This window comes from Podarcis pityusensis (genome assembly GCF_964106645.2).
Source record: "Podarcis pityusensis genome assembly, chromosome: 3".
In the NCBI taxonomy this organism is placed as follows: domain Eukaryota; kingdom Metazoa; phylum Chordata; class Lepidosauria; order Squamata; family Lacertidae; genus Podarcis; species Podarcis pityusensis.
In genome coordinates this window covers 123007369-123125715 of record NC_138026.1, presented here as the reverse complement: position 1 = coordinate 123125715, position 118347 = coordinate 123007369, and the positions used below count along the sequence as shown (strand labels likewise).

The following is a 118347-nucleotide window of genomic DNA, read 5'->3' as shown; positions in this document are numbered from 1 at the left end:
CTGCCCACGCCCACCCTGCGCAGGAGACTCCCGCGCAGTGAGAGGCGGAAACGATTGGGCGTCAAACAACTCTTATGTTGGCAACGCTTTAAGAAACGCCCACAGACAGATTCTACGAGTGACTAAGAGCAGCCACGTTAAGATGGGCTGCGCAGTCCGGAGGGTTTAACCAGGCAATCCGATGCTCAAACGGAGCAGGATTACGCACGAGTAACTCCCAACCACTACAGCAATCTGTCTGTCCCTTAAGGTTGCTCGTGCGCAACAAGCAGAAGGGGGCATCAAGAGTAAGACCGGAAGAGCTGGAGCCACGGGAGGGGCGGCTGGAGGCCAATCGCTGGAGGAGAGAAACCGCGATTTGGAAGAGCACGTAGCCATCCTGACGGCGAGGCTGGACGAACGACGGTCGTTGGATGCTCAGGGGAAACCCACCCCCATAGCGAGGAAGGTACCGGGACTGGTGCACAAGTTTGCGGGAAAGCCTCAAGAGTATGGGGCGTTTAGAACAGAAATAGAATATGCCTTGAAGCTGCAGAAAAATGATTTTGAAAATGACGCAGCCAAAGTTGCTTATATTGTGGGGCACTTGGAGGACGGGGCAAGAGAGTGGATTCGGCCGCTTATGGCGACGCAGAATGACGCCATGGAGGATCTATCGAAATTCTTTCAGGCGATGGACGCTATGTTCAATAGCAATGTGCAGCAGAGTGTGACCAAACGGGAACTGCTGAGCTGTAAGCAGGGAGAAGGGTCAGTTACAGACTATTGGTCACGTTTTGCCATGATTGTTCATCGTCTGGGGTGGCAGCTGGACGCGGAACCCATTCAGATGCTATTTGAGGAGGGGCTGTCACCAACGGTCAAGGATGAACTTTCGCACGCACCCCGCCCACAGTCTATGGACCAGCTGACCAAGGCAGCCCTTGCGATTGGAGTAAGACAGGAAGCGCGGGCTCAAGAGAGGCGGGAAGGGAGAGAGCAGCGTTGTCATGACTACCGCATTCCTAGAATACCTAGGCAGCCTTCCCCGCCGGCGGAGCCAATGGAAATAGGCGGTGCGCGCACCCAGGAAGTTTCAAACGCCAGCGAGCGTCGCAAAAAGGAGGGAAAGGATGTAAAATCGACCAAGAAATGTTTCCTTTGCCAAAAGCCAGGACATTTTGCCAGAGTCTGCCCACAAAGAAAGGCCTGGCAAGCAATGGTGGGGGCCGTGGGGGGCGAGGAGGAGGAACCCCAGACTCCGGAGCAGGGAAACGGAAACGCTTGGCTGCCAATCAGCGGGCACAGCAGCCGAGCCAACAACCAATGAATGTGCCCAAACCAGATTCTCCAAGAGCAGCGATTGCCATTGAGGTGGTGCTTGAGCTCCCAAATGGGCACCCAGTGAAGGTTCAAGGTATGCTGGACTCAGGAAGCTCGTGCAATTTTTTTAGCAGGGACTTTGCCTTAGAGCATCAGCTTCACCTGCTACCTTTGGATGCACCTCTGCAAGTCACCACCATTGATGGGAGGGAGCTGATTGGGGGGGAAGTTACCCACCAGACCCCACCGATGAGAATGAGAGTGTCTAGGCACTCAGAGACAATCGCCTTCCATGTTGCCTCATTAGCAGGTCCACCAATAATATTAGGGATGAGCTGGTTAGCGCAACATGACCCGGTGGTGGCGTGGCATCAGAGGACCGTCAGCTTTGGGTCTGACTACTGCCTGCAGCACTGCCTAGGAGGGGAAACGCCAAGGATGAGCGTAGCCAGAGTGCCAAGCACTGCAGTGGAGGGTAAAGGGGAGGTGCCACCGCAATATGCTGATCTGAAGGAGGTTTTTAGTGAAAAGGAGGCAGATAGACTGCCACCCCACAGGCTGTTCGATTGCCAGATCAATTTGCTCCCTGGGGTCAGCTGCCGGTGGGTAAGCTGTATGCCATGTCAGACAGAGAGATGAAGGAGCTACGGGACTTTATCGACAAGAACCTGAAGAGAGGGTTTATAAGAGAGTCAAAGGCAGTGGGGGGCAGTCCAGTATTTTTTGTGGACAAAAAGGACACTGATAAACCGAGACTGGTCGTGGACTTTAGGGGGGTAAATTTGGTGTCAGAACCTGTGACTTTCCCGATGCCCAGAATTGATGACATTCTGACGAGAGTGAGGAAGGGAAAGATCTTCACCAAGCTAGATCTGAGGGGGGCTTACAACTTAATCAGGATGAGAGAGGGGGATGAATGGAAGACCACCATGTTCACACCCCTGGGGGCTTTTGAATATCTCGTTATGCCTTTCGGATTACAGTCAGGCTCCGCCTGTTTTCAAGCTTTCATGCACCACGTGTTGGGGTCTCTGCTTTACAAGAACTGTGTAGCATTCCTGGACGACGTCTTGATTTATTCAGAAAATGAGGAACAACATGTGAGAGATGTCAGGGAAGTGCTACAACGTTTGCAAAAACACCAGTTGTGGGTCAAGCTAGAGAAATGTCAGTTTCATGCCCGAGAGGTGGAGTTCCTGGGCTACAGGTTATCTGACAAAGGCTTAGCAATGGACCCAAGCAAGGTGCAAGCAGTATTGGAGTGGAAGACCCCAAAGACACGAAAGGATGTGCAAGGTTCCTGGGTTTTGGCAATTTCTACAGGAAATTCATCAAGAACTTTGCGCACATGACGGCCCCAATCACGGACTGTCTCAGTAGTAAAAGGAAGTTCGTGTGGACGGAGGCAGCCCAGCAATCCTTCGAAAGATTGAAGAAGGCATTCGCGTCGGAGGAACAATTACTACATGTGGATTTGGAGAAACCAATGAGGGTGGAGACAGACGCGTCAGACAGAGCCATCGGGGCGGTTCTGTTGCAGCCAGGACTGAACTCGAGGAAACTGAGCAAGTCAGAACAAAACTACACCGTGTACGACCGAGAACTGCTAGCAATTTACGCAGCCTTTCGTCGGTGGCGCCATTTGCTGATAGGGGCGCAGCATAAGATCCAGGTCTGCACAGATCACAAGAACTTGGAATATTGGCAGACAGCACAGGTTCTCAACCAGAGACAGATTCGCTGGGCGCAGGAGTTTTCCAAGTTTTCTCTCGAAATCCAGTATGTGCCCGGCGAGCAAAACGTGAGAGCAGACGCTCTCTCACGGAAACCAGAGTACTTCGAAGGAGAGGGGCCGCCGGAGACCCGCCACGTCATACCTGAGGACCGATGGGTGTGTGGGGGTACTCTAGTGGGCACGAGAGAACTGGCAGGACTCACTAGGGACGATGAATTCGCCCGGACGAAAATCAGGGAACTCCAAGAGGGGAGGGGAGCACCAGAGGGGTTTGAAGAGAAGGATGGGGTGTTGTACTACAGGGGGGCGATGTACGTACCGGGGGAGGCTCTAAGAAGAAGGGTACTTAAACAGCTACATGACACCCCCACAGCGGGGCGCTTTGGGCAACACAAAACCATGATGCTGGTGACCCGACAATTTTGGTGGCCACGGGTGAGGGAAGATGTACGTGAATATGTAAGAGGGTGTGACCGCTGCCAGAGGGCCAAAGGGGAACGCACGAGGCCAGCAGGTTTGCTGGAACCCCTACCCACGCCAAACAAACCCTGGGAGGTGGTGTCAATTGATTTCATGACGGATTTGCCCAAATCGAGGGGTAAAACAGCAGTGATGGTAGTAGTCGACTTGCTAACCAAAATGTGCCATTTTATCGCCTGTTCCCATGCAGTGACGGCAGAAGAAACGGCACGGTTGTTTGTAGAACACATTTTCAGGCTGCATGGCGCCCCCTTGAGGGTTTTATCTGACCGCGGAAAGCAATTTACTTCCCGGTTCTGGAGGAAGCTCATGAGCCTACTGCAAGTCGAGGTCAGCTTCTCGACAGCGAGACACCCAGAAACCAATGGGCAGGCGGAAAGGGCAAACAGTGTACTCCAGCAATACTTACGCTGCTACGTTAGCGAAAGGCAGAATGATTGGGTAGAGAAACTAGCGCTAGCAGAATTTGCGTACAATAATGCTGAACATGTGTCCACCGGTATGAGCCCCTTCTTGGCCAATTATGGGTGTCATCCCAGGGCATTCCCGGGTAATGAGGAACAGGGCTGGAGTGTGCCTGCAGCTGAACAGTTTGTGGAAGAAATGGAAGCGTTACATCAGCAGCTCAAGACGAACCTAGAAAGGGCCAAAGCCAGTTACAAGAAGCAAGCAGATAAACACCGGAGGGAAGGGGAAACCATTAGGGTGGGGGATCGCGTGTGGTTGTCCACTCAAGGGTTACCCTTTAAGGGAGGGTGCAAGAAGTTGCAGCCCAGAAGACTGGGCCCGTTTGAAGTCATACAACAGATAAACCCAGTGGCGTTCAAGCTCAGGTTGCCCAACAACATGAAAATACATCCCGTGTTCCACAGGTCCTTGCTCTCACCACACAGAGAGGGGCGGGAATTCGAGGGGCGGGAGGTAGAAGTCTTGCCACAACCACAGGTAGACGAGAGGGAACACCAGAGCTCGGCCACCGAGATAGTGGACTCAAGGTGGCGAGGGCGGCAGGTGCAGTACTTGGTGGCGTGGGAAGGAGAGCCCTGGTCGGAAAACACGTGGGTGCCAGCAGAGGCAGTTGGCGACGAGCCTATGGTGGAAGTGTTCCACCGACGGTTCCCAGATAAACCCAAGCCCTTAGAACGATTCTGGGAAGAACAGTTCGGCACCACAGAGGAGGAAGAGAGTTTCGAAGGGTTTTCAGAATCCGAAGAAGAATCGGATTGGGAGAGTCATTCCTTGGGTGGGAACCGTAGCAGGTGGGAAGAGGTGTTCACACCCACGGATGAGGAGGACAGCTCTTTCAGGGGTTTCCTTGGCTCGCCGACCAGAGAAGAGGCTGCAATAGAGCCCCCGGGTCGGAGGGGGAGTGAAGGGGGCCCTGGGAGGGAGGTGGATGTCAGGGAACTGCCATCAGAGGCACGGGAGAAGGAGAGGGTCTCTGATTCTGCAGGGGAAGGTCCAAGCGCTAGAGGGAGACTCAGCCGGGAAGAAGGGGAAGAGAATGAGTGTAACACCAGGGATCAGGGAGAGCAACGGGACAGGGAGGTGCAGGGGCTCCAGGACTCTTCATTGGAAGTTAGCGAGGAGAGCCCAAGCACCCCACTGCCCACGCCCACCCTGCGCAGGAGACTCCCGCGCAGTGAGAGGCGGAAACGATTGGGCGTCAAACAACTCTTATGTTGGCTACGCTTTAAGAAACGCCCACAGACAGATTCTACGAGTGACTAAGAGCAGCCACGTTAAGATGGGCTGCGCAGTCCGGAGGGTTTAACCAGGCAATCCGATGCTCAAACGGAGCAGGATTACGCACGAGTAACTCCCAACCAGTACAGCTATTTTAGGCTATCTCAACAGGCGTCTAATGTCCAGGTCATGGGAAGTAATACTATGTTCCTTTCTGATTGGTCAGACCACACCTGGAGTCGTGTGCTCAATTCTGGATGTCACAATCAAAGGAGGATATTGAGAAGTTGGAATCTGTGCAGAGAAGGGTGGCCAATATAATCAAGCATTTGAAAACCAAGCCTTTTAAGGAACAATAGAAGGAGCTGGGTAGGCTTGGCCTGCCAAAGAGGAGATTGAGAGGACATATGAGACCCATCTTCAAATAACATGATTCTCCCTGCTGTGAGTTCCTTGATGGAAAGTGAGACTTTTCTTCTTCCTGCACTGATATGGTTTCTCCCCTGTATGAATTCTTTGATGGTAAGTGAGACTTTTCTTCCATTTGAAGCTCTTTCCACATTCCAAGCACTGATATGGTCTCTCCTCACGGTGATTTGTTTGATGGGAAGTAAGTTGTCCCTTCTTCCTGAAGCTCTTCCCACATTCTAAGCACTGATATGGTTTCTCCCCTGTATGAATTCTTTGATGGGAAGTGAGACTATGCTTATGACTGAAGCTCTTCCCACATTCTAAGCACTGATATGGTTTCTCCCCTGTGTGAATTCTTTGATGGGAAGTGAGACTATGCTTTTGACTGAAGCTCTTCCCACATTCTAAGCACTGATATGGTTTCTCCCCTGTATGAATTATTTGATGAGCTGTGAGATTAGCTTTCTGCCTGAAGCTCTTTCCACATTCCAAGCACTGATATGGTTTCTTTCCTGTATGAATTATTTGATGATCTGTGAGGTTAGCTTTCTGCCTGAAGCTCTTTCCACATTCCAAGCACTGATATGGTTTCTCCCCTGTATGAATTCTTTGATGGGCCTTGAGCGTAGCCCTGTAACTGAAGCTCTTTCCACATTCCAAGCACTTATGTGGTTTCTCCCCTGTATGAATTCTTTGATGGGAAGTGAGACTATTCTTGCTCGTGAAGCTCTTCCCACATTCTAAGCACTGATGGGGTTTCTCCCCAGTGTGAATTCTTTGATGGGAAGTGAGATGGCAGCCCCTAACGAAGCTCCTTCCACATTCAAAGCATTTATATGGTTTCTCTCTGTGAATTCTTTCATGTGAAGTAAGGGTATACTTCTGACTAAAATTCTTTCCACATTCCAAGCACTGATATGGTTTCTCCCCTTTATGAATACTTTGATGAGCTGTGAGCTTAGCTTTCTCCCTGAAGCTCTTCCCACACTCCAAGCACTGATATGGTTTCTCCCCTGTATGAATTCTTTGATGAGCTGTGAGCTTAGCTTTCTCCCTGAAGCTCTTCCCACATTCCAAGCACTGATATGGTTTCTCCCCTATATGAATGCTTTGATGAGCTGTGAGATTAGCTTTCTGCCTGAAGCTCTTCCCACATTCCAAGCACTGATATGGTTTCTCCCCTGTATGAATTCTTTGATGATCTGTGAGCTTAGCTTTATGCCTGAAGCTCTTCCCACACTCCAAGCACTTATAGGGTTTCTCCCCTGTATGAATTCTTTGATGGGCTTTGAGCACAGCCCTGTGACTGAACCTCTTCCCACATTCCAAACATTGATGGGGTTTCTCCCTGCTGTGACTTCTTTTAGGGAAAGTGCGAAGTGTCTTCTGACGAAATGTCTTACCATCTTCCAAGTACCGATAACGATTTTTCCCAGTAGGATATATTTTATGGGAAGTAGAATGGGAGCTCAGACTATATCTCTTTCCACACTCCAAATATTTATACAACTTCCCCACTGTGTGAATGTTGTCACGGTTCCCCTTGTTCATAATTTCCAATCCATCAGCACCTGCATCAAAGAGAGAAACAGATTAGAGCCTCAGGATGAAATGGAACCCCAAATTTGGAAGACTGCTAATGAATGTTTGTGATCGATGAAGAACGGAAGGGACTTAGATCCGATGTCTTACTACAGGGTTCACTGCCTTTGTTGACTCTCCTTGACACACAGATTGATGGGAACCTGAGATTCAAACAGACTGGCATCTTCCGGGAAGGATCTTGTTTGGCCTAATCATGGAATCTCCTCCATCTGCAAGGCCAGTTATCTCTTTGGTCAACCAGAAAGTGACAGAAGCAAAAACAGAAAACCTCACAGAAGCTGCTACTTCTGCCAACACATGGAAGGTTACATTCAAGAAGGTCTGGGCAGCTCAGACCAGCCTGGTCATGGTTTAAAAAGGCATATGTAGGGCAAGAATATTCACAGACAGAACAGTAGATTCAAGGTGAGCTGTGGGGAAGGAGAATCCCAGATATTTTGAGCGCCCTCAAAATATTTCAGGATTCTCACAGGTGGAGGTAGGGGTCTGTGGGTTTGGGTGGGTGGGTGTATTTCAAAACATATATTATGGTCCAGCAGGAAGCCTTACTGAGAGAGTCCACAATCCTACGATTCTCCTCCATGACTTCCTTATGCAGAGCTCTCTGGTCAGGATCCAGCAACGCCCATTCCTCCTCTGTGAAATACACAGCAACATCTTCAAAGCACAGAGGACCCTGAAGGAAAAGGGAAAAGGTCCTCTTCTGAGACAGCATAAAGATTATCCACTATACATTGCTCAGTTGTTTTCTGCCCATTCCTTGTTGTGTTCTCTTAATGGAATTATTTTGCTGCACGTTTTAGGTCTGGATGCCTATTTTAGCATTTCAACTGATTTATTTTACTGTGTATTCTAATGATGGGTATTAATCTTTGTGTGAATGGGTGGAACTCTGCATGATGTTCTTCAAATTATTCTGTCTGTGGAAGTATTCCTGTCTGCCAGACAGAATGCTCCCTTCTCTACTCCCGCTGTGCGATGCTTGGGGGGCGATGGGACCCTCCCTCTGCCCTACAGCCAACTTCAAGTGGCTCATGGGGGCACAGAGAGGGGGAGGAGGGGGATTCCCCTTGTACAGCTGATGAGGCTGCTGAGGTGAATCCCGGCTACTGTTTGCTATGGCTTCTCAACTGCTTAAAAGCCTGGAAAAACTTCTGGGGGGTGCCTCTGGATAATGGCTGAATTCCTCTGATCGGGAGGAATTTGCCCCGTGGGAATTGGGTCTGGCTGCCACGGCAAAGGCGGAGACCCGCAAAAAATCACAGGCGGGAGAAGCCTGTGAGCGTGGGATTCGGCGGGCACCTTTTGCGCCTCCCCTACTCGCGGGGAAACCCGGTTTCAGGGATCCGGAGCGAAGTGGGGTGAGCGGCGCGGTGCTTTGAATCGTCTGCTTCTTCCACGGAGCGAAGCCTCACAGCTGTTGCCGGAGAGCACTGACCTTTTCCTGTGGACAATTTGACTTTAAAGAACTACCCATGAGTAGAGCGGAAGAGGGAGAATTGGATTTTAAAAGTTTAATTTGGCATCGAAAACGGGGGAGGTCCAACACAGGAAGTCCGCCTTCCCTATTTGTAAATAGACGGAAAGCAATAAGGCTGCAAGCTAAAGTCTTGGAAAGCCTTCTGCAAAAGACTGAATTTCCATCGGAAATGAGTATAACCCCCCCCCATGGTGGCAGGAGAAGGGGGGGAGTTGAGGACAGAGTATACCTGCAAGAGAGAGTGAGGAAAGTAAAAATACAGCCGCTCTGACCCCGGAAATGGGCTGCTAGGAGGACCGATGCTTTGGAATGTTCATTGACAACGCTTAGAACGTTCTTTGACAGCTAGCAAAATAAGAGATAAACATTGTTTCTACTGTCTCCGGCTGTTACTAAAAAGGGGTAAAAGTAATTGAAAAATTTAAACTACCTTCAGATTTGTGTTTGAAAGAGGATACTAATTGACTATTACAAATAGAAACTGTTTCCCCCTAGTGGAAGTCTCTAAAACTGGTTACTTTAAAAGAGCTGGGCTAGGGGAATTTCCAGTCATAAGATAAGAAATCGTGAGACTTTGGGACTGACCTTGAAGTCGTTAAGTGTTATGGCAAATGAAAAAAGGAAAAATAGAACAGCCAGCAGCTGGGGGAACATTGAGATCCGGCAAGACTTGGCAGCAACCCAGGAGAGCTTCAACATCGGGCCCCTCAACCACTTCTGCGGCTGTTGTTTCTGCATCAGCACATTCAAAATCAAAAGGAATGTTGACAGAAGAGGCTCTTGCAGTTGCATTAAGTAAGATAAATGCTTCACTGGAACAACTTAACAAGAAAGTGGACACTGCAACTGAAAGTATAAATAACTTGGGACAAAAGGTGAACACTAATACAGAATCCATTCAGAAATTGATACAGGAATCCACTTTGACACGGCAGACGGCGGAGGAAGCTAGGGAGAAGGCAGCAGCAGCTGATTGTAAAATAACTCAATTGGAGAAAGAGGTAGTGCCAATCCTACAGAGACAACTTGATGAGCACAAGGTGACCCTTGCTATGATTGAACTGAAAGAAAAACAGACAAATTTGAGGATCAGAGGTATGCCGGAATTGGAAAAGGAAAGCTTGATAGATTTTCTTACACAGGAATTTGCTGATTTTTGGGAATTGGATTTGGGTAAAGAAGAGTTTAGAATTGTGAAGGCATTTAGACTTGGAAGAGGAGGGAAGAAAGAGAAGAATAGAATAAGAGACTGTTTGATTTCCCTCCGGACCAAAGAAGAGAGAGACAAAATTTTGGGTTGGCGCTACCAGAAGAATCTAGAAATACTTCAGTCAAGAGTGGAAATCTTTAAAGACGTCCCAAAATACCTTTTGGACCTGAGATCCAACTACGGAGACATTGTTGCTTTGCTGAGAAGGAATAAAATTATTTTTAGGTGGGAGTTCCCCCAAGGCCTATCCTTCAGCTTCAAAGGAAGGAAAATAAAAATAAGATCAGTAGAAGATAAAGTAAAGTTTCTGACCAAATACGAAGAAGATCTGCAGAAGAGAAGTGGAAAAGAGCTAACAGCATTGGCTAGAAGATCACCAGATAGAGGACCAGAGCAAAGAGCATCGGACAGAAGATGACCAAACAGGGGAACATTGGATATATCGACATTATCCTTTGGATTGGACCTCCCAGTGAACGTGCCATCATCACTACCAACAGAAGAGGAACAAGCATTGGGAGCAGTTGGGGGGGTACCAAAGTAACCACATGATGGCGCTGCAGGTCTTGAGCTGGAATGTAAATGGAGTGAACTTCCCCGAAAAAAGGCAGAGTATTTCATTTCTTGAAAAAAGAGCATTTGGACTTGATTTGTTTACAAGAAACACACGTGATAAGGCTACATAGGAAGATATTGAGCAATAAAAGATTAGGCCAAGAATTTATTTCATCGGACAAAGTAAAAAAAAGAGGAGTGGTCCTCTATGCAAAGGAGAGCCTATCACCAAAATTTATATTTAAAGATGATCAAGGAAGATTTGTTGCAATTGAAATTCAATTACAAGGAGAGAAATTTTTGATTGTAGGTATTTATGCACCAAATGAAGGAAAATCAGAGTTCTTTAAGAAGTTACATGAGACTTTGATGGACTATATGGACTACAATATGATCTTGATGGGAGACATGAATGGAGTGGTGTCTACAAATATGGACAAGGCACAGAGACAGGTAGTCACCAAAGATGGTAGACTACCAAAAACCTTCTTTGATATGACTGAAAATATGGACTTAGTTGACATTTAGAGAACGAAGAACCCTCTGGGAAGAGAGGGAACTTTCTTCTCTGAGGCTAAAATGACTTGGACAAGAATTGACCAAATTTGGGTAACCAGGGGACTGGTCCCGAAGATCTGTAAAACGGAGATTTGCCCTAGAACTTGCTCTGACCATAATGCTGTGAAGATGGAAATGAAATTGATGTCAATTGGTTCCTTTAGATGGAGGATGAATGATACAGTGGTACCCCGCAAGACGAACGCCTCGCGAGACGAAAAACTCGCAAAACGAAAGGTTTTTTCGTTTTCGAGTTGCCTCGCAAGACGAATTTCCCTATGGGCTTGCTTTGCAAAACGAAGCTTGCCCCGGGGACAGCGGGTCTTCTCTTTTGAGGCAAGGGGCGGCAGGGAGAAGCGATCTTCTCCCCGCAGCCCCAGGTCCGGGGACAGCGGGAAGCGCTTCCCGCTGCCCCCGGACCTCTTTTGAAGCAAGGGGCTGCGGGGAGATCGCTTCTCCCGGTGCTCCGAAGCCGGGCGGGGGGGAGGGAACACCTTCTGAAGGCAGGCGGGGGGCGAAAGTCTTTGCTCCCCCCCTGCCTGCCTGTCCCGGAGGGCTTTTGAAGGCAGGCGGGGGGAGCAAAGACTTTCGCCCCCCGCCCGCCTTCAGAAGAGGTCCAGGACCTCTTCTGAAGGCTGGCGGGGGGCAAAAGTCTTTGTCCCCCCTGCCTGCCTTCCCAGGGGCTTTTAAATCGCCCCGGACAGCGGAGAAGTCCTCCGCTGTCCCGGGGCGATTTTAAAATGCCGCCCGCCAGCATTTTAAGATCGCCCGGACAGCGGAGAAGTCCTCCGCTGTCCCGGGGTTTTTTAAAATGCTGGGGGTGGGAAGAAAAGCCCTTGTCCCCCCCCCCCAGCCTTCAGAAGAGGTCCGGGGACAGACTGTCCCCGGACCTGGTCTGAAGGCAGTTTCCCTAGGAACGCATTAATTGATTTTCAATGCATTCCTATGGGAAACCATGCATCGCAAGACGAAAAAACCGCAAGACGAAGAGACTTGCGGAACGAATTAATTTCGTCTTGCGAGGCACCACTGTACTTTGTTTAGGAATGAAGAGGTGACCAAGAAGGCCCAAAAAACTCTAAGAGATTATTTTGAGATAAATATGAATACTACAGTGGAAAAAAGAGTAATTTGGGATGCAAGCAAGGCAGTTATGAGAGGATTCCTAATACAACAGAATGTAATTAAGAAGAAATTTCAGAATGAAAAAAAGGATAAATAAAGGAAGGAGAGAAAAAACTGAGAGCAAAACCAAAGTCACAGGAGATCCTGAAAGAAATAAAGCTATACCAAACACAATATATGAAGCTGATGAATCAGGAAATAGAATGGAAGATCAAACAGATGAGGCAAAAGACATTTGAATCGGCAAATAAGTGTGGAAAATTGTTGGCAGATGAAAAAAAGACAAAAACTCAACACTATTACGAACTTGGAAGTGGAAGGAAAGAATATACAGAACCCAGTGGAGATCAGGAAGTGTTTTCAGAGATATTTTAAACAACTTTACACACAGGAGAAGCAAAAAGAAATGGATATTGATTGATTTTTAAAAATGAATGGACTACGTAAAATCTCTCAGGAAAAACAGTTAATGTTGAACTATAAGATATCGGATCAGGAGGTGGAGGAGGCCATCCAAAACATGCAATTAGGCAAATCTCCAGGACCAGATGGTTTGACTTCAAGATATTACAGATCTTTGAAAGAATGGGTAATACAACCATTGAAGGAAGTCTGCAATGAAATATTGGAAGGAAGACAGGCACCAGAGTCGTGGAAGGATGCCTACATTACACTTATACCGAAAACAGACTGAAAAGACACAGCTCAAGAACTACCGCCCTATATCGCTGCTTAATGTGGATTATAAAATTTTCACAGATATTTTGGCTAAAAGATTAAAAAAGGTGTTAGCAGAAGAAATTCATACAGACCAAGCAGGCTTTCTCCCGGGCAGACATCTGTCTGACAATATGAGGAATATAATTAATATTCTAGAAAAACTACAAGTGAATATCAATACTAAAGCAGTATTTATATTTGTGGATGCAGAGAAAGCCTTTGACAATATTTCTTGGAGTTTTATGAAGAAGAATTTACAGGGGATGGGGGTAGGACAAGGTTTTGAAAATGGTATAGGTGCAATTTATTCAGAACAAAAGGCAAAACTAATTTTGAATAATGTGATGACAGAAGAGTTTAAGATTGAAAAAGGGACACGACAAGGTTGCCCAATTTCCCCATTGCTTTTTATATCGGTCCTAGAGGTTTTGCTAAATATGATTAGAAAGGACCAAGAGGTTAAAGGTATTCAGGTGGGAGCTAAACAATATAAATTGAAAGCATTTGCTGATGATTTAGTATTGACTTTACAGGAGCCAGAACCTAGTACCAAAAGGGTATTGGAACTGATTCAAGAATTTGGACAGGTTGCAGGCTTTAAGTTGAATAAGATGAAAACCAAGGTTTTAGAGAAAAAATTAACTATGAATGAGAGAGGGAGGTTTCAGGAGGAGACAGGACTAACATTGGTTAAAAAAGTGAAATACTTAGGGGTTAACATGACTGCTAAAAATGTGAACTTATTCAAGGATAATTATGAAAAATGTTGGACTGAAGTGAAAAAGGATTTAGAAGTATGGACAAATTTGTTTTTTTTGTTTTTTATAAGATATTTATTGAGATTTTTTAACATATTACAATAAAAATGGAAAAATAAAAAGAAAAATACAAAATAAAAACAGTTAAAAACACATTAATTTTCCGTTTCTTATTTTCCTTAAGCTTATTTCCCCGGACCTACTCATACCTCCCTTTTTTGTATTCCACTTAGATTTATTAGTTCAGCAAATCCTTACCGTTAAGCTTTTACCCATTTATGAGCCTTTTTTCATATTCTCTTAAAGCATTACAACTAGAAACCACTTAATTTCTATCCAACATCATTCTAACATTCATTAATTTTACAATATTTCTGTAAGTAATCTTTAAATTTCTTCCAATCTTCTTCCACCGACTCTTCTTCCTGGTCCCGGATTCTGCCAGTCATTTCTGCCAATTCCATATAGTCCATCACCTTCATCTGCCATTCTTCCAAAGTGGGTAGATCTTGTGTCTTCCAATACTTTGCAATGAGAATTCTTGCAGCTGTTGTAGCATACATAAAAAAAGTTCTATCCTTCTTTGGCACCAATTGGCCGACTATGCCCAGGAGAAAGGCCTCTGGTTTCTTCAAGAAGGTATACTTAAATACCTTTTTCAGTTCATTATATATCATTTCCCAGAAAGCCTTAATCCTTGGGCACGTCCACCAGAGGTGAAAGAATGTACCTTCAGTCTCATTACAATTCCAACATTTATTATCGGGCAAATGATAGATTTTTGCAAGCTTGACTGGGGTCATGTACCACCTATAAATCATTTTCATAATATTCTCTCTCAGGGCATTACATGCCGTAAATTTTATACCTGTGGTCCACAACTGTTCCCAGTCAGCAAACATAATGTTATGTCCAACATCTTGTGCCCATTTAATCATAGCAGATTTGACCGTTTCATCCTTAGTATTCCATTTCAACAGCAAGTTATACATTCTTGACAAGTTATTAGTTTTGGGTTCTTTCTCACTTTCTTTTATTTTCTCCAAAATTTTATCTTTCTTCTCATTTTGACTTCTCTTCTTTATTGCATTCTGTTGTATCAGGAACCCTCTCATAACAGCTTTACTTGCATCCCAAATTACTCTTTTTTCTACATTGGTGTTCATATTTATTTCAAAATAGTCTCTCAAAGTTTTTTGGGCCTTTTTATACACTTCTTCGTCTCTGAATACGGTGTCATTCATCTTCCATCTGAAGGATCCGGTTGATATTTGTTTCATCTCCATCCTTACAGCATTACGGTCGGAGCAGGTTTTTGGGCAGATTTCTACTTTCTTAATCTTTGGTGCCATTCCTCTAGTTATCCATATTTGGTCAATTCTAGTCCATGTCATCTTGGCTTCAGAAAAGAAGGTTCCCTCTCTTCCCAAGGGGTTCTTTACTCTCCAGATGTCCACTAAGTCCATATTGTCTGTCATCTCAAAAAATGTTTTCGGTAGTCTACCAGCCTTGGTAACTACCTGTCCTTGTGCCTTGTCCATATTTGTAGATACTACTCCATTCATGTCCCCCATCAAGATCAAATTATAGTCCAAATAGTCCAGTAAAGTCTCATGCAACTTTTTATAGAATTCAGATTTCCCCTCGTTCGGTGCATAAATTCCTACAATCAGAAATTTCTCTCCTTGTACTTGAATTTCAATTGCCAAAAATCTTCCTTGGTCGTCTTTAAAGATGAATTTCGGTAATAGTCTCTCCTTTGCATAAATCACAACTCCTCTTTTTTTAACTTTGTCAGATGAGATAAACTCCTGTCCCAATCTTTTATTAATCAATAGCTTCCTGTGTGCCCTTGTTATATGTGTTTCTTGTAAACAAATCAAGTCCAATTGTTCTTTTTTCAATAAATGAAACACACTTTTTCTCTTCCGAGGAGAGTTCAAACCATTACAATTCCAACTTAATAGTTGCAGAGCCATGATGGGGCTACTTCACTTTACCTCCAACTGCTCCGAGTGTCTGTTCTTGTTCTGTAGGTGGTGTCTCTTTCTCTGGGCCGTGCAATCCAAAAGACAAATTTGCTATGTCTAGTATGCCTTTTGGCTCTTCTCCAAATTCCACTTCTTTCTGTAGGTCTTCCTCGTGATCTTTCAAGAACCGGTCTTTTTCATCAACTGATTTAATTTTTATCTTTCGTCCTTTGTATTTAAAGGACAGGCCTTGAGGAAATTCCCACCTGAAAAGAATTCTATTTCTTTTCAACAGGGCCACTAGATCTCCGTAGTTGAACCTTAAGTCCAATAGATGTTTTGGAATATCCTTAAATATCACCACGCTTGAGTCGTCAATTTCCAAAGTCTTTTGATAGTGCAGATTCAGAATTTTATCTCTCTCTTCTTTTGTTCGAAAAGTAATCAAACAGTCCCTCACCTTGTTCTTGCTTTGTCTTCTTCCAAGTCTAAATGCATTCACTATCTTAAATTCTTCCTTCCCCAAATCCTGTTGCCAAAAGTCTATGAATTCCTGTGTAAGAAAATCAGCCAGGTTATCTTTCTCCCGTTCTGGTACAGCCCTGATTCCTAAATTTCTTTGTCTGTCTTTCAATTCAATCATAGACAATGTCATATCATGGTCCTCCAATTTCTTATATACTGGTGGAATCTTTTCTTGAGTAGCAGTTACAATGTCTTTTGCTTCCTCAGCTATCTTTTGAGTCGAAGCAGATTCCTGTAATATTTTTTCAATAGACTCTGTATTGGTATTGACCTTCTGTCCCAAAATATTAATACTTGTTGTATTCAAATCAATTTTACTTGATGCTTCTGCTACTTGTTTATTTGTCTCATCTACCTGTTTAGCTAGACTTTCCAAAGATTCATTAATTTTTCCAAGAGCCTGTGCCAGAACGTCTTCGGACGACATAACTTTTGGTTTAACCTGTGGGAGTACGGCCCCTGATGTTCCAGATGCTCCAGATGTTGAACCCCTTCGCTGCTGCGCAGTATCTATCCGGTATTGTCTGCCAGACCTAGTGGTTTTTTCCTGCGACAGCTCTATCTTCCCTTTCCCATCTGCCATAACAGTCTCATAAGAATTCAAGGTCGCTCCCACAGTTAGAAGTTTGTTTTGAAGTGGAATTTTCCTCTAAGCCAGTTGTTATTGTAACAATGTCCAGCTTCCTCTAGGGGGACACAGTATCAGCCAGAACTTGCAAGTTTTAAGGACAAAAATGGTCTTTATAAGTCCCCCAATTCACTTAAAGACAACAGTTTCAATGCACTTAAACAGTTACTTTCAAGCCAGGAGAAGTCCAGAAACACTGTATCTCTTTTACAAAATTAACTGTCAAAGATAGGCTTTCCACTGTGCGGCTTTCCTTATCTAGGGGCAGTCCGTTCCCAGGTTTTAGACAGTGGATTTTAGCTTCCTTTTCCCTTCTTTTTTTGCAGGTAAATTCAACTCAATCTTTCCCCCCTCCTCTCCTGCAATCCGGAGGGGAGACCACTTTCCAGATGTTGAGATTTAGCTCTTTTTTCAAGCGACTTTCTATGTTTCCGCTTTACAGTCTCTTTGCTTTGATCTGTTTACAATAAAGGAAGGCAGACTTCCTGGTTGTGCCTTCCCGCTCAGTACTGAATTAGCTGTTTTTTCCTTTTAAATCCAATTTTGATCCTACTCACGGGTAGTTGTTTTCAGAGTCCAATTGTCCCAGGAAAAAGGCAGCACTCTCCGATAACAGCAACGCGGCTTCGCTCCACGGAAGAAGCAATTGACTCACAGCACCGCGCCACTTCCCCGCTCCGCTCCGGAGCCCGTTGCCGGGCTCCTTTTGCCGATTGGGGGGGCGCAAACGGTGCCCGCTGAGTCCCACGGTCACAGGCTTCACCCGCCTGTGATTTTTTAAGGGTCCCCGCTGCGCCGTAGCGGTACAGACCCGATTTCCGTAGAGCCGGTTCCCTCCAAGTCAGAGGGAAGCAGCCATTACCGATGGCGCCACCACGGAAGTCCTCTAGAAGTATGGACAAATTTGAAGTTATCATTGTTAGGCCAAATTGCTGTGATAAAAATGAATGTGCTGCCAAGGTTGTTATTTTTGTTCCAAACATTGCAAATTTTGGATAAGATGGATTGTTTCAAGAAGTGGCAGAAGGATATTTCTAGATTTGTTTGGCAGGGCAAGAAGCCTCGAATAAAATTTAGGATACTAACGGATGCTAAAGAAAGAGGTGGATTTGCCGTGCCAGACCTTAAACTTTATTATGAATCAGCTGCCTTTTGTTGGCTGAGAGAATGGCTGCTTCTTGAAAATACTGAAGTGTTGGATTTAGAAGGTTTTAACAATGTATTCGGATGGCATGCATATTTGTGGTATGATAAGGTAAAAGCACATAAAGCATTTAAAAATCATATTGTTAGAAAAGCATTGTTTAATGTTTGGATAAGATATAAGGATTTGTTAGGAAAAAAAACCCCAAGATGGTTGTCACCAATGGAAGTGAAGGCACAGAAAAAACTCAATATGGAGGACAAATGGCCGAAATATTGGGAAATTCTGGAACAAGATGGAGAGAGAACAAAATTGCAGAGCTTTGAAAAATTGAAAAATAAAGTGCGAGATTGGCTCCATTACTATCAAATAATAGAGGCATACAAATTGGACAAAAAAGTTGGGTTCCAGGTGGAAAAATCAAAATTGGAAACAGAATTGTTAGATCCAAAAACTAAGAATTTGTCAAGAATGTATAACTTGCTGTTGAAATGGAACACTCAGGATGAAATGGTGAAATCAGCTATGATTAAATGGGCACAAGATGTTGGACATAACATAATGATGGCTGACTGGGAACGGTTATGGATCACAGGTATGAAATTTATGGCATGTAATGCCTTGAGAGAATATAATGAAAATGATCTATAGGTGGTACATGACACCAGTCAAGCTTGAAAAAATTTACCATCTGCCCGATAATAAATGTTGGAAATGTAATGAGACTGAAGGTACATTCTTTCACCTTTGGTGGACGTGCCCAAGGATTAAGGCATTCTGGGAGATGATTTATACTGAAATGAAAAAGGTATTTAAATATACCTTCCTGAAGAAACCAGAGGCCTTTCTCCTGGGAATGGTCGGGCAATTGGTGCTAAAGAAGGATAGAACTTTTTAAATGTATGCAACAACAGCAGCAAGAATATTCATCGCGAAATACTGGAAGACACAAGATTTACCCACCCGGGAAGAATGGTAGATGAAGGTGATGGACTACATGGAATTGGCGGAAATGACTGGCAGAATCCGAGACCAGGGAGAAGAGTCGGTGGAAGAAGACTGGAAAAAGTTTAAAGATTATTTACAGAAATACTGTAAAATTAATGAATGTTAGAAAGATGTTGGAATGAAGTTATATGGCTTTAGCAGAAATGTTAGAAGGAATTAAGTATAAATAGATTATTAGAGCATTAAAGGGAAAAATAAGGTTAGAATGTGTTAAGACAATTATAGGATAGAAAACAGAGGAAGATGGAAAGGAATTGCTGAAACAATTAATAGAAGTGGAATACAAAAAGGGAGGTGTGAGGAGGTTGTGGAAATTAGTGAAAGAAAGATAAGATATTGAAATTGGACTGTGTTTTAAATGGTTTTTGTTTTGTTTTGTTAGTTGTATGTTAGTGTTTTGCAGTTTTTTTCCCTTTTTTGTATTGTATTGTATTATTTTATGTTTTTTCTTTTTTGGTTTTTTGTAGTGTTGTGTTCAATTTGTTGGAAAACTAATAAATATTATTATAAAAAAAATCAATTGCTTAAAAGCCTGATTAGATTTTGGCATCTAACGATTAATATAGAAATATAACTGCAGCTACTGATAAATCATAATAATAAAAGTGACATTCCGAAGCCCAGTTAAGGAGAGATGGCTGTTCATTCCTGTCAGCACGTAAACCTTCTTGAATGGCATTGTCCATCTTTGTTCAGGACCGAGGCTTTGACAGAAGCCAAGAGGAGGAGAAATTCTTTCCGGCCCAGAGGCTCCCTGGCTGCCCCACTCCTCTGACTCTTTCCCCACAAAGCTCTTTCCCCATACCAGATCTGTTTCCACAGCTGCTGCTTCTCCTCCGTTCTCATGAAAAGATGGATGAGGAGGTCTGGGGGGCATCCTTCGGTCACCTGCGAGAGACAAAAGTCAAAGGGAAGCCATCAGCTCCTGCGTCTCTCAGAGCTTCAGCAGCGCATTTCAGGCGACAGATGGGCCTTAGAGAAAGTCTTTCTTGCAAAGCGCATTTAGACATTTGTACTCATTTCAAACTTACTTTGGGTCAAAATACATCTCCCCTCTTTGGCGCCTTTGGCCCCAAGTGCTCCCCCCCCAAAGATGAACAGAACGCACAGATAGTTTCAAGATCCACAGAATGAGAAGAAAAACTCCTTCCTCTTTACCCAGTGGTCTCCCTCTGGTGTCCAACGGAGACCTCTGTGTCTCAGAGGAATCTGGGTCCATTTCTGCAAACAGATCCTTTCCCGGAAAGAGCAACAAGGATCAAAACAGAGAATAGGGAGAAGGATTAGAACAGGAATGACCGAAGAAAACACTTTAGGGGAGCAGATCTCATCCCTTGCTTCCCAAAAGGCGGTGAGCCGTTAGGAGAGCAGTTTGGGAGATTCTCCCTCATGTTCTGAGCCCCTTGGGAGTTTCCAGGGGAAAGTCTCTCTCACCTGCTGCTCTGCCTGCTTTCTCTCCTCCGCCTGACTCAGGAGGAAACCTTCAGTCAGGGCCACAGCCTGGGAAGGGGTCACTGGCCCACAGTTGGGGTCTTAAGCTGTGGACCCTCTTCCTCTCCCACCCCCACTTCAGGGCCCATTTCTTTCCTGCTTCTGTCTTATTTTCCAGCACCTGGAATCCCCAACGTCCTCAAGGGGTCCTTTCTCTTTTTTTCTGAGGGCCGGATGCTTGTCTGGTCACCCCCCCCCCCCAGGGCTAACTGGGCCACTCCAAAGTACGTCTTCAGGTAGCCTTTCTGTGTTTTAATTTGTTGGAAGCTGCCCAGAATGCCTGGAAAATGTGGTCAGGCGGGGGGGGGGGCATATAAATCTATGATGATGATGATGATGATGATGATGATGATTAGGTGGGGTAAAAGAACACTGCTAAAAAGCAAGTAAGACTCACCTTCTGTCTGTGACAGCAAGCTTTTTAAAATCTGTTTTAAGTATAGTTTTAATGTGGTAATCTGCCCTAGGAACTCTGGGGGAAGAGAAGGTTAATAATAATAATAATAATAATAATAACCGCAATGGGGATGTCCCATTGCATAATCCCCAGAGCCATAGATGCTGGGGGGTCCTCCTTCCCCCCCCATCTGAGGGAGGGATCCCAGGGGATGCTGGCCCACCCTCCAGGCGGAGCTGCCAGGGGTCCCCACGGCAGGGCTGGGCTCCCCTTGACCCACAGCCGCCTCCCCGCCTGGGCCAAGGGGGGCAGAGGCCCCAAGTGAGCAGCCCCTCGCACGACTCGCCCCCCTGCATCCCCAAGGCAGGGCTGGGCTCCCCCTGACCCACAGCCCCCTCCCCGCCTGGGCCAAGGGGGGCAGAGGCCCCAAGTGAGCAGCCCCTCGCACGACTCGCCCCCCTGCATCCCGGGCTCCCCAAGGCAGGGCTGGGCTCCCCCTGACCCACAGCCGCCTCCCCGCCTGGGCCAAGGGGGGCAGAGGCCCCAAGTGAGCAGCCCCTCGCACGACTCGCCCCCCTGCATCCCCAAGGCAGGGCTGGGCTCCCCCTGACCCACAGCCGCCTCCCCGCCTGGGCCAAGGGGGGCAGAGGCCCCAAGTGAGCAGCCCCTCGCACGACTCGCCCCCCTGCATCCCGGGCTCCCCAAGGCAGGGCTGGGCTCCCCCTGACCCACAGCCCCCTCCCCGCCTGGGCCAAGGGGGGCAGAGGCCCCAAGTGAGCAGCCCCTCGCACGACTCGCCCCCCTGCATCCCGGGCTCCCCAAGGCAGGGCTGGGCTCCCCCTGACCCACAGCCCCCTCCCCGCCTGGGCCAAGGGGGGCAGAGGCCCCAAGTGAGCAGCCCCTCGCACGACTCGCCCCCCTGCATCCCGGGCTCCCCAAGGCAGGGCTGGGCTCCCCCTGACCCACAGCCGCTTCCCCGCCTGGGCCAAGGGGGGCAGAGGCCCCAAGTGAGCAGCCCCTCGCACGACTCGCCCCCCTGCATCCCCAAGGCAGGGCTGGGCTCCCCCTGACCCACAGCCACCTCCCCGCCTGGGCCAAGGGGGGCAGAGGCCCCAAGTGAGCAGCCCCTCGCACGACTCGCCCCCCTGCATCCCCAAGGCAGGGCTGGGCTCCCCCTGACCCACAGCCGCCTCCCCGCCTGGGCCAAGGGGGGCAGAGGCCCCAAGTGAGCAGCCCCTCGCACGACTCGCCCCCCTGCATCCCCAAGGCAGGGCTGGGCTCCCCCTGACCCACAGCCGCCTCCCCGCCTGGGCCAAGGGGGGCAGAGGCCCCAAGTGAGCAGCCCCTCGCACGACTCGCCCCCCTGCATCCCCAAGGCAGGGCTGGGCTCCCCCTGACCCACAGCCGCCTCCCCGCCTGGGCCAAGGGGGGCAGAGGCCCCAAGTGAGCAGCCCCTCGCACGACTCGCCCCCCTGCATCCCCAAGGCAGGGCTGGGCTCCCCCTGACCCACAGCCCCCTCCCCGCCTGGGCCAAGGGGGGCAGAGGCCCCAAGTGAGCAGCCCCTCGCACGACTCGCCCCCCTGCATCCCGGGCTCCCCAAGGCAGGGCTGGGCTCCCCCTGACCCACAGCCGCCTGCCCGCCTGGGCCAAGGGGGGCAGAGGCCCCAAGTGAGCAGCCCCTCGCACGACTCGCCCCCCTGCATCCCGGGCTCCCCAAGGCAGGGCTGGGCTCCCCAAGGCAGGGCTGGGCTCCCCCTGACCCACAGCCCCCTCCCCGCCTGGGCCAAGGGGGGCAGAGGCCCCAAGTGAGCAGCCCCTCGCATGACTCGCCCCCCTGCATCCCGGGCTCCCCAAGGCAGGCCTGGGCTCCCCCTGACCCACAGCCGCCTCCCCGCCTGGGCCAAGGGGGGCAGAGGCCCCAAGTGAGCAGCCCCTCGCACGACTCGCCCCCCTGCATCCCGGGCTCCCCAAGGCAGGGCTGGGCTCCCCCTGACCCACAGCCGCCTCCCCGCCTGGGCCAAGGGGGGCAGAGGCCCCAAGTGAGCAGCCCCTCGCACGACTCGCCCCCCTGCATCCCGGGCTCCCCAAGGCAGGGCTGGGCTCCCCCTGACCCACAGCCCCCTCCCCGCCTGGGCCAAGGGGGGCAGAGGCCCCAAGTGAGCAGCCCCTCGCACGACTCGCCCCCCTGCATCCCGGGCTCCCCAAGGCAGGGCTGGGCTCCCCCTGACCCACAGCCGCCTCCCCGCCTGGGCCAAGGGGGGCAGAGGCCCCAAGTGAGCAGCCCCTCGCACGACTCGCCCCCCTGCATCCCCAAGGCAGGGCTGGGCTCCCCCTGACCCACAGCCGCCTCCCCGCCTGGGCCAAGGGGGGCAGAGGCCCCAAGTGAGCAGCCCCTCGCACGACTCGCCCCCCTGCATCCCGGGCTCCCCAAGGCAGGGCTGGGCTCCCCCTGACCCACAGCCCCCTCCCCGCCTGGGCCAAGGGGGGCAGAGGCCCCAAGTGAGCAGCCCCTCGCACGACTCGCCCCCCTGCATCCCGGGCTCCCCAAGGCAGGGCTGGGCTCCCCCTGACCCACAGCCGCTTCCCCGCCTGGGCCAAGGGGGGCAGAGGCCCCAAGTGAGCAGCCCCTCGCACGACTCGCCCCCCTGCATCCCCAAGGCAGGGCTGGGCTCCCCCTGACCCACAGCCACCTCCCCGCCTGGGCCAAGGGGGGCAGAGGCCCCAAGTGAGCAGCCCCTCGCACGACTCGCCCCCCTGCATCCCCAAGGCAGGGCTGGGCTCCCCCTGACCCACAGCCGCCTCCCCGCCTGGGCCAAGGGGGGCAGAGGCCCCAAGTGAGCAGCCCCTCGCACGACTCGCCCCCCTGCATCCCCAAGGCAGGGCTGGGCTCCCCCTGACCCACAGCCGCCTCCCCGCCTGGGCCAAGGGGGGCAGAGGCCCCAAGTGAGCAGCCCCTCGCACGACTCGCCCCCCTGCATCCCCAAGGCAGGGCTGGGCTCCCCCTGACCCACAGCCGCCTCCCCGCCTGGGCCAAGGGGGGCAGAGGCCCCAAGTGAGCAGCCCCTCGCACGACTCGCCCCCCTGCATCCCCAAGGCAGGGCTGGGCTCCCCCTGACCCACAGCCCCCTCCCCGCCTGGGCCAAGGGGGGCAGAGGCCCCAAGTGAGCAGCCCCTCGCACGACTCGCCCCCCTGCATCCCGGGCTCCCCAAGGCAGGGCTGGGCTCCCCCTGACCCACAGCCGCCTGCCCGCCTGGGCCAAGGGGGGCAGAGGCCCCAAGTGAGCAGCCCCTCGCACGACTCGCCCCCCTGCATCCCGGGCTCCCCAAGGCAGGGCTGGGCTCCCCAAGGCAGGGCTGGGCTCCCCCTGACCCACAGCCCCCTCCCCGCCTGGGCCAAGGGGGGCAGAGGCCCCAAGTGAGCAGCCCCTCGCATGACTCGCCCCCCTGCATCCCGGGCTCCCCAAGGCAGGGCTGGGCTCCCCCTGACCCACAGCCGCCTCCCCGCCTGGGCCAAGGGGGGCAGAGGCCCCAAGTGAGCAGCCCCTCGCACGACTCGCCCCCCTGCATCCCGGGCTCCCCAAGGCAGGGCTGGGCTCCCCCTGACCCACAGCCGCCTCCCCGCCTGGGCCAAGGGGGGCAGAGGCCCCAAGTGAGCAGCCCCTCGCACGACTCGCCCCCCTGCATCCCGGGCTCCCCAAGGCAGGGCTGGGCTCCCCCTGACCCACAGCCGCCTCCCCGCCTGGGCCAAGGGGGGCAGAGGCCCCAAGTGAGCAGCCCCTCGCACGACTCGCCCCCCTGCATCCCCAAGGCAGGGCTGGGCTCCCCCTGACCCACAGCCGCCTCCCCGCCTGGGCCAAGGGGGGCAGAGGCCCCAAGTGAGCAGCCCCTCGCACGACTCGCCCCCCTGCATCCCGGGCTCCCCAAGGCAGGGCTGGGCTCCCCCTGACCCACAGCCGCCTCCCCGCCTGGGCCAAGGGGGGCAGAGGCCCCAAGTGAGCAGCCCCTCGCACGACTCGCCCCCCTGCATCCCCAAGGCAGGGCTGGGCTCCCCCTGACCCACAGCCGCCTCCCCGCCTGGGCCAAGGGGGGCAGAGGCCCCAAGTGAGCAGCCCCTCGCACGACTCGCCCCCCTGCATCCCGGGCTCCCCAAGGCAGGGCTGGGCTCCCCCTGACCCACAGCCCCCTCCCCGCCTGGGCCAAGGGGGGCAGAGGCCCCAAGTGAGCAGCCCCTCGCACGACTCGCCCCCCTGCATCCCCAAGGCAGGGCTGGGCTCCCCCTGACCCACAGCCGCCTCCCCGCCTGGGCCAAGGGGGGCAGAGGCCCCAAGTGAGCAGCCCCTCGCACGACTCGCCCCCCTGCATCCCCAAGGCAGGGCTGGGCTCCCCCTGACCCACAGCCGCCTCCCCGCCTGGGCCAAGGGGGGCAGAGGCCCCAAGTGAGCAGCCCCTCGCACGACTCGCCCCCCTGCATCCCGGGCTCCCCAAGGCAGGGCTGGGCTCCCCCTGACCCACAGCCCCCTCCCCGCCTGGGCCAAGGGGGGCAGAGGCCCCCAGCTGAGCAGCCCCTCGCCGGACCCCCAACCCCCAACCCCCAAAGCCCCCCCGGACCCCCAAGGCCGAGCCAGGAAAGAGGGGGAGACTCACCGGAGGAGACAAGAGGAGGGCCAGGGAGGGGATACGGAAGACCCGCCCCCTCACTTCCTGTCCTCTCTAGGAACGCGGCTCAGCTGCTCTTAACCCTTGCCTAGCCTGGCGCGCCCAGCTGGTCTCCTTTGGGGGGAGCCGGGGGGCCGGAGAGGGAAAAGGAGCCGAGAGGGGAAAGAGGAGCCCCCTCCCCCCCCGGGATGGGCAGGGCAGAAGAAAGGGCGGGGGGGGCCTGGAGGGGTTGCAGTTTCCGGCCTCTGGGGCCAGGGCTCAAGTCAGGCAGGGCCAGAGCTGTCAAGGGACCAGCAGCCTCCCCTGTCCCGGGGACAGTCTAGGGGATGTCTAGCAATCCGGGATCGCAGCGGGAGGCTCCATGCAGGACTCCTCAGAAACCATGGAGAGCCCTGGGGCAGGTGCCTCGCGCCAAAGGGACCCATCCGGCCCAGGATCCTGCGCCCACAGTGCCACCCAGGCGCCCCAAGCAGGGGGAGAGCGCCTTGTGCCCTCTAAGGTAGACTGGCTCTGGCCCTGGAGGCTCCATGCAGGAAGAGCTCTGAGGAAGGTGCATCGCGCCAAAGGGGACCCATCCGGCCCAGGATCCTGCGCCCCCAAGCAGGAGAAGAGCACCTTCCTCCCTGCCTTGTGCTCTGCCATTCTAAGGTAGACTGGGTGTGTCCATGGAGGCTCCATGCAGGACTCCTCAGAAACCAGGAAGAGCCCTGAGGCAGCTGCATCACGCCAAAGGGGACCCATCCGGCCCAGGATCCTGCCATAGCTGTCAACTTTCAGATTTGAAAATAAGGGATCAGCAGCCTCCCCTGTCCCGGGGACACTCTATGGGAGATCTAACAATCTGGGATACCAGCGGGAAGCAGCGCTGGAATAAGGGAATTTCCCCCCCAAAAAGGGAAGGTCGTGGGGCGCAGGGGGTTCTGTGGTCTATAAGCCACTGAGACTTGGGCTGCCCAGCGGAAGGTCTGTGGTTCCAGTCCCCATGACTGAGCTCCCCTTGCTCTGTCCCAGCTCCTGCCAACCTCGCAGTTCCAAAGCACACCAGCGCAAGGAGATAAATAGGTACCACTGTGGTGTTTCTGTGCGCTCTGGCACTTCTCACAGTGTCCCGTTGCACCAGAAGCGGTTCAGTCCTGCTGCCCACATGACCCGGAAAGCTGTCTGTGGACCAACATGGGCTCCCTCAGCCCGAAGCGAGATGAGCTCTGCGCCCCAGTCGCCTTTGACGGGACCTGACCGTCCAGGGGTCCTTGCCTCACCCAAGAGAGGAAGGGAAGGTCCACGTGTTGGACTGAGCAGGAAAAGGGGGGCTGCCTTGGCCTCCCCTTCCCCTTTAGAGCAAGCGCCTCTGGGGCGCAAGAGGGGGGTGCTGGGTCCGCTACTGCCGCTCTCGCTGCCCCCCTGCAACTTCAGCAGGAGCTGTTTATCCAGAGGGGGAAACAAGCCTGGGAGGAGACATTTTACTTCTTTATTAAATTTACATACCGCCCTATGCCTGCAGGCTTTCAGGGCAATTCACAAAATAAAACCAGAATATAAAACCGCAGAATAATCAAAATAAAAACAACAACCACCCGATAAACCCTCCCCCCAAACACATTTTATAAGGCCATAGGATGTCAATCAAATCAACCAAAGGCCTGGTTAAAAAGGAACATTTTTGCCTGGTGCCTAAATAATAATAATAATAATAAATTTTATTTATATCCCGCCCTCCCCAGCCAAAGCCGGGCTCAGGGCGGCTAACAACAATCAAATAATCAAAAAATCAAATAATCCCACAATCTAAAAATATTTCATTATAAAAATTAATTAAATCAAATTGATGGCAACCAATTAAGCAAAGTTCTGTGCAGGTTGCCAGAGGAGGGAGTCAGGCTGCGCCCTGATCAAAGGCCTGGCGGAACAACTCTGTCTTGCAGGCCCTGCGGAAAGATGTCAAGTCCCGCAGGGCCCTAGTCTCTTGTGACAGAGCATTCCACCAGATTGGAGCCGCAGCCGAGAAGGCCCTGGCTCTAGTTGAGGCCAGCCTAACCTCTCTGAGGCCTGGGACCTTGAGGATGTTATTATTTGCAGACCGTAGGTTTCTCTGTGGGGCATACCAGGAGAGGCGGTCCCGTAGGTACGAGGGTCCTAGGCCGTATAGGGCTTTAAAGGTTAAAACCAGCACCTTAAACCTGATCCTGTACTCCACCGGGAGCCAGTGCAGCTGGTATAGTACCGGATGAATGTGATCTCGCAGCGAAGACCCCATAAGGAGTCTCGCCGCGGCATTCTGCACCCGCTGGAGTTTCTGGGTCAGTCTCAAGGGCAGCCCCACGTAGAGCGAGTTACAATAATCCAGTCTGGAGGTGACCGTCGCATGGATCACAGTGGCTAGGTCAGGTCGAGAGAGATAAAGGTGTGTAACAAAGGCGCTTGGGGGAACTTCCCTGGGGAGAGCATTCTTCACGTGGGGAGCCACTGCAGAGAAGGCCCTGTTCCTGTGCTGCCACCCTCCGGACCTCTCAAGGAGGAGGGACACAAAGAAGGGCCTCACAAGATGATCTCAGGGTCCTGATAGGTTCATATGGAGAGAGGCGGTCCTTGAGGAACTGCGGTCCTGACCCATTTAAGGCTTTATAGGTCAAAACCAGCACACTGAATGGGCACCCAGTGCAGTCGGACCAGGATTGGTGCAATATGTTCAAACCGTCTTGCTCCGGTGAGCAACCTGGCCGCTGAATTCTGAACCAGCTGAAGTTTCCAAACAGTCTTCAGAGGCAGCCCAATGTGTAACGCATTGCAGTAATCTAACCTTGAGGTTGCCAGAGCATAAACAGCAGTAGTTAGGTGATCCCTGTCCAGACAGAGGCGTAGTTGGGCCACCAGCCGAAGCTGATGGAAGGCGCTCTGGGCCACGGAGGCCACCTGAGCCTGGAGCGACAGGAAAGGATCCAGGAAGACCCCCAAGCTATGAAGCTCTCCTTCAGAGGAAGTGTAATCCCATCAAGAGCAGGCCATCTCCCTAGAATGGTATACTAAAAATGATGAAGTTAAATCAGTGATGGGCAAGAGACTTTGGTTATAATATACAATTTTTATCATGGGAAAAGTTATGGAATGAGGATATGAAGTTTACGGCTTGCGGTTCTGTTGAAAGAAACCTATATGAAAATGATGTACTGTTGGTACCTAACACTGAGTAAAATTGCAAAAATGTATAGAACCAGCTCAAATTTGTGCTGGAAATGTAAAAGGAAAGAAGGTACCTTTTATCATATGTGGTGGTCCTGTGGAGTGGTAAAAGCGTTCTGGGAAATGATATATACTGAATTAAAGAAAGCGTTTAAGAAAACTTTTGTCATCATCAACATCATCAAGGAGTGTGGTGGAGTCTCCTTCTTTGGAGGTCTTTAAGCAGAGGCTTGACAACCATATGTCAGGAGTGCTCTGATGGTGTTTCCTGCTTGGCAGGGGGTTGGACTCGATGGCCCTTCTGGTCTCTTCCAACTCTATGATTCTATGATTCTATGATTCAATTTTAATTTGTATACTGTCTTTCTATCTTACAATACTCAAGGCGGTTTACAAGCTGAAGAAACAGAAAATGTACATCTTATAACAATCTAATGCAATACAAAACATAACTTTAAAATAGGCAGCCTACATCAAAATAGCAACATTCAACCATTAATTAGAATAGTATAACATAATGATAACATATAAAAGTTAAACAGAAATCCACTCAACAGCTACAATAATATCTAAACTATAATCAATAAAACAACGGCAAGCCACAGTACATAAAACAATACAATACACATTGAGAAGCAGAGGGTGGGCAAGGCAGGTGGAAGGAGGCCTTGCCTGATGGAGTCTCTCCCCTCACCCTTTGTCAGAAAACCAGAGGCTTTTCTGTTATAATATAATATGTGATGAATTACCAGAGAAAATAAGAGACTGTTTACGTATGCAATGACGGCAGTGAGAATGTTTTTGGCCCAGAGATGGAAAGAAGGTGAAGTACCGACTAAAGAAGAGCGGCAGACCAAACTGATGGAATGCGCAGAAATGGCAAGACTAAGGGGAAAGATCAGAAACCAGGAAGAACAAGTATTTTTAAAAGACTGGAATAATTTTATTGTATACTTGAAAGACCACTGTAGACAGTTAAAATCACGGGCAGGGATACAAGGACACTTGTAATGTGAACTGAACTTTGGTTACTATGGTTACGTAATAGATGGATAATGGTAAAAGATGCAGGAAAAAGGGAAAAGATTACATCTTTAGAACTGGAACCCATGTGGGGGAAGGTCTGAAGGTTTGAAAGAACCTTGATATTTTGTATGTTTTGGAAAGGTTACAGTTATTGTGTATAACTTTATGTAAAACCAATTTAATTTTTTTTTTTTTTAAGAGCAGGCCATCTCCCACCCATCTGGTCTAGGGCACCACCCACTAACTGCCTCTGTCTTATCTGGATTGAGTTTCTGAGAAGGCTCCCTCACGGAGGGAAGCATTCACCACCCCACGAAGCCCATCGCCCAGCCCTTCCTGGCTAGCTTTTACGAGCCAGGATGGGCAGGGATCAAGGAGACAGGTGGTTGGTTTCACTCGTCCAAGCAGCCTGTCCACATCCTCGGAGGTAACAGATTTGAATTGATCCCACACAACTTGACTAGACAGGACTCTAGCACTCTCCCGCCCTGGCCCTGCTCCCACTGTGGAGTCCACCTCTTCTCGAACCTGAGCAACTTTATCTACAAAAAACTTTGCAAAATCATTGCAGGAAATCATGTGGCCCGTACTGGGCCCCGATGTTGCAGGTGGTTCCGCTAAATTGTGAACCACCAGAAAAAGTCTCCTGCTGCTGTTTTCTGCAGATGCAATAGAGGCGGTGAAGAAATTCTTCTTCGCCGTCGCTATCGCCACTTGGTAGGCTCGACGTTAAGCTCCAACCTGTGCCGGTCAGATTCGGAATGGGTCATCCGCCACCGGCGCTCTAGCCGTCTCAACGATTGTTTCATTGCCCTCAGATCCGTGGAAAACCACGGGGCTGTCCGGGCTCCATGCAATCGGAGAGGGCGCTTCGGAGCCAAACAGTCAATAGCTCTGGTTAACTCCACATTCCAGCGGGCCACCAGGGAATCAGCTGAAAGGCCATCAACATGGGATAAAGCATCCCCTACCGCTCTCTGGAAACCATTTGGATCCATTAAGTGGTGGGGGCGGACCATCCGAATTGGTCCCACCTCCCTGCAGAGGGGATGGGTCGCGGAGAAGTCCAGTTGCACCAGGAAGTGATCTGACCATGGCACTTCTTTCGTTTCGCTTTTACTTAGTGTCAGATCACCAACATCCATAGAGGTAAACACCAGGTCCAAGGCATGTCTGCGGCTATGGGTTGGGCCAGACTTATTCAGGGACAGCCCCATGGAGGCCATGCTTTCCACGAAGTCCCGAGCGGCCCCTTGTAAGGTCGTGTCAGCATGGATGCTAAAATCCCCAAGGACAACCAAGCTAGGTGTCTCCAGGAGAACATCCGCCACAACCTGAAGCAGCTCAGGCAGGGAATCCTTGGTGCAGCGGGGAGGTCGGTACACCAATAGGAATCCTGTACTGCCCCTATTGCCCAACCTCCAGAACATGCACTCGGAAAACTGGGTCTTCCCAATAGGACGCCTGGTGCAAACTAATGACTTCCTAAAAATCACTGCAACCCCCCCTCCCCGCCCACATGACCTGGGTTGCTGTGCGTAAGAGAAACCTGGTGGACAAGCAGCGGCAAGGACAGGCCCATCTGCTTCATCCAACCAAGTCTCTGTTACACATGCCAGGTCAAGTCCTCACAGGTGGAGGTAGGGGTCTGTGGGTTTGGGTGGGTGGGTGTATTTCAAAACATATATTATAGTCCAGCAGGAAGCCTTACTGAGAGAGTCCACAATCCTACGATTCTCCTCCATGACTTCCTTATGCAGAGCTCTCTGGTCAGGATCCAGCAACGCCCACTCCTCCTCTGTGAAATACACAGCGACATCTTCAAAGCACAGAGGACCCTCAAGGAAAAGGAAAAAGGTCCTCTTCTGAGACAGCATAAAGATTATCCACTATACATTGCTCAGTTGTTTTCTGCCCATTCCTTGTTGTGTTCTTTTAATGGGATTATTTTGCTGCACATTTTAGGTCTGGATGCCTATTTTAGCATTTCAACTGATTTATTTTACTGTGCGTTTTAATGATGGGTATTAATCTTTGTGTGAATGGGTGGAACTCCCCATGGTGTTCTTCAAATTATTCTGTCTGTGGAAGTATTCCTGTCTGCCAGACAGAATGCTCCCTTCTCTACTCCCGCTGTGCGATGCTTGGGGGGCGATGGGACCCTCCCTCTGCCCTACAGCCAACTTCAAGGGGCTCATGGGGGCACAGAGAGGGGGAGAAGGAGGAGGAGGAGGAGGGGGGGGGATTCCCCTTGTGCAGCTCATGGGGCTGCTTAGGTGAATCCCGGCCACGGTTTTTTATGGCTTCTCAACTGCTTAGAAGCCTGATTAGATTTTGGCATCTAACGATCAATATAGAAATATAACTGCAGCTACTGATAAATCATAAAAATAGTGACATTCCGAAGCCCAGTTAAGGAGAGATGGCTGTTCATTCCTGTCAGCACATAGAGCTTCTCCAATGGCACTGTCCATCTTTGTTCAGGACCGAGGCTTTGACAGAAGCCAAGAGGAGGAGAAATTCTTTCCGGCCCAGAGGCTCCCTGGCTGCCCCACTCCTCTGACTCTTTCCCCACAAAGCTCTTTCCCCATACCAGATCTGTTTCCACAGCTGCTGCTTCTCCTCCGTTCTCATGAAAAGATGGATGAGGAGGTCTGGGGGGCATCCTTCGGTCACCTGCGAGAGACAAAAGTCAAAGGGAAGCCATCAGCTCCTGCGTCTCTCAGAGCTTCAGCAGCGCATTTCAGGCTACAGATGGACCTTAGAGAAAGTCTTTCTTGCAAAGCGCATTTAGACATTTGTACTCATTTCAAACTTACTTTGGGTCAAAATACATCTCCCCTCCTTGGCGCTCTTGGCCCCAAGTGCTTCCCCCCCCCCCCCAAAGATGAACAGAACGCACAGATAGTTTCAAGATCCACAGAATGAGAAGAAAATCTCGCTTCTCCTTACCCAGTGGCCTCCCTCTGGTGTCCATCTGAGTCCTCTGTGCCTCAGAGGAATCTGGGTCCATTTCTGCAAACAGATCCTTTCCCGGAAAGAGCAACAAGGATCAAAACAGAGAATAGGGAGAAGGATTAGAACAGGAATGACCGAAGAAAACACTTTAGGGGAGCAGATCTCATCCCTTGCTTCCCAAAAGGCGGTGAGCCGTTAGGAGAGCAGTTTGGGAGATTCTCCCTCATGTTCTGAGCCCCTTGGGAGTTTCCAGGGGAAAGTCTCTCTCACCTGCTGCTCTGCCTGCTTTCTCTCCTCCGCCTGACTCAGGAGGAAACCTTCAGTCAGGGCCACAGCCTGGGAAGGGGTCACTGGCCCACAGTTGGGGTCTTAAGCTGTGGACCCTCTTCCTCTCCCACCCCCACTTCAGGGCCCATTTCTTTCCTGCTTCTGTCTTATTTTCCAGCACCTGGAATCCCCAACGTCCTCAAGGGGTCCTTTCTCTTTTTTTCTGAGGGCCGGATGCTTGTCTGGTCACCCCCCCCCCAAGGGCTAACTGGGCCACTCCAAAGTACGTCTTCAGGTAGCCTTTCTCTGTTTTAATTTGTTGGAAGCCGCCCAGAATGCCTGGAAAATGTGGTCAGGCGGGGGGGGGGGGGGCATATAAATCTATGATGATGATGATGATGATGATGATGATTAGGTGGGGTAAAAGAACACTGCTAAAAAGCAAGTAAGACTCACCTTCTGTCTGTGACAGCAAGCTTTTTAAAATCTGTTTTAAGTATAGTTTTAATGTTGTAATCTGCCCTGGGAACTCTGGGGGAAGAGAAGGTTAATAATACTAATAATAATAATAACCGCAATGGTGATGTTCCATTGCATAATCCCCAGAGCCATAGATGCTGGGGGGTCCTCCTGCACTCCCCCCCCCCCGTCTCAGGGAGGGCTCCCCCCCCCCCAGTTCTCACTTGCTGCGCTTCCTTTCCGGCCCCCGCTTTCCGCCCGGCCCCCCAGGGCTTCTCTGCCCCCCTCCTTCCCCCCCCTGCAGCCCCCCAGGAAAGAGGGGGAGACTCACCGGAGGAGACAAGAGGGGCGCCTCCGGAAGACCCGCCCCCGCCCCCTCCCTTCCTGTCCTCTCTAGGAGGGCGGCGCAGCTGCTCTTAACCCTTGGCGCGCCCAGCTGGTCCCTCGTTTGGGGGAGCCTGGGGAGAGGGAGATCGGAGCATGTGCAGAGCGCCCTGCAGGCCAGCCAGGTCTCGGGCAGACCTCTCCTCGGCCGCTTCCCCCGGCAGGGCAGCCTCCAGGAGGCCGGGCCAGGCTGCCCCGCGGATGCGGACCTGGGCTCGGCAAGGCAGAACCCCCTCTGCGCGCTCGCGCGGCCCCAAAGCTGCAGCCTGGCACGCCGGGGAGGGAGGGGGGCGCCAGCAGGCAGGCTCCGAGGGGGGCTCTCCGGCCGACCCCCCAGCAGAGCTGTCAACTTACAGATTTGAAAATAAGGGACCAGCAGCCTCGAAATAAGGGATCAGCAGCCAAAATAAGGGATTTTCCGGGCACAGGTACGTTCGACTTCTGAGCCCCTCCGAGCCAAAGGCAGAAAGCCCAGCCAGCAGCCAAACGAAGCCTCAAGCGGTGGTTCCCACAGCGCAGCAACCCGGCAAAGGGGATGCAGCAAGGAAAATCACTGTCACCTCTCCGCTGGGAAGCGCTGAGCAAAGGCGAGTCCCCAGGCAAGGCGGCCGATTTGATCGGCACAAGGCATGCAAGCTCCACCCCCCAGTCGTTCTTAGACTCCTTATTGGGTGAGCAACGCAGCCAAGCAACCCAGTTGGAGCCTCCCTCCGCCCTGGCCAGCAGGGAGGGAGGGAGGGAGAGGAGCTGCTTCCTTTGAAACCCGGGAAATTGAAGGGACATCATCAGGACACGGCGCTGGGATGAGGGACTGTCCCGCCAAAAAAGGGATGGTTGGCAGCTATGCCCCCCAGCCCCCTTCCTAGGCTCCACATCGGGGGTGGGAGGTCGGTCCAGAAACATCAGGGGGGGCCACAGCTGGCAAGGGAAGGGGGCAAAACGGAGGCGCTCAAAGCTGAAAGCCCCCTTTGCTGCTAGACTCCAGCCCAGCCTCACTCTGGGTGTCGCCCCAACTGGAGTCCTCTATCACCCCGGCTCTTCACGGGGTCTGGGCTGGGCAGACAGGAGCTGAGTCCGGAGGTCAGAATGGTCCCTCTGCGCTGTTGGGCAAGGAGCCAACCCTCAGCTCGCTTCCTCCGCCCAGGGGCAGATCTACCCTCCACCTCCCCTGGACCAGCTTCTCCCCCGTTCACCCTGTCTCGGCTGCGCCTCTGGAGCTTCGGGGTCTCCCCTGTTCCTCCCCAGCGAGGGGATGGTGAGGCTTCAAGGAGCTGCCATGCACCCCAGACCTGGAGCGGGAGCGGGCAGAAAGGACAGATGCCCTGAGAGAGCCCTGCGTGGCTGGACACCCTCCCTCTCTCTGCCTGTTATGCACTGAGTTGAATAGGATCCGAAATGCAGCAGTCTGATTGGTCCTAGAACAATGCAGCAGTATGATTGGTCTGCAGGAGCCACCCAATTGAGCTCCAGGTGGAAGTGAATCCACAAACTGATTGGTCCACAGGAGAATCCCAGAATTAGCCAGTCGTGTGCAGCCCATTGTGTAAATAATGTATATAAAGCAGATATTGTGGGGGAACTTTCCTCCTCACCACTATGAGCTGAATAAAGAGAATGAAATCCACTCTCAACTCCGAGTATATTTCACCGCCAGTCCCAAGAAGAGTTTGGATTTGATATCCTGCTTTATCGCTACCCAAAGGAGTCTCAAAGCAGCTCACATTCTCCTTTCCCTTCCTCCCCCACAACGCACACTCTGTGAGGTGAGTGGGCCTGAGAGACTTCAGAGAAGTGTGACTCCATACCTTGAACGTGTGCCCTCCGTGTGCCCTCCATACTTTGAACGGGCTCGGGCAGAAAGGGCCACATGCCCGGAGGGGGACTGCAGAATCTCCTGCAGGTAGACTGGCTCACCAAAGGGATGGATGGCTGGGGGAAGCCCTGCATCCTCTGGGAGGGGGTGCATAGCCGAGGGGAACCCAAGGATCTGGTTGGTAGTGTTTCTACACTGCAGAAGGTTCCCCCTCGGACCCCCAGAATGAAATAACCACATCTCACAGAGACGGAGGTGGACGAGTCTTTAATTCATTTAATGAGCAAAGAGGCAACCAGTCCAATACAAGGTCTCAACACAAAGTCTCTCTCTCCCCAGAGGGTGCAGTCCTTTTAAGTGCAAGGACAAGAGTGCGGTTGTTCCAGGAGGCCAAGGCTGCCTGCCTGTCCTGTTATTCTCCTGGAAGGCTCCTGTTGGAAGGTTCTCCAGCAGCTTCCGCACTCTGGCCATTCTCCCAGATCTGGGCCACTTGCACCCACCAGGAGCGACGCCTCAACGCCTTCCACATGGGCTCCATCAGGAGCGGCACTTCTCTTTTATGAACCTCTTCCCACTCCCACGGGAAACCCCCTCAAAGGAAATGCACCATTCAACCTCTCTTTTTCTCTTAAAATTCCTATTTTGTTGTCAATTTTCAGTAGAGAAATGAAGTGAAAAAGGTGGAGAAAGGTCAAACCAAAGGAAACTGCTTGAAACTGTGATACAATACAATACGTAAGTAGTACGATATAGTAATGAGTAAAATATAACAGTGGTACCTCAGGTTACATACGCTTCAGGTTACAGACTCCACTAACCCAGAAATTGTGCTTCAGGTTAAGAACTTTGCTTCAGGATGAGAACAGAAATCATGCTCTGGTGGCACGGCAGCAGCGGGAGGCCCCATTAGCTAAAGTGGTGCTTCAGGTTAAGAACAGTTTCAGGTTAAGTACGGACCTCCGGAACGAATTAAGTACTTCACCTGAGGTACCACTGGATTAACAAATCATTGTTTTTATAAATGTATTCTATTTCTCCACAATCTACACTCCTATGTTGCAAGAGCAGTCCTATCTTGTATCCATCGTTCAAAGGGGACCATGGCATTATCTTTCCAATGAATCAATATCAGTTGTTTAGCAGAAGGAAGGATGCAAAGTGTACATTTACATTAACCCGTTGTCAATGCATATAAAGTTGGCATGTAGTTCGTATGCACCTTAATACTTTCCTCCAAAAATGTGCAAGCTTCGGGCATCCCATGAACATATGTTTCTTTCTTTAATTTTTTTATTCATTTTTCATTTTCATTCATTACATATATCTCAAATTCTTAACATTTCCTATATATTCCTCCCTCCCTCCCTTCCAAGACTTCCCTCAACTTGCGTTTCTGGTTTGTTTCTATTTTCACCCACTTTGCTATTTCTCAACAGAAAAAGTTATTAATAAGGCTCCCCTTCCCCAATGAGCAGCCTTTGTGGCCTCCTCTGCTTTGCAGCAAGGGCCTCTTGGGCGCAGGAGAGAGGCGCTGGGTCTGCTCACTGGACCCTTCTTTACCTTCAGTTGTAGCAGGAGCTACGGCATCTTTTTGGTTCTCTTCCTCTCCCAGGCCCTGATGGGTCCAAGCTGCTTGCCACTGCTGGACAGACAAAATCCTGACAAGGCTTCAGCCAGCTTCCTCTGTCATGGAAGGGCCTCACTGGGCAGAGACACTGCTGCTTCACCCAAAGCCACTGCCTGAGGCAAGACTCATGGCAGGGCCGGTCTTGTCTTCCTTTTTAAGAAAGGCCTTTGGGTGGAACAATGGGCTAATCCAGCTGCAGAGTTATTCTTAACCTTTCTTGAAAATAAAAAGAAACTCACCCACCACATGGAACCACTGTTGAGGGAGCTGGGGATGTTTAGCCTGGAAAAGAGGAGACTGAGAGGAGATACAACAGCCAACTTCAGATATATCAAGGGAAGATGGAGCAGACTTGTTTTCTCCTGCTCTGGAGAGTAGGACTCAAATCAATGGCTTCAAGTTACAGGAAAGGAGATTCTGACTATTCATCAAGAAGAACCTTCTGACAGTAAGAGCGGTCGACAGTGGAACTGTCTCCCTCGGGAGGTGGTGTACTCTCCTTTGTTGGAAGTTTTCAGCAGAGCTTGGATGGCCATTTGTCAGAGATGCTTTACTTGTGAAAAGGACCTAGGGGTCTTAGTCCACCACAAGATTAACACGAGTCAAAATGTGAGGCAGCAGCAAAATAAGCTAATGTTATTTTAGGCTGCATCAACAGACATCTGGTGTCCTGATCATCGGAAATATTATTAGCACTCCCTTCTGCCTTGGTCAGAACACACCTGGAGTACAGGGTCCAGTTCTGGACGCCACAATAAAAGGAGGATATTGTCAAGCTGGAACACGTGCAGAGGAAGGAGACCAAAATGATACACCGCCCTATACCCAAAGTTCTGAGTTGGATATGTTTTGTCTCAAAAAGAGGAGATTAAGAGGAGATGTGTCAGCCATCTTCAAATGCTATGAGTCTCCTTGCGGTGAGTTCTTTGATGGATTGTCATCTTAGACCTCTGCATGAAGCTCTTTCCACATTCTAAGCACTGATATGGTTTCTCCCCTGTATGAATTCTTTGATGGAATGTGAAACTTTTCTTCCATTTGAAGCTCTTTCCACATTCTAAGCACTGATATGGTCTCTCCTCACTGTGAATTGTTTGATGGGAAGTGAGATATGCCTTGCGACTGAAGCATTTTCCACATTCCAAGCACTGAAATGGTCTCTCCTGACTGTGAAGAATTTTATGTAAAGTGAGACTTTTCTTCAATTTGAAGCTCTTCCCACATTCCAAACACTGGTATGCTTTCTCACCACTGTGTGCTATTTGATGGGAAGTGAACTGGGATCCCTTAATGAAGTCCCGTACACATTTGAAGCTTTTATATGCCTCTTCTTTTCTGTGATTTTTTTCATGTAAAGTGAGACTGTCCTTCCGACTGAAAGGCTTTCCACATTTCATGCAGAGATATGGTTTCACCCCGGTGTGAGTTCTTTGATGGGAAGTGAGGTGGACCTTCTGACTGAAGCATTTTCCACATACAGAACACTGGTGTGGTTTCTCCCCTATATGAATTCTTTGATGGGCTGTGAGCACAGCCTTCTTACCGAAGCTCTTCCCACATTCTGAACACTGATATGGTTTCTCTCCTGTATGAATTCTTTGATGGGCCTTAAGCACAGCCCTGTGACTGAAGTTCTTTCCACATTCTAAGCAGTGATGGGGTTTCTTCCCACTGTGCGTTATTTGGTGGGAAGCGAGATTGTCCTTCCTACTGAAACTCCTTCCACATTCCACGCACTGATATGGTTTCTCCCCTGTATGAATTCTCTGATGAGCCTTTAGCTGATCCCTCTGCATGAAGATTTTTCCGCATTCCATGCACTTATGGGGTTTCTCCCCGCTGTGAGTTCTTTGATGGGAAGTGAGATGGGTCCTATTCCTGAAGCGCTTCCCACATTCAAAACACTGATATGGTTTCTCTCCTGTATGAATTCTCTGATGAGCCATGAGTTTAGCTCTCTGACTGAAGCTCTTTCCACATTCCAAGCACTTATGGGTTTCCCCTCCACTGTGGCTTATTTGATGGTAATTGAGATCGGCCCTATTCCTGAAGCTCCTTCCACATTCCAAGCAGTTATATGGTTTCTCCCCTGTATGAATTATTTGATGGGCCATGAGCACATGTCTGTGACTGAAGCTCTTTCCGCATTCCATGCACTGATACGGTTTCTCTCCTGTATGAATTCTTTGATGGGCCGTGAGCACATGTCTGTGACTGAAGTTCTTTCCACATTCCAAGCAGTGATGGGGTTTCTTTCCACTGTGAGTTATTTGGTGGGAAGTGAGATGGTCCTTCCTACTGAAGCTCCTTCCGCATTCCATGCACTGATATGGTTTCTCCCCTGTATGAATTCTTTGATGGGCTGTGAGCACGTGCTTGTAACTGAAGCTCTTTCCACATTCCAAGCACTGATACAATTTATCCCCTGTATGAATTTTTTGATGGGTCTTCAGCACAGCCCTGTGACTGAAGCTCTTTCCACATTCCAAGCACTGATATGGTCTCTCCTCAATGTTAATTCTTTGATGTGAAGTGAGACTACTATTCTGACCGAAGCTACTTCCATATTCCAAGGACTTATATGGTCCCTCCCCTCTGTGAAATCTTTCATGTAAAGTGAGACTTTTCTTCCATTTAAAGCTCTTTCCACATTCTAAGCACTGATATGGTCTCTCCTCACTGTGAATTGTTTGGTGTGAAGTGAGACTATCCTCCCGACTGAAAGTCTTTCCACATTTCATGCACATATATGGTTTCACCCCGGTATGAATTGTTTGATGGGAAGTGAGATGACCCCTCTGGCTGAAGCTCTTTCCACATTCCAGGCACTGAAATGGTTTCTCCCCTGTATGAATTCTTTGATGGGTAATGAGCTTAGCCCTCTGGCTGAAGCTCTTTCCACATTCAAAGCAATGATGTGGTTTCTCCCTGCTCTGAGTTCTTGGATGGAAAGTGAGACATTTCTTCTGACGAAACGTCCTATCATCTTTTAAGCACTGATAGAGATTCTTTCCAACAGGATTTATATTATGGGAAGTGGAATAGGAGCTCTGAATATAGCTCTCTCCACACTCTAAATATTTATAAAGCTTCCCCACTCTGTGAATGTTGTCATGGCCTCTCTTGTTCATAATTTCCAATCCATCAGCACCTGCATCAAAGAGAGAAACAGACCATCAGGAAGAAATGGAGCCTCAAATTATTCAAATTATGGAACACTGCTAATGAATGTTTGTGATGTATGAAGAACTGAAGGGAGTTAGATTTGAGGCCTTACTACAGGGTTCACTGCCTTTGTTGACTACTTCTTCTTCTGCCAGTTACATTCAAGAAGGTCTGGGCAGCTCAGACCAGCCTGGTCATGGTTTAAAAAGGCATATGTGGGGCAAGAATATTCGCAGACAGAACAGTAGATTCAAGGTGAGCTGTGGGGAACAAGAATCCCAGATGCTGTTGAGCACCATAAAAATTTTTATAATGTATTGGATTTCAAAACATATATTATGATCCAGCAGGAATCCTTACTGAGAGAGTCCACAATCCTACGATTCTCCTCCATGACTTCCTTATGCAGAGCTCTCTGGTCAGGATCCAGCAACGCCCACTCCTCCTCTGTGAAACACACAGCGACATCTTCAAAGCACAGAGGACCCTGAAGGAAAAGGAAAAAGGTCCTCTTCTGAGACCGCATAAAGATTATCCACTATACATTGCTCAGTTGTTTTCTGCCCATTCATTGTTGTGTTGTTTTAATGGGATTACTTTGATGCACATTTTGATGCATAGGTACTGCCTACTTTAGCATTTTAGCGTTTTTTCGCTCCATAAGACACACTCTTTTCCTCCTAAAAAGCAAGGGGAAATGTCTGTGTGTCTTAGGGAGTGAATGCGTACAGACGGCCGTGGGATCCCTCTGCTGCCGCTGCAGTTGCGAGCAGAGGATCCATGGCTCTCCTTCCCTCCCTCCTCCCCAGCTCGGCTCACTGTAAAGCAAGCAAAGCGGGAGCCATGTAAGCGGCTTCTCTCCTGCTTTGCTGCTTTAAAGCGAGCCGGGGAGGAGTGATGAATGGGCTCCCCTTCCTTCCCTCCTCCATGACTCGCTTTAAAGCAGCAAAGCAGGAGAGGAGCCGCTTACATGAGAGGAGGCCGCTGGGGTCCTTGTGTTGGGTCTGTTTGGGGGCGTGCTGCTCCCCCGCTTGTTGCCTAGCAACTGGTCTCGCTAACTAACAGCTAATCAGTTGTAACTCTCAGGCTACTGGCACAGCCATAAAACAAACAAGAGGTGCTAAAAGCAGAGCTGAATAGACTATATCAGGTTCAGTTCGAGTGATAAGAAGCCACTGGCAGCAACAGAATCGGAGCAAAAGTGTAACTTTTACAGTAGAAAAGAGGTAGGTTCGCTATTGTTAGGTAGCCACGTGTACAAACAAAGTAGAAGGCTGCAAGGAGGAGCGCATTTACACAGCTAGTGGCGAATTCCCTGCAATCCAAGTCCTGCTCACGTGCTCAAATCTATCCTGCCTCAAAACAAGCAGCGGAAGGAAAAGGCTGCAAACTGTTAAATGGAAAAAAACCCAGGCACAGGGCAAACAAGTAAAATAGCAAGGGGAGGCAGGCGATTCAAAGCCAGCAGGCGTTTTTAAAAGTGGTGCGTAGCCAGCAACAGCTGCAGCAGCCTCAGCTAGCAAAGGTCCGCACGCTCCCTAAATGGAGCAATGAGGCTGCAGAGGGACGACAGGGCACAGGAGGGGCTGGATTGGGAAGGATGAAATTTAAGCAACCAGCAGCAAAAAAAAAAAACACCTCAAGCTCTGAGCCACGAGCGCAGTGAGAACCAGGAGGTAAAATAGGAAGGATGCTGGGGATGGGAGGGCACAGGATGAGGGAGAGGGAAAAATTACGCAAATCCCCCAGCGTCTCAGCTGATCCGCTAAACAAACATATAGCTCCTGTCCCTTTCACTCTGATATACCGGTAGTTTATTAAATAGTTTAGTACAACATTTGATTCACAACCACCCCCATTTTCCTTCTCTAAAAACTAGGTGCGTCTTATGGTCAGATGCGCCTTATGGAGCAAAAAATAGGGTAACTGAATAATTTTATTGTGCATTTTAATGATGGGTATTAATCTTTGTACTACTGCAATGGACTACTTTGGACTACTGCAATGTGCTCTACATGGGGCTACCTTTGAAGGTGACCCGGAAACTGCAATTAATCCAGAATGCGGCAGCTGGACTGGGGACTGGGAACGGCCGCCAAGACCATATAACACCGGTCAGAAAGACCTACATTGGCTCCCAGTACGTTTCTGAGCACAATTCAAAGTGTTGGTGCTGACCTTGAAAGCCCTAAACGGCCTTGGTCCAGTATATCTGAAGGAGCGTCTCCACCTCCATCATTCTGCCCGGACACTGAGGTCCAGCTCCAAGGGCCTTCTGGCGGTTCCCTCCCTGCGGGAAGCAAAGCTACAGGGAACCAGGCAGAGGGCCTTCTCGATAGTGGCGCCCGCCCTGTGGAACGCCCTCCCTTCATAAAAGGTAAAGGTAAAGGTACCCCTGCCCGTACGGGCCAGTTGTGTCCGACTCTAGGGTTGTGCGCCCATCTCACTTAAGAGGCCGGGGGCCAGTGCTGTCCGCAGACACTTCCGGGTCACGTGGCCAGCGTGACGAAGCTGCTCTGGCGAGCCAGCACCAGCGCAGCACACGGAAACGCCGTTCACCTTCCCGCTATAAAGCAGTACCTATTTATCTACTTGCACTTAGGGGTGCTTTCGAACTGCTAGGTGGGCAGGAGCAGGGACCGAAAGACGGGAGCTCACCCTGCCACGGGGATTCGAACTGCCGACCTTCTGATCGGCAAGTCCTAGGCGCTGAGGTTTTACCCACAGCGCCACCCGATAAGCAGCTATCTTCTCTTTAAAAGACATCTGAAGGCAGCCCTGTTCAGGGAAGTTTTTAATATTTAATGCTGTACTGTTTTTAACACTCGATTGGAAAGTCAGCCAGATCGGCGGGGTACAAATAATAAATTATTATCATCATCTTCTTCTTCTTCTTCTTCTTTGTGTTAATGGATTATCTACCACACACTGCTTGGTTATTTTCTGCCCGTTCACTGTTGTGTTGTTTTAATGGGATTATTTTGCTGCACATTTTAGGTCTGGATGCCTATTTTAGCATTTCAGTTGATTTATTTTACTGTGCATTTTAATGATGGGTATTAATCTTTGTGTGAATGGGTGGAACTCCGCATGGTGTTCTTCAAATTATTCTGTCTGTGGAAGTATTCCTGTCTGCCAGACAGAATGCTCCCTTCTCTACTCCCGCTGTGCGATGCTTGGGGGGCGATGGGACCCTCCCTCTGCCCTACAGCCAACTTCAAGGGGCTCATGGGGGCACAGAGAGGGGGAGGAGGAGGAGGAGGGGGGGGGGGATTCCCTTTGTGCAGCTGATGGGGCTGCTTAGGTGAATCCCGGCCACTGTTTTTTATGGCTTCTCAACTGCTTAGAAGCCTGATTAGATTTTGGCATCTAACGATCAATATAGAAATATAACTGCAGCTACTAATAAATCATAATAATAAAAGTGACATTCCGAAGCCCAGTTAAGGAGAGATGGCTGTTCATTCCTGTCAGCACATAGAGCTTCTCCAATGGCACTGTCCATCTTTGTTCAGGACCGAGGCTTTGACAGAAGCCAAGAGGAGGAGAAATTCTTTCCGGCCCAGAGGCTCCCTGGCTGCCCCACTCCTCTGACTCTTTCCCCACAAAGCTCTTTCCCCATACCAGATCTGTTTCCACAGCTGCTGCTTCTCCTCCGTTCTCATGAAAAGATGGATGAGGAGGTCTGGGGGGCATCCGTCTGTCACCTGCGAGAGACAAAAGTCAAAGGGAAGCCATCAGCTCCTGCGTCTCTCAGAGCTTCAGCAGCGCATTTCAGGCTACAGACTGGCTCATTGCAGGTTTCCATTTTCCTTCCTTCCACCCATCTGCCCAGAGCTTTATCAATATGTCTACCCAGCTGGGCAGAAGTCTCTCCTGGTTTTCTTTCAGTGTCACAAAAGGCTTTTCTACTTTGCTCTGCAGTTAAACCAAAGCACCCTTTTGCTCTTTCTTTGAATGTGAGGTCATCAGAGGTTTCATCTTCTCTTAAATCTGAGTATATTTCCCTCAAAGTTCCACATATCTGTGGCATAAAGAAAGCATCCGATTTTCCACAGGAAAGTCCAAACTAAACAGGAATGCCTGTACATCACCACCTTGGACATACTTAGGAAATCTCTTGAATTAGCTGAGGTAAAATCTCCACCCCCCACCAGCGGATGTGGCAGTTCTGCTCTCAGCTTCATTTCCTCCATTTTCAAAAGAAACATGTCTTTTTCATGGTCCATCTTGGCCTCCCTTTCTCCTTCTTCTTGGGCTAATCTGGCATTTCCTTCTTTCTCTTTTTCCTCATGAGCTAATCCGCTCTCTCTCTCTCTCTCTCTCTCAGCCTGCATCTGCGCTCACTGTCAGCTGTAATTCTGGCCTGTTCAGCTGCTAATTTGCCTTTTCCTTTCCTTTCCCTGTTTCAACTTTATGTCTTTCTTTCTCTGCTTCAACTATGGCCAATTCTAATCTTAGTCGCATCATTTCTAATTCAGTATTAGGATTCTCCTCGGATGCGGCTGCTCCCTGCCCTGGTCATCCCGGGTCTCTCTTGCTTGGTGCTTGCTGGCCGTTTTCTGACAGAAAATTTTCTTTCTTTTAATAAAATAACCTCAATACTTTATTAAGCTGGTTGTTCTGTGTCTGTGGGCAGGTTTCTATGTGGGTTTTAACTTTGTATCACGGCGTTGCCACCAATTAATATGCCGCAGCGCAACGGCCTTCTCTCTCCCTGGCGCCGCTGCGCCAGCCCTGTTTCCCTCCCTCAGGTGAAATCCCCAATGGAGAAGGAATCGGGAGCCTCAGAGGGGTTTTCTTGGGGGAAAACAGGTTGCAAACAGATTGTATTATAACGGATGTAAACAAGGGGTTTTGGTTCTTCTTCTTCCACAGAAATGGAGCAAAAAGTGTGGTTCTTCACCACGGCACAGTGCTGTTGCTTTTTATTAAAACATTGGCTGTATGCTGCCCAGGCTTTCTTTTATACATTGTAGTGATCAGGTGGGACTGCTATGAGGAATTACACAAAATATGGAGCAAGCCATTTGTGCCAGCAATGAAAGCATTGCGTTGACTGGGTAAGCCATTTTGATATGATTTCTGACCAATCCACGCCTCTGCGTCTCTGTCCAATTTCTCTGCCTGACAGGCACGTAGAAGCACTCTACACACAGGCCAGTTGCTTCACCAGGCATCCTGGGCCATAAAGATAGTAGGTAGCTTCTTTGATGTACCTTTCCTTGGTTTTGTTAATCTTAGGGCCAGGAAATAAATAGTGTTTCACACAGGAGGTGATAAAGATATCTATCTTTCCTTGCCATCCTTCCTCTCATGTTTACTGCTTGTTTATGACCTCCAGGGTTTTGCTGAATGCATTCCTCCTCTAGTCCTGTTTTATTTACTCTCAGATATGTAAGCATGCTCAAAGTAGTCTTTGTAGTTAACAGGATTTCTTCTGATCTGACTTTGTCCCATGTGGTTTTTTTTGAAATGCTCAGAGGAAATCCGATTGGTTCTTACGAACACTGTGTAAAAAGTTCTTTTGTGAATAAAACGACCTGGGCCAAGGGGTGGAGAGGGAAATATTATACGCATCCCTCCCAGAGTCTTGCTGGTCAAGCCTCGTGTGTATTCTATTAATCAGAGTCCAATCCTTCCTTGTTTTGGGGACACTACAAGACATCTCCCATAGTTCAACTGGATTTCCGCTGGACTGTTTCCCTACAGACCCCCAAATCCTCCTTGGCCTCGGAATCCCTCCTGCCCTTTCCTGTCAGAGGATTCCCTCTGAGGACCCTTTTTCCTGTCAGCCCCGTGTGGGGCTGTGTCTTGTCTATTTCTACAGGGTTCTGCCATTCAGAACCGGAGAGCATCTTCTGAGAGTTCTCGCCTATCCTCATCATGACCCTGGTCAGAAGGAACTCTCTGCACAGAATCCCCTCACAGACGCCATGACTCTCCCGCACCATGACTCTCCCACACCATGAATCTCCCACACCATGACTCTCCCACCATGACTCTCCCACACCATGACTCTCCCTCCACTCCAACTGCCTCCCTGGCGCTCTGGCCAATCAGGAGCTGTTGCCAGGTAACTGTTTGCTGGCAGGGGAAAAACACTCAGGGACTCAACCCCCTAAAGATGAACAGAACCCACAGATTAGATTCAAAATCCAGAGAATAAGGAAAAACTCCTTCCTCCTTACCCAGCGGCCTCCCTCTGGCATCCAACAGAGTCTTCTCTGCCTCACAGGAATCAGGGCCCATTTCTGCAAACAGATCCTTCCGCTGAAAGAGCAACAAGGATTCAAAACAGAGAATGGGGAGAATGGGGAATGGCCGAATAAAACAATTTGGAGGAGCAGAGCTCATCCCTTGCTTCCCTAAAGTGGGTGAGCCATTAGAAAAGCATTTTGGGAGATTCTCTTTCATATTCTGGTGGTGGTGGGCCCAAAAGGCCACAATAAATGTGATGTGTACTCCTGTAAATCCTTGAGTGTGCTTCTAATAGAGAATTTATGGTAACCTGTTACTTTATGAAACTGATGATTTTGCAAGTTGCCACCCTCCATTTGGGGCAGGAATATAGCTAATATGTGAATTATAAAGATACAGCTCAAGTTGTTACACAGTGCTAATGACTACACGTAACACAGGTTCCCAACATGTGTATAGCACAATGCAACAGAACATGGTGAGAATCAAACCTGAATCAGCATAAATTGCCAGAGCTTATTGCGCATGTGTAAAACAAGAAATGAAGTAATGAGGTATATGATTGGTGAAAATTGAAAAGCTTTGTTTGAAATGTTATAAATACCACCACCTGGACCACTGGGCAGGGTTGCAGTTTTGCGGAACAAACCGACTGTAACCTATTGCTTTACAATAAACGTTGGACTCCTCACGTTTCTGAGTTTTTATTGGCATAAACTCAGGAGATAAGCTATTTTTGGCTTATAACATTCTGAGCCCCTTGGGAGTTTCCAGAGGAAAGTCTCTCTCACCTGCTGCTCTGCTTGCTTTCTCTCCTCCGCCTGACTCAGGACGAAACCTTCAGCCAGGGCTACAGCCTGGGAACTGGTCTCTGCTCCACATTCCCTCACCCAGCTCTCCATCTCCAGCGGAAGGACAGCCAGGAACTGCTCCAAGATCACCAGGTCCAGCATCTGAGCTTTCGTATGACTTTCTGGCTTCAGCCACCGACAGTTGAGGTGGTGGAGTCGGCCGCAAGCCTCTCGGGGTCCTTTGGCCTCCTGAGAGCCGGACTGCGTCAACTGCTGGCTCTGCACCTCTGAGCAGAGGGGGTCCTCCTCACCCGGGATCTTCTGCACTGAGTTTTCCCATAATCTCCCACTGCTCCCAGTTTGGAGGGCAGGGCCTTCTCCTGCTTCAGGGCCAGCTGAGTCTTGCTCATCCATCTGGGCTCTCATGAAGCCTCCAAGAGATCCGAAGGAATCCTTTAGTCTTCTGTCGAGTTCCGTCTATCTGATATAGAGTTGGTTGCTCACAAATCCTACAAAGCAAATACATTGTTCTGTTATCAGATTGATACAAGGTCAGGAGAAGAAGTGAAGATAGAAGGATGATGGGTAAGTGAGTAATTTGTGCTGAATATAATTTAGACACTAGGCCATAGTTGGGGTCTTAAGCTGGGGACCCTCAAGAGTGCTCTCTCTTCCTCTGCCACCCCCACTTCAGGGCATATTTCTTTCCTGTCTTTGTCTTATTTTCCAGCACTTGGAATCCCCAACGTCCTCAAAGCACACTACTTGGGTGGGGTCCTTTCTTGTTGTTCTGAGGGCTGGATGATTATCTGGTCAACCCCCCAAAGGGCTAACTGGGTGGAGCCTTTCTGTTTAAAATATAGTTTTAAAGTTTGCATTTATTAGTACAGAAAGTACTGATCTGATGCGTAGAGATCTTTCCTATTCTAATTAGTTCAAGAGGGTTCTGGAAGCTTCTCTGTGTGAAAGAAACAAGCAGAAGGTTCCTGATGTTTGGGTTATTCCTTTAGAGAAGCTGAGTACTGCTGGATTAGATTGGTCCTGTTCTCTCTTCTGTCAAGGTCATGCTGACTATAAGAGTAAGACCAGAAGGAGCCTTACTCTTTCTGTCTCTTTCCCTTCTGGTGTGGTATTCTGCATATAATGTTAAGGTTTAGACATATTATTATAAGCTATTGTAAGTTTAAGTTAAGTCTACTGCAAGTGGATTTCTTATGCATGGTGCCAATCCTGAATGTATTGGATTTGTGACTCTTAGGCTCATTTGCCTTCAGTAGCAGTAAAGCTCTGCTGGATGAAATACAATGGCCTCTGGTCTATTTTTGGGGAATCCTGCAACGTGTTTAATGTTTACTCTGCTAACTATACGTTGGAATCTGCTCCGGATTGATGAGTAGAATTCCATTACATTCATCTGCCATGGAGACTTCAGGGAAGGGGAGGATAGTAATAATAATGACCGCAATGATGCTGATGTTCCATTGCATAATCCCCACAGAGCCAGAGATGCTTGGGGGTCCTCCTGCATCCCACCATCTCAGGGGCGGCTCAGGGGGCCTCGCTGACTAGGTTGGGACAGACAGGCCATGTCCAGGGGACTCCAGGCTCTGGATCCGAGGGGATGATAGCAAAGCCCTCTATGCGAAGCTGCTCCTGAACACGACTTGGAACCGGTCCAAAAAGCAGCAGGAAATCGAAATGAAATTGACAAAGGAATTAGCAATCTGGCTTGGAAAATCCTGGCAGATCCTCTAAGGTTCCTTTCTGTTGCCACTTTTGCTTTGAGGATCTCCAGGTCGCGCTGAGCCAGGAGGGAGAAATGCCTGCGCTCAGCCAGCTGCTCCCTTTCTCTCTCTCTCTCGTCTGCCTCCTGCTTATTTCTGAAGGCTTTGCAACAAGCCCTTGTCTTTCAGGAGAGGCTTCTTCTTTTGGACTCGGCGGGCTTTTCTTTCTCTCTTACAAGACGCTGCAGGAGGAAGACCTTCCTCTTCTCCGCCATAGCTGTCAACTTTCCCCTTTTCTTGCGAGGAATCCTATTCGGAATAAGGGAATTTCCCTTAAAAAGGGGGAAAGGTGGACAGCCATGTTCTCGCCCTCCCTCTTCTGATTTGCGGCCTTTATTTCGTGTCCAAAGGTTTCCCTGGGGCTGCCTCCTCTGTCGAGCAAGGCACTTGTTCCCCTCCCGGGAGGGATCTCCCCCTCCGCCTCAGGGGCCGGACCCCTCGCCTGGTCGCCGGCTGGGCCGGGGGGGGGGAGAGGCCTCGAGCCGAGCAGGACCCCCCCCCCCCCGCCCGGCACCCCGGGGACCCCGAGAGGGGAGAGGAGACTCACCGGAGGAGACAAGAGGGGGCCAGGGAGGGGCTCCGGAAGACCCGCCCCCTCCCTTCCTGTCCTCTCTAGGAATGCGGCTCAGCTGCTCTTAACCCTTGGCCGGCCGGGCGCGCCCAGCTGGTCCCTCGTTTGGGGCGGGGAAAAGGCTGGGCCCGAAGCCGGGAGCCGAGAGGGGGCCAGAGGGAGAGGGAGATCGGAGCATGTGCAGAGCGCCCTGCAGGCTGGCTGGGTGTCGAGCAGGCAGGTGGATGCACCCCCATGGCGACTCCCCCCCGCCCTCTCTCTCGGGGGCAGCCTTGCTCCTAGAGTCCTGGCCTCGGGGGGTTTCATTGCGGACACAGCTGGCTTACTCTCTCACCACCAAAGGAACACAAGTGAACAGCACAAGCAACGCGGACACCAAACTCTGCATACATTAAACAGAATAGAAACACCGCCCCCCGACCCCACCCCCATCCATCTTCCCTCTCTCCACCCTTCTTTTTTCCTTTTTTCCTTCTCCCCCAATGCCTCAACAAATGAAACGGATTTGTAAAAATGTTACATGGGGGGGGGGGGAATACGAGGCATTACACTTACTTCTGTAAAACAAGCAAATCCTTAATAAAATATTTAAAAAAAAGATGGCTTACTCTATATTTGTTATAATTCCTCATAGCAATCCCACCTGATCACTACACTTCCCCACAACAAACACTCTGTGGGGTGAGTGGGGCTGAGAGACTTCAAAGAAGTGTGACTGGCCCAAGGTCACTCAGCAGCTGCAGGTGGAGGAGCGGAGACGCGAACCCGGTTCACCAGATTACGAGTCCACCGCTCTTAACCACTACACCACACTGGCTCTCCAGAGGGATGCTTCTTGCACAGGCAGCTCCAGGGGCATAGCCAATGGTTTTTTTGGGGGGGGGCAGGCCTTGGTTAGGTTGGTCAGTTAGGGGAGTACCTCTCTTGTTTTACTTGCCCTAGGGAGGTGGATGCACCCCTGCCCCCCCCTCCTGCCCTCTCTCTCAGGGGCAACCTTGCTCCTAGAGTCCTGGCCTCTGGGGGTAAACCGGCTGGGGGGGCTTCCAAAGCACGGAGCAGCTAGACTGGCAAGACAGCGGATACACTCAGCCAACAGGTGCCTCCCTCTCTCTCGCCTGCACCCCCCCCCCAGCCTCTTCAGCTTGTCCAGCAGAAGGTCGGCCCTTCAAATCCACACAATGGGGTGAGCTCCGGTTGCTCTGTCCCAGCTTCTGCCAACCCAAGTGTTCAAAAAGCACACAAGTGCAAGTAGATAAAGAGGTACCGCTGTGATGGGAAGGGATACGCTGTTTCCGTGTGCCCTCCACACCTTGAACGGGCTCAGGCGGAAAGGGCCAAATGCCCGGAGGGGGACTGCAGAATCTCCCGCAGGTAGACTGGCTCTCCAAAGGATGGGTGGCTGGGGGAAGCCCTGCATCCTCTGGGAAGGGGGTCCATAGTTAGCCAAGGGGAACCCAAGGATCTGGTTGGTTGTGTTTCTACAGTGCAGCAGGATGGACCCCCAGGATGAAATAACCACATCTCACAGAGATGAAGGAAGACAAGTCTTTAATTCATTTAATGAGCAAACAGGCAACCATTCCAATGCAAGGTCAAATCAAATATCTTTAATACGGTCAATGACCAGGAAGCTCCAATGCAAGGTCTCAACACAAAGTCTCTCTCTCCCCAGAGGGTGCAGTCCTTTTAAGTGCAAGGACAACAGTGCGGTTGTTCCAGGAGGCCAAGGCTGCCTGCCTGTCCCGTTCTTCTCCTGGACGGCTCCTGGTGGAAGGTTCTCCGGCCTCTTCCACACTCTGGCCATTCTCCCAGCTGGCTCCCACAGCAGTAAGCCTCCCGCTGGATGTCCTGGGCGAAATACAAGCTCACGCTATGGACCCCCCCCCCCCCCCCAGTTCACATTCTGCATTCAGACCCTCCTCTAGCCCTCCCCTCTCTACCACTGCTACTACTGGCATGCAAACATATTTTCCCTTCTTTTAAGGGACAGCGAATGAGAGTCACAAAAAACAGTGAATCAGGAGCTGGACCTTAATTACATTCACCTGGATCACTGCAGTTCCACTTAACTCCTTAATGTTGTATTCTTTGTAAAATGCACAATTGTGAAACACAGGCCAACTGATCTGACTCTGAGGAAAACAGAGGGTCCCCAATGAGACCCTGGGTCAAAAGGAAGTTGAAAGTCAAGGTCGCATGGCTTCACTTCAAGGAGCGATGGGGGTCTGTTCAACCAGGCAGAAGCGTGACGGGTTTCTATTTTGTTGTAAATTTTCAGAAGAGAAATGAAGTGACAAAGATGGAGAAAGGTCAAGCCAAACGAAAGGAAACTGCTTTAAACTGTGATACAATACAATATGTAGGTATATAAGTGGAACAATTATTCTCACAAGTAAAATATTATTAACAATTCATTGTTTTTATAAATGCATTCTAAATATCATTATCTTTCTTCACAATCTACACTCCTATGTTGCAAGAATAGTCCTATCATGTATCCATCGTTCAAAGGGGACCTTGGCATTATCTTTCCAGTGAATAAATATCAGTTTTTTATCAGAAGGAAGGATGCAAAGAGTTCATTTACATTAACCCATTGTCAACACATATAAAGTTGGTCTGTAGTATTTATGCACCTTAATACTTTCCTCCAAAATGCAAGCTTTGGACATCCTATGAACATACGTTTTAAAAAAGCGTTTTCCTAATTACATCTCTAGCAGCAAAAACATTTTTTAGAATTTATTGGACTCTAATACACTTGTATTAAAATTAAAAGACACCTGCTTCTTGGGAGAAAAGCAATGACGAACCTAGACAGCATCTTAAAAAGCAGAGACATCACCTGGCCAACAAAGGTCCGTATAGTTAAACCTATGGTTTTCCCAATAGTGATGTATAGAAGTGAGACCTGGACCATAAAGAAGGCTGATCGCTGAAGAATGGATGCTTTTGAATTCTGGTGCTGGAGGAGACTCTTGAGTCCCATGGACTACAAGAAGAACAAGCCGATCCATTCTGAAGGAAATCAGCCCTGAGTGTTCACTGGAAAGACAGATCCTGAAGCTGAGGCTCCAATACTTTGGCCACCTCATGAGAAGAGAAGACTCCCTGGAAAGACGCTGATGTTGGGAAAGATGGAGGGCACAAGGAGAAGGGGACGACGGAGGACGAGATGGTGGGACAGTGTTCTCCAAGCTACGAACATGAGTTTGACCAAACTGCGGGAGTCAGTGGAAGACAGAAGTGCCTGGCGTGCTCTGGTCCAGGGGGTCGCAAAGAGGCGGACACGACTCAGCGACTAAACAACAATACACTTTTATAGAAAGGGACTATCTACAAGCTTAACGGAGCCTGATAAATTCTAAACATTTTTCCGTGTAGAAGACCTAATTCATAAACTAATGTAACATTAACTCCCAAAGGTAAAACATTGTCCTGCTGATTGGATAAGATACAGCAATATCGAAAGCACCACAATGGCCAGAAACAATTACAGTATAGAAAACTTTGTGAAATAATGCAAAACATCAAAACTATCAAGCTGAAATCTCTGAAAGTCCTTGAATAAGTCACTGTGCCAGACTTTACCCAGCAGAGATCAAGCTTATAAAGCTTTGTATAATCAGCAAATGTCCAATTCTGATGTCCAACTCTGAACTGCTGAACAGTGTTTCCGGATAGCAACTACTGTTTCGTTCTGTTCTTCTTCAGCCAATTAGTTCAACAAACACTCGTAAGTAAAAAGTTATGTAATTTCTTCATTATCTGAAAATAAAATATTCAAACGATGACCTGCACGTATATAACAATAACTTCAAATAGCGTGGAATTATAAACATAAAAAGGTTACATACCCAATCTTTTTTTTGAATGGATATAATATGTATGAGAATGAAAAATAGTGGTACCTCGCAAGACAAATGCCTCGCAAGACGGAAAACTCGCAAAACGAAAGGGTTTTTGTTTTTTTGAGTTGCTTCGCAAGACGATTTTCCCAATGGGCTTGCTTCGCAAGACGGAAACGTCTTGCAAGTTTGTTTCCTTTTTCTTAAAACCGTTAATACAGTTGCGACTTGACTTCGAGGAGCAACTCATAGCACGCGGTGTGGTAGCCTTTTTTGAGGTTTTTGAAGACTTTGGTGATTTTTGAAGCTTTTCCAAAACTTTTCCGACACCGTGCTTCGCAAGACGAAAAAACCGCAAGATGAAAAAACTCGCGGAACGAATTAATTTCGTCTTGCGAGGCACCACTGTACTCTAGAACAGTGCTCATGCGATTATGTAGTCACTGTTACTAACAACATTTTTTGAAAAATATATATAGCCAGCTCCAGGTGATACTGATAACAAGGAGACCGAGCTTAAAAGTAAGAGCAAAGATACAGATAATAAATAAACAACAACAATTGAGGTCTAATTCAGAATTACATCCCCCTGGATGAATGGATTTAAACATAAAAATAAAACGGGTTTCCTGCTGCTTTAACCAACGTTCATAATCTTTTCTGATACCCTTTGTCCTCTGATTCACCCATAAAACTGTGGTGGACTCTCATTCGTTGGAAGTTTTCAGCAGAGCTTGGATGACCATTTGTCATGGATGCTTTACTTGAGATTCCTGCATTGTGAGAGGGTTGAACAATGACTCTTGTGCTCCCTCAACACTCTGCAATTCCTTGATTCCTATGATGAACCCTAGACTTGCCAGCCGTACATGTGAAAAGGACCTAGGGGTCTTAGTCCACCACAAGATTAACACGAGTCAACAATGTGAGGCAGCAGTAAAATAAGCTAATGTTATTTTAGGCTGCATCAACAGACATCTGGCGTCCTGATCATCGGAAGTAAGATTAGCACTCCCTTCTGCCTTGGTCAGAACACACCTGGAGTACAGGGTCCAGTTCTGGACGCCACAATAAAAGGAGGATATTGTCAAGCTGGAACACGTGCAGAGGAAGGAGACCAAAATGATACACCGCCCTAAACCCAAAGTTCTGAGTTGGGTATGTTTTGTCTCAAAAAGAGGAGATTAAGAGATGTGTCAGCCATCTTCAAATGCTATGAGTCTCCTTGCGGTGAGTTCTTTGATGGATTGTCATCTTAGACCTCTGCATGAAGCTCTTTCCACATTCCAAGCACTGATATGGTTTCTCCCCTGTATGAATTCTTTGATGGAATGTGAAACTTTTCTTCCATTTGAAGCTCTTTCCACATTCTAAGCACTGATATGGTCTCTCCTCACGGTGAATTGTTTTATGGGAAGTGAGATGTTCCTTACGACTGAAGCTCTTTCCACATTCCAAGCACTGATGTGGCTTCTCCCCTGTATGAATTATTTGATGTAATGTGAGACTTCTCTTTGATTTGAAGCTCTTCTCACATTCCAAGCACTGATATGGTCTCTCCTCACTGTGAATTGTTTTATGGGAAGTGAGATGTTCATTCCGACTGAAGCTCTTCCCACATTCCAGGCACTGATATGGTTTCACCACTGTATGAATTCTCTGATGTAAAGTGAGACTTCTCTTTGATTTGAAGCTCTTTCTACATTCCAAGCACTGATAGGGCTCATCCATTGAATGAGTTATTTGATGAGACGTTAGACTTTTTTTCCTATTGAAGCTCTTCCCACATTCCAAGCACTGATATGGTCTCACACCTGTATGAATTCTTTGATGGGAAGAGAGCTGGGAGCCCCTACTGAAACTCCTTCCACATTCAAAGCACTTATATCCTCCCTCCCCTCTGTGAATTCTTTCATGTGAAGTAAGGGTATACTTCTGATTGAATGTTTTTCCACATTCCAAACACTGATATGGTGCCCCCCCTGTATGAATTCTCTGATGGGAAATGAGATTTGTCTTCCAGGAAAAGCTCTTCCCACATTCCCAGCACTGATATGGTTTCTGCCCTGTATGAATGCTTTGATGGCAAATGATACTTCTCTTCCATTTGAAGCTCTTCCCACATTCCAAGCACTGGTACGGGTTCTCACCACTGTGTGTTACTTGATGGGAAGTGAACTGGGATCCCTTAATGAAGTCCATTCCACATCTGAAGCTTTTACATGGTTGTTCTTTTTTGTGAATTCTTTCATGTGAAGTGAGACTATCCTTCCGACTAAAAGTCTTTCCACATTTCATGCAGAGATATGGTTTTACTCCAGTGTGAGTTGTTTGATGGGAAGTGAGATGGTCCTTCCGACTGAAGCTCTTCTCACATTCCAAGCACTTATAGGGTTTCTCTCCTGTATGAATTCTTTGATGGGCCTTAAGCACAGCCCTGTGACCGAAGCTCTTTCCACATTCTAAACAGTGATGGGGTTTCTTCCCACTGTGAGTTATTTGGTGAGATGTGAGATGGGACCTATGACTGAAGTGCTTTCCGCATTCCAAGCACTGATATGGTTTCACCCCAGTGTGAATTGTTTGATGGGAAGTGAGAATATTCTTCCGCCTGAAGCTCTTTCCACATTCCAAGCACTGATATGGTTTTTCCTTTGTATGAATGCTTTGATGACCCTTTAGATGCCCCCTCTGCCTGAAGCTCTTTCCACATTCCAAGCACTTATGAGGTCTCTCTCCTGTATGAATTCCTTGATGAGCCATGAGCTTAGCTTTCTGACTGAAGCTCTTTCCACATTCTGAGCACTGATACAGTTTTTCACCTGTGTGAATGCTTTGATGGGCTGTGAGCACAGCCTTTTGACTGAAGCTTTTTCCACATTCCAAGCACTGATATGGTTTTTCCCCTGTGTGAATTCTTTGATGGGCCTTAAACACAGCCCTGTGACTGAAGCTCCTTCCACATTCCAAGCACTTATACGGAGTCTCCCCTCTATGGATTTTCTGATGGGAATTGAGATAGGATCTCTGATTAAAGCACTTTCCACATTCCAAGCACTTATGGGTTTTCCCCGCGCTGTGAGTTATTTGATGGGAAGTGAGATGGGACCTCCGACGGAAGCTCTTTTGACATTGCAAGCACTGATATGGTTTCTCTCCTGTATGAATTATTTGATGGGCTGTGAGTGCAACCCTTTGACTGAAGCTCTTTCCACATTCCAAGCACTGATATGGTTTCTCCCCTGTATGAATTCTTTGATGGGCCTTGAGCACATGCCTGTAACTGAAGCTCTTTCCACATTCCAAACAGTGATGGGGTTTCTTCCCACTGTGAAGTATTTGGTGGGAAGTGAGATGTGCTCTTTGCCTGAAGCACCTTCCGCATTCCATGCACTGATATGGTTTCTCTCCTGTATGAATTCTTTGATGAGCCATAAGCTTAGCTTTCTTCCTGAAGTTCTTTCCACATTCCAAACACTGATATGGTTTCTCTCCTGTATGAATGGTTTGATGGGTCGTGAGATTGGACCTCTGACTGAAGCTCTTTCCGCATTCCATGCACTGATATGGTTTCTGCCTGCTGTGAGTTCTTGGATGGAAAGTGAGACATTTCTTCTGACGAAATGTCTTACCACCTTCCAAGCACTGATAGCGATTCTTCCCAATGGAATTTATTTTATGGGAAGTGGAATGGGAGCTCTGACTATAACTCTCTCCACATTCCAAATATTTATACACCTTCCCCACTCTGTGAATGTCTCCCTTGTTCATAATTTTCAATCCATCACCACCTGCATCAAAGAGAGAAACAGATTAGAGCCTCAGGAAGAAATGGAGCCCCAAATTATTCAAATTATGGAGCACTGCTAATGAATGTTTGTGATCAATGAAGAGTTCAAGGGAGTTAGATCTAAGGCCTTACTATGAGGTTCACTGCCTTTGTTGACTCTCACTGACACACAGATTGATGGGAACCTGAGATTCAAACAGCCTGGGATCATCTGGGAAGGATCTTGTTTGGCCTAATCATGGAATCTCCTCCATCTGCAAGGTCAGTTGTCTCTTTCGTCAACAAGAAAGTGACAGAAGCAAAAGCAGAAAACCTCACAGAAGCTGCTACTTCTGCCAACACATGGAAGGTTACATTCAAGAAGGTCTGGGCAGCTCAGACCAGCCTGGTCATGGTTTAAAAAGACATCTGTGGGGCAAAAATATATGCAGACAAAACAGTAGATTCAAGGTGAGCTGTGGGGAAGGAGAATCCCAGATGCTGTCAAGTGCCATCAAAATATTTATATATGTATCATGATTTTAAAACAGATATTATGGTCCAACAGGAAGCCTTACTGAGAGAGTCCACAATCACACGATTCTCCTCCATAACTTCCTTATGCAGAGCTCTCTGGTCAGGATCCAGCAACGCCCACTCCTCCTCTGTGAAATACACAGCGACATCTTCAAAGCACAGAGGACCCTCAAGGAAAAGGAAAAAGGTCCTCTTCTGAGACAGCATAAAGATTATCCACTATACATTGCTCAGTTGTTTTCTGCCCATTCCTTGTTGTGTTCTTTTAATGGGATTATTTTGCTGCACGTTTTAGGTATGGCTGTCTATTTTAACGATTTAATGGGACTTCTGGGTATCTGTGAATGGCAAACGGACTGCGAGTTTGAAAGCTGTGTCAAACTCTGCTCTGCAGTGGATCGGGGGAAGTGCTCAGGCGAGGTGCACCCCCAAAATGCCTCAAAGGGGTATTTGAGGTGTCGTGATGTCCTGCAGACAGCAAATGGCAACTCGGTAGCTCCAGTCTCTGCCCCTGTACCAAAAGGCGAGTGGGCAAGAAACCCGAGAGAAAAGCCGGCGATCTACACACCAGCGTGACTCTGCGTAGTGTAGCCTCTGAACCAGCCAGCAGTGGACTATCTTTCCAAATTATTTCAAACCGATCGCAAGGTGAGAAGGAAAATTTATTACTAATTCGGCAAAAAACAGGAGGTTAAAAAGGAAGTCTACTCCCGTCTGTGGGTATTTTAACCGCATTAGAACTTTTACAAGTGGGAAACTGTGGATCAACCTTTGGAGTTAAAGCCAGCTAATGGGAGAAGGGGACGAACAAGGACGAGATGGTTGGACAGTGTTCTTGAAGCTACGAACATGAGTTTGACCAAACTGCGGGAGGCAGTGGAAGACAGGAGGGCCTAGTGTGCTCTGGTCCAGGGGATCACAAAGAGGTGGACATGACTAAACAACAACAAATGGCTGACAAAGACAAAGGATTATACAAAGCTTTTTAAATACCAATTTGGATATTTTACTGACTTTTTAAACATTAAACTTGAACTAAAGTAGATCTGAACTTGAGAGCGTATTGAGACTTGACATAGACTGCAACTACAGTTACATTAGCATGGAATTTGGAGATACATACTGATTTCTGACTGAGAACAAACCTGGTGGAACTAAGGGGTTTTTTTATTATTATTATTAATTGGTTAAGTTATTAATACTTTTAAAACTTAAAGAATCTTGAGAGATTGGAGAAAACAACTGGGACTGAATACTGTGTCAAGTTTCAAGAACAAAGAATGTGGATTATAATTATATTCTGGAAAGATTATTTTGGAATTAAAACTACGTTGGAATACTAAACTATATTTTCACTGGACATTGAGTATCAGCAAATGGAGTCAAATTCTCTTGTTGTGTTTTGCTTTTTTGTTTAAACCAACTGGAACTGAGATAAATTTTACGGTTTGGACTACTTTATTTTACATACTAAATAGCCCTGTGTAAAAGACTGTTATTTACATATTTCTTTCACTTCTTAATTTAACACCTCTATGTCTTATACTTTTATAACATAAATTTCTATATTTCTATACATTTATATTTTAGAATATGACAAAGTATATATGTATGGAAGACCATTATCCTTTTCAATTTGGATTTGTAAATTTGCATTGATCCTTTCATTTATAATTCTAGGATAAAACTAGGTGTTGGTAAAGGGGTTACAACAAAGGGAAACTAGCCAAATGCTGTATTTTTCCAGGTTTTGTGAAGTGACCTTGACAAAGGGTTGATAAGGCCAAGCAGCTTGGGACTTGGTGGAAAAGGGTCTTTGTTTTGAAAGCTCTTTGAGGTTGAGAAAATATTGGTGTTGAATTTAAGAGTAGTGAAACCAGGCAGAAAGGTTTTTTTGCAAGAGGGCCCCAGATCTGAACTTGCTGATCCTTTTTCAGAATTTAAACTAGAATTTAAACAACTTTAAAGAAACTGTGGGTGCATTAGCCACCCAAACTGGAAATAAAATAAAATACAATGTTAGAAATGATGGGGGAAATGAAGGAATTAAATGTGAGAACCACTAGAGTGGAAACTGGGTTAAAAGGGGTGGAGGAGAAAACTAAATGTACAGAAGGAGAGGTGAAAGGTGTGAAAAGGGGCCAGGAAAAGTTAAAGGTTGATGTAAAAGGACTTTATGCATCTCAGGAATTCACGTGGGACGCCTTGGCGGTGGCTGAGATGAAGCAGAAAAATGGAAAATCAAGAGAATGAAACAAAAAAAACTTTGAGCAGGAGAAGTTCGTTCTGGCCCAGAGGCTCCCTGGCTGCCCCACTCCTCTGACTTTTTCCCCACAAAGCTCTTTCCCCATACCAGATCTGTTTCCACAGCTGCTGCTTCTCCTCCGTTCTCATGAAAAGATGGATGAGGAGGTCTGGGGGGCATCCTTCGGTCACCTGCGAGAGACAAAAGTCAAAGGGAAGCCATCAGCTCCTGCGTCTCTCAGAGCTTCAGCAGCGCATTTCAGGCTACAGATGGACCTTAGAAAAAGTCTTTCTTGCAAAGCGCATTTAGACATTTGTACTCATTTCAAGTACAAACTTACTTTGGGTCAAAATACATCTCCCCTCCTTGGCGCTCTTGGCCCCAAGTGTTTCCCCCCCCCCAAAGATGAACAGAATGCACAGATAGTTTCAAGATCCACAGAATGAGAAGAAAATCTCGCTTCTCCTTACCCAGTGGCCTCCCTCTGGTGTCCATCTGAGTCCTCTGTGCCTCAGAGGAATCTGGGTCCATTTCTGCAAACGGATCCTTTCCCGGAAAGAGCAACAAGGATCAAAACAGAGAATAGGGAGAAGGATTAGAACAGGAATGACCGAAGAAAACACTTTAGGGGAGCAGATCTCATCCCTTGCTTCCCAAAAGGTGGTGAGCCGTTAGGAGAGCAGTTTGGGAGATTCTCCCTCACGTTCTGAGCCCCTTGGGAGTTTCCAGAGGAAAGTCTCTCTCACCTGCTGCTCTGCTTGCCTTCTCTCCTCTGCCTGACTCAAGAGGAAACCTTCAGCCAGCGCTACAGCCTGGGAACTGGTCTCTGCTCCACATTCCCTCACCCAGCTCTCCATCTCCAGCAGAAGGGCAGCCAGGAACTGTCTTGCTTATCCATTGGTGCTCTCAGGAAGCCTCCAAGAAATTGGAAGGAACCCTTTAGTCTTCTGTCAAGTTCTATCTGATTTAGAGTTGCTCACAAATCCTACAAAGCAAATACATTGTTCTGTTATCAGATTGATACAAGGTCAGGAGAAGAAGTGAAGACAGAATGATGATGGGCAAGTGAGTATTTTGTAGTGAATATAATTTAGACACTAGGCCATAGTTGGGGTCTTAAGCTGGGGACCCTCAAGAGTTGCTCTCTCTTCCTCTGCCACCCCCACTTCAGGGCCCATTTCCTTCCAGCTTCTGTCTTATTTTCTAACATTTGGAATCCCCAACGTCCTCAAGGCACACTACTTGGGTGGGGTCCTTTCTTGTTCTGTGGGCCAGATTATTGGCTGGCCAACCCCCCAAGGGCTAACTGGGCGAGGCCAAAGCACGTCTAAAGGCAGCCAGGTACAGTGGTATCTCAGGTTACAGACGTTTCAGGTTACAGACTCTGCAAACCCAGAAATATTACCTCGGGTTAAGAACTTTGCTTCAGGATGAGAACAGAAATCGTGTGGCGGCGGTGCAGCGGCAGCAGGAGGCCCCATTAGCTAAAGTGGTGCTTCAGGTTAAGAACAGTTTCAGGTTAGGAATGGACCTCCGGAACAAATTAAGTATGTAACCTGAGGTTCCACTGTATAGGGAAGTTTTTAAGGTTTGTTGTCTTATTATGTTTTAATTTGTTGGAAGCTGCCCAGAATGCCTGGGAAACCCAGTCCGAGGGGCGGCATATAAGTTTATTATTATGATTATCACTGCAGATGGTGACAGTAGCTACGAAATTAAAAGACGCCTGCTTCTTGGGAGAAAAGCGATGACAAACCTAGACAGCATCTTAAAAAGCAGAGACATCACCTTGCCAACAAAGGTCCGTATAGTCAAAGCTCTGGTTTTCCCAGTAGTGATGTATGGAAGTGAGAGCTGGACCATAAAGAAGGCTGATCGCCGAAGAATGGATGCTTTTGAATTATGGTGCTGGAGGAGACTCTTGAGAGTCCCATGGACTGCAAGAAGATCAAACCTCTCCATTCTGAAGGAAATCAGCCCTGAGTGCTCACGGGAAGGACAGATCCTGAAGCTGAGGCTCCAATACTTTGGCCACCTCATAAGAAGAGAAGACTCCCTGGAAAAGACCCTGATGTTGGGAAAGATGGAGGGCACAAGGAGAAGGGGACGACAGAGGATGAGATGGTGGGACAGTGTTCTCGAAGCTACAAACATGAGTTTGACCAAACTGTAGGAGGCAGTGGAAGACAGAAGTGCCTGGCGTGCTCTGGTCCAGGGGGTCACGAAGAGGTGGACACGACTAAACGACTAAACAACAACAACAACAACGATTATTAGGTGGGGCCAAAGAACAGTGCTAAAAAGCAAGTCAAGTAGAATTCACCTTCTTTCTGTTTTAAATATAGTTTTAATGTTGTCATTGTCAGTTTGCATTTCTAAGTACAGAAAGTATTGATCTGATGTGTAGAAATCTTTCCTATTCTAATTAGTTCAAGAGGGTTCTGGAAGCTTCTCTGTGTGAAACAAGCAGAAGGTTCTTGATGTTTGGGTTATTCCTTCAGAGAAGCTGAGTACTGATGGATTAGACTGTCCCTGTTCTCTCTTCTGTCAAGGTCATGCTGACTATAAGAGGAAGGCCAGAAGGAGCCTGCGTTTCACTTCTCTTTCTGTCCCTCTTCCTTCTCGTGTGGCATTCTGCATACAGTGGTACCTCGGGTTAAGTACTTAATTTGTTCCAGAGGTCCGTTCTTAACCTGAAGCACCACTTTAGCTAATGGGGCCTCCTGCTGCCGCAGCTGCGTGATTTCTGTTCTCATCCTGAAGCAAAGTTCTTAACCCGAGGTACTATTTCTGGGTTAGCGGAGTCTGTAACCTGAAGCATATGTAACCCAAGGTACCACTGTATAGTGTTACGCTTTAGACATATTATTATAAGCTACTGTAAGTTTAAGTTAAGTCTGCTGCAAGTGGATTTCTTATGGATAGTCCCAATCCTGAATGTGTGCCAATCCTGAATTGGGACCCTTAGGCTCATTTGCCTTCAGTAGCAGTAAAGCTCTGCTGAATGAAATACAATGGCCTCTGGTCTATCCTGCAACAGCGAATCCTGCAACATGTTTAAGTTTTACTCTGCTCCGGATCAATAGGAGTAGAATTCATCTGCCCTGGGAACGTTGGGAAAGGGAAGGTTAAGAATAACAATGGCATCAAACGCCTCTAGGAGATGCAGCAGAGCTCTCGCCTTTGTCCCCAGCCCACCAGAGATCACCAACCAGCGCAAGCAAGGCAGTTTCAGTCCCATGAGGAGGCCCGAATCTTACAATTTAAAATGCAAGGGATTAAAAACCATTTAAAAACATTTCTGACATTTCCCCCAGCTGCCCAGTTTGTCCCCGTGAGTCTGGGCTCTTCAGGGAGCAGGTGCTTGGGGGTCTCAGGGGGGGATCCCAGGGGATGCTGGCCCCCCCCAGCCGGAGATGCCCGGGGCCCCCAAGGCAGCAGCAGCAGCAGCCCGAGGAGGGGCAGGGCTCCCCCCCCCCCAGTTCTCACTTGCTGCGCTTCTTTTCCGGCCCCCGCTTTCCGCCCGGCCCCCCAGGGCTTCTCTGCCCCCCTCCTTCCCCCCTGCAGCCCCCCAGGAAAGAGGGGGAGACTCACCGGAGGAGACAAGAGGGGCGCCTCCGGAAGACCCGCCCCCGCCCCCTTCCTGTCCTCTCTAGGAATGCGGCTCAGCTGCTCTTAACCCTTGGCGCGCCCTTGGGGGAGCCGCGGGGCCGGAGGATGTCAGCGGAGAAATCGGGGGGCTCCCTTGGACAAGAAGCAAGGAGAGCAGCCAGGAAGAGCAGAGCAAAAGGGCAGCCGGGAGGCTTGGTCTGGATTGAAGCCTGGGGCGCCAGGACTCCCACCTGCCCCCAGGTGGAACAAGACGGGGACCAATCACACAAGTCACAAACACGATTGTGCTGGTTTTGGTAGCGGGCTGCGCGTGCACGAGATCTGCGGGAGGGGCAACCCCCCCCCCACCCTAGACATAAAGTCCTGCAACAAGGAGGAGGTGCCGGCCTGGAAAAGGCTCTGCCAGAAGCAGCGAGCCCGGGCAGGATCCAAGGAAGGGAGAGCTGCAGGCTCTCTGCCAGGCCGACTGGGTCTCCCAGGGGTGGCTGGCGGGCTGGCTGGGGGAAGCCCTGGCTGGACTGAAGTCCGTGGCTTGCCTGGCGCCTCCCTCTCACAGGGGGCCAGAAGGAGGACTGGAGGTGGCCCAGGTTTGTGGGGAGAAACCGTGCTTTCGATGTTCCTTAACAAGCGCAATGATAATGTCAAACCTTATGGGGCTTTCAAGCTGCTGTAGCAGTATATATTCACACTTTTTAGTTTCAGATATCTGAACAAGAGTCACAAAAGCAGATCTTCATTTGCAGTCGTCGTAATATCGCCTTCACCTCCTCTTCCTGCTCCCTTGTCAACTCTTTGCACTGCAAAACCATGCTTTCATTGCTTGCTTGCTTGCTTGTTTGTGTGTGTGTGTGTGAGAGAGAGTTTGTACAGGGGTACCTTGGTTCTCAAACTTAATCCATTCCAGAAGTCTGTTCCAAAACCAAAGCGTTCCAAAACCAAGGTGCACTTTACCATAGAAAGTAATGAAACGTGGATTGATCCCTTCCAGACTTTTAAAAACAACCCCTAAAACAGCAATTTAACATGGATTTTACTATCCAGTGAGACCACTGATCCATAAAATGAAAGCAATAATCAATGTACTGCAGTCAATCAGTAACTGAACTGGGTTCAACAGTCACAGAAACAAACCAAAAAAGCCGCAAAAAAGCAAAATGAATAGCAAAAAACAGACAGACCTCAGCGTACCACTCAAAATGGAGCACGTTTGGCTTCCGAAAGAAGTTCGCAAACCGGAACACACATTTCCAGAATTGCAGTGTTTGGGTTCCATGTTGTTTGAGTACCAAGGCGTTTGAGAACCAAGGTACCACTGTAGTTTAATGGTAACACTGTTTCTGATTTTATTCCCTGACTTTTGTTAGTTGGGAAGGCCTTAGGGAGTTTTCTCTATGGGAAATTCTCGGAATCATCCAATCCCTGTACAAACCGTTTCTCTGGAACGGATTTATTAATAAAACGTACACGCTGGTGGGATTAAGAAAGCCACACAGGCACCCCAAAGCAGTTCACAAAAGAGCAGTAGGTTGTATTCAACTGTTTTTATTAAAAAAAAGAAACGGAAACAAAGGGATCCGCTTGGCTCACTAGTATGTGTAGAAAAGTCACTGCGGGCAGCAGGCCGTTCGAGGGAAGCAGCGAGGGCTGAAGGGTGTTGCAGCCTGCCAAAGGGGGCCGCCATCCCAGACCCAAAACAAACAGAATTTGGTCCTTGGGAAGGAGGAATGTCTCCAGGGCTGGGCCCAGGAAGCAGCTCAGCCCAAGAGGCGAAGGCAGAGAGCCCCACAGAGCCCATCCTGGAGGCTGGAAGACAAGAGCTGGGGAGGCAGGGAGGGTGGGGCCTTTCCTGAGCTTGCTCCCCCCCCAGGTTCCCGTGCCCCCCCCCCCCCAGCATGGAGCTGTCCCAAGGCTGCCTTCCAGCAGCGCCGCTTTTTGCTCTTTGGTGGAGGAGCCAGGTGGGCAACGCGGACCAGGGCCCAGAGTCCCGCCCAGGCGGCTTCAGTACCGTCCCAGCACGGTGGCCAGCAGGGCCATGCGGATGTACATGCCGTTCTCTGCCTGCCGGAAGTAGGCGGCGCGCGGGTCCGAGTCCACCTCCACGCTGGAAGGAGAGAAAGCGGGGGGAGGTCATGATCGCCACCAAGTCAGCAAGCGCCCCAGTTTGCCGCCCCTCGCACTTCCGAGGGCCCAGAGCTCTGCACACGACGTGCTTCTCCTGTGCAAGATGCTTTGCCACCCGCCCTGCAAGGTAGGCCGCTCTTCGAACTCAGCTCCAGTTCCTGCATTGCGGGGGGGGGGGGGGGAGATGACCCCTGGGGTAGGAGTGCAAATATCCAGAGTGTGGGGATCAGATGGGTTTACGATGAGGAATTATAAAATAGGCATCAAGCCATTGTGTCCGCTATGAAAGCATGGCGTTGACTGGGTTTGATTCATTGGCAATAATTTCTGATCCAATCCCACAACCTTCTGCATCTCTGGCCATTTCCTCTACCGTCTATTTATCTAGCTTGACAAGTCACGTACACAGCCCAGTTGCCAGTTGCTTCCTCAGGCATCCTCAGTACATAAAGATAGTAGGTTACCTTGATGTAGTTTAATCTTAGATAGATCTTAGGGGCCAGGAAGATGGCAAATACTCTTTCCTTGCCATCCTTCTGTCCTCTCCTGTTTACTGCTGTTTATGACCTTCCTAAAAGCATTCCTCTTCGCTTCCTCTTTTATTTACTCTGAATTGCATATGCATGCTCAAGTAGGAAATTAGCTCTTTGTAGTTTTAACTTTAACTTTGTCCCCACATGGGGTTTCTTACGAATGTTGTGTAAAAAAGTTCTTTTGGGAATAAAATGACCTGGGCCGGAGGGTGGTGAGGAATTATTATTATACGCACCCCTCCCAGAGTCTTGCTGGTTCAAGCCTCTGTGTGTATTTTATCAGAGTTCAATCCTGGCTTTGCTTTGGGAATGCCACACCCTGGGGGTCCCTTCCAACTCTGAGGCTCTGTGGTTCTACAGATCCCAAGGCGACCAACTGAGGCTGGGTGTTCCCATCGCCAAACTACACCCCCCCATCTGACACCCCCTTCTACTGCTCCAGAGTCTCCAAGCAGCCAGAAGCAAAGAAACAGGGAAGAAGCTGGGGACTTCTGCTGCTTATGAACCCGCCCCCCCCCGACCCACAGATCCTCCTACATGGGAGCTCCGCTGGGTCCACCACTCGTCCAAATTCCTAGGCTCCACCCAAAATGTCCCTTCATCTGGCACCCTGAAGCCATTCCCTGGCCAGCACACCTGATCTCGTTGACCCTGGGCATCGGGTGCATCACCACCATCTTCTTCTTGGCCCGGGTCATGATGTGAGGGGTCAGGATGAACTGCCCAAAACACTGAGGAGGGAGGAGGGAGAGGAACACAGCCAGTGAGCATGCGTCTGGGGGTGGCCCCACCCCTCCCACCCAGGGACCCTCTTCCCCATCCCCTCTGGGTGGCTTCAGGGCCTCCGAGGGCCAGCCTGGCCCGGAGGGAGGGAGGCCTTTGGGGCGCCACGGGGTGGGGGCAGCAGTTCAGGGCCCCTTCCTCACTCACCGCCTCAAACTCCTGGACTGAGGCGAAGCGCTCCTTCTGGATGCGGGTCATGTAGAGGACGTCCGTGTCGGGCAGAGCCTCCTCGATGTTCTCAAACTCCTCCTGAGAATTTATTACCGCGATTATGGCTCCTACATTTATTTACTTGCCTTTTTGTTATTCCTTAAAATCCACACGCCTCTCGACTGGAACAACGGCAACAGAGCCCGCCTCAACGCCGTTTGCAGAAAGGTAACACCAAGAAAAACATCTACAATGGTTTAAGGCGTAAAAATACCCCATGATTTATACTCCGCCTTTTTCCGCAGAAGGGGACTCGAGGCAGCTTGCAACACACAGATCAAGCATGGAAAAGGGAGAAGAAGAAGAAAATGCTTTAGCCGCTCAGCAGCCTTCTATCTCCAATTATATCATATTGGCCCGAATATAAGCCGCACCTTTAAAATTGGAGGAGGGAAAAGAAAAAAAGAAAAAACATCCGAATATAAGCTGTTCCCTTCCTCGCGACTCTTGGCTGCATACCATAAGACTGCGAATATAAGCCATGCTTTAACTTTTCACGGTAGGAATTTGGGGGGAAAGTGCGGCTTATATTCGGGCCAATACAGTAATTGTATTTATTCTCTATGTAGAACTTGGGTATCAAGGCATGATTTGATTCTTGCATCCCTGTATTTTTGTACCTCACCTATGCTGTGTAAACTGCTGGACTGTGGCATTCCTGGCTTAACTATCCCTGACGGGTAGTTTGCAAAGATTGAGGGCGCAATGTGCCTTCCTTGAGATTCCCCAAGGTGTGGGAAGCTACAGGAATGGTAAATTAAGGAAGTCTGGTCGTCAAGGAAGCAGGATGATCAGTGGGTGAAGCGTGACTCTTGAGGCTCCAGAGTCTGAGGGGACGGAAGATAACAAGGCAAAGCTGTGTTCCCTGACCTTCCAGGTATGCATCCTATGAGCTAATGATGTACGACCACTGACACACATTCAAAGCGCCCCCAATTGTGCACGCATGTGCCCTTTTTGGACTTGGAAGGGTGCGGGGAGGGCTTATACGCGGTCCAGCATCCCTGAAGGAGCGTCTCCACCCCCATCGTTCTGCCCGGACACTGAGGTCCAGATCTGAGGGCCTTCTGGTGGTTCCCTCCCTGCGAGAAGCCAAGGGAACCAGGCAGAGGGCCTTCTCGGTAGTGGCACCCGCCCTGTGGAATGCCCTCCCACCAGATGTCAAAGAGAACAACAACTACCAGACTTTTAGAAGACATCTGAAAGCAGCCTGTTCAGGGAAGTTTTTAATATTTGATACATTACTTTATTTTAATATTGTGTTGGAAGCCGCCCAGAGTGGCTGGGGAAACCCAGCCGGATGGATGGGGTATAAATAATACTATATTATTATTATTATTGTTGTTGTTGTTGTTGTTGTTGTTGTTGTTGTTATTTCCACCGACACACACAATAACCCAGAACGCCGTCCCTGTGCAAATTGGGGGTTGCCTGTACTGCATTTGGAAAAAAAGAACTCTGTTAAAAGGTGCCTTTGGGGCAGTTCCCCTAACTGGTGGTTCTCTGAAGCACAGGTTTATGGAGCCGGCCCTGTGGCAATAGTTCCTCTAACAAACGGGGTCTCTGCCGGATGCTGAGCTTGTGTATCTTTCTTGGCTGTGCTTTTCTTTAAGGTGTTGCATGAACCATTAAGAGGGGGCTTAGAGGTTAAAATGTTGCTCACCTCCGAGTTTAAACAGTCTAAAAATGCCCAAATCGGTTAAATTTAGGAAGGGAACGGCTTCCGTAGAGAACAGCAAATTAAATCAAACACTAATAGATTTGCTTTTGATACTCTTTCAGCTCTGTTAAAATACAGCAGGGGGGGACCCCCAGCGCAGCCCCCTCCCCCTCACCTGCTTGATCCCCTTGGAGGCCACGAAGTGGAAGATGTCGGCCGGCATGCGGAGGTCGGGTGGCGTGACGTAGCGCAGGCTGACCCGGTAGAGGGTGAGCAGGCGAGCCAGAGAGTGAACGGTCCGGCCGTGCTTCAAGTCGCCCACCATGGTGATCTGGGGGAGGGCAGAGGCAGCCGTCAGCACCCCTGGCCGGAGGCCCCCGCAAAGAAGCCACACCCCCCAACCCCCCCCTTCCGAGCGAGGTCCCCTCACCGTCATGCCGTTGACCGTGCCCAGCTCCTCCCGGATGGTGAAGATGTCCAGCAGGCCTTGCGTGGGGTGCTCCCCGACCCCGTCACCCGCGTTGATGACAGGCTTGCGGCAGTGCTTGGCAGCCAGCTGGCACAAGGAGGAAGGAGGGAGGGAAGGAGGGAGTCAGCAGGGGTATTCCTCAGAGCCCTTTCACGGCCGCCCTGGAGAGATTGTACCGACCGCGGTCCCCATTTCCTCCTTTCTGGGAGATGGAAGCCCAGTTTCCCATGGCGGTTCCCAGGGCCACACGAGAGCCCAGGGTTCAAATTCCCAATTGGGCATGAAGCTCCCACTGGGTGTGACCCTTGGGCCAGTTGCTGCCTTTCTCAGCCTGGCCTACCTTGCAGTGGGAGGTGGTTGTGGGACGGGATTGAGGAGTTGGACCCTGGAGAGTTCATTGGGTGTGGTCTTGGGCCAGCCACCACTTCTCTCAGCCTAACCTACTCTGCAGGGTCGTTGTGAGGATGACATGGGAAGCGGGAGAAGCACATAGGGCTTTGAGCTCCTTGGAGAATAAGGTGGTGCAGAAATGCAAACAAATAAACCAATAACTCTGCTGCCTGAGGTGGGAGTGAAGTGGCTCAGAGCCTCCTCCAGGCGGAAGAAGAAGCCCATCCACAGACCCAGGCTTCAGGGAACTGAGCATCCGCATATAAGAGAACCGGGAGGGGTGTACCAGCCAATTTATGGGGGTGGGCATTTTCTTTCTCCATCTTTCCTACTAAGGAGTTAATATAGAAGTTGAATAAAGTAGGCGCAAGGACGCAGCCTTGTTTAACACCATGGGAGGTTTTGATTTCCTTGGATAAATGGTCCTGTCGGTCACACCTAACCCGGGCCCGAGTGTTGTCGTATAAACTGCGGATAAGACACAGTAGACGTCTGTCTATGTTTGAGGCGCTTAGTTTTCCCCAAAGCCTATCTCGTGATATTAAATCGAAGGCAGATTGAAAATCTATGAAAGCTGCGTAGAGGGACCCTCCTTTTCTGGAGGCATATTTCCCCACAAGACGTTGGAGTCCTGGGCCTTGGTCTAAAGTTGACCGGTTTGCCCTCAAACCAGCTTGTGCTTCTGAAAGGACATATTCTCGCTCCATCCAATCCTCAAATTTATTACATAAGTGGGAAGCATATAGTTTACTGATAATGCTTAGGAGACTAATTGGCCTGTAATTAGCAGGGTCCGATCTGCTCCCTTTCTTGTATACAGTGGTACCTCGGGTTACATACGCTTCAGGTTACACACTCTGCTAACCTAGAAAGAGTGCTTCAGGTTAAGAACTTTGCTTCAGGATGAGAACAGAAATCGTGCTCTGGCGGCGCGGCAGCAACAGGAGGCTCCATTAGCTAAAGTGGTGCTTCAGGTTAAGAACAGTTTCAGGTTAAGTACAGACCTCTGGAACGAATTAAGTACTTAACCTGAGGTACCACTGTACTGGGATGATGATTGCTAGACCCCAATCCTCTGGGATGGTCTCCCTCGGAGGGGAGCAGCCTCTCCCTGGATGCTCAGAGATCCCTTTGCTGTAACCCCTGCACTGCAGGAGGTGGGACTGGATAACCTTTGGGTCCCCCTCCCAACTCGACAGTCCCAGGGATTCTAGGATTCTCTTTGCTGGGGCCCCCGAGGGCCCTGCGTCCCATCAGAGTGGCCTTGGCCAGAGCTCACCTCCACGGCCCCCGGCTGGGGGTGCCTCAGCACCAAGACGTCAGCGTAGCAGCTCATGGTCTGGACCGAGTCCGCCAGCGACTCCCCCTTCTGGCAGGAGGAGGTGGCCTCCGAAAAGGGCAGGACGGAGCCCCCCAGGCGGTACATGGCGGCGGCAAAGGAGCTGCTGGTGCGCGTGCTCGCCTCGTAGAACATGGAAGCCATCACCTTGCCCTGCGCGGGAGGAAGCGGCGGACTTCAGTACAGGTGGGGGGGGGGCTCCCCTTCCCCAACCCCCACCCCCTACCCCCCGGCCCCCACCTCACCTTGAGGATGTCTATGTTGCGCTCCTTCTGGACCATCATGCGCAAGTTGTGGGCCACGTTGAAGAGGTGAGACATCTGCAGCAGAGGGGAGAGGGGCGCTCAGTCGGACAGGAGGGGGGGGTCTCAAAATGCTACCAAGGGCATTACACTTTTCTATGGTGCTCGGCAGCATTCGGAACATATGGTTCGGTACTGAAAACTTAGGGAAGGGTCAGACAAGGTCAGTGATTGAGGGGAGGGAGCGACTGCCCCCATGAGGAATGGTCGCAGCGGTTGGGACTTTTTCAGTTTAGAGAAATGGCAACACACGATCAAAGCTTAAAAAGTTCTCCCTAGCCTGCGAGAAAGTGGACAGAGAAAAGCTTTCCTCCCTCTCTCATAACACTCAATCCCATGGAGACCCAATGAAGCTGGAGGTCGGGAGAGTCAAGACAGACGACAGAAAGTCCTTCTTCACACAGAGAGCACATGGTTAAACTGTGGAACTCCCTGCCACAGGATACAGTGAAGGGCACCCACTTGGATGGCTTGAAAAGAGGGCTGGACAGATTCATGGAGGAAGAGAGGGCTTTGGATGGCTCCTGGCCAGGATGGCCAGCAATGCTTCTGAATCCCAGTGGCTGGAAGCCCCGGGAGGGGAGAAGGCTCTGGTGGGTCTCCCCTTGGGGCATCTGGCCTGATCCTGCAGGCTCCTCTCTGGGCTTTTCCCTTCCCCAGGGCAGGCCAGAGGAGCAGGGTGTCCCAGTGTGTCTCTGCGTGAGTACCTGTCCCTTGGTGAACTGCTTAACGGACAAGACGTGCTGCCCGACCAGCGGGTGGAGGAGCGGCGAAGTCTGGGGGTGCGGCAGGCTCTGCGGGGACGTCTGCCTGGGCAAGGGGCCTGCCAGGTACAGGGGGCCGTCCTGGATCATGGCCAAGTCTGCGGGAGGAAAGGAAGGTCAGCCCCGCCTGCGAGGAGGACCAGAGAGGCTCCACCCAGCGGGGGCAGCAGGATCTGCCTCTCGGCCTCTCGCCACGGTATGGCAGGAAACCCCAGTTCCTCTCTGATCCTGGAAACACCCCAGGAAGTCTATTAGTACACAAATCCCTGAACAACTTGGGAGCAGTTTACCTACGAGCTCCCCTTGCCCCACACGGACCCACTCGGTTGCTTAGATCAGCGGAGAGGGCACGGCCACAGGGGCTGCGTAATACCCCATCCCAGTTTGTGAAAAATCAGGTCTTTGCCCTCTGGAACTCCCTGGCTATTGACACCAGGCCGGCACCTGTGCTGTGCACTATTGTTTAGGAAAGCACACCCTGAGACCTAGATCTAGTTGCCATCGGCTTTTGGTCCACTGCTATTTTAACTTTTCCACAGCCTTAAATTATTGCTGCTAACTCTTCATTGATCATTTTATTGCTTTGTCTTATTTGAGGTGCGTGGTTTTCTTAATTTTCGTAAAGAAACCAAGCGGTGCATCCGCTTTATGAGAGAAAGTAACAAGCGGCTCTGCGAGGAGGAGGAGGAAGGAAACCTCACCTGGCGGCTCCACCGTTTTCTTGACCACTTTTTCCCTGAGATCTTCGGCTGCCGGAGGATGGAGAGAGGAAGGAGGACCAATGTTAGAGAAAGACGGGAGGCCTTTGCAACAGCACCTCTTTGCCCCCAGGAAGGACCCCCCTCCCGCCACCCCCCACGCCTGTCACCTGGCAGCCCGGGGTCCGAGGCACGGTGGATGCGGGGGGCCAGGAAGAACCGGGCGTCTCCCACCGGTCCGGCTCGACGGGGGCTGGGCGCTCGACAGCGCAAGGCCTCTGGCTGGACAGTGGGGAGGGGCCGCTCTGGCGTCTGAAAGGGGGGAGAGTTAAGCAATGGGGGGGGAGCAATGGCATCTCCCACCTGCTCTTGTGGTGTGTGAGAATGACAGATATACAGTAGCAGCAGCGCACGCCCCCGAATGGGGGGGACTCACAAGGGGTGTGCCCCTGAATTTTTAGGAAATGGACAGCAAAGCGAACTAGAGAAACTAACAGGAAGGATTCGAAATCTGCGGGACCAGAGATTCACAGAAGACTGGTGTAAATTTACAGACTATTTGAAAAGTAATTGTGATGATCAGACTACGTTTGTAGGTTTGTAAGAAGTTTTGTGAGGTGAATTATTGGAACTATTGCAAAAATGGATAAAGGGGAGGATGTTTAGTTAAGATAATTAAAGGCAATATGAATTTAAGAAATGCATAAGAAGTGACAAGAACAGTGGATCATCAGAGGTGCTGATGGAAGTCCAAAAAAGAAAGAAAGAAAAAAGATTGTATAAATTCTGAAGTTTTGTGGTATGTATTATAATTTATATGTTAAAATTAATATAAATTATTTTTTAAAAAAGGAAATGGACAGCAAAGGAAAGGAGCGCAGGCGCTACGGCAAAGACCCCCCCCCCAATAGTCCAGTGTTGGCTCAAAGCAGGACCAAGCCTCCTGCTTGGATTTTCCACGGCTGGTGGGGTCTCAAAGCTCCAACACAGACACCTTTTTCGCTCTGTGCTCGGAAGGGCTGGCCTGAGGCTCTGCTTTTGAGTCACCAAGAGATTGTCCCTTAACAGCTTGGGAGCAATTTATCTTACCCCCCATGGACCCACTTTGGTCCTGCAGGGGCCACCCAATAGCCGTTCTGCACTGGGAAGAACTTGTGTGTGGCAGGACCTGCCCTTTGGAACTCCCTGCCTCTTGATATTTGGCAGGCCTGTCACTGTACTCTGTTTGGCCACTGCTAAAAACATTCTGGTTTAGACAAGCCTGCCCAGGTGTTTGGAAAGCGGGTGCAAAGTTTACCCTGTTTTAGTTATTTTAACTTTTGTGTTTCTTAAAGTGCTCGATTTTGTTAGTGGTGCGTAAATTTTGTGAATTAAATAAATGCCACACTCCCCCTCCCTCTCTCAGTCCTCCTTTTGCTCTTGCGTGTGTTTCCTGAGGGATCTCCTGCCTGCTTAGACTTGGAACTTTGCTGACCGAAAGCAGCACCCAAACACCCAGCCGTTTCCCTTTCGCGGACTAAGCCACCTCTCCTTCATCCCTCTGGGGGGCAGAAGAGACACTCCTAGCCCCACAGAAAGGGGTGCAGGAAGTGGTGTGGGTGCTGGGCAGCCTGGCAGGTGGGTTCCCTCCCCTATCCCACCCCCTTGGGGGGCATTCTGGGCCCCAGCGCCTACCTTCAGGATCTCTTTGGCTGGCACCGCACTCGGCCATTTCCGCACATCCTGCCCATAGCCTGGAGCTACAAGGACCTGGAAGGAGAGACGGAAACTCAGAGCCCCAGAAACCCTCCCCAGGAAGCGGCGTCCGCAGGCCCCTTCAGCCCAAGGAAAGCGGCCGATCCTAAACATCAGGATCCCAGGATTGACAGAAGGCGCAGGGATTATTTTTGCCAGGACAGCAGCAGGGAAGGAAAGGGTTAAACCCCACCAGGCTGCACCTCCTTTAACGAAAAGCTGCAATTTTCCCAAGTGCAAGCTTGGTGTCACATCTAGTCTTCCTCCGACAAGGATAGTTAATGGGTAGAGCTGGTCTGGGCTGACGGAAGCCAGTGCAGCCTAGTGGTTAGAGTGCTGGACTGTGACCTGCGAGAGGAGGGTTCGAATCCCCCACACAGCCACGAGGCTCCCTGGGTCACCTTGGGAGTCACTCACCATCTCTTGGCCTGACCTACCTCCTCACAGGGTGGTTGCGAGGATAAAATGGGAAGGGAGAGAACCGTGACGGGAAAATAAAGGTGGTATATAAATGTAATTAATAACAAGGGAGAATTTTCTGATAGTAAGAGCTGTTCGACAGCCTCGGAGGCTGGTGGTCTCTCCTTCCCTAGAGGTTTTTAAGCAGAGTTTGGAGGGCCCTCTGTCCTGGATGCTTCAGCTGAGATTCCTGCGGGGCAGGGGCTGGACTGGATGACCCCGGGGGGCCCTTCCACCTCTGCCGTTCTAGGGTTCTATGGCCCCCACGCCCCACTCAGCCCCTCCCTCTCCGCCCTCCCTGCCCCGCTTACCTGCCCGTCGATGTAGGCCACTTCCCCGCGGAGGATGACGCGGCGCACGGTCCCCTTCACCCGCATCCCCTCGAAGGGTGTCCAGCGGGCCTTGCTGAAGGCCGTGTTGGGGGGCACCAGCCACTCCTGCTCCAGGTCCACCTGCCAGAAGGAAATGGCTCAGCCCCACGGAGCCTCAGCCCCCCAGCTCCTGGGGGTCCCATGCCAAGGGGAGTCTTTCCTGGAGGACCAGGAGCCCTGCAGTTGCTGGATCAGGCCCACGGCCCACCTGGTCCACAGGAACCTCCATAGGAAGCTGCTTTAGACAGAGTCAAACCACGCGGTTCCTCTGCGCTGCCTGCAGTGATTGGCAGCAGGGGATCTCCATGGTTTCAGACAAAGTGTCTTTCCCAGCCCCCCGAGAGATGCTGCCAGCGGGGATGGAACGTGGGACCTTCTGCATGCAAGGCAGACACCCTGTCCCTGAGCCCCGGCCCTTCAGCAGCCTCTTCTGGCCCCCAGGTGCCTGCAGGAAGCAAGCAGGGCTTGGGGGCAACAGCAGCAGCTCCCTCTCAGAACATAGTTAAACGGTGGAACTCCCTGCCAAAGGAGACCCAGCAATGGCCACCAGCCTAGGGGGCTTGGACAAATTCATGGGGGAGGAGGGGGCTGTCGCTGGCTCTGCCCGGCCACTGGGGGCACCTGGTTGGGAAATGTCCCCCACGGAGGACCTTATGGTCTTCAAATAAAAACATCCACAGGGAGGTTAGGCTGGCCTCAACCAGAGCCAGGGCTTTTTCGGCCGTGGCCCCAATCCGGTGGAACGCTCTGTCCCAAGAGACTAGGGGCCTGTGGGACTTGACATCTTTCCGCAGGGCCTGCAAGACAGAGCTGTTCCGCCAGGCCTTTGGCCAGGGCACAGTCTGACCCCCTCCTTCTGTGATCCTCATAGAACTCTAGCCCAATGGCTGCCATGAATTTGACTCTGAATTGTTTTTAGAATGAATTGATTGTGATTGTATGTAAACTGTGTTACTTTTATTGTTGTTAGCCGCTCTGAGCCCGGCTTTGGCTGGGGAGGGCGGGATATATATAAATTAATTAATTAATTAATTAAAATTATTATTAAATGTATGAGGCAGACGGCCTTGACCGGCAGAGAAAGAGCATTGTGGCTGGAGAAGGCAGCAGGGCCTTTCCTGGGAGGCCCCCTCGCCTCTGCCGGGTCCTCCCCCCGCCGCAGAGGGACACCCTAGGCGGGCTCCCCCCCACCCTCCTGCCTCACCTCGATGTAGGTGTCCTCTTGCAGGGGGAGCCCGAAGATGCGCCGGGGGTTCTCGTAGAGACGCTGGACCAGGTCTTCCACGCTGAGCCGTCCCTCGGAGACAGCGGTCAGCAGCAGGGGCAGCATGGTCTCCAGGCCAGGGAAGCCGGGCGGGGGCTCCTTGCCCAGCTTCTCCTCCAGCGTGTGGGGAGCTGAGTGCGAGAGAGACGCGTGGCAGAGACCAGGGCCCCACACAGCACCCCTTCCCCCCATTTATCTATCCCACCTTCTCCTCCAAGGAGGTCAAGGTGGTGGGGTGGTTCTCCCTCCCTCTCCTCATTTACCGCATTTTTTGCTCTATAAGACTCACTTTTTCCCTCCTAAAAAGTAAGGGATATATGTGTGTGTCTTACGGAGCGAATGCAGGCTGCGCAGCTATCCCAGAAGCCAGAACAGCAAGAGGGATTGCTGCTTTCACTGCACAGCGATCCCTCTTGCTGTTCTGGCTTCTGAGATTCAGAATATTTTTTTTCTTGTTTTCCTCCTCCAAAAACTAGGTGCGTCTTGTGGTCTGGTGCGTCTTATAGAGCGAAAAATACGGGTAGTCCTCCACAATAGCCCTGTGAGGTGGGGTACGCTGAGAGAGAGAGAGAACCCTGTGAGTTTCATGGCTGAGTAAGGATTTGATCCCTGATCTCTCTGAGGTCTTAGGCCAAGACTCTAACCACTGAACCACACTGCCTCTCTATTTGCTATGGGGCTCTAAATGAGCGTGGCAGGTGGATCTTCCCCCCACCTTTCCAGCAGCTGCATCCCCCCAGAGGCCAACACCCCCACGCCCCCCCTTACCGTGGTCCGTGGCAAAGCAGTCGATGGTGTCCATGTTTTCCCACAGGGCCTCCATGTCCTCGCGGGTGCCCAGCATGGGCCGCACCTGCCCCCTGCCCTCCCCGATGCGCCCCAGGTCCTCCTGGCACAGGAAGAGGTGGTGGGGGGCCACCTCGCAGGTCACCTCAATGCCCTTCTGCTTCGCGGCCTTGATGATCAGGATCTGCGGGGGGAGTGGGGGGGTCACACAACCCTTAGCCCTTCACCCCTTAGTTGTGGGGTGAAAAGGCAGATCTGCATCACGATGACCTTCCCTCCCCAAGCAGCTTCCTGACTCTCCGTTGCAGGAAAGGGAGACCTGCCTCTGCCCCCCTTCTCCCCTTCCAGCGCCCCCCCATGCGGATTCCCCCCCCCCCACTGCTGTTGGTCAAAACTGCCCCAGTGCCAGCCCAGCCTGTGGGGGTCAGGTGGGATTGCTATGAGGAATTATGAAAAATGGAGCAAACCATTGTGTCCACTATGAAAGCATGGCGTTGACTGGGTTTGATCCATTGACAATAATTTCTGATTGAATCCCACAGGCCTCTCCACCTCTGCCATTTGCTTTCTCTATGCCTGACAGGCACGTATAAGCATTCTGAAACACAGGCTGGTTGCTTCATCAGGCATCCTCAGTACATAAAGATAGTAGGTAGTTTCTTTGATGTAGTTTGTGAATCTTTAGGTAGATCTTAAGGGCCAGGAAGAGAGTTCACAAGGAGATGGTAAATACTGCCATCCTTCGACTCCTGTTTATGACCTCCGGGGTTTCCTAAAAGCATTCCTCCTTGTTTCCTCTTTTATTTACTCTGAACTACGTATGCATGCTCAAATTAGCTCTTTGTAGTTTTAACTTTAACTTTGTCCCCACGTGGGGTTTTTTGAAATGCTCAGAGGAAATCTGATTGGTTCTTATGAACACTGTGTCAAAAGTTCTTTTGTGAATAAAACGACCTGGGCCGAGGAGTGGACGGATTATTATTGGCACTTCCTCCCAGAGTCTTGCTGGTCAAGCCTCGTGTGTATTTTATTAATCAGAGTCCAATCCTTCCTTGCTTTGGGAACGCAACACAGCCCACAGTCTGCTCTCTTCCCACTGCCTCTCAGCACTTCACGTGCCCAGATGCCTGCTGAATCAGGCCAGCAGCCCCCCTATCTGGCCTCATCCTGGGTCCTAGCAACCTAGGACTCTAGACAGACTGTCTCTGAGCTTGGAGGCACCAGAAGCGCAGCAGAAGAGCCCGGGTGCTGTACGCCATCTTGTTGGGCATCCTGTTCTCACACCAAGTCCAGGAACTCTCTGCCCTCCAGTGGTTCCCAGCCCCTGGGATTCAGAAGCATCGCTGCCTCTTGAGCATGGAGTCAGCGCAGAGCCACGCCGGCCGGGAGCCATCAATCGCCCTCTCCCCCCTTCATGAATCGGTCCTGCCCTCTTTTCAAGCCACCCAAGGCTGGACGTGCTTTGCCAGCCTCGCTTGACCCCTTGCCCCCTTCCTGCCCTGCCTCTTCTGCAGGAGAAGACTTCCCAGCCAAGGACCCCCTGCAGCCCCCCCGGGCCGCCACCCCCCCTTCCGACCCGCTCACCTCCTCCTTCCGCGCCACGTGGCAGATGTGGACGGGGCGCTGGTACAGCTGGCCCACCATCAGGATGGCAGCCACCGTCTGCTTCTCTGCGTGAGCCACGATGGGAAGGTGTTTGGGCCACTTTTCAAAGTGCTGCCAGGGCAGAGAGAGAGGAGCGAGTGAGGGAGACTCCCCAAACGCAAAGGGGCGAGGGAAGGAGACCCCCCGGGGGGCAAAGGGGCGGGTCAACCGCCTCCCCAATATTCATATGCCACTTGATGGTGAAATGGCATACAAGTGATGAAAGAGATTCACACGGACTTCCTAAGCATCTTGGCGTGTCTAAACAAAAGCCAGTGATTCCAGATGTCAATAGGCAGGGAGTTCCAAAGTCTAATTGCGGCTGCCCTAAAATGCTGAATTCTTACAAAGGTTGAATGGGCATCTGTAGCTGTGCCAGTTCCCCCAAAATGAAGCTGCGGAACAAGGCACTTTTGTGCTCTGGGGTGTTGGCCGAAGGCCTCCCCCAGTTAAGACAGGATTCCTGGATCCCACGGCCAGAGAAGGGACGGGAAGGTCTGCCTCGACGTGCCTCTCGCGTGCCCAACCCACCTCCATCCACAGGGAAACGTTGTCCATCTTGAGGTCCGAAAAGGTGTCGTTCAAGTACATCTTCAGGCCAGCGGCTGCTCCGGCCAGAGGCCCCAGGGAGCCGGCGTTGTCCGAGGAGGCGCCCACATAGAGCGCATAATCGCAGCGGGCCCCGGTCTCCGCCAGCTGTGGGGTGGGGGGAGAGGGCAGAGAGGCAAACCCAGTTTCACAATGGGGCTGGCACACCTTTTGCCACCTCAGAATGAGGAGCTGTAGACGGTGACCCCCACCGAGGAAGAGCCCTGCTGGGTCAGGGCAAAGGGAGCCCATCCAGTCTCAGAGAGACCAAGCAGGTGCCCATTATGGGGAACCCGAAAGCAGGATACGACCCCAAAAGCAACTCTCGCCCCTCCTGGGGTTTCCAGCAGCTGGGACTCAGAAGCCTGGCTGCCTTCCAATGCAGAGAAGGGGCTTCCTCTCCTCGCCCACCTCCCTTCTCTGTAGACACAGAATTGTGAGGTGGAAGGGGTCCGGAGGGTCATTTAGTCCAACCCCCCGCAAGGTGGGACCCGCCAGGCAGGAGCCTCTTTACCTTCTGCGCCAGGGCAAAGGAACCGGCATCAATGATAGCTGGGGAGGTGTTGGGCATGGCACACACCATGGTGATGCCGCCAGCCAGGGCAGCGGCTGTGCCGGATGCAAAGTCCTCCTTGTGGGTGGCCCCTGGCTCCCGCAGGTGCACATGGACATCGATGAGCCCTGGAGGGGGAGAAGGGGGCCAAGGTCAGCGGAGGGAGCCCCCCCGGGAGTCAGGCAGGTGCCCAACGGGTCCAGCTCAGCCTCCGCCCAAGGGGGCACCAGGCTCCTCCAAGCACTCATCGCCCCATCGGACACAGAGTGGACTTGCTGCCAGGCCAGGAGCCGGAGTTGCGTCTGGTCCAGCCCCCTCTTCTCACAGTGGCCAAAACCCCCCAGACGGACTGCCTTTGGAGCTGGAGGTTGCATAAGAACATAACGCCCAGTATAAACCCAAAAATGTCAAGTGCGCAGGCGACGGAGCACACCGTCAGGGAAACCGAGGCAAGGTCGGCCAGCCATGGTCTGTTCAGAGTGGCAGGATTTACTGTCTGGGGCCCACAAGCCGTGTGGGTCCAAGGGACTGATGCTTCACTCCAGCCCCATGGACAGAACGCAAGCCAGGTCTGCTCTCTGACCCCACGGACGGAGGCAGGACCCCAACGCTGGCAAGTGAGGGCCAAGAGAGGGCCAGGATGGGGTCTGGGGAAGATGCTCTTCTGCCCCCTAATGCCCCCCTCCCCCTGGCACCCCCATATCCCAGGTCCCACCTGGCAAGCGGATGAGCTTCTGCGAGGTCATGCAGTCCACGTGCATCTTCAGCGGGGGAGCACCCCCAATCTGTCCAAGGGCCTGCGGGGAGCAGGAGGGGGTCACAACTGCCCAGGAATAGCTGGCAACCCCCCCCCCGAGAACCCCAATGCCTGCCTCCCACCCTCCCCATTCAGAACCTCTAACTGGGGTCTCCCACCCCCAGAGCCCAGTCCCAGCACTCTGCCCCCCAAACGCCCCCCACCTCGACGAAGAGCTTGGTGCACTTGATGTCGATGATGAGGGGCACGGAGTAGTCGATGGCCAGGCGCCGGGTGCGGTAGCCCTTGGTGACGAAGGAGGAGAGTCGCCGCCCGCCCGAGTTGCGCATGGAGAGGTTGATGACCAGGTCAAAGTGGTTCTCCGCCAGGTAGTCCAGGATGCTGCGCTCCTTGCCGGCCACCTCGCCCCCGTCGGCCTCCTCAAAGTGCCAGTCCACAGCCATCACCTGCCGCGCGAGAGAAGGGGGGAGACCCCCAGCCCCAGGTCAGCCACGCCCAGCAAGGACGGAGGGCCCGTTCTGCCCCCGGGGCCTGGGAAGGGCCATGGGAGGCTAGGGATCAGGGAGCCACCAGATTCCTGCATTGCAGGGGGTTGGACTAGAGGACCTTTGGAGTCCCCTTCCAACTGCACAGCTTTAGGACTTAGGGCACCCCATGCCTTGCCTCCTCCCCATAGGAAGGTTTTCCCCACATGCAGTAAGGCACAAACTGGTGGCTAAAGAGGAAGGAAATATGTTGTGTGTGATCTAGTTGAGATTCCTTGGGGTCCCTTCCAACGCTACAATTCTGATTTGGAGGGAGGCGGCGTAAAAATGTAAGCTAGGGGGGTGGGGGAAGTTAGAATGCTGTATCATGTTTTTAATATTCGGTTGGGAGGCACCCAGAGTGGCTGGGGAAACCCAGCCAGGTGGGCGGGGTATAAATAAAGTATTATTATCATTATCACCATCATTATTATTACATGTCAAACTTCCAGTCCCTCCAGGGCTGGTACAGAGGGAACTGGCCTTAAGTCTTCACTCAGTGCCCCCCCCCCCCAGGGGATAAGAAGTCTACTGTATTGGTGTGGGAGGAGGCCAAATGACGCTCCGGTTGTTGAACGGAGTAACATCTCCCCCGACCCCACATGGCCTTGGAAATGGATCCCTTGCCCCACTTCCACCTGCAGGGTCCTTTTCCATCCCTCGCCCCCCCCCCAAGGCTCAGCATCAGCCAAACTGACAGCCCCCTGCCCAGCCCACCTTGATGCCATGCTCCGTGTAGAAGTCGGCCGTGCCCAGGCTGGCATAGAGGTTGTATCCCAGGCCCTCCAGGGTTCGCACGGTGGACAGCAGCTCACTCTTGTTCTGGAAGAGATGCCAAGGACAGGCCACATGGCAGCGCCCTCTCGCTGCCTCCCTCCCGGGTGAGGGTCTTCGCAGTCCTGGGTGGGTGCTGCCACCACCCGGCCTTCTCCTGCCACCTTGTGCCAAGCGCCCGCTTCCACAGGCTGGCATCCAACGACAGAGGAACCTGAGAACCCCCCGCTCCTCTTCAAGCAGTGCCCAACCAGGTGCCCCAAAGGGAAACCCAAAAGTCGGTTCGAGCGCAAGAGCCTTCCTTGGGTCCTCAGAAGCATGGGAGCCTCCAGCTGTGGAGGGCAGAGAGACCCAGGGTGGCACTGGCCTCTGCCCATTCGCTCCCTTCTGGAGCTCTCACAATATCTCTTTATTTAACAGCCCTGAACGGTTTCGCGCCCTCAGCAAACTGGGCCACTTCACTCATCACCCCAAACTCCAGATCAAGTTAAAAAAGCTCAGGTCTCCTTTCCGATCCTTGAAAATTGGCCATTTATTCCAACTCTCTGCTTCGTGTTTCTTCAGTGGTTGCTGACCTGCAAGACGGTCCCTCCTCTTATTTCCTGACTGCTCATCTGAGTCGGGAGCCTTTGGCAAAGTCCAAATGTGCTGCGTCCCTCCAGAAAGACAGGCAGCCAGCCCAGTCTATTCCCCTGCGCACAGGACTTCCTCCTCTCTTCCACTATGGAATTCTTGGTGCTAAATGAAAATGCCTTTGGGGATGTGTGGGGCGCTGCTGGGCTCCCTCCTCAGGCCCTCCCTCGCCCCAAGGCTGCCCCCGTTCCCCTCTCTGCCCAGCTCACCTTGTAGCTTCCGATGGTGAGCAGGATGTTCTTCCGGGGGATCTTGAACCCGGTGCTGAGCATGGCCTTCAGGTAGGCCTCGCAGCGGTTCTCCCCAAAGCAGGCCACCTCCCCCGTGCTGGTCATCTCCACGCCCAGGACCACGTCGGCCCCTGCCAGCCGCGAGAAGGAGAACTGGGGCACCTGCGGACAGAGAGGGGCACGGGGATTTAAGTGGCACAGGAATTTAAGTGGCACGGGGATTTAAGTTTTTTAAATTTGTTGTTAGCTGCCCTGAGCCCGGTTTTCTGAACCGGGAAGGGCGGGGTATAAATAAAAATTTATTTATTAACCTGAAGCATTTTTGTTAGGGATTGTAGGAAAAGACCTGCCAAGGAAATTGAAAACTATCTTCATGTGTGCGACAACGGCGGCAAGAGCCTTAATAGCACAAGGATGGAAGAATGAGGAAATCCCGACTAAAGAACTATGGCAAGAGAGAAACTGATGGAGTTGGCAAAACTGACACATAAATTACATGACAAGGATAATTGCGACTGTAAAGATGAATGGGAAGCGTTCACAATTCTATACAATTCTGTAACTGCTGAAATACCAGAGAGAAGAGCTGAATGAAGTCTGGGGGCAGGGAGGGAGGGATTTCTTTTGGGGAGGGAAACAGGGAGGGGGGGAAATGAGGATGAATTCCTAATAATTTTTTTAAAAAAATTATTTATTAATTATTATTTCTGGGCCCCAAAGAAGAGGCCCCTTGGAGAACTCGAGGGAGATCCAGCTGCCTCAGCACCCCCACCCCCCCGAGAAGGCCTCCCTCACCCCCCCCGGCCACTCACCTTGACCCCCACGATGCCTGTGCCGGCCATCAGCCCCACCGGCTCCACCTCTTCACCCATGATCACCTGCGTGGCCAAAGCCACCAGGTCGACACCCAGGGTCTTGGAGACGAAGGGGAAGGAGCGCGAGACCCTCACGTTGCACTCAATCACCTTCAGCTGGTCGTCCTGTGGAGGAGGAGGAGGAGGGGGAGAGGGAGGTTGGCCAGGGGTTCAAAGGGGGGCCATGCGGCCCCAGCCCAGGGCCCCAGTCGCACAGGGATGCGCTAAGCCCAAGCCAAGTTCAGCGCCAAACAACAACAGGGGCTGAAACATAATCACACACCACGGGTCTGCATATACACGGAAATCCTGTCTGGCCAAGCCCTGTGAGAATCCTCCCTTCTCGCAGAGATCCTGTGCCAAGTGGAACTTGCCGGCCAGGGAATTTGCACGGTAAGCCCAGCACAAAAAGAATGAGGTTCATCGCTTGCTCAGCGCACTGGCTCCGGAAAGCTGGCGCAAGCATGTCAGAGCCTGCACACTGCCCCAAGCGTGAAAGCTCTTTCTGCCTTCATAGAACTGTAGCGCAACTAAATACATGAATGCAGAAAATAAATATTATAATATGTTGTGAGTTGGGAATACTTCCTTTATCGGTAAGAGTATGGCTGAGAACCTTGAAATATTGGATCTTCCTGCATTATAGAGCCCTAATTCTCTCCTTTACGACCTCTTAAGTGATAATGTAATTTACAATTTATCATTGATTTGTAGGAGAAAATTGAACTTGATACGGCTTAATCTAACTGACTTTGAAAATTCTGACCCCAAAGATACTTAGGAAATTATCAGGAAGAATCTTACAGAAAAAAGTGTTTTCTCCACTCTCGAGGTTGCAAAGCACAGAACTTGCTCTCCTCTCTATTTAAATCTCCCTTTGTGTAGAGATTTTCAAAAGGGAAGAATCATGAATTGCGCAGGCTGCTTATGTTAGCCAGATTTAATATGTTTCCCTCGATGATAGAGGAAGATACTTAGCTCTCCCAGAATCAGAGCGTCTCTGCAAATGTAGTAAACAGGAACCTGATACTTTGGAGCGTATTTTCTTTTCTTGTGATTTTGGCATTTATGCCAGAAGACAATTATTAGAGGCCTTACAACTCAATAGGCTGAATTCTACGCTACCAACGGTTCAGGACCCTGCTTTCGGACAGGAATGATCAAATTACTTTAATAGTGGCTGAATTTTGGAGTGCTGTCCATGTAGAAAGACTGGGCCGTTATAAAGAGAATCAGTGGTTCTTAACTGATCGGTGATGTGGTAGTGTTGTATCGTATTATTTATGAAAATTAATTTCCTCTGGAGTTAAAGTTCTGACTGGGACAAACCTTGTTATGCTAAGCTTGTATTTTGCACAATTTGTATATAGTGTCTGTTTGATGTGTGGTTTGCTATGCCTAATGAAGGATATTTGATTGGAAATATTATAAAGAACCAGCCTGTCTCCAACCACGTCTGGTTGAAACTGTGCAAGTTACATGTGCATCAGAGGTGATCGTATTGCAATAGAAAACTTGGCCAAGCAAACCTGCTAGAGAACCCCACATCCTGATAGGGGGGCCCCCGATGGCGGACAAAGGGGGCTGTCACCCCCCCAGCTGCCCCGCCCCCCCACCCCCTTCACCTTGGCGATGAGCTGGAGGTTGAAGGGCCCCGTGACCTGAAGCTCCTGCCCGATGGCATGCACAATGGCCTTGATGCGCTCCAGCGTCTTGGGCGTGATGTCCTGCGGTGGCGTCACCAGGGTGGCGTCCCCCGAATGCACCCCGGCATTCTCCACGTGCTCAGAGATGGCGATGGCCACCACCTGCCCGTCGCAGGCCACGGCGTCCACGTCAATCTCCTGTGGCAAGGGGGGAGAGCGAGAGCCGAGTGAAGCGTGTGTTCACCACGCCCCCAACAGACACCCCCCCCCCCGATTCATGCTCTCCTGGGGGGGGGCAGGTGCGCCTCTGAGCTTCATCGGGCACTCAAAAGCACTAATCCTGCCCCCTGCTCTCCTCACGCCAACAGCCACCTTTGTGGCCGTGAAAGGCAGATGAGCATCCACTGCCCCACTTGGAGGGCTCACCCCCAGATCACAAAAACCACACCCCAGCTCTGAATCAGGAAGGGGTAGAGATGGGAAGACCTGGGGGAAAGATGGAAAAATTGGAAAAACCCAGCCCCCCGCCCCACAATTTCCCCCGTCTCTAGGAAGGGGAGAATAGCATCTGTTTTTGTGTTAGGAAGGCTGTCTGCCGGATCAGACCATTGGCCCATGCAGTCCAGGATCCTGTTCTCACAGTGGCTGACCAGACAGACGGCCATTACGGAAAACCCACTAGCAGGATCCGAGCACCAGAACCTCCTCTCCCCTCCTGTGGCTTCTGGCGAGTGGAATTCAGAAGCATTTACTGCCTCCGACTTTGGAAGAGGATCAGAGCCATCGAGAGGCCTCTCTTCTCCTGCCTAAATTGGCCTGATCCTCTTTTGAAGCCCGGTCCGGTGGCAGGGAGTTCCAGAGTCTAACCCCCCTCTCCCTCTGCCCCCGCACCTTGGCCTCCTGGATGAACTTGGAGATGACGACCGGCTGCTCCTTGGAGACGGCCACGGCATTGCAGAGGAACCTCTCCAGGTCGCTGTCCGAGTAGGCCACGTTCATGGCCGCCCCGCTGAGGACGTAGGACGGCCGCACCACGCAGGGGTAGCCCACCTTGCAGCAGAACTGCTTGGCCGACTGCGGGGGGGGGGGGAGGAAACGGTCAGCGGGCGCCCAGGGCCGACAGAGGAGCCACTTGGGTTTCCAGGGAGAAAAGATCCAGGGACTCCCTCTGGCCTGGGACCCCGGGGTCCATCCATTCTGGACTCTGCCCTGAACAAGGGCAGCGAATGACCCACAGCTTCAAGGGGGAGCATCTGGCATCAGTTTCCAGACCCAATTCAAAGCACTGGTCTTGACCTGTAAAGCCTTAAATGGCTCAGGACCGCAAGACCTCCAGAACTGCCTCTACCTGGACCCCAATATCATCTTCCACAGCCCTCCTTCGTGTGCCTCCTCCTTGAGAGGTGCGGAGGGTGGCAACACAAGAACGGGGCCTTTTCTGCAGTGGCTCCCCGTCTGTGGGATGCTCTCCCCAGGGAAGTTCGCCTGGTGCCTTCATTACACACCTTTAGGCGCTAGGCAAAAACGTTCCTTTTTAACCAGGCCATTGGGTGGTCTGATCGGCATCCTACGCCCTTTTAAAATGTGGCTCTTTTTTGGGGGGGGGTGTTATTGGGGTGTTGTTTTTTATTCTGATTATATATGTTGTGACTTTTTTCTGTGAACTGCCCTGTGACCTCTGGGTATAGGGTGGTATATAAGCTCAGTAAATAGTAAGAAGATCAGAAGAGACGGGCTGGATCAGGCCAGTGGCCGCGAGAATAGCATCATGAATTTAAAACTGCTTACAACCCATTGCTCGGTCCCTGATCCTGCCCACCTAGCAGTTCGAAAGCGCGTCAAAGTGCAAGTAGATAAACAGGTACCGCTCCGGCGGGAAGGTAAACGGCGTTTCCGTGCGCTGCTCTGGTTTGCCAGAAGCGGCTTAGTCCTGCTGGCCACATGACCCGGAAGCTGTACGCCGGCTCCCTCGGCCAATAAAGTGAGATGAGCGCTGCAACCCCAGAGTCGGCCACGACTGGACCTCATGGTCAGGGGTCCCTTTACCTTACAACCATGACAATAAGGTGGGTCCTAAAAGGCACAGGTCAGGGGGGCAAAGAGGAGGGAGACCCACAGAGAAGGCCGTCTCTCCCTGGGCGCCCCCAGAGGGTGGAGGATCTACCAGGAGGGGGCCCCCTGCAGCCACCAGGGATTTGGGGCCATTTAGGACTGTGATCCCCTTACTATTCTTCCTGCATTGCAGGGGTTTGGACTAAATAATAATAATAATAATTATTATTATTATTATTTATTTTATTTCTACCCTGCCCTCCCCGGCCAGAGCCGGACTCAGGGCAGCCAACACCAGTAAAATTACAGTAAAAACATAATAGGGAGGGGGGAACCAATTTAAAATACAGGTTAGAATGCAGTGACTCCTTGGGGTCCCTTTCGAACTGAGTTGGGCCTTGAAAACTGGCAACCCACCCCCTTCTCACAGTGGCCACCCGGATGCCCAACACGGGGAACGCGCAATCAGGATCCGAACCCTCTCCCCCACCCCTCTTGGTTGCCTGGAGACAAGAGAGAGGTCCGCCAGAGCCAGGCTGGCGGCTGGGCCCACGGACAGAGCTCACCTCGGTGTCTGAGAGCTCCTTCCAGAGAGGCTGGCTGATGCTGATGGTGTCCAGCAGGCGGGAGAACTTGAAGCGGTTCTCGGCCGAGTCGATGGCCTCCGGGGACGTCCCCAGGATGCGGCACTGCTGCCGGTGGAGGGCCATGGCGATGTTGTTGGGCAGCTGGCCCCCCATGGACAGGATCACACCCTCGGGGCTCTCCAGCTCGTAGATGTCCATCACCACCTGGTGGGGGGGCGGAGGGAGGAGAGGCCGGGTGAGGACCCCAAGGGGGGCAGGATCAGGCCCACCAGGCACAGCGGCTCAAGGTTTCCCCTCCTCCTGCTGCTGCACCAAGGAGACCCCCCCTGCATAGCCCAAGCCCCTTTCACCCACTTGGGCGTCCTTTACACAGCCATCACTAGAAATCATTTTGGGGAGAATCATTATGAGGTTTTATTCCATTGTTTTGCAGTTTTAATAGCACACTCCCATGGGAGGCCTTGATACCTGCTGCACCACATCAGTAACAACTCAAATGTTTCAAGGTAGCAGCACAGAACCTTTGGAACTCCCTGCCTATTGAGATCACCGCACTCTTTTCGGAACCTGCTAAAAGACATTCTCGCTTAAACAAGCCTGCCGGGAGAGTGGATGTGAGTTTCCCCTTGTTTCAGTCTATTGTGGCTGCAATTTTCTGTATGCTTTGAATGATGGCTGCAACTCAGTGATACTTTTATTGCTCTATCTTTCCTTTTTTTGTTAACTGCTTTGAGGTCCGTCCCCTGGCCCTATGAACAAGGAGCATATAGACTTTGTGAAATAATAATAATAATAATAATTTATTATTTGCACCCCGACCATCTAGGTTTCCCCAGCCACTCTGGGTGGCTTCCAACAAAGACCAAAAATACACTAAAATGTCACACATTAAAAACTTCCCTGAACAGGGCTGCCTTAAGATGTCTTCTGAATGTCAGGTAGTTGTTTATGTAAATAAAGGATGGCTGAGGAGTAGCGTAAACGAAATAAGGAGAAGCCCTACAAGACAGATGAGACTTGTTAGAGGCCCCGATCCCCTGGCATAACCACCCATCGACGGGACCCACCTCGAAGGACATCTCGTCAAAGTAGAGCCGGTCACACATGTCGTAGTCGGTGCTGACCGTCTCCGGGTTGTAGTTGACCATGATGGTTTTGTAACCCATCTGCGGAGGAGAGACGGAAGGCGCGGCGTCGAGCTCATTCTCCCGGAACTCAGCCTGAATATTAGTTGTGGGTCCGGCCCCCTGTCCTGCCACCCCCCCCCCAGGGGCTGGGAGCTTCCTGCCTCAAGCACCCGAAGGGAGTGCTTCTCAAACCTGGGTCCCTAGCTGTTCTTGGGACTACAATTCCCATCATCCCTGACCACTGGTGCTGCTGGCTAGTTCAGGGTGATGGGAGTTGTAGTCCATCGACAGCTGGGGCTCCAGAGGAGAAACACGGCCCCAAACCATCGATGGCCTGGGGGCCGGACAGAAGGGCCTCCCCAGCACCAGTGCCACCCACAGGCTTAAGCCCAGAGAAAGCCAGTGTGATGCTCACAGTGGGGACAAGGGACAGGACAGGGCCTTCTCAGTGGTGGCTCCCCATTTATGGAACACCCTCCAGGCTGAGATACAACAATCCTCCCCATCGGCTGCATTTAGGAGAAATTTAGGTGAAAACGTATCGGATATGGATGCCGCTCAGAGTTCAGCCCCAGTGTTGCTGTTTTATAATAGATGCATGGTTTTATTCTGTTTTATTTTGTATTATCTGAAGGGCTGTCGCACAGAAAAGGGAGCCAGTTTGTTTTCTGCCGCTCCAAAGGCTTCGAGTTACATAAACACCAGGAAGAACTTTCTGATGGCAAGAGTTGCTTGACCGTGGAACGGTCTCCCTGGGGAGTCTCCTTCCTTGGAGGTTTCTAAGCAGAGGCTGGGTGGCCCTCTGCCATGGATGCTTCAGCTGAGGTTCCTGCACAGCAGGGGGCTGGACTAGATGTCCCTTGGGGGTCCCTTTCAACCCTACAACTCTATGAAATACAAAGGCTGGATGGGGCAGGAGCATCACCGAACACTATGCAGCCGGGGGAGATGGGGGGGAATAATAATAATAATAATAATAATAATAATAATAATAATAATAATAATGTTTTATTTATACCCCACCCTTCCCGGTTCAGAAAACCAGGCTCCGGGCGGCTAACAACAAATTTAAAACACTTAATTGATGCAACAACAAAAAAAGCATAAAATACAGTATAAAACACGAATAACAATAAATTCAGAATTCAAAAATCAATTTAGGGGGAAAATCCATCCAATAAACATTAGATACTCCCCAGGGCTAGCTGGCTGGATTAGTCCTACTTGGGCCAGTGAGAAGACCAGGGGAGAATTAGCTGTGGGGTCTCAGAGCGGGTGAGGGAAGGGAAGGGAAATAAAAGATCAGGCTGAATTCAAATTAAAGGCCGGGTGGAATAGCTCTGTCTTACAAGCCCAATGGAAGGAGGTTAAATCCTGCAGGGCCCTGGTCTCATGGGACAGAGCATTCCACCAGGTCGGAGCCATCACTGAAAAGGCCCTGGCCCTGATGGAGTATAATCTGACTTCCTTAGGACCTCTAAACTATGGTTATTCATGGACCTTAAGGTCCTCTGCGGGGCAGACCAGGAGAGGCGGTCCCATAAATACGAGGGCCCTAAGCCAGAAAGGGCTTTAAAGGTCAAAAGCAGCACCTTGAACCTGACCCTGTACTCCACCGGGAGCCAGTGCAGCTTGAAAAGCACTGGGTGAATATGCTCCCATGGCAGAGACCCCGTGAGGAGCCTCGCTGCAGCATTCTGCACCCGCTGGAGTTTCTGGGACAGCTTCAAGGGCAGCCCCGTGTAGAGCGAATTACAGTAGTCAAGCCTGGAGGTGACCGTCGCATGGATCACTGCGGCCAGGGCGGGGCGGGAAAGGTAAGGGACCAACTGCTTGATGCGGCGAAGGGGGGAAAATGTCGCCTTGGCTGTTGCTGTAACTTGCGCCTCCATGGAAAGGGAGGCGTCAAGGATTACACCCAAACTCTTAACGGAAGGCAATGGCACTAATTGGGGCAGGAGCTAAACCAAGGAAGTGAGCAAGATCTGAGGGAGCATAGACTGGGGGGCCCCCGGATCCACACACCCCCCCCCCCAGGAAGAGGCTCACCTTGCGCAGCTCCTGGATGCACCCGACCGCGCACCAGTCGAACTCCACGCTGCTGCCGATGCGATAGACGCCGGAGCCGATGACCATGACGTGGGGCTCGCGGAAGGCCAGGTCGTGCTCCGTCCCGTTGTAGCTCAGGTAGAGGTAGTTGGTCTGGGCCGGCCACTCGGCCGCCACCGTGTCAATCTGCTTGACCACCGGCAGAATCTTCAGGTCATGGCGCATCTTGCGGACGGCCAGCTCTGTGCTGGGAGAGGAAAAGTGCCCTTGTAACACGCGGAGCCCGGGGCTTCTGCTCAAGGTCCGCCTGCACTGACTGGCAGCACCGGCCGGCCGGGATTTTGGAAAGGAGTCTCCCCTCGCCTTGCCAGGAGAATCATAGTTGGAGGGGACTCCTAGTCCAGCCCCCTGCAAGGCAGGAATCTCGGCTCAAGCATCCCTGACAGTCCACAACCTCCTGAGGGCGTCTGTTCTGCTGTCAAACAGCTCACCTTCATCAAGTTTTTCCATCTGTTGAGTTGGAATCTCCTTTCTTGTCACTCGAAGCCATGGGTTGGAGTCCTACCCTCCGGAGCAGGAGAAAACAAGCTTGCTCCCTCTTCCATGGGGCAGCCCTTCCAATATTGCCAGATGGCTCTAGGGTCTCCTCCTCTCATACCTGGGGGGCTGCCCCATGGAAGAGGGAGCAAGCTTGTTTTCTGCTGCTTCAGAGAGAAGGACCTGAATTCCGAGCACAATTCAAAGTGTTGGTGCTCACCTTGAAAGCCCTGAACGGCCTCAAAGGCCCAGTGTACCTGAAGGAGCATCTCCACCCCCATCGTTCTGCCTGGACACTGAGGTCCAGCGCCGAGGGCCTTCTGGCAGTTCCCTCATTGTGAGAAGTGAGGCTACAGGGAACCAGGCAGAGGGCCTTCTCGGTAGTGGCGCCCTCCTTGTGGAACACCCTCCCATCAGATGTCAAAGAGAACAACAACTACCAGAATTTTAGAAGACATCTGAAGGCAGCCCTGTTTAGGGAGGCTTTTAATGTTTAACAGACCACTGTATTTTAATACTCTGTTGGAAGCCGCCCAGAGTGGCTGGGGAAGCCCAGCCAGATGGGTGGGGTATAAATAATAAATATATTATTATTATTATTATTATTATTATTATTATTATTATTATTATATCACCAATGGAGCCAAGTTACAAGAAATGAGATTCTGACTAAACATTAGGAAGAACTCTTCTGACGGGAAGAGCTGGAACAGATGACGCTGGAAGGGGGCGGACTCTCCTTCGCTGGAGGTTTTTGAACAGAAGTGGGACTGCCATTTGTCAGGGATTCTTGAGCTGCCATTCCTGCATTGCAGGGGGCTGGACTAGATAGCCCTTGGGGGTCCCTAAAAAACCCTGGCGCCCTCCAGGTGGCTTGGAAGACAATTCCCATGAGCCGCAGCATCTTTCCCTGCGATTTCGGCATTGTAGCGGGTTGGGCTGGATGACCTTTGGGGGTCCCTTCTATGATTCCGTGACAATTGCCCCGGGGCAGCTGAAAGAAGTGGCAGTCAGGCCTGCAGTGACGCCCCCCTCCCTCCCCCCTCCCTCCCTTGCTTTTCCCCACGGGGGAAGAGGGGGCTGCTGCTCCTGGCTGGATTGGGGAGGGGGCAGACCTCCAGGTACCTGAGTACAGCCTGGGCCACCTGCTTGTCTGAGAAGCCGAGCTGCTTGGCCAGCCTGAGGACGGCGGCGGGCATGGAGCCCGGCTCGGCCTGGCGGTAGGACTCGAGGCACAGGGCGTGGTCCGTGATGTTCTTCATCTTGTGCAGGAACCAGCGGTCAATCTTGGTCAGCTCGTAGAGGCGCTCGATGGAGTAGCCGGCCCGCAGGGCAGCCGCCAGGACAAAGATGCGCTTGTCGGTGGGCGTCTCCAGCTCCTGCGGGTCGGGGAAAGGGAGGGGGCAGGCAGAGAGGGTCAGGGCTCTGGGCCCGGTGGGGCAGGCACAGTCTGGCCAGGAGGGCAGCCGGACCCTCTCCACCCTCCCGGACCCCCTTAGAAGAAGAAGAAGAAGAGTTTGGATTTGATATCCCGCCTTTCACTCCCCTTCAGGAGTCTCAAAGCGGCTAACATTCTCCTTTTCCCTTCCTCCCCCACAACAAACACTCTGTAAGGTGAGTGGGGCTGAGAGACTTCAGAGAAGTGTGACGAGCCCAAGGTCACCCAGCAGCTGCATGTGGAGGAGCGGAGACGCGAACCCGGTTCCCCAGATTACGAGTCTACCGCTCTTAACCACTACACCACACTGGCTCTTACCATGTCTGAGGCAGGCTTCACAGTGTGGTCAAAGCCCACGCAGTTCTCATCCACCATGCGCAGAGCCTTCTGGAAGGCCTCTTCAAAGCTGCGCCCAATCGCCATCACCTCGCCTGCGGGGGGGGGGGGCAGGAAAGAAGGGGGTGGGGAAGATGCAAGTTATCAATTGATCCAGAAGGGAGCCTGTTCCCCAAAGTAGGTGAGGCAGGCGCTAAACTGTAGTGATCAGATGGGATTACTATGAGGAATTATGAAAATATGGAGCAAGCCATTGTGTCAGCAATGAAAGCATTGCGTTGACTGGGTTCGATTCACTGGCAATAGTTTCTGATCAAATCCCACAAGCCTCTGCACCTCTGCCATTTGCTTTCTCTCTGCCTGACAGGCACATATAAGTATTCTAAAACACAGGCCAGTTGCTGCATCAGGCATCCTGGGTCATCAAGATAGAAGGTAGCTTTGATGTAGCTATTGTTAGGTTTGTTAATCTTAAGGGCCAGGAAGAGAGTTCACAAGGAGATGGTAAACTGCCATTCTGCCTCTCCTGTTTATGACCTCCAGGGTTTCCTAAAACCATTCCTCTTCGCTTCCTCTTTTATTTACTCTGAATTGCATATGCATGCTCAAGTAGGAAATTAGCTCTATGTAGTTTTAACTTTAACTTTGTCCCCAAATGGGGTTTTTTGAAATGCTCAGAGGAAGTCTGATTGGTTCTTACAAACACTGTGTAAAAAGTTCTTTCATGAATAAAACGACCTGGGTCGAGGGGTGGAGAAATTATTATTGGCACTCCTCCCAGAGTCTTGCTGGTCAAGCCTCGTGTGTATTTTATTAATCAGGGTCCAATCCTTCCTTGCTTTGGGAACACTACTCTAAACCAAGGAAGTGAGCAAGATCCGAGGGAGAAGGGGGGCGATGCTGAAGGGGCAACAGAGAGATGGCGACAGGGAGCAGTTCAGACTTTGAGGCTGAAGCAGAGGAGGGGGGTCAAGAGGCTGCTGAAGAATCGTGGGAGTCTCCCTCCCCACTGGTCTCCAAGGAGGGCAGAACAGAGGCCAGAGGGGCGCAGATGCAGTTTTGAGTCTGCTGGGGAAACATCTGAGAGAGGCGCCTTAGAAGGGTGGAAGGTTCAGAACTGGAAGCTGCCCTGTAGGGCCAAGACCTGCCGGGAGTTGTCTCCTTGAATAAAGAGTTAACTTTGCTGACACCAGACTTAGCCGCTTGGCGCTGAACTGTATCTGACTCCAGTCCCGACTCCGGGTCTACGGGAGTCCGGGGCTCATGCTCTTAACTGAGAGTTCTAGACCCGCAAAAGGCAAAAGGAGGGGGCAGCGTCATGGAATCAGGAAGCCTGCAAGTGCCAGGACCAAATCCTGCCTCTTTAGCATCTCAGAAGCAGCTGGAGGTCAAAGTGAGGGAGCCCAGCCGGGTCTCCCAGGGACACCCCCCCCCCCGCTCACCCACACTCTTCATGGAGCTGCCAATCTTGGTGCTGACGCGCAGAAACTTGCTGAGGTCCCAGCGCGGGATCTTGACCACACAGTAATCCAGGCTGGGCTCAAAGCAGGCGGTGGTGGAGTTGGTGACCGAGTTCCTGGGGCAGAGAAGCGTACAGTTGGAAGGGACCCCGACCAACCCCATGCAAGGCAGGACTCGAACCCACGACCCCGTTTGTGGAAAGCTCTCCCCAGGGAGCCCTGCCTGGAACTGTCTTTGGTGCCAAGCGAGGGCAAGGAGGCAAAGCCAAGCGAGGGCAGCTAAAACCCAGGCGTGAGCAAGACACAACCCGGCCGCTTCTGTGTTTCAAGGGAAGCTTCTTGCAAGGAAAGCAGTTTTGCTCCACAAGATGCTCAAGCGGTGAAGGACCCTCGGATCCTGTGAGCAGCAAGCCCCCCGCCCCAGCCGGGATTGGGCAGAGTGATGCCCCAGCCCAGGTGAGCATTACCTGAGGACAGGCAGAGGGATGCCCAATGCCAACTTGGCAGCCACGTACGCCAAGGGGTAGCCGGTGGCCTTGCTGGCCAGCGCTGAGCTCCGCGACAGCCGGGCATTCACCTCGATGATGTAGTACTGCGGGTGGGGGGCAAAAGAGAAGGTTGCGGCAGCAGACACAGCCCCCGCAGGGGGCAAGGGGGTCTGAGCAGGCTCAGCCAGGGGCCAGAGAGGGCAGAAGCCGCCATGCGCTGCTCAGGCACAGGGCAGCCACCCCACCCCACCCGCTGGGTCTCACCTGCTCAGATTCGGGGTTCAGGGCATACTGGATGTTGCACTCGCCCACGATGCCCAGGTGGCGCACCACCTTGATGGCCGTGGTGCGCAGGAGGTTATACTCGCGGTCGTTGAGCGTCTGGCTGGGGGCCACCACAATGGACTCCCCCGTGTGGATGCCCAGGGGGTCCAGGTTCTCCATGTTGCACACCTGGATCGGGGGGGGGGAGAGCAGGTGAGGCAGGTAGGAAGAGGGGGGCCCTTCTGGGGCACAAACACGCTCCTCCCACCACACAAGCTGTTCCGGAAGTGGGTGACATCGAATAAGGTCTCTATATAGCTGGCAGATGAAGAATCGGAAATTTCTTTGTTTCTTAACTTTATTTCTCTCTCTTGTAATCCTTCCGTCTCTTTTTATCTATTTCTTTTTTCTCTTTCTTCTTTCTTTCCAATTGGACCTAGATAGAGTGGTACCTTGGTTCTCAAACGCAATCCGTTCTGGAAGTCCATTTGACTTCCAAAACGTTCGAAAACCAAGGCACAGCTTCCTATTGGCACAGGCGTCCCAGAAACAATAGATGACAACGGCACTGGACGTTCGGCTTCCGAAAAACTTTCAAAAACCGGAACACTTAATTCTGGGTTTTGGTGTTCGGGAGCCAATTTGTTCATCAACTAAGCGTAACGAGAACCAGGGTTCCGCTGTAAATGTTTTAGTCTGGGCAAAAAAGAGAAATTATAATAATCTTTGTACGTATATCTCTTTATAAATACTAATGAAATTTTCTCAAAGAAGGAGGAGGAGGAGGAGGGGAACTCTCCCTCACAGGAGATTTTTAAGTAGAGATCATAGTATTGTAGAATTGTGTTGGAAGGGACCCTAAGGGTCATCCAGTCCAACCCCTGCAATGCAGGAATCTCAGTGCCAGACAGTCACCCAACCTCTGCTTACAAACCTCCAATGAGACAGAGTCCACAACCTCCTTTAGGGATCTGTCTCAGGGATCCTTTAGCTGTGATTTCCTTTCACTTCTAGGAACCATCAGAGACTTGCCCGGCCTGGCCGCTTCCAGACAGAGATCCAACAGGTGAGGACCGACCGGGTCCTGCGAGCGCCAGCCCTGCCTCCTTGTACCCAACGACGACCCCCCCCCCCCGCCGCTTACCGTGACGCAGTTGTCGTAGGCGTCCCGCACCACCTCGTACTCAATCTCCTTCCAGCCCTTGAGGGACTTGTCCACCAGCACTTGGGAGGTGTGGGCAAAGGCCTGGCTCACCAGCGCCGTCAGCTCCTCTCGCCCGTTGGCAAAGCCGGAGCCCAGGCCGCCCAGCGCGTAGGCAGAGCGCACAAGCACCGGGTAGCCCAGCCTCTCCGCCGCCGCCTGCGCCTGGGGGGGGGGAGGAAGCAGTGAGGGGCCCGGCCTCCTCCAGGAGGGCCCCAAGGGTGCCCAGAGAAGGGCACCTCCAGGCAGCGCCCAGGAAGCCGCTGTGGGCTCCCTGCAGAGGCCCCAGACCCAGCATTTTAATAGGTAAAATCATGTTGTGCAGTGGAAGGAATACGTCGCCCAGTCCTTAGAGACACAAGTTCTCGGAGTCCATTCGCACTCTGGGGGACTCAGATGGGGGTGGGGGATTCCCTGGTCCTGAATGTGGTAACTGTGGCCCTGAAGGACCAGGTGCGCAGCCTGGGAGTCATTTTGGACTCACAGCTGTCCATGGAGGCGCAGGTCAATTCTGTGTCCAGGGCAGCTGTCTACCAGCTCCATCTAGTACATAGGCTGAGACCCTCCCTGCCTGCAGACTGTCTCGCCAGAATGGTGCATGCTCTAGTTATCTCCCGCTTGGACTACTGCAATGTGCTCTATGTGGGGCTACCTTTGAAGGTGACCCGGAAACTACAACTAATCCAGAATGCGGCAGCTAGACTGGTGACTGGGAGCGGCTGCCAGGAACATATAAAGCCAGTCCTGAAAGACCTACATTGGCTCCCAGTACGTTTCCGAGCACAATTCAAAGTGTTGGCGCTGACCTTTAAAGCCCTAAACAGCCTCAGTATACCTGAAGGAGCGTCTCCACCCCCATCGTTCTGCCCGGACACTGAGGTCCAGTGCCGAGGGCCTTCTGGTGGTTCCCTCACTGCGAGAAGCCAGGTTACAGGGAATCAGGCAGAGGGCCTTTTCGGTAGTGGCACCCGCCCTGTGGAACGCCCTCCCACCAGATGTCAAAGAGATAAACAACTACCTGACATTTAGAAAACATCTGAAGGCAGCCCTGCTCAGGGCAGTTTTTAATGTGTGACATTTTGATGTATTGTTAATCTTTGTTAGAAGCTGCCCAGAGTGGCTGGGGAAACCCAGCCAGATGGGCCGGGTACAAATAATAAATTATTATTATTATTATTAGCTGAGGGCAGTGTGTGTTTAGGGGGGATGGACCCCTCTGCCCCTTTGTAGTCGCTCAGATATAGCAGCCTCCCCACCCCCTGATTTTCAGAAGCCCCCCCCCCTCGACAAAGAGAAGCCAGCAGGGCTCTTCCAGACCTTCTTCCCACAGGAACAAGCCCCCCCCCCAGCCTTGGAGACCCCCCCCCCGCAAAGGAAAGGCCAGCCTTGAGACTGAAGGCGGTCACCCTGCCTGAGCCCCCTCACCTGTTCGAGGGAGCAGGCGGCCTCGCTGGGCGCCACGTGCTCCCCAATCTCCTCCATCTTCTCCACAAAGACCTTGCGGTCCTCCGTCATCTCGATGGAGGTCACCGGAGTGCCCAGGACGCGGACGTGGTAGCGCTCCAGGACCCCCGCCTTGGTCAGCTCCACGCCGCAGTTCAGGGCCGTCTGCCCCCCAAAGGTCAGCAGGATCCCATCGGGGCGCTCGTTCTTGATGACCTGGGGGCAGGGAAAGGAGGTGTTGGGAACTGGCGGGACTCCAGCAGAAAGGGGGCTGGAGCCTCGCCTGGGGGGGGCAGTGGTTTGTGGGGAACTGTGGTGGCCAGGAAGCGAGAGCTGGAGGCAGGAGAAGATTCAGAACTGGGGGAAGAGGCGGGCCAGGCAAGCGAAGCATCAGGTCCTTCCTCACCCTCTCCTGCAGAACCAGGAGGGGGCTGAAAAGGGAGGAGCAGAGGAAGATGCCACACGGGCGCAGTCTCCTAACGCAACACATCTCTCCAAAGCTCTGGGGGCCACCAAGGCACCGCTGAAGTCCCTGCTACACGAAAGACTTTTCTCCCTCCCTCTCTCGTAACCGTATGACTCTGGGGCACCCAAGGAAGATCAGAAGGTTCAGGACAGATACCGACAAAAGAAGAATGGCAGACGAAATTAATGGACTACGCAGAATGGGATAAAATGACAGGAAGGATTCAAAACCAGAGATTCACAGAAGATTGGTAAAAATATACGAATTATTTGAAGAGCAACTGTAATCAACAAATTACGCTAGTAGGAGTACAAGAAGTTTTGTAAGGAGGAATATATGAAATACTGGAAAGAAAAGAAAGAAGAGAGATACTGGTTATGATATTTATGTAGTGAAAGTAAGAAATGTAAATTAAGTGAAAAGATTGGAAAACTTTTAGGTGTCATTGATGGAAATAAAAAAAATTGTATAAGATATAAAAGTATGTTTAATAATTGTGGGAAATGGTATGTTTAAAAACTAATAAAAATATATGTATATAAACCAGAAAGTTCAGGACAGAGAGAATAAAGCCCTTCTTCATGCAGCGCAGAGTTAGACTGCGGAACTCGCTGCCACAAGAGGCAGTGAGGGCCACCAATCTGGGCAGATTTAGAAGAGGATGGAACAAATTCTTGGAGCAGAGGGGTAGCAGCAGCCACTACTTGCTGCCTCCAGATGACTCCGTATACCAGTTGCAGCTGGTTGGGCTAGATGCCCTTTGCGTGTCCCTCTGAATTCTACCATTCCACGGCGGGAGGGGGGAGCTCAGCTCACCTGAGCCACGTAGTCGGGGGTGATGGGCAGGAAGTAGACTTTGTCCGCCAGGCCTTTCGAGGTCTGCACAGTGGCAATGTTGGGATTGATCAGCACCGTCTGAATGTTCTCCTCCTTCAGGGCCTTGATGGCCTGGCAGGGAGGGAAGGAAGAGGGAATTGGGTCAGTTGTGTGTGTGTGTGTGTGTGTGTGTGTGTGTGTGTGTGGTCCGGTCCCTCCCCACCCACAACCTCCTTGCCAACAAGGACGCCAGTCAAGGGAACGACCTCGAATTTGCAACCACAACGTTCACAATCTGAAGCAGCGCACTTGCGCAGGGCGGCCGTCCCAGTGTGGGAAAGCAGTTTGCAAGGCTTCGCGTGGCCTTGGCTGATAGGGAGAGATTAGCCCCTCAGAAGATGCTGGGGGGGGGGGGAATCTCAGCCGCACCCACACTCTGACAGGCCCCACATGCTCCCAGCACCCCGACCTCCCGCCCGTCACCCCCCCAAAAGCCCCAAGGCCTCTCCCCCCACCTAGGAACTTTAAAGTCTAGATCTGCTGCAGATATTTCTGTGAGACAGGGGACCTTCTGTACGGCTTGTGTCTGTGGTTGTGTATTTTAGTAAACAGAGTGAAGGAGTATGAGTCATGCGGGGGGGGGATAGTGTGTGTTAATTTACTAGGGTTTAGCATATTTTCTGGTTGCTATCTTGTTTATTGTTTTAGAGATTATAAATGCCACATTGATTTGTTAAGCATAAACATGACTTTTGTGGTCACTGTAATGTCTAGCTTCTTTTTTTAGTTGCAGGTTTCCCAAGAGTGCTCTACAGATTGCAATTGCTGATTTGCTAATTATGTGATTTTTGTTGCCCCTGTGATGATCTGAAATCTTAACTGCACACGGCTAAATTGCGAAATATTTGTTCTGTTGTAGATTTGCTTGTTTATGATAAATTTTTGTTCTTTATTCTTGCTGTTGACATGTTTCTGTAATTTCTGAACATTGCTTTTCTGTGTTTTCATTACTTAGCTCCCAGCTCATTAAATTACAAATATAAATTCATGTTGTAATTTTGTTTGTTTACGATACAATTGTTTATTGATATTGTTTACATGATTTTCCGATTTTTGTACACTGCTTTTCTCTTACTATTTTCATTACTTTGCTCCTCACTCTGCGGAGTGAAGGGTAGCCTGCAAATAATGTAAACAGGGTAAAATAAAATTACATTATTGCTACATATTGTTTTGTAAGCTGCTTTGGGATGCGTCTCAATGGGGAAAAAGTGGCATGGAAATACGTTCAATCAAATCAAATTGATCGCCCTCCCCTCCCTCCCTCAACTCACCTGGGAGCCAGAGTAGTCAAATTCACCCGCCTGCCCTATAGAGAGCCCCCCTGAGCCCAGGATGAGCACCTTGTGGGGTCGGGCAGTGGTGCTGGCAGGGGGCACTTTGGCAAAGCAGAGGCGCTGTTGCAGGAGCTCACGAACTGAGGGGGGGGAGAGAGAGAGAGAGAGAGAAAGAAAAAGGGGGCATCTCAGTTAAGACAGTGGTCCAGCCCCACACGAGGTGCCTGCGATACCTCAACCTGGACAGGGCAGAGACTGGGGCAGGCCCCACCAGCACGCAAGGCGGAAAATAATAATAATAATTATAAAGATAAAGGTAAAAGGACCCCTGACCATTAGGTCCAGTCGTGGCCGACTCTGGGGTTGCGGCGCTCATCTCGCTTTATTGGCCAAGGGAGCCGGCGTACAGCTTCCGGGTCATGTGGCCAGCATGACTAAGCCGCTTCTGGCAAACCAGAGCAGCGCACGGAAACGCCATTTACCTTCCCGCCGGAGTGGTACCTATTTATCTACGTGCACGTTGACGTGCTTTCAAACTGCTAGGTGGGCAGGAGCAGGGACTGAGCAACAGGCGCTCACCCCGTCGCGGGGATTCGAACCGCCGACCTTCTGATTGGCAAGTCCTAGGCTCTGCGGTTTAACCCACAGCGCCACCCACGTCCCTAATAATAATAAATTTTATTTATACCCCGCCCTCCCCAGCCAAGACCAGGCTCAGGGCAGCTAACACCAGGTATAAAAACAATTGATTGAAATACGACTTAAAAAACAAGATTAAAATACAATGTTAAAATGCAGCCTCATTTCAGCAGAAACTCCAATCAAAAACTTTTTGGGGGATGAAAACGTCAAGTCTTCACCAAGGCTAACTATCCAGACTGGTCCAACGTGGGCCAGAAAAAAGCCAGGGAAGTCCCCAAATAGGCGTCCCTAGGGGCAGACCTGCCCCCCCCCAAAGAGGCACCTGTCTCCGGGCTCTGCGCTCCCTCCGCCTGGCCTCGCACCGTCTCCAGGAAGATGTCGAAGAGACACTCAAGGTCTGTCGGTCCAGCATTGTGCTCCGGGTGAAACTGCACACTGAAGGGGGGGGGAGAGAAAAGGCTTTGGGGGGTCAGGAGCCCCAGGGGTGTGGGGAGACCCTGCCAGCGCACAGAATCCCGGAACTGGAGAGTCGGAGGGGAACCCAAAAGTCATCTGGCCCAACTCCCATTATGCGCTCTGCCATGCACCGTACTCCCCACTCCAAAGGGGGCAGGAGCGAGGCAAGACACCCCAGCCCCCCCATGCATACCCCCCCACCGTCTCTCACCTGAAGAAAGGCTTGGAGTCGTGGACGAGGCCCTCGTTGGAGAGGTCGTTGGCGTTGCTGAAGAGGGGGGACCAGCCGGCCGGCAGGCTAGCCGAGTCGACCGCAAAGCCGTGGTTCTGGGAGGTGATGAAGCAGCGCTGGGAGCCCTCGTGGAGACATGGCTGGTTGTGCCCGCGGTTTCCGTACCTGCCCAGGTGGGGAGAGGAGGGCAGTCAGGCCTGGCCAGAGGGAGGAGCCAAAGGACTTCTGTGCCCAGTGAGAACTTGCGATGGAGAGACAGGAATGGCCAGAGGTGGCCTCCGCTGTCCTTAAGGGCCCTGCTGCTGGATCCAGCCCGTGGCCCATCCAGTCCAGCCTCCTGTTCTCACAGGGGCCAACCAGATGCCCATTATGGGAAACCAGCAAGCAGGATCCGGGCACCAGAAACAGGGATTTGGAAGCACCAACTGCGGAGGGAAAGCAGAGCCAACTTGGCTAGGAGCCATCCATGAATGTGTCAACTCCTGGTGCTAATAATAATATATTACTTGCACCCTGCCCATCAAAACGGGCTGCCCCAGTCACTCTCAGCGGCTTCCAACACAATATAATAAACAGAGTGAAACATTGGGCGTTAAAAACTTCCAATCCTCTTTGAAAGCCATCCAGGTTGGGGGCCATGTTAGAATTCCTGCTCCCTGATTGCAGTCATGGGATTGTTGTCTTCCACATGACGGTGTACATTTTGACTCCACAGAGTGGGAAGTGATGGAGACAGGATGCTTGTGTTACTGTGTTCTGTGAAGTGGGACTATTGTCCTTTGTTCTGTCTCTTTGCAGTCTGACGCTAGAGAGAGGGAGCCGTGTTGCAGTGCTCCGTGTGTGTTTATATGTAAATAAAGTAGATTAGCCAACATGCGGAGTTGCTGAGGTCTGTTATGCATGATGCACAAACTCTGCGGATCCCTAAGTGTGCTGGTGTCGCTTGGCATCGGTCGCTGTGATGTTTGGGCTGAAGAAAGCTTTTGAAGCTCCCGAACGATTGACCAGGAGGGAGGGAACAAGCCAGTCGGGCATGTGTCTCTGCCAGGGTCCTACTCAAGTGTAGGCTGAACTCCTGACAGGCCACTCCTGCCTCCTGGGGGAGGGAGTTCCACAGGTTAACCGTCAGCTGCAAAAAAAGGGGAGGGGCTTTTGCGTGACCGCCCTGACTCTCCCCCCACAGACACCTACTTCATCTTGTAGGTCTTGGCCCCGATGGCCAACGCCAGCAGCTGGTGGCCCAGGCAGATTCCAAAAACGGGCTTCGGGGTTGGCAGCTCCAGGACGCGGCGCAGGTTGGCAACCGTCACTTGGCAGAGCTGGGGGTCTCCAGGGCCGTTGCTGACAAACAGACCATCGAACTCTGGGAGGAGAATCCAGAAATGGGGCAAGCTGGGACCCTTCACCAAGTGAGGAGAGACCCTCGGCAGCCCCCAGACCCAAGGCCTCCCCTCCCTGTGTCCGTCCAGCGCCCAGGAAGGCTCCTGCCAGCAACCTCCACCGGCCCCGGCCGCCCCGCTCACCTGCGCTGTCCAGGGGGTGGTCCCAGGGCACGACTCTCACGGCTGCGCCACGGCTGCAGAGGCACCGGATCTGGTTGTACTTGAGGCCACAGTCGACGGCCGTGATCCTGACGGATCCCCCGGGGTTGAAGAGGCGGGGAGCCTAGTCAGTCGGGGGGAGGCAGAGAGGAAGAGTGACGCTGATGGCCAGAAAGGGAGCCTCTCAGGGTGGGCAGGGGGCACTCAGGGGCCAGGCTGGCCCAGGAAACACCCCCAACCCCTGGGATGCTGGCCCACGATGGCTCTGTGCTCCTGGCCACCCTCTGCTTAAGAACTTATGGAGAGCCTGCTGGATCAGGCAGTGAACTCGAACCCAGCACCCTGTCCTCCCAGTGCCTCTTGTGTGAAACCCACTAGCAGGATTCAGGCACAAGAGCCCTCTGTCCTCCTGTGCTTTCCAGGAAATGGCATTCAAAAGCGTTGCTGCCAGGGGCAAGGCAGCAAGAAATCGCATGGTGTCAGTGAAGTTAGCTCTTTATTCAAGGAAACAAGGTCTGCTCAGGAGGCCAGGCCTAGTACGCGCAGCAACTCCTCCTGCTGCATCTTGCCCACACGAGGCTGATATTTGCCTAAGTCTCCTCCTTTCCCAGGTTCTTTCCAAGCAATCTGAGACTTTGTTGGTGTGCCTGTCTCTGCCCCCTCCCTCTTCATGCCTCTTCTGGTTCTGGAAGGGAGTTTGTCACAGGAGGGGGGGGGACCCATCTCTGCCTCTTGGTCTCTCTCCTCTCCTGCATCAGCTTCTGCCTCCGATTCTGGACTGCTCTCTGGCACAGACTCTCCCCGCTCGCCAAGTCCTGTTACCCCTTCTGCTACTGACACCTTCTCTTCCCAGGCTTCTCCCTCTGACCACTCACCACCCCTCTCGGGGCTCTGAGCCTTCTTCCCATGGGGGTCCCCAGCTGCTTCCTCCCACCCTTCTTCTACGTCCAAGCAGCCCACGAAACCTCCAGCCGTGGAGACTGGAGCACAGCCTGCTCTGCTGCTAAGCCCCCAATGCCAAGGGCCACATGCAGCCCCAGAAGCACAAAAGCAGACCCCCTCCTGGGCAGCCAAGCCACCTCCAGGTCCGACCACCCAAGCTCCCCTCTTGCCCCCCCTACCTGGAGGGAGACCTCCTTCACCAGGTGCCTCTTGTTGGGGTCCTCAAAGGGCAGGTGGGTGTTGGGGACACCGTCGGGCACCAGCCTGCCCAGCAAGCTGCCCTTTTCCCGGATCCTCTTGGTCAGCGCGCGAGTGTCCACTCCTGGAAGCACAAGGGGCCAGTCAGCACCAGGACAGGCTCATCTGCGTCCCTCGCAGCCCCTGCCAGGCTCAGCGGGAGAACCAAGGCAGCCCCACAGAGCGGCCCCTGGGCAGAGACGCACAGCCATCTTCGGCCACCGAGGGGCAGAGAACGGCTCATCGCACTTCTGTGGGGGCAAATTCTCCCTGCCACGTGGCGGAATTATAGAAGGGACCCCAGGGGTCATCCAGTCCAGCCCCCGCAGTGCAGAAAGCACAACTAAAGCGCTCCTGGTGGATCACATGGTCACCTGACCTCTGCTTAAAACCTCTAGCAAAGGAGAGTCTGCCATCTGGCAAGGGCGTCTGGGACGCTGTCCAACAGCTCTTAGGTGCAGAAAATTATCCCTAGCGTTTAGCCAGAATCTTCTTTCTTGCCATTTGCATCTGTTGCTTTGTGCCCCACTGACTGGAGCATCAGAAAACAAGCTTGGGACGCCTTTCAGATACATGAAGGGGGCTCATATGTCCCTTTTCAGTGCCCCCCCTTTCCAAAGGGCCTCTCCCTCCCCATGAGGATGCTGTGTTTGTTTTGTTCCCCCCGGCTCCTCCTGGGTTCACTAAATCCAATCTCAGCTGACATTTTGCATCGTGCAGAGATGGTCTTTTCCATCAACAGCAGCAGGAAAAGTGGGGGCGACGGGGAAGGGGGCCAAAGGGGGCCTGCCGCTGGGGGGGAGGAGGAGGAATCCACAATGGACAGGGTGCTTTGGAGAACAAGCTCTTTTATCCCCCGGTAAGATTTGGAATGAGAGGCCCCCGTCTGCTCACAGGCTGCTCCCTCCCAGAATCCCAGATGTGGCGGAAACACCTGAGTCACAAGGATTCCTGGGGGGTGTCTATAATCCCCCCACCATTTCTGCATTTTCCACCTATGTGTTTTCCCCCACAGGACTCTTGGCGGTGAAATAAAAAAATTAAGGTCTTATAAGATAAATGAGATAAATGTTCATAAATGTACCAAGCAAATACGTACATAAATATATAAACCACATGTCTGAAACCCCACAGAAAAAGTCCTGAAACCATTTGTCCCTCCCAAATGGACCTCAGATATTTTCTCTGCAAGGTAGAAGGAAAATGGAAAAGCCTCCCCATTGTCTTTTCCTTCACAAATCCTGTCTTAAGGCCATGTCTGTGTCTGAATAGGGTGAGCCTGTGACCCGGCCCAGGAACGAAGTATTTATCATTACAAAAGACTGACTAGGCTCCCCAGGTAATTCAATCAAGTGACCATTAACAGGTTACCTGCCAGACAGGAGATAAACAACGCACTCAGATTTCCGTTGCAGACCGCCTTTTCTGTGATGTGTAGGTATGATGTGTCTGGGGGGGCAGCTGAGGGAGGGCACCAACAGGCTCAGCCCTCTGGCCCCCCGCCAGCCCCTCCTGCTGGGCCCTGGGCTTACCTTCCAGGCCAGGAATCCCCTTTTCCTGCAGCCAGCGGTCAAGCGAGGTGGTGGCGCTCCAGTGGCTGGGGTTTCGGGAACACTCGCCGACGATGAGGGCCGCGACGTGGATGGAGCTGGACTCAAACCACTAGGAGGAGGAGGAGGAGGAGGAAGGGGAGAGGGAATCAGGGCCAGCATCCCACCACCACAGTCTCAAGGAATATCAGAAGCGCCTGCTGGGTCCGTCCAGGTGGGCCCATCTAGTCCAGCAGCCTGTTTCCCCAGGGGCCACACAGGTGTCCTTAGTGGGAAACCAGCAAGCAGGATCTTAGCACAAGAGCAACTCTCCTGTAGTTTTTGGAAGCATGGCTGCCTCCAGCTGTGGAGAGGGACCATCGCCATCTTGGCCAGCAGCCACAGAGAGCCCACCATGAATTTGTCTCATCCTCTTTCAAAGCCTATTATTAAAATTTATATATGTGCCCTACACCTGGAGGTCTCATGGTGGAGCACGGAATAAAACCACAAAATACATAATCAGAATAAAAACAACACCCCGATAACACCCCCAAAGAAAAGAGCCACATTTTAAAAGGGCAGAGGATGCCAATCAGATCAATCAAAGGTTAAAAAGGAACATTTTTGCCTGGCACCTGAAGGTGTGTAATGAAGGCACCAGACAGACGTCCCCGGGGAGAGCATCCCACAGATGGGGAGCCACTGAAGAGAAGGCCCTGCTCTCGTGTTGCCACCCTCCAGGCCTCTCACGGAGGAGGCACACGAAGGAGGGACTCAAAGATGATATTGGGGTCCAGGTTCATATGGGGAGAGGCGGTCCTCGAAATATTGTGGTCCTGAGCCGTTTAAGGCTTTATAGGTCAAAAGCAGCACTTTGAATTGGGCCCGGAAACTACCATTTTTTTTTTGCTCTATAAGACTCACTTTTTCCCTCCTAAAAAGTAAGGGGAAATGTGTGTTCATCTTAAGGAGCAAATGCAGGCTGCTCAGCTATCACAGAAGCCAGAACTGCAAGAGGGATTGCTGCTTTCGCTGCGCAGCGATCCCTCTTGCTGTTCTGGCTTCTGAGATTCAGAATATTTTTTTTATTGTTTTCCTCCTCCAAAAACAGGTGCTTCTTTTGGTCTGGTGCGTCTTATAGAGCAAAAAATACGGTAATTGGCACCCAGTGCAGTGGGACCAGGATTGGTGCAATATGTTCAAACCGTCTTGCTCCGGTGAGCAACCTGGCCACTGAATTCTGCACCAGCTGAAGTTTCCGAACCATCTTCAGAGGCAGCCCTACGTAGAACGCATTGCAGTAATCCAACCTTGAGGATGCCAGAGCATAGACAACAGGAGTCAGGCTCTCTCTGTCCAGATAGGGGCTTAAGAACTGGGCCACCAGCCGAAGCTGATGGAAGGCACTCTGGACCACGTGTTGTGTGAAGGACATTGCAGCGCATGTTGAGGATCCCTCCTCCCCCACCTGATGCACGAGGGGGGCTGTGAGAGAGGGATACGCCCCACAGAGAGGTCCACCGGGGATCCACAGCATTATATTTGCAGAAGCAGGGAATTACCATTTCAGTCCTGCAAGATTGTTTCTTAGCTCCCTGCATGAACCCCGTTGATCCGATCAAGGTTTTTTTAAACAAATTTAATTTACGACTTCTCTAAATACAAGTACAGGCCGGATTCCAAAGGACTAATGCTTGGCATTTGTGACAGCGACAAGAACCCTCAATGACCAGCTTATTCCCAGGACCGGATGTGAAATGCGGCTGTGTCATTTATATCAGCCTCTGCTGAGAAGCTGCTCATCAGTCTAGATGACAAGCTACATGAAGCAGAACCTGGAATCTCTGCCCGCCTACTCACCCGGCTGAGCCCGTACGGACCCTCCTCGTCTGGCGGGACCCCATAATTCCCGACCAGGGGGTACGTCAGCACCAAGATCTGCGATTTGTAGGAGGGGTCCGTCAGCGCTTCGAGGTAGCCCACCATGCCGGTCTGGAAAACTGCGGAGAGGGAAGGCAGAGGAGGCCTGGTCAGCACCGCAAGGCCCTGGGCGAGGGGTCAGTCCTTCTGCCCCGATCTGTGGGGGGTTGCTGGCCACACCCCCAGGTACCTGGCCAAAGCCACTTCAGGGGGCTGGAGGGTCATTGGGGGGAATCGTGACAGAAGCCGCTGCGCCATCAATGGGGAAACCCAGCCAGATGGGCAGGGTACAAATAATAAATTATTACTATTACTATTATTACTATTATTATTGCCTGACCCCCCCCCAGGGGGATTCAGAGGAAGCAGAGAGGCAGCTACCCTGGACCTAGACCACCCTGCCCCCCTTCCCGCGTTCTCTGGGGCCGCGCTGATCTCGGTCCTGCCAATCCGGACGCCACCACATCCCTTCTCAGGTGACGATAATTAGAAGTGCGCCAGAAGCCGCTCAGGTATCAGGTGCTGCTCCCCTGCAGGAGGGAAGGGGGGCAGGAAGGGGGACCACAGCGGCCCCAGTGCCCACTTCTGGGGACACCCCCCCCGGGCTCATTGAGAGGGCAGCGGCGGAGGGGCCTGCCTGGCCTGGACCTCAAAGGGGGCGTCACACGCAGACACTGATCCATTTGTTGGCATTTAGGAAGTTTCACGACTTGTTTTAGGCGCCTCAAGTCCAGATCGTAGAATCACAAAATTGCAGCGCTGGAAGGGACCCTCAGGGGTCATCTAGCCCAGCGCGGAGCCCGGTCTCAGCTTGGAGCGGCACATTAGTCTCACTCTTTTGGGGGGGTCTTATTTTGTTTTCACACCCTGTCATTTTACTATTATTATGGGCTGGGGCCCGAGAAACTGGCATTAGCCAGAGGTCTCTGTGGGGCCCTGAGAGTGCTTGGCCCCCCCTTTCTCCAGGATTATTTCTGCAACACAAAGCGAAGTCGCAGAAGCCTGAAGGGGGGGCATGAGAGGAGACCCCCCCCAGCCAGGCTTGCTTCCTCTGGGGTGATCCAGGAGCCCCCAGCCCCCTCCGGGCCCGATCCAGATGCCGAGGTGTGGGCCCGATTTTGCCTCGGAGCCCCACTGCAGCCCAGCAGGCCTGGCCCCCGGCACAAGGCGACCCCCCCCCCGGCCCCCGAAGGCACTCTGGACGCGCTCAGAGGCGCTCTCCAGCAGCTGCGGCCTCCCGCCCTGGGCGCGCTTCGGGGCTGGCGGGCCCCGGATCCAGGGGGGACCCCCGATCGCCCCCCAGGCAGGAGAAGAAGGGGAAGCCCCTCGCCCACGTGGAGGGAGCAGGCTCCGTCTGGGGGCGGGGCAGGCGCGGACCCCGAGGAGGACAGGGTGGGGGGGTCCCGCCTTTGTGCCGCCCCCCCACCTGATCCCCCCCCCAAAAAAGACTCACCCACTTCCCCGGCGGCGGCGACCTTGGCGGCTCCGAAGGGGCGCCCGCGCACCAGCGTGCCATCTTCCAGCACCAGGCTGCCCATCGCGGCGCCCGGCCCGGCACGTGGGCGCGCCCGCCGGCTGGAGGAGGAGGAGGGCAGGATCGGGGCCGGACGGCGAGGCAGGAGCGGCGCGCCGAGAAGAGGCGGAGCCGGCCAGGCCGGGAGGAAATGACCCGCCAGGGGGCGGGAGCCCAGCCCCGGAGGAGGGGAGGGGAGGCCTCGATCCGCGGGAGGGGAGAGGGCTGGAAAGCACGATCTGCCCCCTTTCCCCTTAGGGGGACGCAAGAGCCCTAAGGGGGTCCCTATTTGCAAGATGCGGCCCCTGTAATAAACCCAAACCTGCCCCTTTTTCCCTTCTGGGGACGCAAGAGCCCGGAGAAAACAAGCAGAGAATCTGGAGAAGCCAAGCCAAGCCGGATCTCTGCTATTAAGCTATTGCAACAGGGTCCCTGCTCGCCACACGCAGTGGGAACAATGGGGCACAAGCCCTTATATAGACTTTGGAAATTGCCCCCCCTGGAGCCCGAGACCCCCCTCCATCCACGCATCACAGAAGAGGTGTTGCTGTTTTTCCTGTCTGCCAGGTTATCTGATAATGCCTTATCTGATTGCCTTTCCTGGTAGTCTGGCCATTCCTTTGAGATGGCGATTTCCCAATTTCTGAGACAATGGGAAGGTTCCCTCGCCCCCTCCCTCCTCGCAGAGAAAACATTTGGTCAGTTTGGGAATTAAAAATGGTTTCAGGACGGTCTTCCCGTGCTGATCTATGTACGTGCTTGGTTGGTACGTTTATGAACATTTATTATACACCTAAGACTTTTAAATTCTAATCATAAAAGGAGGCCCCCCCCCAAGACATACAGCTGGGGGTCTCCACGGCCCCCCAGCCACGCTCGAATGGAAACATCATGGCACGGCACACCCACTCTTCCTGCATTGCTTTTAATGGAGGGATGCATCCTTGGCAATGTTATTGCTTCTTTTTTTCATTAAAAAGTGCCGTTTATGAAGTTTGCAGAGGAGGGCTACCCGCTTACACGGACAGAGGGAAGGCCCCACTCTGCTGACTGCGCCCTGTGCCCAGGCAAGCCTTAGAAATGCCGTTTTGTGCAAGCCAAATTTCAAATGCCCCCAACCTTTTTTGGGGAGGCAGTGAAAGGTTGCTGGCCACCAGGGAGGCCAGGCCAAGAAGCCAGCGGACTTCGCTTTTGGCATTACCCAACAAGGTCAAAGCTCCCCGGAAGCCAACAGCCCGTGCAAGGGAGCCAGCAGCTGGGCAGGGCTAGTGGGAGTTGCAGTGCAACATCTTGGAGGGCGCCACGTTGGCAGAGGCTGCTCAGACATCGCCCGAGACCCCGGGGCACGGGCGGCGAGCAGCAAATGCCTGGTGCCGCTGACCAGCCGCAGAGAACTCTTGCCATTGTTATAAGAATTTTAAGGTCTTAGGTAAAGGTAAAGGGACCCCTGACCGTTAGGTTCAGTTGCGGACGACTCTGGGGTTGTGGTGCTCATCTCGCTTTATTGGCCGAGGGAGCCGGCGTACAGCTTCTGGGTCATGTGGCCAGCAGGACTAAGCCGCTTCTGGCAGTGCATGGAAACGCCATGGAAATGCCATTTACCTTCCTGCCGGAGCGGTACCTATTTATCTATTTGCACTTTGACGTGCTTTTGAACTGCTAGGTTGGCAGGAGCAGGGATCGAGCAACGGGAGCTCACCCTGTTGCAGGGCTTTGAACCGCCGACCTTCTGATCGGCAAGCCCTAGGCTCAGTGGTTTAACCCACAGCGCCACCCGCGCTATATGTAATAAATGTTCATAAATGTACCAAGCAAACACGTACATAAGTATATAAAGCACATGTCAGAAACCCCACAGAAAAAAAGTCCTGAACAAATTGACCTCAAATATTTCTCTGCAAGGTCAAGGTGGGAAACCTCCCCATTGTCTCTTTCTTCACAAATCCTGTCTTAAGGGCACATTTAAGATCTGAATAGGGTGTGAGCCTGTGACCTGGCCCAGGAACTAAGTATTTATCATTACAAAAGACTGGCCAGGCTCCCCAGGAAATCCAATCAAGTAACCATTAAACAGGTGTAGCAGGAATTTATGTATAGGTTGGGGGGGGTTGCCCCTCCAGCAGATATCATGCACATGCAGCCCACTACCAAAGTCAGCACAATCCCTTTTGTGACTTTTGTGATTTGTCCCCACAAAACACTTCATCACAGTTTCTTCCTATCTATTCAAAGGGCCTCTGCTGCACGATACCAAATGTAAGAATTCTCCGATAAATGTACCTATGTACTGGCTCACTGGGGAAACTTCAGAAATTCATCTAGACCTGTGAGCTCAGCTACTCAGCAGCCCCTCTGCCTGTGGGATAATTCCTGGCATCCTGACACCTGAGTGCCAGACAGGTAGCCATGCCAGAAATAACAAACCCAGATGAAGACAAAAGGGTGGGATGAACTTGGCTGGGAAACAGGGAAATGTAAATGTCTCTTTTGTTTCACTAGATGGGTTTTTGGTGGAGGGCAAGGGGAACCATGGGGCAGGGTCCAGGATGCTCAGACTACTGCCACCAGACCTCCCCTTTCATGATGTAACCATGATGTAGTTTGGGGGGGGGTGTAACATGGGGATTAGCAGCTAATAAAAGTTTGGGTTCTCTTTTGTTCGGGGCTACCATCCTGTTTCACCTGGTGGCAGGTGGGAGTCCTGTCGCCACAGTCTTCAATCAAGACCAAGCCTCCTGGCTGCTCTTTTGCTCTGGTATTCCTAGCTGGTGTCCTTGTTTTTTGTCCAAGGGAGCCCTCAGTTTTCTCTGTTAACACGGGTAACCTGCCAGACAGGAAATAAACGATGACAGGAGATAAACAACACACTCAGATTTCTGCTTTAGACCGCCCTTTCTGTGATGTAGGTATGATGTATCTGGAGGTGGTCTTCAACTCCAGGGCGGGCAATTAAAAATGTCTATATAAGGGCGGGCACACCTTGGTTCTGGGTCCTCCTCCGTCCTCCTGCATGAGAGGGGAGCACCCTGTTGCAACAGTTCAATAAAGATCAGGCTTACGAGCTGCTTTGCTTCTCGATATTCTTTGGTTGGCCTCTGTTCTTTTCTTCAACTGATGGAGAACCTGCAAAGGACTCTACAAGGGCCCTTGTGTCCCCCATTTTATTACACCACACCCCGGTTCACGTTGCCCCAGCTGCCTCTGGCAGCCCTTGGCACGTGGCTCTCTCCTCGGCATGTCTTTCCCAGGGAGTCCAGCAGGGGACGCTGCTGTGCCTCCAGGACATGCGTGTGGCTTAGACAGGAGCAGTGCATTGTGGGAGGATGAGGTGGGGGGTGGAGGCTCATCCTGGGCAGATCTCCGGGCGCAGCAGCCAGCAGGGGCGCTTTGCAGGAGGGGCAGCGAATGCCTAGAAGAGGCAGACACGCTTTGAGGTGCATTTATATGTGGGGCACCTTAGCAAGGAGAAGCCACGCTCCATGCCCTGGCAGAAGCAGCTGCCTTGAGTGTTTGCCACTCAGCGGTTGCTCACCTTAGCTGCAATTCCTGCAATTCCACCCCCATTGTTCTGCCCGGACACTGAGGTCCAGCGCCAAGGGCCTTCTGGTGGTTCCCTCGCTGCAAGAAGCCAAGGGAACCAGGCAGAGGGCCTTCTCAGTGGTGGCACCCGCCTGTGGAATGCCCTCCCACCAGATGTCAAAAAGAACTACTACTACCAGACTTTTAGAAGACATTTGAAGACAGCCTTGTTTAGGAAAGCTTTTAATGTTTGATGTATTAGTGGCTGGGGAAGCCCAGCCAGATGGGCGGGGTGTAAATTATTATTATTATTATTATTATTATTATTATTATTATTATTATGGCAGGGGGTTGGTCTAGATGACCCTCGGGACCTATCCCACTCTACAAATCTATGGTGTGTATGGGGAATGCTCAAGCGTTGAACCACTCTCAAGTATTTTCACGGCAAGAATTTTGTTTTGTTCGCTAGAGGCTCCTGAGGCTGTTTTAAGGGAAAACACTTGAGGAAATTAGACCGTAAGAAAAGCCTTCTGGATCAGACCAATGGCCCACGGTTACAGAAATTACGGGGGGGGGGCACATCTTTAAAGTTGTTTAATGTTACAAATATTATGCATAAATGTATCCTTTCGACTTGACGGCTCAGGGAAGTTACCTAGGTTTATCATATAAAATCAACTCCTTTGCCAGTTTCCTCCATTTCAACACTTTTGCCCTTGGAAAAGGGACTCTTTTCCCTGCCACCTCCCCAAGCGTGAAGACACGTAGACCCACCTCCCACCCCAGGAAGTGCCCAGAGGTGGCAATTGCTGGGCTGATTGTTGGCCAAGGAAAGCCTGATCCCATCACTGGACTTGCCAAGGGGCCAGACATGCAAAGGAAGTTCTATTGTGCTTTGGGTGGAGGTGTTTGCCTTGGCTCATCTTATACCTGGGTCTTGCCCTTATGCTAATCTTGTACCAAGGAATTGTCTGGACACGTTTGCCAAGGTGAAACTACTGTCTACCCCTCCCCTTTGGTGACATGTCAGGGATGTAGCAAGGATGCTGTATGAATTGTATTCTGGGATATGGTGGGGAAGTTTTAAAAGTCCCTGTCACCCCATCCTCGGGGTTAAAAATCCCTCTTTGAACCTATTGCGCAATAAACTTTGGTCTACAGCTATTTGCTCCGGTTGGCTGGACTCCTTCCTTTATTCCACAGGGACCAGCGGGCTCTGTCCGACCAGGTGGGGTACTGAGCAGCCTCACACCTAGATTTTTCCGTAACACCCACCTAGTCCAGGGCTCTCACATGGGCCAAATTTCAAAGCGCTCCCTGGTTGTAAAGCTGGCACCAGCAGAAGAGCTACTTTGGGCCCCAGATGCGAATGATGCTCCTTGCTTGGGGCTGCTGCGTCCGGCCTAACAGATCTTGCCTGCTGCCACCATCAGTGCAGAACTGTTTGCACAACTCAAATCTTAGAGCAGCAAATACCACCTGGCAGGCTGCTCTAGCATCAAGCAGGGAGCAGGTGCCCCTTCTTCCAGTTCTATGATTCCAGCCTATGGAGCACCACCACCAGAATACCTGCCTGCCTTGTTTAATTCTCTGTATGAAGCAAAGGCCTCCTTCCAAGAGTTCTGGAGCTGGCGTCCATCCGAGTTGTAGGCAGGCAGGCAAAAGACACAGCCGTTTCCCCCCTTTTTGTACGCGATTCTGCATTTGGAGGGTGGCCCCATCTCCCTCTCCCCAATAAAAAAGTACCGTATTTTTCGCTCTATAAGACGAACCAGACCATAAGACGCACCTAGTTTTTGGAGGAGGAAAACAAGAAAAAATAAATTCCCTCTTGCTGTTCTGGCTTCTGGGATAGCTGCGCAGCCTGCATTTGCTCCATAAGACGCACACACATTTCCCCTTACTTTTTAGGAGGGAAAAAGTGAGTCTTATAGAGCAAAAAATACGGTATTTTCCTGGCACCCTTCAAAACTCTTTGGCAAGCTAAAGGGAGCAGCAAAGATGAAGAATGAGTTCCCTGCAATGCAAGCGTCCCAGGAAGGCCCTGCTCTTTCATAGAAGGAAAATTAGCCAGCCAGGGTCTCCCCAAGTGACCACAGGAGCCTCTTCACAATGGGGGGGGGGGCGGTCGAGTTCATAGAATCATACAGGCGGAAGGGACCTGTGAGGGCAATGCAGGAATCACAACTGAAGTTCTTACGCAACCACCCAAACTGCTGGACTACGCCGAAATGGCAAAACTAACAGGAAGACAGGAATCAAGAGGATAAGATTTAATAAAAATAATGGGGGAAATTCGTAATTTATTTAGGAGACCATTGTAATCAAATTGAAACTTTAGCTGGACTCTGAGACTCACTTGTAATGTAATGAAAGCATGGATGATTTGGAAATTGAAATTTGGAGAACAGACGCACTCCAACTGGAGAACAGCCTTCACCAAAGGTGTCCTGGGCTTTGAAGACACTCGAACTCAGGACGCAAGGGGGAAACGTGCTAAGAGGAAGGCACGCTTGGCAAATCCTCACCGGGATCAACTCCTGCCCAGAAACCTCTGTCCCCACTGTGGAAGGACATGTGGGTCCAGAATTGGCCTCCACAGTCACTTACAGACTCATTGTTAAAACTGTGTTTATGGAAGCCAATTTTACTCGGCTACGAGGGATCGCCAAAGAAGAAGAAGAAACATTTTAATAAGGAACCATTCTAGGGGACGGGGGGAAGCCAAGCAATTCAGAGAATCTCCAGAGACGATTATATAATTGTTGGATTGTAAATTTGTATTGATAAAAACAAAAAATATTTAAATGCCTGGAATGAACCGGAGGTGGCCGTGAGCAGCTCACAGGGGGCTGCTGCCTCTGCATTTCCAACTCGCCGTCAACACACAGAAGCGAAAGTGTGAAGTTCCTTCATTTCGGCAATTGCGGGTGAGGATGTCAACACACAGGTGCCCTGTCTCCAGCTTGACTCTTCCTGGGGGGCAACGGACAAACCTTTCTAGGGAAATAGCGCCCGGCGGGTTTTCTGGGAGAGAGTCCCATGCACCTGCAACGCAAGGGGGGCAACCACCTTCCCTCTGACTGCATCAGGGACCCCATCCATGAGGCCTTGTGGGGGTTCGGAGGGCAGCAACTGCAGCAAGGCTTGTGAGATGCAGGTTCTGCCCCTTGTGAGAATCCCAAGATATCAGAGCGGCCTTGGCGGAGAAGGGGGGGGGCCCAGGGTGCCTCTTCCTCTGGGACCCTCTGGCCAGCAGCCCCACGGCAGAGACCCCTGAGCCCTGGGGGTTCGGTTCCGCCACAAGGACCATTCCTCTCTGTGTTCCAGACTTTATTACAAACTTGTGGCCCAAGCCAAAGGGTGTCTGTCCAGCCTCAGGCCAGGAGGAGGGGAGAGAAGAGAGCCTCTAGGAGACCTTCGCCTTCCGCCTCTGGGTGACCCACAGAAGGAGGGAGAGGGCGATGGTGACGGCTCCCAAGGCCCCAAAGAACAGCAGGTAGGGGAAGGTGCCCTGGAAAAGAAAGGTCAGTTAGGAAGACGTTTCTCCTCTTGGGGCAGCCCCCAAGGCCCCACAACAACCGAGCCAGTCTGGGGAAGGCCGGCAGGGGGCAGCGCCTTAGACTGGGGGCTGCCGCGGGACCTGGCTGGGTCGAGGGTCTTTTTGCGGAACGAGAGAATCATAAATTGGTTGAGTTGGAAGGGTCCCTGAGGGTCATATAATAATAATTTATACCCCGCCCTCCCCGGCCAGAGCCAGAGCCAGGCTCAGGGCGGCCAACACCAGTAAAATTACAGTTAAAACATAATACGGGAAAAAACCAATTTAAAATACAGGTTAAAATGCAATTTAAAATGCAGCCTCATTTTAAAGTAGCCAATAAATCAAGACCATAAGGGGAGGGAAACATAAGGGTCAGACTGAGTCCAGACCAAAGGCCAGGCAGAACAGCTGTATCTTGCAGGCCCTGCGGAAAGATGTCAAGTCCCACAGGGCCCTGGTCTCTTGTGACAGAGCGTTCCTCCAAGTCGGGGCCAGGGCTGAAAAGACGCTGGTTCAACCCCCTACAATGCAGGAATCTTTTTTTCCATCGTGGGGTTCAAACCTGCAACCCTGAGCCGCCCACACAGCTGCAGGGCTGGGGCAGGGCTCCCGCCGTTGGGCCAGGGTGGGGGGCAGCGGCCCTGCATTCCTGGCCTCCACTGTCTCCCCGCCCCCAGGCTTTCCTGGGGCAGGAAAAAAGCCGCTCTGCTCCAGTTGAGTAGCACACCCCCCCGGCCCCCTCTTTGCACCCCTCCTCTCAAACACAAAGCCCCCCACCCTCTGGGGCAGCTCACCTGGCGCAGGCACTTGTAGCCGTAGTGGGGGCTGGTGCAGAGGCACTGGGGCAAGCCGGGCCCGTCGTGGGAACACGAGGAGTCCTTTGGGCACAGGTGGCCTGCG

General features: G+C 51.4%; 5 protein-coding genes across 6 annotated transcripts in view; all 5 read right to left on the bottom strand.

The window, feature by feature from the left end:
• Positions 1–5352: 5352 nt before the first annotated feature.
• LOC308474552 (uncharacterized protein) lies at positions 5353–34045 on the bottom strand. Its single transcript, XM_081001009.1, has 5 exons — positions 33664–34045; positions 32601–32676; positions 32242–32324; positions 31360–31486; positions 5353–7185 (listed from the first exon to the last, which is right to left on the bottom strand). The coding sequence occupies exons 2-5, from the start codon at positions 32659–32661 to the stop codon at positions 5624–5626; spliced, it is 1833 nt and encodes a 610-aa protein (XP_080857135.1). The 5' UTR covers positions 32662–32676; positions 33664–34045; the 3' UTR covers positions 5353–5623.
• Positions 34046–37716: 3671 nt separating this feature from the next.
• Positions 37717–47821, bottom strand: LOC308474508 (uncharacterized protein). Its single transcript, XM_081000896.1, has 5 exons — positions 47314–47821; positions 46513–46594; positions 43946–44028; positions 40682–40808; positions 37717–40307 (listed from the first exon to the last, which is right to left on the bottom strand). The coding sequence occupies exons 1-5, from the start codon at positions 47737–47739 to the stop codon at positions 38050–38052; spliced, it is 2976 nt and encodes a 991-aa protein (XP_080857022.1). The 5' UTR covers positions 47740–47821; the 3' UTR covers positions 37717–38049.
• Positions 47822–52970: 5149 nt separating this feature from the next.
• Positions 52971–63680, bottom strand: LOC308474507 (uncharacterized protein). 2 transcript variants are annotated; one of them, XM_081000894.1, is made up of 6 exons: positions 63662–63680; positions 60814–61052; positions 60538–60613; positions 60176–60258; positions 57864–57990; positions 52971–57307 (listed from the first exon to the last, which is right to left on the bottom strand). In XM_081000894.1, exons 2-6 carry the CDS (start codon positions 60922–60924, stop codon positions 54723–54725), a joined length of 2982 nt encoding a protein of 993 aa, XP_080857020.1. In that variant the 5' UTR covers positions 60925–61052; positions 63662–63680; the 3' UTR covers positions 52971–54722. The 2 variants fall into 2 exon arrangements, with proteins under 2 accessions (XP_080857020.1, XP_080857021.1); XM_081000895.1 differs by lacking the exon at positions 63662–63680 and having other exon boundaries at positions 60538–60619; positions 60815–60882.
• A 1525-nt stretch (positions 63681–65205) lies between these two features.
• Positions 65206–110446, bottom strand: CAD (carbamoyl-phosphate synthetase 2, aspartate transcarbamylase, and dihydroorotase). The gene is made up of 44 exons (XM_081000785.1): positions 110322–110446; positions 108809–108948; positions 106949–107078; positions 105359–105501; positions 104220–104361; positions 103888–104059; positions 102676–102861; positions 102331–102443; positions 101364–101506; positions 100030–100161; positions 98730–98963; positions 97248–97469; positions 96104–96292; positions 95819–95943; positions 95334–95467; positions 93874–93986; positions 93243–93496; positions 91581–91827; positions 89472–89570; positions 88384–88608; positions 86657–86839; positions 85745–85963; positions 84078–84245; positions 83245–83427; positions 82346–82450; positions 81308–81550; positions 81063–81144; positions 80309–80475; positions 79738–79902; positions 79147–79278; positions 77545–77746; positions 76717–76907; positions 75453–75593; positions 74623–74697; positions 73119–73260; positions 72952–72999; positions 72194–72348; positions 71430–71504; positions 71125–71337; positions 69417–69542; positions 69162–69317; positions 67264–67365; positions 66970–67064; positions 65206–65780 (listed from the first exon to the last, which is right to left on the bottom strand). The coding sequence occupies exons 1-44, from the start codon at positions 110404–110406 to the stop codon at positions 65678–65680; spliced, it is 6699 nt and encodes a 2232-aa protein (XP_080856911.1). The 5' UTR covers positions 110407–110446; the 3' UTR covers positions 65206–65677.
• A 6777-nt stretch (positions 110447–117223) lies between these two features.
• The window catches only part of ATRAID (all-trans retinoic acid induced differentiation factor), a 7360-nt gene continuing 6236 nt past the window's right edge, over positions 117224–118347 (bottom strand). The window contains exons 5-6 of the mRNA XM_081001239.1: positions 118242–118342; positions 117224–117417 (exon numbers count right to left, since the gene is read on the bottom strand). Coding sequence (XP_080857365.1) covers positions 117313–117417; positions 118242–118342 — 206 coding nt within the window. The 3' untranslated portion in view covers positions 117224–117312. The remainder of the gene's footprint in view (positions 117418–118241; positions 118343–118347) is intronic.

Coding starts and splice junctions, on each gene's coding strand:
- LOC308474552 (XM_081001009.1), bottom strand. CDS start 32,661: ATGGACCCAGATTCCTCTGAGGCACAGAGGACTCAGATGGACACCAGA. Junction 32,325..32,600: donor CACCAGAGGGAGGCCACTGG/GTAAGGAGAAGC, acceptor TGTCTCTCGCAG/GTGACCGAAGGATGCCCCCC. Junction 7,186..31,359: donor TAGGATTGTGGACTCTCTCA/GTAAGGCTTCCT, acceptor TCTTTGATGCAG/GTGCTGATGGATTGGAAATT.
- LOC308474508 (XM_081000896.1), bottom strand. CDS start 47,739: ATGAGAGCCCAGATGGATGAGCAAGACTCAGCTGGCCCTGAAGCAGGA. Junction 44,029..46,512: donor TGCCAGAGGGAGGCCGCTGG/GTAAGGAGGAAG, acceptor TGTCTCTCGCAG/GTGACAGACGGATGCCCCCC. Junction 40,308..40,681: donor TAGGATTGTGGACTCTCTCA/GTAAGGATTCCT, acceptor TCTTTGATGCAG/GTGCTGATGGATTGGAAATT.
- LOC308474507 (XM_081000894.1), bottom strand. CDS start 60,924: ATGGAGAGCTGGGTGAGGGAATGTGGAGCAGAGACCAGTTCCCAGGCT. Junction 60,259..60,537: donor CACCAGAGGGAGGCCACTGG/GTAAGGAGAAGC, acceptor TGTCTCTCGCAG/GTGACCGAAGGATGCCCCCC. Junction 57,308..57,863: donor TGTGATTGTGGACTCTCTCA/GTAAGGCTTCCT, acceptor TCTTTGATGCAG/GTGGTGATGGATTGAAAATT.
- CAD (XM_081000785.1), bottom strand. CDS start 110,406: ATGGGCAGCCTGGTGCTGGAAGATGGCACGCTGGTGCGCGGGCGCCCC. Junction 108,949..110,321: donor CGCCGCCGCCGGGGAAGTGG/GTGAGTCTTTTT, acceptor CCCTCTCCGCAG/TTTTCCAGACCGGCATGGTG. Junction 81,145..81,307: donor GCACCAAGCTCTTCGTCGAG/GTGGGGGGCGTT, acceptor TGCTCCCCGCAG/GCCCTTGGACAGATTGGGGG.